This window comes from Cibotium barometz, chromosome 42 (genome assembly GCF_041138505.1).
Source record: "Cibotium barometz isolate CiBa-2024 chromosome 42, ASM4113850v1, whole genome shotgun sequence".
In the NCBI taxonomy this organism is placed as follows: Eukaryota; Viridiplantae; Streptophyta; class Polypodiopsida; order Cyatheales; family Cibotiaceae; genus Cibotium; species Cibotium barometz.
Window position 1 is genome coordinate 24,653,634 of NC_141087.1, and position 144,179 is coordinate 24,797,812.

General features: G+C 39.3%; 1 long non-coding RNA gene and 1 pseudogene across 1 annotated transcript; one reads left to right on the forward strand and one right to left on the reverse strand.

Annotated features, from left to right (window-relative positions):
* The first annotated feature begins 22,954 nt into the window (after positions 1 to 22,954).
* On the forward strand, positions 22,955 to 72,596 carry LOC147614302 (very-long-chain aldehyde decarbonylase GL1-1-like; annotated as a pseudogene).
* A 46,120-nt stretch (positions 72,597 to 118,716) lies between these two features.
* On the reverse strand, positions 118,717 to 119,362 carry LOC147614303 (uncharacterized). Its single transcript, XR_015263025.1, has 2 exons — positions 118,951 to 119,362; positions 118,717 to 118,903 (listed from the first exon to the last, which is right to left on the reverse strand). It is a non-coding gene; the product is annotated as an uncharacterized LOC147614303 (long non-coding RNA).
* Positions 119,363 to 144,179: the final 24,817 nt, after the last annotated feature.

Here is a 144,179-nt window from a genome sequence, read left to right on the forward strand (position 1 = left end):
AGTGAGTTATTATCTGATGAGTTTTATATAAGGGATCTTTATCCCATAATTTTGTTAGGTTCACCAGACTATAAGGAACCCTAGAATCAGTTGGATCTTAAGGAAAAGAGTTCTCCTCTAATTTTGTGAGATGGGGACATCTCGCATTTTTTAAGTGGGGTAGGATGTAATATTCCTCCCTCCGGCTTTTGAGGTGTGCAGGTGTAAGAACCTCCCCTTCTGATCTTATAATTATTCCCCTCTCTGAAATAAAAGAAAGATCTTGTTGTACCCAGTTTTCGCCAATAGAGAGAAAATATCTAGAGGGAGGTAATTCAAAATTGACATATTTTTTAGATATAAAAATCCTCCTAGTGTCTAAAATGGTTTCCCCTGAAACAGATATTCAAAAAGAAATTTCCAATGTGCAATTGGAATAAAATGAAATCAGGTAAAAAGGACCTTAGCCTAAGGGTCCAGATTTTTTAAAAATTTTGAATTAAGGTTCCTATGGACCAATTAGATTAATCCAAATGTAGGGAGGAGATAAATGGAAGAATAAAAGAAAATCCCCCAAAAATGAGTTAATGCTCACATAAGATGAAGAGTTGACTAAGGACAAGGTTATTAGTTAAAAAAGAAGAGATATTTAGAAGAAATGATGCATTTTTGACACCTCAGTGTGGGGAATTTCCCTCATGAAGGAGTCACCTATTTCACATGTGGCATTGAGTTTTAAACTCACAAATAATGATATATTTTCATCTCTCCTCTCTCTTGCTTCAACTAGATCCAAAAAGTAAGCTAAACTGACCTAAAAATGGTCAAAATTTGACCAAACTAATCTAGAAAATGCTAGAATCAGTTTGCTTGGTTAGAGGCTCACTTTTTCCTATAAATGAAGCCTTCCCCTTTGTAAATGGTTATTAGTGTTTTATGCACTGTTACTCTACTCCTTCCTAGAGCCAAAAACAGTGAATTCATTGATAATTCATTTGTTTTTTACCATTTCCTCTTCAAAAGAATTAGTGGCCTATCCTAGATGTGTAATCAAATTGATGGAATTAAACTTTTCATATTGTTTACTCTTAATAAAGTGGAAATTGATTATATTGCAATGATTTAAATCATCTTGGATAATTTCTAGTAAATTTTAGAGTGAAAAATTTAAAAAATGGTCAGCCATACAAAGGAGGTTATGGTAAAATTTTCTTAAAATTAGTGAAGTAAGTTTTATCTTCTTATTATTAAAAAAGAGTAATCCCCACCGCTTGTGTATTCTAAAAGTGTTATTTTTATTCTATGCAAAGAAAAAAGAATATTAGAAATATTTTTATTATAAAAATGTTATTTTCATTAGAATTAATTTCTATGAATAGAAAGATGCATATCGGGAATATTTTGATTATAAAAGTGTAACTTTCACCAAAATTGATTTTTATGCATAAATAGATTTCTAAAATATTTTTTTATTATAAAACTGTTACTTTCATTAAAATTGAATTTATGCATAAGAGAATTTTTTTAATATAAAAGTGTTACTTTCATCAAATTTTGATTTTATGTAAAGAAAGATAATTAAAGAAATTTATTTTTATTTCAAAAGAGTTATTCTCATTAATTTTGATTTTATGCAAAGAAAGATAAATAAAGAAATTTATTTTTTATTTCAGAAGAGTTATTCTCATAAATTTTGATTTTATGCATAGAAAGATGCATAAAGAAAATTTTTTTTATTTCAAAAGAGTTACTCTCATTAATTTTTATTTTGTGCATAGAAAGATGCATAAAGAAATTTATTTTGTGCATAGAAAGAGTTACTCTCATTAATTTTGATTTTATGCATAGAAAGATGCATAAAGAAATTTATTTTTATTTCAAAAGAGTTATTCTCATCAATTTTGATTTTATGCATAGAAAGATGCATAAAGAAATTTATTTTTATTTCAAAAGAGTTACTCTAATCAATTTTCATTTTATGCATAGAAAGATGCATAAAGGAATTTATTTTTATTTCAAAAGAGTTACTCTTATCAATTTTGATTTTATGCATATAGAAAGATGCATAAAGAAATTTATTTTTATTTCAAAAGAGTTACTCTCATCAATTTTGATTTTATGCATAGAAAGATGCATAAAGAATTTTTTTTAATTTCAAAAGAGTTACTCTCATCAATTTTGATTTTATGCATAGAAAGATGCATAAAGAAATTTATTTTTATTTCAAAAGAGTTACTCTCATCAATTTTGATTAAATGCATAGAAAGATGAATAAAGAAATTTATTTTTATTTCAAAAGAGTTCATCAATTTTGATTTTATACATATAAAAAGATGCATAAAGAAATTTATTTTTATTTCAAAAGAGTTATCCTCATCAATTTTGATTTTATGCATAGAAAGATGCATAAAGAAATTTATTTTTATTTCAAAAGAGTTATTCTCATCAATTTTGATTTCATGCATAGAAAGATGCATAAAGAAATTTATTTCTATTTCAAAAGAGTTATTCTCATTAAAATTGAATTTATCCATAGAACGATGCATAAAAGATTTATTTTTATTTCGAAAGTGTTATTCTCCTTAAAATTGAATTTATGCATAAATAGATGCATAAACGGATTTTTATAAAAGTGTTATTTCCCACTGAAGTTGTTTTTATGCATAAATAGATGCGTAAAGTATCTTTATATCAAAAATAAGAATTCTCTTACATTCTATAAATAGATGTGATATGAATCCGATAGATGAGAATGAATAGAGAATGGATGTGATGAGAATAGAAGAGATGAGAATGAGAGTTAAATAGATGTGATGAGATTTGATGTTAATCAGATAAATGTGAATGAATAGATGAGATGTGATGTCATGTCATGTGAATCAGGATGTAAATTAATGATATAGGATGTGAATGAATGTGTTAGCATGTGAATCAGGATGTAAATGAATGATATAGAATGTGAATGAATGTGTTAGCATGTGAATCGAGATGTGAATGAATGATATAGGATGTGAATGAATGTGATAGCATGTGAATCAATCGGGATGTGAATGAATGATAAGGGATGTGAATGGATGGGATGTCATGTGAATCAGGATGTAAATGAATGATATAGGATGTGAATGAATGTGTTAACATGTCTACCAGGATGTGAATGATATAGGATGTGAATGAATGTGTTAGCATGTGAATCGGGATGTGAATGAATGATATAGGATGTGAATGATATAGGATGTGAATGAATGATATAGGATGTGAATGAATGTGTTAGCATGTGAATCGAGATGTGAATGGATGTGATGTCATGTGAATCAGGATGTAAATGAATGATATAGGATGTGAATGAATGTATTAGCATGTGAATCGAGATGTGAATGAATGATATAGGATGTGAATGAATGTGTTAGCATGTGAATCGGGATGTGAATGAATTATATAAGATGTGAATGAATATAGCATGTGAACCGGGATGTGAATGAATGATAAGGGATGTGAATAGATGTGATGTCATGTGAATCAAGATATAAATGAATGATATAGGATGTGAATGAATGTGTTAGCATAAGAATCAGGATGTGAATGAATGATATAGGATGTGAATGAATGTGTTAGCATGTGAATCGGGATGTGAATGAATGATATAGGATGTGAATGAATGTGATAGCATGTGAATCAGGATATGAATGAATGATAAGGAATGTGAATGGATGTGATGTGATGGGAATCGAGATATGAATGAACGATAAGGGACGTGAATGCATGTGTTAGCATGTGAATCTGGATGTGAATGAATGAGATGTGATGTGAAATGGATGTGATAAGATGCGATGTAAACTGGATAGATGTTAATGTATGTGAAGTGATGAGATGTATGGGTACATACAAGTGGATGAGATCTGATGAGGATAAATGAGAAAATAAGTGATGAGATAGAAAAAATGTGATTAGATGAGAATGGGAATACTTATGAAATGAATGTGGATTGATGTGGGTTGATGTGTGGATAATGTGGATTGATGTGGATGGATGTATGGATGATGTGGATTGATGTGTGGGTAATGTGGATTGAGGTGAATGGATGTATGGATGATGTGGGTTGATGTGTGGATAATGTGGATTGACGTGAATGGATGTATGGATGATGTGGATTGATGTGGATGAATGTATGGATGATGTGGATTGATGTGGATGGATGTATGGATGATGTGGATTGATGTGGATGGTTATGTGGAAGATATGGATGGATGTGTGGATAATGTGGATTGATGTGGATGGATGATGTGGATTGATGTGGATGATGTGGATGGATGTGTGGATGATGTGGATTGATGTGTGGATGATGCGATTGGATATGATTTGATGTGGGAATGATGTGATGTGATAGGGATCGATGAAAAAAAATAATTTTGTGGGAAGATGAGAAAAGATGGGGACTAATGTGAAAGGATGTGGAGTGATGAGAAAAGATGGGAATATTGTTGGAACTGTATTTGTATGTGAAATCTGTTTTTAAATGACTATTTTATGTCAAGAATACTGGGGAAGCATTTTGACCGTCTTGTGAATGAGGTCCTGGAGACCTATCTGTTAAAGTTGCAACTGCTGAGACGGAGAGTCAATGGAGGACGTCTCGCGTAGCAAGGTGGGACCGAGGTCTTGACTAGCCTCGATTTGATTTAACTGGTGAGCTTTCGGTACAGTGGCTGCAGGACCAAGAAAGCGGCCTATGAGTGAAGCGCTAGGTGACCTGTGAAGGATCCTAGAGGGTGCTGACCATACGGTGCTCGGGCTCTGGGTCACCGAAGATACCCACACGTACGTCGGGGAAGATATTGGAACAAGGAGTAAGAGTTGTTTTCTGAATTCGGGCATGGATCTGGTTGATTGACCTTGTTGGTCCTCAACGGATGAATCCATGGCTCTTTTATATGGATATGTTGGTTGATCTTGCTGATCTTTAACGGAGACTCCATTTTTGTTAAAGTGAATACTTGCCAGTTACTATGAGCTAGGAAATATCGAAAAGGCCCCTGAGTGGACAGGGGGTGAGCGTTTTGGTTGCCAATGATGCCATAGGTACATCGATGAAGGAATGTTTGGAAATAAGGATTCAACTCGATAATTAGAGGATTATGATCAGTGACACTATGGTTTCATTAAATGATTGTTTTAAAGACTGTTGATTTTGTGAAAAAGAAAATTTCATATTGGGTGTGTAAGTGGTGTGACTAGTTTTATGTTTGCATGAATATCCGGCTAGGAAACCTGGGAATGAATGTGATAGCATGTGAATCGAGATGTGAATGAATGATAAGGGATGTGAATGGATGTGATGTCATGTGAATCAGGATATAAATGAATGATATAAGATGTGAATGAATGTGTTAGCATATGAGTTCGGATGTGAATGAATGATATAGGATGTGAATGAATGTGTTTGCATGTGAATCGGGATGTGAATGAATGATATAGGATGTGAAGGAATGTGATAGCATGTGAATCCGGATGTGAATGAATGATAAGGAATGTGAATGGATGTGATGTGATGTGAATCGAGATGTGAATGAACGATAAGGGACGTGAATAAATGTGTTAGCATGTGAATCGGGATGTGAATGAGTGAGATGTGATGTGAAATGGATGTGATAAGATGCGATGTAAACTGGATAGATGTTAATGTATGTGAAGTGATGACATGTATGGGTACATGCAAATGGATGAGATCTAATGAGGATAAATGAGGAAATAAGTGATGAAATAGAAAAAGATGTGATTAGATGGGAATACTTATGAAATGAATGTGGATTGATGTGGGTTGATGTGTGGATAATGTGGATTGATGTGGATGGATGTATGGATGTTGTGGATTAACATGAATGGATGTATGGATGATGTGGGTTGATGTGGATAATGTGGATTGATGTGAATGGATATATGGATGATGTGGATTGACGTGTGGATTGATGTGGATGGATGTATGGATGATGTGGATTGATGTGTGGATAATGTGGATTGATGTGGATGGATGTATGGATGATGTGGATTGACGTGTGGATTGATGTGGATGGTTGTATGGAAGATGTGGATGGATGTATGGATGATGTGGATTGATGTGGATGATGTGTGTATTTGTATGTGAAATCTGTTTTTAAATGACTGTTTTATGTCAAGAATGCTGGGGAAGCATTTTGATCGTCTTGTGAATGAGGTCGTGGAGACCTATCTGTTAAAGTTGCAACTGCTGAGACGGAAATTCAACAAAGGACGTCTCGCATAGCAAGGTCGGCCAAGGTCTTGACCAGCCTCGGTTTGATTTAAATGGTGAGCTTTCGGTACAGTGGATGAGGGACCACGGAAGTGGCCTATGAGTGAAGCGCTAGGTGACCTGCGAAGGATCCTAGAGGGTGCTGACCATATGGTGGTCGGGCTCTGGGTCACCGAAGATACCCACAGGTACGTAAGTAAGAGTTGTTTTCTGAATTCGGGCATGGATCTGGTTGATTGACCTTGCTGGTCCTCAACGGATGGGTCCATGGCTCTTTTATATGGATCTGTTGGTTGATCTTGCTATTCTCCAATGGAGACTCCATTTTTGTTAAAGTGAATACTTGGTTACTATGAGCTAAGAACTATCAAAAAGGCCCCTGACTATCGAAAAGGCCCCTGAGGGGACAAGCCCCTGAGTGGACAGGAAATTTCATATTGGGTGTGTAAGTGGTGTGACTAGTTTTAAGTTTGCTTGAATATCCGGCTAGAGAGCCTGGGAACTCTTTTCCCTGCTGGTACCCGGGACAACCTAACCAAATTCTTAATTGGATCCCATCACTACAGTGGTTCGACGGTTGGCTAACCCATGGGACTGGATGGGGTTAGAGACTGGACTGATGGATCCCTAAATTGAGACTCAAATCTGTTCTGGTTCGATAGATGAAGTAAATCTCAGACAAAAATTATTCTATGGAAAAGAATCAATGGCTGTGCCTCTCAATGAGGAAAAAAGCGTTGGTCTCTATGATCCAAGTACAATCTTTTCCCTGATTTGACTATGGGACTTACGGGTTCAGTCAGATCAGTTCAGTTAGTTAAGGCCTTTAACTACGTTAGAGAAAAGTTATCCTGGAGGAATCGCCCGTGCTTTCCGAGCAAGGGAAGTTTTTTCGAGATCGGTTTTGAAGAGATATTTAGAAGAAATGATGCATTTTTGACACCTCAGTGTGGAGAATTTTTCTCATGAAGGAGTCGCCTATTTCACATGTGAGTTTTAAACTCACAAATAATGAGATATTTTCATCTCTCCTCTCTCTTGCTTCAACTAGATCCAAAAAGTAAGCTAAACTGACCTAAAAATGGTCAAAAATTGACCAAACTGATCTGGAAAATTCTAGAATCAGCTTGCTTGGTTAGAGGCTCATTTTTTCCTATAAATGAAGCCTCCCCCTTTGTAAATGGTTAATAGTGTTTTATGCACTGTTACTCTACTCCTCCCCAGAGCCAAAAACAGTGAATTCATTTGATAACTCACAAATAATGAGATATTTTCATCTCTCCTCTCTCCTGCTTCAACTAGATCCAAAAAGTAAGCTAAACTGACCTAAAAATGGTCAAAAATTGACCAAACTGATCTGGAAAATTCTAGAATCAGTTTGCTTGGTTAGAGGCTCACTTTTTCTTATAAATGAAGCCTCCCCCTTTGTAAATGGTTAATAGTGTTTTTTGCACTGTTACTATACTCCTCCCGAGAGCCAAAAACAGTGAATTCATTTGTTTTTGACCTAAAAATGGTCAAAAATTGACCAAACTGATTTGAAAAATTTTAGAATCAATTTGCTTGGTTAGAGGCTCACTTTTCCTATAAATGAAGCCTCCCCATTTGTAAATGGTTAATAGTGTTTTATGCACTGATACTCTACTCCTCCCTAGAGCCAAAAACAGTGAATTCATTGATAATTCATTTGTTTCTGACCATTTCCTCTTCAAAAGAACTGGTGGCCACTCTTGTTGCAAACAAGAGTAGAGCCCTCAAACTGTCAAGCCAAAGGAAAGCTCACAAAACTCTAGTAAGTTAAATTATACATTTTCTTATTCTATTTTATGGTTTTTTGATTTTTGCTTTAAATAAAAATGGATGTTATGCCTTGCTGGAAAGGCTTTCTCCCTTCTCTTCATTATTGAATTTAGCCTTTCTTTATCCTAGATGTGTAATCAAATTGATGGAATTAAACTTTCATATTGTTTACTCTTAATAAAGTGAAAATTGATTAGATTAGAATGATTTAAATCATCTTGGATAATTTCTAGTAAATTCTAGAGTGAAAAATTTAAAAAATGGTCAGCCATACAAAGGAGGTTATGGTAAAATTTTCTTAAAATTGGTAAAGTAAATTTTATCTTTTTATTATTAAAAAAGAGTAATCCCCACCGCTTGTGTATTCTAAAAGTGTTATTTTTATTCTATGCAAAGAAAAAAGCATATTAGAAATATTTTTATTATAAAAATGTTATTTTCATTAGAATTAATTTCTATGAATAGAAAGATGCATATTGGGAATATTTTGATTATAAAAGTGTTACTTATACCAAAAGTGATTTTTATGCATAAATAGATGCATAAAAGAAATTTTTATTATAAAAGTGTTACTTTCATATTTTTAATTCAAAAGAGTTATTCTCATCAATTTTGATTTTATGCATAGAAAGATGCATAAAGAAATTTATTTTTATTTCAAAAGAGTTACTCTCGTCAATTTTGATTTTATGCATAGAAAGATGCATAAAGAAATTTATTTTTATTTCAAAAGAGTTACTCTCGTCAATTTTGATTTTATGCATAGAAAGATGCATAAAGAAATTTATTTTTATTTCAAAAGAGTTACTCTCGCCAATTTTGATTTTATGCATATAGAAAGATGCATAAAGAAATTTATTTTTATTTCAAAAGAGTTACTCTCATCAATTTTGATTTTATGCATAGAAAGATGCATAAAGAAATGTATTTTTATTTCAAAAGAGTTACTCTCATCAATTTTGATTTTATGCATAGAAAGATGCATAAAGAAATGTATTTTTATTTCAAAAGAGTTACTCTCATTAATTTTGATTTAATGCATAGAACAGTTCATAAAGAAATTTATTTTTATTTCAAAAGAGTTACTCTCATCAATTTTGATTTTATGCATATAGAAAGATTATAAAGAAATTTATTTTTATTTCAAAAGAGTTATTCTCATCAATTTTGATTTTACGCATAGAAAGATGCATAAAGAAATTTATTTTTATTTCAAAAGAGTTATTCTCATCAATTTTGATTTTATGCATAGAAAGATGCATAAAGAAATTTATTTTTATTTCAAAAGAGTTATTCTTATTAAAATTAAATTTATGCATAGAAAGATGCATAAAAGATTTATTTTTATTTCAAAAGTGTTATTCTCCTTAAAATTAAATTTATGATGCATAAACGGATTTTTATAAAAGTGTTATTTTCCACTGAAGTTGTTCGTATGCATAAATAGATGCGTAAAGTATTTTTATATCAAAAATAGGAATTCTCTTACATTCTATAAATAGATGTAGATAGATGAGAATGAATAGAGAGAAAGGATGTGATGAGAATAGAAATGATAAGAATGAGAGGTAAATAGATGTGATGAGATTTGATGTTAATCAGATAAATGTGAATGAATAGATGAGATGTAATGTCATGTGAATCAGGATGTAAATTAATGATATAGGATGAGAATGAATGTGTTAGCTTCTGAATCAGGATGTAAATGAATGATATAGAATGTGAATGAATGTGTTAGCATGTGAATCGGGATGTGAATGAATGATATAGGATGTGAATGAATGTGATAGCATGTGAATCAATCCGGATGTGAATGAATGATAAGGGATGTGAATGGATGTGATGTCATGTGGATCAGGATGTAAATGAATGATATAGGATGTGAATAAATGTGTTAGCATGTGAATCGGGATGTGAATGAATGATATAGGATATGAATGAATGTGTTAGCATGTGAATCGAGATGTGAATGAATGATAAGGGATGTGAATGGATGTGATGTCATGTGAATCAGGATGTAAATGAATGATATAGGATGTGAATGAATGTGTTAGCATGTGAATCAAGATGTGAATGAATGATATAGGATGTGAATGAATGTGTTAGCATGTGAATCGAGATGTGAATGAATGATAAGGGATGTGAATGGATGTGATGTCATGTGAATCAGGATGTAAATGAATGATATAGCATGTGAATGAATATGTTAGCATGTGAATCAGGATGTGAATGAATGATATAGGATGTGAATCAATGTGATAGCATGTGAATCGGGATGTGAATGAATGATAAGGAATGTGCATGGATGTGATGTGATGTGAATCGAGATGTGAATGAACGATAAGGGACGTGAATGAATGTGTTAGCATGTGAATCGGGATGTGAATGAATGAGATGTGATGTGAAATGGATGTGATAAGATGCGCTGTAAACTGGATAGATGTTAATGTATGTGAAGTGATGAGATGTGTGGGTACATGCAAGTGGATGAGATCTGATTTGAGGATAAATGAGGAAATAAGTGATGAGATAGAAAAAGATGTTTCTAGATGAGAATGGGAATACTTATGAAATAAATGTGGATTGATGTGGGTTGATGTGTGGATAATGTGGATTGATGTGGATGGATGTATGGATGATGTGGATTGATGTCGTTGGAACTGTATTTGTATATGACTGTTTTATGTCAAGAATGCTCAGGAAGCATTTTGACAGTCTTGTGAATGAGGTCGTGGAGACCTATCTGTTAAAGTTGTAACTGCTGACGGAGAGTCAACGGACGTCTCGCGTAGCAAGGTCGGCCGAGGTCTTGACCAGCCTCAGTTTGATTTAAATCGTGAGCTTTCTGTACAGTGGCTGAGGGACCAAGGAAGGGGCCTATGAGTGAAGCGCTAGGTAACCTGCGAAGGATCCTAGAGGAGGGTGCTGACCATACGGTGCTCGGGCTCTGGGTCACCGAAGATACCTACACGTACGTCCGGGAAGATATTGGAACAAGGAGTAAGAGTTGTTTTCTGAATTCGGGCATGGATCTTGTTGATTGACCTTGCTGGTCCTCAACGGATGAGTCCATGGCTCTTTTTTATAGATCTGTTGGTTGATCTTGCTAATCTTCAACGGAGACTCCATTTTTGTTAAAGTGAATACTTGCCGGTTACTATGAGCTACGAACTGTCGAAAAGGCCCTTGCGTGGATAGGGGGTGAGCAATCTGTTTGCCAATGATGCCATAGGTACACCGATGAAGTTATATGATTGTTTTAAAGATTGTTGAATCTGTGAAAAAGGTAATTTCATATTGGGTGTGTAAGTGGTGTGACTTGTTTTAAGTTTGCATGAATATCCGGCTAGGGGGCCTGGGAACTCTTTTCCCTGGTACCTGGGATAACCTAACCAAATTCTTAATTGGATCCCATCACTACGGTGGTTGGGCGGTTGGCTAACCCAAGGGACTCGATGGGGTTAGGCTGGACTGATGGATCTCTAAATTGAGACTCAATTTTGTTCTGGTTCGATAGATGAAGTAAATCCCGGACAAAAATTGTTCTATGGAAAAGAATCAATGGATGTGCCTCTCAATGAGGAAAAAAGCGTTGGTCTCTATGATCCAAGTACAATCTTTTCCCATATCTGACTATCGGACCTATAGGTTCGGTCAGATCAGTTCAGTTAGTTAAGGCTTTTGACTATGTTAGAGAAAAGTTATCCTAGAGCAATCGCCCGTGCTTTTCGGGCAAGGGAAGTTTTTCCGGGTTCGGTTTTGGAAGAAGAACCGATGGATTAGTCTCTTGTCCGGATATCCGTGGGCAAGGCCCTGAGTGTGGGACATTGCCCCGCACAAGAAGTCCTACTTCCACTGCTAGCACCCCTGAATTCGTTGCACGGTGGGGCTAGGGACCTCACATGTATGCACACTTGTGCATGTGCATGTGCATGTGTGCGTGTGTGCATGCCTATGTTAAAGAGAGAGAGAGAGAGAGAGAGAGAGAGAGAGAGAGAGATTGCAATCACCAATAGCTCCTAGCCCATTTAGGTACTCTTACCTGTCACTAACTTTTTGATTTAGGTAACTAGCCTTTCCCAAGTTTCCATTTGAAGAAACATTGACCGTTGAGTATCCTGATCAAGTATCCATAGAAAGTATCTAGAGCAACAATAACACAACTTCAAAATACTATCTCCACACAATCTTCCACTTGATCACACGCTTAACATTAGGAAGGGGGAAGTGTTAACCCCTTTATGTAATAGTGGCCAACATCAACAGGCAAAGTCAGAGCAAGCACACATACATAAACACCAACAAGCAAAGTCAAAGTAAGCAAAGGTACGTAAACACGGTTAAGAAACATGATATGAAGCAAAAGTGTCCATTTCACCTATAATCTTATCACATAAGGTCTATATATGACTTTCAATGATCCAAGGTATGGTCATTGAACGTAATATTGGCCACTCATTCCCAACTAGCCCCTTGTCATTATGTATGCTACATATATCTTCCTTAGAGTGTTGTGAGTAATAAATTATCATCCGTAAACTATAAAGGAGTCACTTGCATGCTTGGGCCACTGCACACACATACACATACACAAAAAGGATTATGTTTCTCACGTGTATGTCAATCATGTATATTTTTAAGCTATCAGTTTCATGTTTATGATTACAAACAACATTACTTTTGGTCTCAATTCTCATGGCTTAAACCTTACGTTATGCCCAGCATTTACTTGCTAAGGTCTTTGTTATGACAACAAGTTATGTTTAAGTAGTAGTATGTCTAGGATCATTTACTTGCTAAGATCTTTGTTATGATAGCAAGCTATGTTTAAGTAATAGTATGACTAGGATCATATGTTCTACACCAAATGAACTAGCTCAAGCTAGACACAACCTGAACATATTTGGGGATAAGTATATATAGCATTTGAAAATGTAAGAAAATTCTTCTTTAGATGGTAGAAATGGCCATAAGTGTTTGCACTTCCCCCAGCCATCGATGGAAGTGAGATTTATTTGGGTATTAGCCGATATCACTACAAGAGTGAACTCTACATCATAACCAATATAAAGATAATGCTTTTAGAGTGATATCTTCTTTTTTGGGTAGTTCAAGTTGGCATTTAAGCTTCCAACACAGATGTATTTATCTAGTAATCCCAGTCTTACAAGTTGGGTAGTTCAAGTTGGCACATATGTATTTATCTAGTAATAGCCTTACAAGTTTTCCTAACTATGATCATAAAATTAGTAATTAACCTAATTTTTTGTGGTAGTGTTAAAGTCAAAATCCTTTAAAATATAAGGAGTCTATGCCTATATAAATGATGATACTAATAAAAACCTTCATGGTCTCCAATTACATTCTAAAGGTGGGGCATAAATGTCATCTTTCTTTTGTCAAAGTTTTGCAAGTTTCATCTTGTTTTTTGTCATCTAATTGGTATGGCTTTAATTTCAATATCATACATGATTCAAAGGCTTTAAGGTTTCAAGAGGTTTGGTGAAATATTTAGGGTACAAAAAGTTGATTAGAGTTTTTCTCTACATGCTTTGTAATATTTTTGACATTTGTAATCTCATTTTGTCTTTTCTTTAGTGGATTATGTAGTTGAACCAATAGTCATGCACCTGTAAAAAAACACAAAAGCTGAAGCAAGACCTTCATAATATAAAGTATTGAATTGCAAAAAGAAACGGAGAGTAAATAATATAACTTCTTGAAAATTTTGATTACAAAAATCGATGGTTGTCCACCCAAGTTGTGCAACCATTCGTGCGTTGCAGGTAATTTGAGGGTGATCTAGACAAACTCTAGATGGAGGATGATTGGCTTACAAGAATGTTTGAACACAATGAACTTGATGATAAATGAAGATAGCCACTCGCCTGTGTGCTCCAAGTAATTTGATATCGATCTAGACAGATTGTGGATGAAGGATAACTTGCTTATAGGAGTGCTTGAACACAATGAACTCGATGATAAAATAAACATATCCAAACTCGTCTTTATAGTGTTAGCTTGGATGTGGGTCGGCTATGTCGGCCAAATGACCATTGGTCCAAATGACCAACGGACCATATCATCCGAGTGGAACCATATTAGACTACAACACTATCCTACAAAAACTATGCACATCTCCCGCATCCATTTGGGATTACATGGACCCTCAAATGGGCCACATCATCGTGATTCGAGAATAGTGTCCTCAGTTTGTTGTCCATCACTCACTACTCTAATCACATTGCATGCATCCTACTTGGTATATTGCTTAGTCTACATAAGCAATCTTCTAACCATATGGCCACATTTAGCCACCATCCAATGTCAAAAAGTGGGAATTGCTAGGTGGTTAGGTGCTAAACACGTCAACTACTACTCATATAGGGGGGCCACATTTAGCCATAGTCCCCAATGTCAAAATCTTAAACTGCTAGGTGAGGTGCTCAACACAACAGCAACTACTAATCATTTAGGGGACCTTACAAAATAGAGAAAATCTTGCAATAACAATGGTAATAACAACACAAAGGTGAAACATTCAACAAATGCCTTCCTAATAGTACCACCCCTATTCAACAAATGCCTTCCTAATAGTATCACCCCTGGATACCATTATTACAAATGATGAGGATTGTTATGTAATTTTATCATAGGATGAATAAATTTAATGGTTTCAATGTTCTTGGTAAGATTTGAAACTTTCAATTCTTAAAATATGGTATACATTGAATGCTTGAACATCTATACATATGGTGCATTCTTTCTTCCAAAAATATCACATATTATCATAAAAGTATGAATGCTACTTTTACATCATGAGTCATCATTACCATGAAGTTTAAGTTGTAGAACATTGATCTCAATATCTCCACCTAGGTTCGAATCCCAATGCTCTCATGTTTGAGACCAAGAATGCGCATCTATGTAATGAATTATTCCCTAGGTGTGTCCTTAGAAATAATCTCCCATAATATCTCATGCTAATCAAATGGACATGCATTTTATTTACGTCATGTAAAATCTTGTTTTGCCTACATATATATTAGACTTTAACCCTTGGTTAAATTGCAAATGATATGTAGACTTTAAGATTATAACATGGTGGGATTTTCTCCAATTACAATATAAGAGTTCATCAAAGCCAAATGCATTTTCGACTTGTGTTCTTTATTCATCATTACTTCCTCTCCCATCAAAAATGTTCAACCTTGGAATTTACCTATAGGGACTACCTCCTTTTTGCCTAAGCCCTAGTTTTATTGCTTATGTAAACCTCACATGTTCAAAACATTTTTAAAATCTTTGGGAGCAAGAATGCACCTTTGTTGTAGTGTATATGCATATGCCCCAACTGAACTACTCTTTCAATGAAGACTTACTTTTATACATAAACGATGCCAAGTCAATGAAGTAATGAAACATGTGATATATACATACAACCTTCTTTTATTCTTTTATTATGTGAGAATATGTACTACCTTCAAGCCTTTAATGTGCCTACTTGTCATTATCTTACCTCATGAAGGTACATTATTTTAACCATAATGAAACATACAAACTTCAAGTTTTACCCATAATGAAATATACATACATACAACCTTCTTTTATCATGTGAGAATATGTACTACCTTCACAAACATTTAGTGTGCCTACTTGTCATGTTTTTACCTCTCATGCAGGTACATTGTTTTAACCATATCGAAACATACATAAGAGGCATCAAGTGGGTATTAAATGTGCATACTTGTTATTGTTCTCTTTTCTATCACCTGCGAGAATATGTACAACCGAATAGAGGGAGCGCCACGGCTGGGACTCTGCATGCCCAGGTGTCGCTCATGCAAGATTATCTTTCTGCATGCCCCGCCCCCCTCGGTCTCCACCTCGTCTCCCCCTTCATGCTCCGCCAGTTGGGTCTCACCGCCTGGTAAGGCCCTCCCCCGTGAGGGGGGAGCTCTGCCCAAAGATGTCACTCCAAGACATCGTCCTTTTTGGCTCTAGCCCTACTCCCCATCCCATCAAAGATGGTGCTGGCCCCTCATCTTTCGTTCCTATCCACACACTCGCTGATAGGCCTTTGTCATGGGGCTAGACCCCCCGTTTTGATGCCCTGAAGTACTGGATTAAGATCAACTAGGAACAGAAGGGTATTAGAGTGGCTTCAGTCCAACATTTACCTGATGCATACTACATGTTCCATTTCGAGGATCCGGTAAGTGCTACCTCTGTTATTAAGAGTGGTCAATGGATAATTAGGAATACTCCTCTGTCCTTCTTTAGATGGTTTGATAGCTTCGATCCCAAGGGCCCTAAACCTACAAAAATCCCAGTATGGGTTGAGCTAGCAGATATGCCTGCTAAGTACTCTATCTAGGCCAAAAGGATTGGTGGCTCAGTTGGTAAAGTGTTAGGACAAAAGCCCTTTCAGGTGGTTAACCCTCAATGGGCCCAGCAGATGCTCATAGAGGTGGACACTGCTAAACCTCTAAAGGATAAAGTCCCTCTTAAAAACAAGGAGGGGCAGATCATATATGAACAAGTGCTAACCTATAAAAATCTGCCCAATGCCTGCTTTAATTGTAATAAACAAGGCCACATGATCAAGGACTGCCCTGACCTTCACCAACCAACAGATACTGACCTTCACCAACCAACAGATACTGATAAGGCTCCTGGCAAGGATGAGGCCTTTGTGGTTCCCCAACAAAAACATGTGTCGAAGTTCAAAAATAACAAATCAAATTGGCATATTCCTGCCAATAGGTTTGCCCCCCTCTTGGCAGATGTCCAAGATGGTCTAGTCAATCAGTTCCAAGTCAAAGAGGCCCCAAAGGCAGCCTTGGTCGGGGAAGAACAACTCTCTCCTGGAAGGGTTCCCCACAAGGGCAGAGTCTTATTCAATCAAGAACTAGACTCCTCTATGGATTCAAATGAGGACTTCATAGATAAAACTCAACACACGGTTGATGTGTTCAAGTCTCAGTTGGAAGCTCAGGATGTAGCAATGATGAAAAGATTGTCCCTCTCCCCATCTAAACATCCCGAGGAGGGAGGATTCTCTCCCCATCCTTTGGGTGCTAAAATGAAGAGGAAGAAGGAAAAAGTTTTGGAGGCATTGAGAACCTCTATGTCCTCGGGGAAGCCCTCCAAAGCTAGTAAAAAATGAACCGTATAAACGTGCTCTCTTTTAATTGTAAGGGGCTCACTAACCCTGAAAGGGCAGTGGCCCCATCAATAGATGGGTTAGAGACATGCCTTTTGATTTCGACTTTCTTAATCTGCAAGAGCTTAAAATTGGAGGGTCACAACTTCATCTCAATCTTCAAAGAATCTCAAAGAATGCTATTTGGTATTCTACTAACCATCAGGAGGGTCCGCAGTTGGCATCCACAGGAAGTGGGAACACTCCATTCAGGATGCATGGTCTGATGATAGTCACAGTTGTAGGTTGGGGAATCCTTTTAACTTCACATTGATTTCTATTTACGCTTCTTGTTTGGCCAGCATGAGGGCATCAACTTGGCATTCTATTAATCAGATTGTGGGTCCTATTTTGTTGGTTGGTGACTTTAACATGGTGGAATGTCAAGGTGACAGAAGTAGGCTTCTGGGAAGAACTATTAGTGGTTAGGAAAAGGATAAATGGGAACTTCTCAAGGTCGGTAAGGCCCTGTCAGACCTCTCCTCTAAGACAGGGTTCTCCTTGTCTAATCATCAAAAAGGTCACTTCCAGAGGGCCGCTAGACTAGACAGACTTTATGCCTCTAGTTGCCTGGTGGACATGTTCATAAAAGTCAAGTGTCTTACAGATACTTCCCTCAACATCTCCGACCACCTTCCCTTGATCTGTAATTTCTCGTTAGGGCAGGCTAAAGGAAGGGCTGGCTGGCCCCACCTGGACCCATGTCTTTTCCATCTTCCGTGTGTTCAGCAAGAGATAAAAGGTTTCATCTCAGAGGCCTTCAGTCATTTTAAGTCCCCCTCCAAGGGTTGGTCTTGTTTGGTCAATAAGATGCATAATATCTGTAGGGACTATAAGCTCAAAGCAGCGGCTATCTGCCTGAATCGTAGAGTCCAGATTAGAAATCAGATTCAAGGTATCTTTCACTCTAACAATGGGCTAAATGATCACTCTCTAATTGACCTTAGGAACCAACTTAGACTCGAGGAGTTGCTGGCAGCCAAGTCCACTATGTTGTGGTACAGAGAGGCGTGGGCTGGAAAAATCGACACCCCTCACCCTAAGATGTTTTCTCTTCTTAAAAGGAAAAAAGCTAGGGATCTTATTCCTTTGGTCCAGAAACCTAATGGTCAGGCTGCTGCTAATGAAGAAGAAAACCTCCAAGTCATCAAGAACCATTTTCTAAACTTGTTCTCCACAGTTCCCCCTCCCACTCAGGAAACTATAGTAGCTAGAGCCAAGATCGCTCTCACTAGGAAAAAAATGGTCAGCCCGTCTCACTGGCTATGAAACTTGATGCCCCCTTCTCTGAGAAGGAGGTGAAAGATGCTATCACTCACCTCAAAAAGGGGAAGTCTCCAGGGGAAGATGGGATCCCAAATGAATTCTTCCTAGCCTTCAAAGAAGATCTCACCCCTCATATCTTAAACATTTGGAAAGAAGCCATGAGGAAGGGTGGCCTTGCTGAGAAGTCAAATGTGGGGGTTATAAAGCTAATTCATAAAAAAGATGATAAGGATGAGTTGGGAAACTGGAGGCCCATAACATGTCTCTCTTCTCTCTACAAAGTCTTTGCTCATGTCCTGACCAGGAGAATTAACCCCTACATGGATGAGTGGATTCTGAAGGAGCAAAAAGGTTTTATTAAGGGAAGATATATCCTTGATGCTATCATTAGTCTATGGGAGGGTATGGAACATGCTGAAAGCTCTGGGCAAAACTACATCTTTCTAAAAATTGACTTTGATAAAGCCTATGACAGAATTGATTGGTCCTTCCTCTTCCAATCTCTGCAGGACATTGGCCTTGACAGGAAATTCATCAAATATGTGCAAACCCTCTTGGGTAATGCTTCCTCAAGGGTTGCCGTCAAAACGGGTCCCTCACTGATACCTTTCCTCTGAAGAAGTCCATAAGACAAGGGTGCCCTTTATCCTCCCTGCTCTTTGCCATCGTTTGCTGATGCCCTGGGGTGGTTGGTGAATGAGGAATTAGCCAATAACAATATCAAGGGCATCTCTGTTCCTAACAGAGCTGAGCCCTTATGTTTGCAACTCTTCGTTTATGACACCAATGCACTTCTTCGAAATGAAGTTCAGATGGCAGCCCACTTCATGGCCTGCCTGGATACTTTCTGTTTAGCCAGTGGCTCTCAAATAAATCATGCCAAGACCAATTTCAGAGCCTTTGAAGGGGTGCCCCCTCCTGCAATACTGGCCACAGGTTGTAAAGCTATTCCGAAAGGGGTTGTTTTCAGGCTGCTGGGCATACCCATGGGGTTTAACATATCTACCAAACAGAGGGGATTTCGTGTTGTTGAAGCTCAAAAACCAGGTTCTGAAATGGAGCCATATAAATACAGGTGTTGCTTCTCGAGCTTTTGTACTTAACCACTTCATTATTCCCTTAGTGGTGTATTTTCTTGCCTGCTGGAGACCCTCCAAAACCCAATTGCACTCCCTGAACTCAATCATGGGAAACTACCTATGGGGGGGTTCCTTAGACAGAAAGAAGGTCAGCAAGGTGGCCTTTCATGTATGCTGTATGAATAAAGAACATGGGGGTTTGGGTATTATCAACATCGGAATGCTGGCTGAAAAATTAGCAGCAAAATGGATTGAAAGGGCCATCTTATCCAATGACGTATGGGCTGACCTGCTCAAAAGGGATGTGGAAAAATTTTGGCTAAAAGACAAAAGGGCTTGGAAGGGGTTCTCTCTCAATGAGGCTCTTTTCTCTAAGGCCCACCTTTCTCCAACCGGCAGTAAGCTCTGTTGCAGAATGTGGGAGTCATGGATGGGTTTCAAGAAGCTCTTTTCCTTCCAGATGTCCAAACCAAGAGGGGCCGATATGCGTATGCAGCTGATTCAGTTTGGTTTGGACACCTGGTTAAGCCGATTGCCAATGATCAAGTACAAATTGGCCTCTCTTGTTTCAAAGCAGGGGTTAAGGTATGGGCAGATCTTTGTGACTCATTTGGGATGTTAAACAGAGTTCAAATTAGTAATAAGTTCACCTTTCAACGGGGTGGTGTTGAGCTTATTGTGCAAAGATGTAATGCATTGAAGGTTGCCATTCCTCATGAGAGTAAATGTGATTACAAAGAATTTTCTAAAGCTCCTCGATGGGGTTCTTCAATGAACCTTGACAAGCTACTTAACCCATATAATGCAGGCAACTTGGATCTCAAACTCAACAAAAGGTGGTCTCTAGAGAACTGGAATAAACATCAATGGTCATTTTGTTTCAAATTAATCTGGGCCTTTGCCCAAGAAAGGAAACATGCAATTCTGGCTTGGTTGGTAATTCACAAAGCAAGCTAGACGCAAGAGAAGGCTCTGAAGTTGGGTCACGAGAATGGTAGATACCCTCGGTGTAAAGTAAATCTGGAGACTGTCCCTCATCTTTTTTACTCTTGCCCAGATACGAAACAGTTCTTGAAATTGCTTAATGATGCCTTTGGGAATGTTAGAAGCTTCCCGCTCAGTTGGAAAGAAGTGTTGTTAGGGGAATGCCATCATCTTGACCCCTTAACTTGGCAGTCTGTCAGATGTCTCCTATTGTGGCATGTCTGGAAACAAAGGAATGAAGCCCTCTATGAAATAAAAACTAATCACAATTTCTTTCTCTTTCTTGACAATATTCTCAGGTTGGTCAAGCAAATTCAACCAAGCGGTGCGCATTCGGAAGCGGGTCGCTGGCAAGATCTTCCGTGGAGGAAGTGGAGGAAAGTGCTGAGTTCTTCTTTCTCCCAAACTAGGGAAAACATGTGCCAAGGCTTGGAGATTGAATGCCACAGAAGGCTACAGTATGCGGCTCAATTTGTTTAGTCCACGGAGGCTTATAGAGGGATACACCTTGCCATGTTCATTGTATACAGGTGTTTTTGGAAGGATACATTATACTTTCTCAGTTATGTTCAGCACTGGTTTTTCGGCTACCTCTCTCTATGGTTCAGTACGAAGGTCTCTTGGTTTTTGTAGCTAAAGCAATGGTTTAGCTGTCTTCAGGGTCCCCCCATGGACCTTCCTCATGGGGCGCTGTAATTTCACTCCTTTTTAATATATTTTCTTGTGTTTTTACTTTAAAAAAAAAAAAGAGAAAATGTACAACCTCCAAGTGGGCATTAAATAAGATAAAAATATTCGAGTGAATTCTCACGCATCATGTGGAAATTTTTTAAGGATGGGAGTGAATTGACATGTTTTCCAAGAAAATCGTTGTTTTTACTATATGGAAAACCACATCCTCGTATAGATGCTTGTATAGTATAAGTTCAATGTGAGAACAATCACAATCTTTTTCCCACAAGAAGATTTTTGCTACATTCAAAGGGTCTACACAACCAACTAATTTCTTCACAAACTATTATTTAAAGCTACAAAATCACCTAAAAACACCATTTTAATAAAGGTGAAGCATGCAATATAAATCCTTTGCACAAGGTTTCTAGACAAAATAAACTTATACTTCATATTTCAATATTTCAATTAGTCATAATGGAGAAAAAAAACCTTGTTACAATATGGAAAAACAAGTAATTAGCAAACTACATACCACATGAGAGGTAGGTTAATTATGAGATAATTGGGCCAATAATTATATAGGAGGGGAGAAACCTTATTTCAATACGAAAAAACAAATAATCTCCACCAAAAAGCAAACCACATACCACATGAGAGATAGGTTACTTATGAAATAATGGGGTCAATAATTATATAAGAGGGGAGAAGCCATGTTTCAAGGCAGCTTCCCAAGAGTTTTCCATGTGATGGGTGGAAATATCATCAACAAAGTCATGGTGATGCCAACCCTCGAGGCAATGGACCATGGCTGCAGCATAGCAAGCCCTCACAACATACCTAGGCATCACATCCTACAAGCAAGAGAATCTCATTATCTCAAAGCGACAATTAACACAAAATCATATGCATGTAACAATTGGTTATCACATCCTACAAGCAAGGGAAGATCATTAATGACTCAAAACAAGAATCAACACAAAATCATATGCATGCAACAATAGGTTATCACATCTTTCAAGGAGGCCCATTAATGACGCATACCTAGGTATCACATCCTACAAGCAAAGGGAGCTCATAACTGACTCAAATCAACAATTAACCCAAAATCAATGTGCATGTAACCATAACCTTAAAAAAGGGAGCTCATTAATGACACAAGGTAACAAAACCAATGTAAAGGTGGCAATTTGAAAAAATAAAAAGGGGTGCTTTGTGTAAATCATTAATTCAATATTTCATGTTTCTCACCTCACATGCGTTGATGGTTTTTGCGTTTTCGGGCAACCTCAAGGCAGGCACAGATCCATATGTGCAGTCATTTCTTGAAGTGTGCACTGGGAACAATGTGAATTGGTGGAAATGAGTCCCATGTGGGGCAAAACTTTGATCGTGTGCACCTATTCGCTCACCTACAACCCACACCTGCCATATACAATAAGCTTTATTATCTCAGCAAATAATCAATTTCAAATAAAGGGTAGCTTATATTAAGAAGTTAAGGAGGCAGATAGAGTGCTTTAATAAGCATCACATCCCTATCAAATAATCAATTGCGCCCACCTACCATATAACAAGCTTTATTATCTCAACATATAATCAATTTCGCCCACCTATCATATATTTGATTGCTCATTTACCTCTGCATTCGATCTATCAATACTCTGAAATTTTATTGTTATTTTTTAAAGCTGTAAAATAAACATGGGGCCTCACTAACATGTGGGGGAATGTATGTAAAATAAATTAGGTATCATTCCTTGCACCATACCAAAGTGCACACCAATTTCTCTCTTTTCATGCCACTGTACGACTACTTGTACGGGACTGTTGATGCTACTTCGGATACTCTTTATCGAGATATACACAAAGGTGGGTCTTCCTATCTGCCTATTTTGTGGTACTTGGTACTTTTGATCAGTGATGATATAACCAGGTTTGTAACTTTTTGGGAATTCCCAATTGGAATTCAACACTGCCTTTAATTTTAAGGGTTGAAATTTGTACATTTCCGATTATAAATCTCTGCATTTGTATGATCTTTACTGATTTTCAGGCCTAAATTTATTGAGTTTTTATGACACCTAAATTTATTCAGTTTTATTACGGGCATTAATTATTTAATGGCCCACACCCATAGGCTCACCCACGGTTGACAACCTTAGGCGAGGCAGGTGAAGGAGGACGAAGCCAAGGGGAACGGCGAACGAAGGCAGGGGGAACGGCTGCCGAAGGCAGGCAGCCGAAACTGCACGAAGAAGGGCAAAGGCAGATGAAGGTAGGCAGTCGAAACCGCGCGAAGGAGAGTTCTTCGCGCGGTTTCAAGGCAGCTGACTGGAAAAAAGGAGAGGAGGAGGAAGTGAGTGATGACGTTGCAGGAGAGCATGGAGAAGAGAGATGGGCTCTGCACCGTGCTGGACCCGGAGAGAAAAAGGAAATCGTGTGTAGGAAAGGAAAAGAAAACGAATGGAGATTGCCATTTTTTTTCATTACGAAATAAGACATTGCTTTTTGCGACTCATGTGCTGTTTTTAATTTATCAGATGTAGAAAAAAAAACATTTGGAGTGCATTAATTAATTAATACACAACTACAAAATGTTAGTGGTGCATATTACGGTTAATCCTAAGCATTGCTTTTTAATCTAAGAGTCTTTAAAAAAAAGCATTTCTTTCGAGCATTGCTTTTGACTTTTTCGTGTATTTTCACAACTGTGATTTTGTAGTACGTCAGGTGGATTTAATTTCACATGTATATTATCCGATTGTTTTGAAACATGATGAAGAAAGATCAAATTGACCTTTGCTAGATTTTGGTTTTTTTTTTGCCTTTTTCAAGTTGATTTATTCGAACTGTTTTATTAAAGTGCAACAATTAATTTATGGTGTTAATCCTAGAAATTGATTTATAGGGAATGAGAAGAAAGTAGATTGCGTGTATCTGACCCATGCAACGGAGCTGCTGTCCACTTTCCATCTGCAATTTGGATTCCAAACATTTGCTGCGCAGCCATATGCAAAGAAATGGTACATGTGGATATTGTGGCCCGTTGCCTTGCTGATTATGGTGCTTGCATGGTTGTTCGCAAAGCCATTCATCGGCGCTACTCATTTCATCGGCAATAGCTTCGAACTACAAACCTGGGTGATCCCACGATACGAATTCCAGGTGAAACTAGCTATTTTATCCATTTTATTGATCGCTAATTTTCGCAATGCGGTGTTAATTAATTGAGCATCTTAGGTGATTCAAATGCATATGATCTTATTATCTATTTGGGAAGTACCACTCGCGTGGTGCCGTTGATTCCACGTTTTAAAGAAGCTATAATCTAATTTATGAACACCGAATTCCATAATGTGGTAGTAATCAATCACTCAATTTTCGATGAAAAAGCTATACTCTATATTAGTTGATCACTGAATTCGTAGTATGGTGCTCATTGTGAGGCAGCTCAGGAACACAGGAAGGCCACTATAGTTCGCCGACTCACCACCTTCAGAACACTCACAAGCACAAGGGGCACCACCAGCTTCTCTAGCTGGAAAGAAAATCAGCAAAACAGACCACACCTTTCCTCATATCCTTACTCCTTTACCCTCATCCATTCACCACTATCACACACCACATGCTCAAATTGGAAAAACAAGACACCTCTATTGCTTAATCTGCAATTTAATCAGCTGAGTACAGAGGGAAACTTACAATTGTCCAAACACAAACACAGAAAATAGTGATCGAAGCTTGTCGAGCTACAGCCTGATCACATCAGCACCTATACTGCCAAGACACAATACCCAAGGCTCTCTCTCTGGTCAGCATCCACTCTCTGCCTGCAATCGTCGCCCACACAAAACCAGCTACTCCTCTCCAGAAGGCACCCACGCCAGCTAACCTTCAACTTCAGCAGCTCCCACTCTCTGTGTGTCGTGACCAGCAGCTTCGCCAACCACCAGAGCCTCGCACAATCTCATCAGCACCACGAACCACTGCTCAACGCAGCATCACCATCTCTTGCATCCAGCCCAAGCCACATCACTCAAGGCGCCCACACCAGCCTGTATACTTGCTGAGCCCCTCAGTAGCCTCAAACTCACCAGCCTCAGCTTCCTTGTAGACACGACGGCCAGCTCTCTTCATGCTCTCCTCTCGCCAAAGTCACCCCCTTGCGCCAGTCTTTGCTTGCGTAATGCTCCCTTCACACCAGCCACGCGGCTCCCTCAGGCTTGCCGAATCACCACTTGTCTTTGTTTGACTTCAGCACCCTTCCTCTTGCGCTGGCAGCTAGGCCACCCACTTCAAGGTAGTCTCAATACCCGCCACCTTTTGACGCCAACACGTCGGCTTCCACCAGCCGTTGCCTTCACACAGTTGCCAGCCGTCACAAAGGTGGCCTACTTCCACATCTAGCGCTCTGTCGCCAGCAGCCAGCTACACCAAGCTCTTATCTGGCCTTTGTCTCTGCAGAATCCCCAGCCAGGCTCTCTCCCTCTGGACCCGGTTCCTTTTTTACTCGGCGACCCTCTGCTTCAAGGCGGCCCCTTCACTTTTTACGTGCCCACCTAGTCGCCTCCAGCCTTCAACTGCACTCTTGCTCTCCTCTTTCACCCCTCCGATACTGTGCCTCTCCTATACAATCACCAGCTCGTCTCCAATACCAGTAGGCTGCCTGCGTCTTCACGTCAGCTGCTGCTGCAGCATCCCCCCAGGCATCGCCTTCCTTCACCTCGGCTTCACCAGCCCGTCTCCAATACTTAGGCGGCCAACTATTCTGCTCTCTTCGCTGATCTGGCTGCGCTCCAGCCTTTCTCTCCGCAGCGCCTCCTCTGCTGGCTTCTGCACTCTCCAAGCATCTCCCCTTTTTTCCTGCTTTTTCCAGAGGGCGCCCCGGTCTCCTTGTTCTTCACGCCTTCGCACTTCTCCACCAGCTTCTAGATGGCGAGTTGGCAGCCACAAAGAGCTTCCACTTTGCTCTTTGTTATTGGCCATGTGATATAGTATATTTATTATTATTTTTTTAAAGCTCTAAAATGATGGCCACACTAGCAACAACAAGGCTCCTCCTCTCACACGACGATCCACAACTTTCCAAAACCATATGAGAGCTGCCCACCGCTCATCATCATCAGCATCATCATACCAAACCCGATAATTTTCCAGTCGTCGGTGGCCTGCTTTAGTAACCATCTGCACACCGCACTGTTGCCATAAACTTCCAGATCTCCAGTGTCTGCTCCCAAAAAAACACGTGCATAAACCAACTCACAACAAAACCACTCAGCCTGTACATTTTCCAGGGCATTCAAGGCAAAGTTTTATTGCACACCATGCGTCCCATATGTACACGGACTCAAAACACCTTTACAAAAAAATGCCTGACATACTTTGCCCAACCCCCAGCCTGCTGAATCATTCATGATCAGCAGTAAAAAGCATTTCAAGACCTAAATCCATATCCAAAAACTGCCCTTCATCTGTAATCACATCTTCAGACACTGCATCCTGCACAATCACCATCAAACGTGCATAATATTTCTTCAGCCTGTATCCATTTACCCTGGAAGCATGTAAAGTCCCATCTAAATCTGCCAATTGATAGGTACCATTTGCAAATCCTTGCATCACCAAGAAAGGTCCTTCCCACTTAATTTGGAACTTCTTATGAAAGGAATTATCCAGCCTGCTATTATACCAAGTCATTCTTCATAATTCCCTTGCTTTTAATCTTCTTGTTGAACTTCTCCAACGTCCTTGCCTGCATATCTTCATAATGCTTCAAAGCATTATCCCTGTTCAGCTGTGTTTCTTGTAAATATATCAGCCGCTCTTTAAGGGCATCTTTAGGCTCTTCCAAAAGCTTTTCCAACATTTTAACAGCTGGTATCTCCACCTCAATAGGCAATAAGGCTTCTTTCCCATAAACAAGATGAAATGGAGTGAAACCAGTACCAGTTTTAATAGCTGTCCTGTATGCCCACAAGGCAGCATGCAACTCCAGATCCCAATTCTTGCCTTGTTGCTCTATCACCTTAGATAAAATCTTGATCAATTCACCATTGAAACGCTCATTCAAGCCATTACACTATGGATAGTAAGGTGTGGTAAAACTGCGACTGATCTTCATTTTTGTACACAAATAATCCATAAGCTCTGCTCTGAAACCTGGACCCTGATCAGAAAGTAATTCCAATGGCACACCAAATTTACAACAGATGTCCTGATATACAAAGCCTCGATCCACATGCTTAAGACTCCAAGCTTCAAATTCCTTCAACAAACCTTTAATCTTGAAACACATTTCTTTGAGTAACATATTCTTTGACTTCCAAACTCCCAATACCTGTTTTACCACAAGCAATGCATCTCCTCGAATGCAAATTCTGTGTACACCATGCTTCAAGCATATTTGCAATCCAACTTCCAAAGTCAGATACTCCGCTTCATTGTTGCTATGTGCATCCACTTTAACACCCTTCTTAAAAACAAGGCAACCCTGTGGATCATAAAGCACCAAACCTCTTGAGGCTGCATCATGGCTTTTCCTGTAAGAACCATCAAAATATAATAAGTGTGCATTCACCAATTCAGCTACATCCTCAACTGGCTTCTTGATGGTTTCCTCCTTTATAAGAAGAGGACTCTCCTTATATGTCAGTAGATCAGCTAAGGTAGCCCTGGTACTCTCTTCCACCAAGAATGAGAAAGTAAATTCCTGCAACTCAATCACCCACTTCATCATAGCCTTAGATAAATTTGTGCCATTTATCAACTGAGGCAAAAAAGTGTAGCTCGTCAAAAACACAAAGGGGCAGGGCAACAAGTAATGGCGGAACCGCCTACATGCATACATCACACTAACCATAACAAGTTCCACCTCTGATAGCAACCTTTCTCTGGCAAGTTTTACTCTGCTAGCACAGTAGACTGGTTGCATATAATGTGATTCTTTCCCCTTCTGTAACAACATAGCTCCAATAGCATCTTCACCTACTGAAGGATTGACATAAAATACCTGTTCCCAATTAGGCGCCTGCGTTGTAGGGATAGCTCCCAACACCTCTTTCACTTTCTGGAAAACTACCTCACACTCCTCCGTCCAATGCAAAGGATCATGCTTTGCTGCTTGCTGCAAAGGATATAACAACTGTGAAGATAGAGAAATGAAACGAGCCATATACTTCACCTTTTGCACAAAAGTAGCCAGTTGCCTTGTATTCTTTGGTGTAGGAAGAAGAAGAAGAGACTTGACTTTATCAGGATCTGGATCAATACCATTCTCTGAAATAACATGGCCCAAGAGCTTCACCCTTGGTTGAGCTAAAAAACACTTTTTTGGATTTAATTGACCACCACACTCATCATAACGCTGAAAAACTGTAGCCAGCTTATCACAATGCTCTTGCCTGGAGCTGTATATACAAAAATCATCAATAAAATCTTTCACAAACTTGTTCAAAAAAGGAGATAATACCCAATTTTCCCTTCTTTGATAGTAGGCTGGTCCATTCATCAACCCAAAAGGAAGAACTTTGTAGCAGAAACATCTCCACAGTGTAATGAAAGTTGTCTTACGCTGATCTTCTTCTGCAATCTTTAACTGGAAATAACCTGAATACCCATCACAAACACTATACCTTTCATATCCAGCTACAGTATCCAAGATCTCATCCAAAAAGGGTAGGGGGTAAGAATCCTTCTTTGTAGCAGCATTCAAAGGCTTGAAATCCACACATATACGCCACTTGCCATCTTTCTTTGGACTCACCACTGTAGGACTTACCCACTCAGCTGTATCCACTGGTGTAATGAAACCTGCACTCAACAGCTTATCAACTTCCTCTCTCAGGGCCTGCATTTGTTCTCGTCCCATCCTGCGAAGCTTCTGCCTAACTGTTTTTACACCTTCTTTCAATTCAATCCTCAAATCTGGCCCTTTAAATCCTCGAATCTCCCTATAAGAAGCGATGAACAATTCTGGAAAATGAGACAGCATATTAACATATCTAACCTTTTCTCCACTCGAGAGATCCGGACTCAGCATTCCTTCAATCAGCTCCTGCTTCTTCTTCACTTCTATCTTTGGCTGCATTAATTCCTCGATCACTTCATATGACCCCATAATATCTTCTCCCTTAGCACCCACTTCATGCACTTCTTTATCTTCATCACCTTGTTGCTCTGATATTAGGAAAGCCACATCTGCCTCTTCTCCACTAGAAGCAGTGGTCGATGAATCCATCTCTGATTCAGAAGTAGTGGTGGTAGTTTCCTCTTCACTTGAATCTTGTGGCCTCTCCCACACATCATTCAAAGATCTCCTACTATGCATCTCAAAAGATTTTTTATTACCCTGCTTATCATGCAAAGAAATGGTCCCATACCTCCAGTCTTGTACTGCACCCACCACTCGCAACCAAGGTTGTCCAAGAATAATTGGAAAAGCACCAAGACCCGCAGGCATCACATGAAAATCTACAGTAGCTTTGACATTAAAAGCTTCAATTTCCAATTCCTTTATCATACCAAGACATTTTACCTTTTGATGATTAGCCATCCTGATTCGAAACCCAGAAACCCCAGACACCCTCAAGCCTGACTGCTCCACACATGATTGGGTAATCACATAGATTTGAGCTCCTCCATCTATATAGGCCTGACCAAGGTTCCTACCTTTACTCCACACCTCCACAATAGGGCAAATATCTGGAAGCTCTTCTAAAGATAGTACTTTGACTGACTTCTTCCCTGACTCCTTTTCCATTGGATTCACAAGTCCCTTCCATTGCCTTCTCAATTTTGGCACCATCTCTACCAACTGCCCAAAGGTGATGTTGGCCTTCCTGTTCACCAAATCAGATTTCAAGTCATAGCTGGTTTGCCCATCCCCCAGTGGGAAGTCTGACACCTGGAACCTTCTACGAGGCTTCCGTTTCCTTTTAGCTTTCACATCTTCTCCTTCCTGCTGCTTTCCCTTCTTACGACTGGGTCCGGCCACCCCTTTTCCTTCTCTTTCATCTGTTGTGCGCTTGCCAATAGGCATCACATCCCCTTCTTCTCTCACCTAAACATTCTCCAGAGTAACAACATTCATGACCTTTGCCTTCCCCTTCTCCTCAGCTGTGATTCCATTGGGGCCTGCTTGATCCCTGATATCAATACCATAATCATTTGACCTGTCAGGTAACTATGAAGGTAGTGGGTACATATCACCACCCATTCGCTGAGGCTTATCACAATCTGTACTCAGATGACTAAGCTCACCACAGTTCTAGCATGTAGGGATGAAACGACGGCCCCTACCGCGACCACGTCCATACCCTGCTTGTCCATCTCCCCCTTCAGGATTATTGCCCCGGCCTCTACCACGTCCACCACCTGTACTTCCCATTAAATTTAAACTCAAATTCTTCATAAGATCAACCATCTGTTTCATATCCTGTCGCAATCCCTCATCAGAACCTGCAGGAACCATAGGTACTCCTTGACTAGCTTGTGGCACCATCTGCATAGCTTGGGCCTCAGTGGGCTTCATCCTCTCAATCACTGCATTCATGGGTGTAGCCTCCACTCTACGAATCTCCGGCTGTGCTACAACTGGAATCATCCCCAGCTGATTCATCCGCTGCAGCTTCCAGTCTTTTGATTTAGCAATTTCTACCGCATCCTCATAAGACCTAGGCTTTTTCAATTCCACTTTCCAGCGAATACTCCTCTTAAGCCCGGCTACAAACTTGTTTTTCTTCATCATGTCAGGGGGTACCTGATCTTCCCCTAAAGCCCTGCATAAAGTTTCCCACAACAAAGAAAATTTCTTGATATAATCATCAATTGATTCCAACTCACCTTGTGTCAGAGCTTGCACCTCATGCCAAACCTTGTCGGGGTCTTCTACCTTCCTGAACCTGTTGCTAAGTGCTGTCTTTAATCCATTTTCAGTCATATCAAGATGTGGAACAGCAACCCTCAATGACTCCTCATAAGCCCTATACCAGGTCCTTGCATCCCCTTTCAAACAAATGCTCAGTAGCCGCAACACCTGTACCGACTCATTAATATGGTTGCTTATGCATGCAACCTCCATTCTTTCCAAGAATTCTGCCACATCCTCATTAGGGCTACCATAAAACTTTGGATAAGACATCATTTTAACCCCCAAACTTCACCTCAGATCCAAGAAAACTCCTTCCCTGAAACTCTCAATTCCTAGGGCACACACCCTGATAAACTGAAGACAATGCCAGAGCAACTCCTCAGTGGGGGCACCAGAAAGATGTGAGGCAGCTCAGGAACACAGGAAGGCCACTATAGCTCGCCGACTCACCACCTTTAGAACACTCACAAGCACAAGGGGCACCACCAGCTTCTCTAGCTGGAAAGAAAATCAGCAACAGACCACACCTTTCCTCATATCCTTACTCCTTTACCCTCATCCATTCACCACTATCACACACCACAGGCTCAAATTGGAAAAACAAGACACCTCTATTGCTTAATCTGCAATTCAATCAGCTGAGTACAGAGGGAAACTTACAATTGTCCAAACACAAACACAGAAAATAGTGATCGAAGCTTGTCGAGCTACAGCCTGATCACATCAGCACCTATACTGCCAAGACACAATACCCAAGGCTCTCTCTCTGGTCAGCATCCACTCTCTGCCCCTGCAATCGTCGCCCACACAAAACCAGCTACTCCTCTCCAGAAGGTGCCCACGCCAACTAACCTTCAACTTCAGCAGCTCCCACTCTCTGTGTGTCGTGACCAGCAGCTTCGCCAACCACCAAAGCCTCGCACAATCTCATCAGCACCACGAACCACTGCTCAACGGAGCATCACCATCTCTTGCATCCAGCCCAAGCCACATCACTCAAGGCGCCCACACCAGCCTGTATACTTGCTGAGCCCCTCAGTAGCCTCAAACTCACCAGCCTTAGCTTCCTTGTACACACGACGGCCAGCTCTCTTCATGCTCTCCTCTCGCCAAAGTCACCCCCTTGCGCCAGTCTTTGCTTGCGTAATGCTCCCTTCACACCAGCCACGCGGCTCCCTCAGGCTTGCCGAATCACCACTTGTCTTTGTTTGACTTCAGCACCCTTCCTCTTGCGCTGGCAGCCAGGCCACCCACTTCAAGGTAGTCTCAATACCCGCCACCTTTTGACGCCAGCACGTCGGCTTCCACCAGCCGTTGCCTTCACACAGTTGCCAGCCGTCACAAAGGTGGCCTACTTCTACATCTAGCGCTCTGTCACCAGCAGCCAGCTACACCAAGGTCTTATCTGGCCTCTGTCTCTGCAGAATCCCCAGCCAGGCTCTCTCCCTCTGGACCCGGTTCCTTTTTTACTCGGCGACCCTCTGCTTCAAGGCGGCCCCTTCACTTTTTACGTGCCCACCCAGTCGCCTCCAGCCTTCAGCTGCACTCTTGCTCTCCTCTTTCACCCCTCCGACTGTGCCTCTCCTATACAATCACCAGCTCGTCTCCAATACCAGTAGGCTGCCTGCGTCTTCACGTCAGCTGCTGCAGCATCCCCCCAGGCATCGCCTTCCTTCACCTCGGCTTCACCAGCCCGTCTCCAATACCTAGGCGGCCAACTATTCTGCTCTCTTCGCTGATCTGGCTGCGCTCCAGCCTTTCTCTCCGCAGCGCCTCCTCTGCTGGCTTCTGCACTCTCCAAGCATCTCCCCTTTTTTCCTGCTTTTTCCAGAGGGCGCCCCGGTCTCCTTTTTCTTCACGCCTTCGCGCTTCTCCACCAGCTTCTAGATGGTGAGTTGGCAGCCACAAAGAGCTTCCACTTGGCTCTTTGTTATTGGCCATGTGATATAGTATATTTATTATTATTTTTTTAAAGCTCTAAAATGATGGCCACACTAGCAACAACAAGGCTCCTCCTCTGACACCACGATCCACAACTTTCCAAAACCATATGAGAGCTGCCCACCGCTCATCATCATCAGCATCATCATACCAAATCCGACAATTTCCCAGTCGGTGGCCTGCTTTAGTAACCATCTGCACACCGCACTGTTGCCATAAACTTCCAGATCTCTAGCGTCTGCTCCCAAAAAAACACGTGCATAAACCAGCTCACAACAAAACCACTCAGCCTGTACATTTGTCAGGGCATTCAAGGCAAAGTTTTATTGCACACCATGCGTCCCATATGTACACGGACTCAAAACACCTTTACAGAAAAGTGCCTGACACTCATCAATTGCTCAAATTCCCGATGGGAAAGCAATAATCTTACTGATCAGGTACTAAATAATAATTGCTCAAATTGTGGCAAAAATGCTATAAATATTTTGATCACTAGATGCCGTGGTGAGTGCCAGGTTAAGAAAAAAGCTAGAAGAGTTAAAAAGAGTTCCGTGCTGATTGATTAAGTGCAGCTCTATATCATTTCACTCAAATCAATTAAATAATTCTCTGATGTGTGCAGTACACTATGCGTTCCGAGAAAGCAAGGATTAATGGTTGGGTCAGAGATTGTATCTTGCAAGCTCAACAAGCGGGTGCTAAAGTGATTGCTTTGGCATTGCTAAACAAGGTAATCATCTGCATATACTCTAAAAGCGCACCATTGCTTTTGAAAAAGATTTAGATTGGCCACCCGTTCCCACACACCCTCTGAGTATTTTGTTTTTTTTTAATATAATAATGTTACTTTTATTCCCTTTTTAATACTTTGTTTTTAAAAAATATAATAAAGTTCCTTTCATTCCTTTTTTAATAGTTTTAAAAAAATATAATAAAGCTCGTTTCATTCCTTTTTTAATACATACAAGTCTCATAAAAAAAGAAAAAGATTTATATATTTAAATTCTTTTGAAAAAGATAATACTTCTAAATCCTTGGAAATAGTAGGTTCTAAATCTAGTACTTCTAAATCCTTGGAAATAGTACTTCTAAATCCTTGGAAAGGGCAAGTACTATTATTTAGAAATATAGACACTCTAAAGGGCACGTAGTACTAATGTATGTGGGTTAGTATTAATTTATGTGGTGTAAAAACAATGGTTGTTTGGTTGGCTAATGTGATTAAAACCAAACCAAATTGGTGAATGAAATGTGGATGTGTGATACAGGATCGAAAATTGGATATGGATGAGAAATTCATGTACAAGCAAGGAGAGAGTATTCCCATTGTGACAGGGGAGGCTTTGGCGGCAGCGATTGTTGTCAAGGAGGTGGTGGCCAAGACGGATGTGGAGGAGGTTTTCCTGACTCCTACTGATTCTAGGGTCGGCCGTGCCATCGCCATTTACCTGTGCGAGCATGGGATTAGAGTCTTGGTAATATGCACATCATTCATGTTAGACACTACTAATCAATCATTAACATCAATTAATCTTTCACATCACATCCTCCACAATTTTCATACCCTGCATGAAGGTGTTGCTATATATAAATCAAATCAAATCGAGCTCATGTTTTGATGATGATGAATCCTTTTAATATTGTGTTGTGTTTTTTTTTCAAATTCTTTCCTCTTTAGGCTCTCTCTCCCTTCAAGGACCAGCTGCAGAATCTGCGGCAGCAGATTGCCCCAAAGTTTCAACAGAATCTTGTACATGCAACCCATTATGGAGCTGGAAAAAGCTGCAAGGTGAGCCTTAAATGTATGTGCGTGATGCGTGTGTGCACGCATGTATATGCAGTATATGGATCACATTACGATTGTAAGTGCATTTATGAACGTGTACATACTATAAATGTGCATGTTTGTATGTATATCCACTATATGGATGTATGTATTACGTGTGTGTCTGTCTACATGTAGGTATGTATATAGATGTTATGTTGATGTGTTTAATGTACGTTTTTTTAATATTTATTTATTTATTTTTTTGGTATAGAATCACACGTAATAAAAAGATGAATCTTTTTATACATTATAAAAATAAAAATATGAATTATAATGAAAATATGAATCTTTTTATACATGTACATACACTTATATCAGTGCACGTTCGTATATATCTTATCTTTTTATCTTATTGCGTTTATATGCTTTCTTAAGATCTTTTTATTTTATCTTATCATTTTTATGTCAATGCACGTTTATATTTTTATCTTGTAATGTTTGAATGACTTGAGATAAAATTTCATGATTGAAAAATATGGGAAAAAAAGCTTTGTTTTTTTTAAGAGGAAAGTTTTCCTTTGTTTCTTTCTTGAAAAATGGTTGAAATACTAATTAATTGGGAGATTTGAAATAAAAATATCAGTCTCTCTCAACAACAGTCTCTAACCATAGCTGTTACTTGGGGAAAGGCTCGAATTAGCATAACTTTACGTTGGGAGCATGCATTAGAAATTGATTGTGCGTGACGCCTTTTAAACAGCAACTATGCCTACGTCCCATGTAGACTAGGGAAAGAAGACGCTAGCAGGCTCGAACACGATTGATTAGGTCGTTCTGAAATGATTTGCCAAAGTTCCTACACTATGATGGCTAACCCTGTGGAAAGTGTGTGCACATGGCGCTACGTTCCTTGATCAAATTTGGTAAGGCGGGACTTGAGAGGAACACGGTGGCAAGACAGAGCTTGAGGGCGCGCGATTTTGAATCTGAGCAGGGTACAAGCTTCACAGAGGGCACGTATCTATTTGGCCGCTAGAGTCCTCGAGCGACGAATGCGGGCAGAGACCCGCACGAACGCGGGCATGCGTTCAAAGCGGTGCTGAAGGTATGGACTCAAGCCAACTAAGATTTGCAGAAAAAGTGCAAAGTGGGTGTTTTTTAGAACAAGTTAAAGCTGTCCTCCTCCAACGTGAGTTGGCTCAAGACCTAGGTAAAATGTCTGCCAAGGTCTCAGAGGGGAAGAAAGTTCTGTATGCAGGCAAGGAGTTATCACTGGGCAAGACCCTCGCAAGACCCTCAATGAACTTCACAAAGCCATGGCATGTGGACTGTACCTATATGTCATGGGGAAGCCACCATCTGAGGAGGAGTTTAAAAGATGGTTCCAGGAAGTGTATGGGGGTAAGGTTACCTTGCACAGGTTCCACTTTGCAGCAGGCAAAGGCTTCTTCTAGGAAACAGTGGAATCAGAAGGGCAAAGAGATAATGTCCTTGCTACAGTTGCTGCCTTCAAAGGGAACATTGTTTGTAACTCCCTCCCTTGGACCCCTGCCCCCATCAAGACTGAACAGGTTCTATTACACCGATGTCCAATATGGGTCGAATTCCCAGGTCTTCCCTATTACTTCTAGGACCAGGTTAGGGAATTGGCTAGTGCATTGGGTAAGGTTCTCCATGTCCCCACAGAGGGCATGTAACAGAGCAAAGCAACTAAGAGAAAGCATGCATCCTCTGGGACAGGAGGCAAGAGATCCTAGACTTCTTGCAATTCAACATGGCTTTAGAGTGGATGTGGAGGTTCACTTCCAACCATTCCCTAACTCCTACTTCATATGCAAAGGGCAAGGTCACTTTGCAAAGGACTACCCCTCAGAACAACAAGCTCAAGGCAAGGTCCCACCACCACAACCAAAACACAAAGAAGATAAGGAGGAGGGCTCAGTTGATCAGAGCAAGGCCCCAACCCCTGCAACACAAGAGGTGTCCAAGGAAGGTGGAAAAGACTCCAATGTACAACAAAGTGCAAGTACATCTAAAGGAGCTCAAACCCCTAAAGCTCCTGCTAAGGAGAAGGATACAGATGAGAGGAAAGCCTCAAATCATAGGAGGCTCAACAGCAAGCCCTCAAGTAATGCAAAGCTACCTTTGCAAGCAAGACATTACTAACAAGCATAAAGACAAAGTTAACCTCAAGAAAGAGGCAAGAAGCAGAAATAGATCCTTTGCAGTACTGTTGGAGTGTAATGAGGATGACAATTCACCCCCAAATAGCCCTATCAGTAAGTGAAATGTACTCGAAGTTTATATCCATGGCCTCATGGAACATCAGAGGCTTATGCTCACAGGAGAGACAAGGTTATGTCAGAAGGTTGCTTTTATCTAAGAGATTTGATATTTTAATGTTGCAAGAGACCAAGCTAGGGCAAACCTAGTTGAATGTCAAAACCCATGAGTGCATAGTCAGCAAGGCTGACAGGGGTTCTGGTGGTTGTATGATGTTGATTAATAAGAAATTGCCCATTACTGACATTATGTATTCAGATTGTGAAAGAATGATTGCATGTAAGGTTGTGATTGAGGGCTCTGAAATAGGGCTAGTTAATGTATATGCCTCCAATGTGGAAATGGAAAGAAGGCAGATGTGGGAACTGCTGGCCAATATGGACTGGGATGTCCCTACTCTTTTTGGAAGGACTGGAATTTCGAGTCACCCCAAGATGACCCCCCATTGTAGTGGAAAGACTGGACAGAGAATCATGATGTCATAGACCTTGCCATGATGGAAGGATGTAGTGCATTAAAGGCGCCAACATGGAGCAATACGCAGATACAAGGTGGTTATGTGGCCAAAAGACTTGATAGACTGTATGCATCTGACCAAGCCTCATGGCTTAAACACGATATAGAAGGCAATCTTATGCACTCACACACTGTTTCAGACCACACTCCTCTGAGGGGGGTGACATTTAGATGCAAAGTACAGAGAAGAGTCGGAAATGGTCCCCCTTTGTTCAAGTTCAATGTTTCATTCTTGAAGGACAAAGGGTTCTGTGAAGGACTAAGAAAGGTCTATGGTTAGAGGCAAGGGAGGTAGGCAGTGACCCACAGAAGATTGGAAACTGCTGTCCAAGCTATCACAGAGTATGCTAAGAGAGAAGGGAAGAAAAGAGCTACAACCAGGAGGGAGGAGGAAAGTGGCTTGGAGAAGGCACTCATGTGCATCAAGGCAATATGCAACTCTCAGCCCCCTGATCCTTATATGCTCCAAATGCTTCATAACCTTGAGGACTATGCAATAAGAATTGAAGCTAGGAAGGCGGAGTCAGCCAAAGTACAAACATGCTTATACCAGCTTAAGGTTGGGGACACTCCAAGCAGGGTGTTCTTCAAGTCTCTTAGGGCCAAGAAGGATGATGACCTTATCACTGCAGTCAAGGACTTGGATGGTAGGATTACAGAAAATGAGGAGGAGATAAGACAGCTCTTTGTTGATAGCCTCTCCAACATTGTAGGCACAACATTGGACACATTAGGTGACTATCAAGAGAAATTACAATAGTTTTTGGAGCCTGTACATGATGACATCACTGAGGAAAAAGGCACGTACTGGGTAAACCTTTTTTCCCTTATGAGGTTGAATTTGTCATCAAGTCTTTGAATAAAGAAAAGGCCCCAACGAGTGCTAGCTCATCTGGTAGAGCGTTGGTCTCTACTCCCAAGGTCTTGTGTTCAAGTCTTGGGGGCCTCGTTAGGTTACCTACCCTTGATGAGTTGATTATAAGCATGTACGATGGGTTCGGTAGCCCTCACCCGGCGAGACCGCCTCCACCTCATGGAGGCTGGGTGCATGTGCGTTTCTAAAATTTCCTGTACCTTCAGAAAAAAAAAAAGGGCCCCAAGCCTTGATGGTTTGCAGGCTGAAGTGCTTCAAGAAATGGTGCCCTATGCAGTAGATGACAACTAATCTACAGTTTGGGCATTTATGGGGAGATCGCCACCTGTTATTATGTGGCTGATGCAGCATTTAAAGCCACGCCTGTACATTGAATGCGAGGCACAAGGCACTCTACGACAGTGGGCAGGGCTGTAGAGAGGAGAAAGTCCACATTCACACTGGGCACACTACTCGAGTCCGGGACACGGGTCCCCATCATCGCCTTAAATGCACTCGACACTTGTCGTGGCGTGGCTGGTGTTGCTTTAACTGAGCGCATCAGCCCCCCATCCACCCTCGACTCGCATATAACACGTCACTCAAGCAACAAAGACGTACACTATTTTGATAGATGTCCGCCTCTTTAGTATTTACGTGCTATTAAAAAAATGCTTTTTTTCTACAACAAATACAAATACCTTGATTTCATTTATTTATTTATGAGCTTGAGGTTTTGCAGAGAGAGATGGTTTAGGGTTAGGGTTCTTTGCTGCATGCCCTCCACGCGCCAGTCTGCTGGGTGTCCTCCACGTGCCTGTTTGCGTGCCCTCCACACGCCCGTTTACTGCGGTCTTATTAGTCTACTGCATGCCCTCCATGCGGCCTGTCCTCAATAGAGGCGGTTACCTACCAAGATCCGCATAGATGTCATCACTAGTTTTACCTAGTGGGCATGGAAACCATATTCTTCTTTATAATTGGAACAAAATTACATTTTGAAGATAAAGATCCTCACCACTATAGTAGTAGTAAGTTAGATATTTGTAGCATGTATATGGTAATATTGTGTGAACATAGGCTAATAATGGGTCATGACACTTTTTTTCTCTTTAGGAGGTTTTTTGCCTGGAGCATATGTACGCACTCTTATGAGTGTATAAGTGACCTTATTATGTCACTTCACTTGCCCTTCACTCATTCTCATCAATCTACTTTGAGTGTTGTGCTTCCATCCATCTCTGCTTTCTTGTTGTATGTGTGTTGCTGATATCCATCTAGACATCCCATGGGAGTGTTAGCTCGATTTTTTTTAAATTTTGGATTTTTTGCACAATAGCAACATCATCGTTTAGTGTGCAAGTAGGGCCATCATTATCTTTAACATCGTATCTTCAAGTTTATCTTTAACAACTTCAATAGCATCGTCAACATTATTATCGATTTCTACATTCCTCCTAAGTATCATTTCCACACACTTCCACACTCTACACTCTATAAATTTTCACATTCTTTGCAGGTTTCCATAGTCATCAGTGATCTATTGGGGCAACCATTTTGATTACATTCATCTACTGGGGCAGCCATTTTGATTACATTCAGTGGGAATTGACGATACTTGTAATTTAGGTAGTTAGGATATTTGCATTCTGTGTCGTTATTACAAATTAGTTATTTGCAGGGAGAATGGCAGGCAATGATTTATTTGGGATTCTTTCCAAATACCCACTAAGGATAAGCTTGAAGGGACCAATTACCTGTTGTGGTGCTATATATGATTACGCCATGTATTGGTTGATAAAGGGCTTTAGAATGTTGTTAATAGCATTGAGGCATACCTTATCTCACTAGCACAATAGCAAAATAAGGTACTTTGGATGGTGATACAAGTTTTGATATAACTGTGGTATCTGCCCTTTACACCTCCCAGGTGGGATGGTAGGGATGCACAGGCACATGCATTAGTGGCACTGTCAGTAAAAAGAAGCATTATTTCTTATAGAATGCTCATGTAAAGCATGCTTGGGATGCACTTGCTACACTTTACTAGGTGTGTAACAAGGTATGAGTGGTATGTTTATGTGAATAGTTAGAGTCTGAGCATATGAATGAGGGAGATTTAATGGATGAGTTCCTCACAAGAATTAAAGATCTCAAGGAGCACTTGGCATGTATTGATGAGACCTATCCGAATAGTTATTTGGTATCTACTATTCTCATAGCTCTACCGGATTCATACGAGGGCTTTGTATCTACACTTTTGTATCTACACTTTAGCTCATGATGAAGGGTAATCCCAAACCATTGATCAGTTGATTACAGTTCTCTTACAAGAAGAGCAATCTTGGAAAAACCGAACTTGTATGCATGTGGGAGATCAAGCATTTGCTACCAATCAAAAAAGTAAAGGAAAGGCCTTTTCTTAGGCTGGTGGCTATAATAGTGATAAACCTAAGAATAAAGGCAAATGTAACTACTATTAGAAGCCAAACCATTACATCAATAAATGTAGAAGAAGGTTGGAGAAGGAAAAGAAGAAAAAGTCAGGCATGGCTGTGTGGCTATGCATCAGTACCAAAAGCTGAAAAGGAGTTAGTAAACTATACACATGATGAAACGTAGAAGTCGTTATGCACTACATCTATGGTTCTTCTATCCATGACTTATGCATGCCAACAGTGAGATAGATCAACATGTCTGGTACTTTGATAGTGGTGCTAGCAACCACATTACTTCTCAACATGTCTGGTACTTTGATAGTGGTGCTAGCAAGCACATTACTTCTCAACATGATTTATTTTCCTCACTTGAGTCTTCTCTTTAAGGAGGAATAATCACATGTGCAAACAAATCCTCGTATCTAGTAAAAATAGTTGGTAACGTTGTTCTCATCACTACTGCAAATGGTGGAACAATCACTCTCTCAGAAGTTTTATTTGTGCTAGGAATAAAAAAGAACTTACTATGTCAGTCTCTACTATTGCTAGGGTAGGCCTAGTGGTTAGATTTATTGATTAATTTTTCTTCCACTGGAACTTCTTGGAATTATCCTTATCCTTAGAAGATGTGTTTGAATTATTCTTCCACTTGAATTTCTCACCTTTATCCTTGGTGATGATAAGAGCCTAATCATTGCACTAGAACTAATAGATACATTCTTTCTATATAGACTGCTCCTCTGCAACAACAATAAGTTAACAAGATCCTTGTAGGTAAGAGGGTTTGCATGAAGCCTCAGCTCTATCAATTTTATTTCTCAAACTCTTTGCAATCCAACTGTCAAAGAGAGGGAATCTAGAATCTGTCTCTCCACTTACACACTCTCTCTCAATCTCTCCCTCACCTCAATTAGCAATCACAAGACTTGAACCATGCAAGATTAAATCTACATGTACTCTCACACACTCACTCAAGTATGCAAGCAAGCAAGCAAGATTCATAGCCCGAGATAGACATACAAGAAAATGGAAGCAATAAGAGATATGAAATCGCAAGACAATACAAGTAGAGGAGGTCTTGAATCTTGATCTCCAAAGTAGATTGTATTACTCAGAATGTCTTTACAAACCTCCACAAGTCACTTATATACAATGGGGTTATCCTAACTACCCACACTTATGGGTGGCCCATTACTAGCTCTCTTCTATTTACAAGCCTTATATGGATGTCTTCAATTACAAGGTTGGACCCTTCACCATATGGAGAGTGAGATTCCTAAGCTAGGGTGGGGACCACATCATGTGTATGGAAGAAGTGGTAACAATCCCCCCTATCTAGACTAGCTTCAGTCTTCAGAAGCGTTTTTCTAAATACCATAGGGTTAGTAGAAAAATTTGAAAAGATACAAGGGAGAAGAGAGCTTGAGATCTTGCAAGCACACACACACTCACAAAACCCTAAAAGAGAACACACAAGGTGGTGAGGCTGAAAATCTTCTTCTTCTTCACATAACACATACAAGGATAAGAGTACACACAATGAAAAGGTACTCAACCAAATACATACTAGGGTTCTCTATAGTGTGAACCCAACTAAATGAGCTGGCGCTATAACTATGCCAGTCTCTAGAATGGCTGTCACACAGCCTGTCATCCCACTGGCCGCATATCACCCATGATCTCACCAACCATGCCAGTGGTGTAAGTGTGGGGCCTATCCCCCAGGCGGGTCTTCAGTGTCCACCACCTCACTAGATGAGCTCGATATCTCAACACTCCCCCTCGAGCTCAACTCCATCTCATGTACACCAAGCGAAGCCCTGAATATCTGCTTCTCTATACCCAATGCTTTGGTGAAGATGTCAGCTACCTGATCCTGTGTGGTGCTGACATAAACAAGATCAACGTCTCTTGTGCCAAAACCTTCTCTCTGACAAAATGGTAGTGGACCTCTATATGCTTCGTGCAAGCATGAAAAACTGGGTTCCTGGCCAACTGTATACTGCTAATGTTGTCACAGAAAATGACAACTTGTCTATCCACCACTGATAGACTCGAATCTGCAAGTAGCTTTCTCAACCAAGCTACCTCACATGCTACCATAGTAGCACCTCTGTACTCGGCCTCTGTACTGGATAGAGCAACCATAGGCTGCTTCTTGCTGCTCCAAGTCATAGCAGCACTCCCCAAAGAAAACATGAAGCCACTAGTAGATCTTCTATCTGAGATACTACCAGCCCAATCAGCATCTGTGTACCCATGTACACATATCTCTGTCTCCTAGTTTCATAAAATAGTCCACAATGCAAAGTAGACCTCACATACCTTAGTATGCATCTCAATGCATCCAAATACGGCTTCCGAGAGGAACCTGCATAAACTGACTCACCAACCTAACACTATAGCTCAAATCTGGCCTGGTGATCGTCATGTAGATCAAGCTTCCTACTATGCGCCTAGTAGGATCCTCCCTGAATCTGCACACTCAACTTGCCATTCTGATCCAATGGCACTGAGATAGGCTTACAGCCTGTCCTACCATAATTGGACAACATGTCCAAGCCATACTGTCTCTACAGTGATCCAATACCATGTGGTCACCTAATCACCTCAATGCCCAAGAAATATTTGAGCTCCCCCAGATCCTTCATCTCAAACTTCTGTCTAAGCAAGATCTTTACATCAAAGATCTCTGCATCATGGTCCCCCGTATAATGATCAGGTCATCTACATAGATGACAACAAGCACAACCCCTCTATCACTGTGTCTCACATACAGCGAGAAATCTGCATTGGCTATATGAAAGCCAATAGTGACAAGATATTCAGAAATCTTGTCACACCATGCTCTTGGTGCTTGTTTTAAGCCATACAAGGCTTTCTTCAACCTGCAAACATGCTCGGGGTGACTCACATCCTTATAACCAGGTGGCTGAAACATATACACCTCTTCCTGCAAACATGCTCGGGGTGACTCACATCCTCATAACCAGGTGGCTGCAACATATACACCTCTTCCTGAAAATCCCCATGCAAGAATGCATTCTTTACATCCATATGATGTAAAGACCATTGCTTTGACATAGCCACTGCTATCACAAATCTCAATGTTGCCATCTTGGCAATTGGGCTGAAAGTTTCCTCATAATCAATGCCATATGTCTGCGTATATCCTTTGGCTACCAATCTAGCCTTGTACCTGCTTATGCTTCCATCACTGTTATGTTTTACTTTGTATGCCCACTTGCATCCAATGGCTTTCTTGCCTTCAGGCCATTGCACTAAATCCCAAGTCTCATTTCCATATAGTGCATCCATCTCCTCATCCATAGCTTTCTCCCAATACACATTTCTGCTCACATTTCTATCACATGGAAATACATGCTTTGTTTGCTTTCCAAATTGGCATGCTTCACATATTTTCTGCATATCTTTAACTTTAAACTTTGGCAGCCCTCTCACAATTCCTTTAGTTTGCATAGATCTCTGCACATTCACATGTCCAATTCTTTTATGCCAAATGTCTGTCTGCAATAATTCCTGAACCATTTGCAAACATCGCAGCACACTTCAATGTAAACATGTTTACATTCAATGTAAACATTCTGCCCACTCTGTTGGCCTTTTGCAACCAACCAACCTGCACTTGTCTTTAAAGTCTTCAACATAACAACCATCAGGGTTAAACTGAACCTGCAAACCCTGCTCAATCATTCGGCCAACTGAAACTAGATTCTTTGTTATGTTCGGAACATGAAGTATATCTGCAAGGTACTTCACTTTGCCATCCTACATAGACAATGGCACATCTCCAACATGGGCAATTGGATGAGCAGTGTCATTCCGTGTTTCCACAAAAGAGTTTCCACAAAACCTGGTCTTTCAAGGTTTTTCATCTCCTTGAACCACTCCCCATGACTTGTCATGTGGTTCGAAGCACTTGAATGAATATACCATACATCATCTTTATGTGCTGCTTCAACATTTTCAGACATGGCATTAACGACATGCTGTGTAACAAACAACCTTTCATTATCCTCATTATTTCTGCTCAAGGATGCATAGTTGTTTTGTTGCAATTTTCCATTTTGCATGTCAGCCTGCTTCTTATAAAATAATCTGCCTGCACATGTTCAAGCTTACCACAATAAAAGCATCCACGTGTATCATTATACTGCCTTTGCCAATTTCCATGACCTATCTGACTCTGAATTGGTCTCTTCCACTTGCATGTTGTTGTGAATTCTGGGACTGTTTTTGTGTTGCTGCTCTGCTGGCCATAATTTTGATTACCTATTCTGTTGTTGTTGTTGTGAATTCTGGGACTGTTTTTGTGTTGCTACTCTGCTGGCCATAATTTTGATTACCTATTCGACCACCTCCTTGGCCGTGTCCACGACCTCCTCTACCTCGTCCTCTTCCTGAACTTGTGTAGAAGGCGTGTTGCTTTGAACTATTTTTGTTTTGTGAAGACTGTTGGTCTTCACCCAAGCTCTTCTCTTCTATAATCAACATAGACACCAAATTTGTGAAATTAGAAATGTTTTTCCGAGTCTGAATAGACATCTTGAATGCCTTGTATTGTGGCCCGAGACCACGTAGACAGACTTCCACCTTATCATCATCATCTACTGAAACGCCAATAGATGCAAGGGATTCCACACTCATTCCACAATACCCTTGATCTTCAATGCATAGTCATTCACAGACATACTCTTTTTCTCCACAGTATGAAGTTCATTCTTCAACTATATCTTTCGGGCCTTGGTATTCGTTTCATAGAGTTTTACCAAGGTGTCCCACGCCTCTTTTGGGAGACTTGGCATCCTGTATGTGCCCAATCATGGTGTCCTGTATACTGATAGAGAGCCAATACATAACTTTTCTGGCTCCTTGGTTCCAATCCTTGAACTCTTTCATATCTGCAACAACAGTCGGGTTGATCTCCGGTATCTCCGGTGCCTTTTCATGCTCACCTTCTATGTAGTCCCAGTAACCCTTTCCCATCAGGAAATTTGTCAACCTGATACCTCCAAGCATGGAAGTTGTTCTTGTCAAGCTTCTCAGCAACAATCTGGTTTATGCCATCATTTGACATCTTGCTAGACACACAAATTTACCAAAAACAGCACTCTGGTTTATCTTGCACAAACTGCTGTATTTTCTGCAATGGTACTGTACTACACTCAAATGTCATAACCAGTGACCTCAATGTGCATACATACACCCAATAGCAAATGTTGATCTCCTTGCAGCACACACAATGTCTGCACAATCAATCTGTCCTCCTGCAGTTCTTAAAATAGAGTTCTGCGCATAGAATTGATGACTTACCCGCAGTGCTCGAAATCACGTGCTTTTTGAAAAACGGAGGTCCTAACACGTTCAAAACGCGTTTTTGGCCTAAAAATTACGTCTAATAGGACAGTATAGTTTCCCTATAGCTTCTCCCGCAAAGAAAGCTCCTCAATGAGAGATCATTTGCCGGTGCCTCCCGTAGAGCTCCCGACAAGGGTGTAGTCGCCAACACAAATAGGGAAGAGTAGATGAAGCTCTTACCCTCATACCGCTTCCTGTGCTTCTCTTGCTTGCAGCTCAGCCCTTAGCATGAACCAGGCTCTGATACCATGAAAAGATGCAGGGGAGAAGAGAGCTTGAGCTCTTGCAAGCACACACACACTCACAAAACCCTAAAAGAGAACACACAAAGTGAGAGGCTGAAAATCTTCTTCTTCTTTACACAACACTCAACACACCATATACAAGGATAAGAGTACACACAATGAAAAGGTACTCAACCAAATACATACTAGGGTTCTCTATAGTGTGAACCCAACTAAATGAGCTGGCGCTATAACTATGCCACTCTCTAGAATGGCAGTCACACAACCTGTTATCCCACTGGCCGAAAATCACCCATGATCTCACCAACCATGCCAGTGGTGTAAGTGTGGGGCCTATCTCCCAGGCGGGTCATCAGTATCCACCGCCTCACCAGATGAGCTTGATATCTCAACAAAATTATGGAGGGCTTCAAATCAGAGGAGTGGGAATCACTCCTCAAATGTCCAAGTGTGGTGGACAAGTAGACATCTGACTCACTCATAGTACCCATAGATTTGGCGATAAGTTGGTCCTCCTATGGCTAAGTCAAAGGCAAGCTGCTAGTGAGGATTTTCGTAAATGTTCCAGCCTTAATTTATTTTTACATCTTCAAAATTTTCTAAGTAAATCAAAAGAGTCGTAAAGATCTTGTAGGTCATTTATACATGAAAATCTCGGTGCTCGTCCAAAAAGAATATCATTACTTATCTCATCCAATCTTCATTTATCTGTTCTCCTTATGGTAGTGAAGGCAGTTTTGGAAAATTGACTAGATATTCATTGTATGCTAGCTTATTTATGTATTTTTGCCAGGGGTACATTCTTGGTATCGGCATATATACTATGGATCGATTCTTTAGGCTGTTGTAGGATCATGCATGTATGTGTGTCTCTATAGATGTGGCCTTTGTGAAACCAAGGAAGTCACCATGTGGGATGATGTTCAATTATAACCTGGGTAAAACAATTACCCTTTAATGGTTGTGTGAACCCAGCTCATAGGTGCTCTGGATTTTCATCTTGTCACTCTTTCCACTCGAGCTTCCATCATGTAAGCCTTTAATAATGGCATATTCATTATGTATATCTGTAGTGGCTAGCTTATGGTGGTGTGTTGAAGCTTGAGGATCCAAGCTCCCATGGAGATGGTGATGATGAGAATGACTTAATACTATACTAAATTAATAATGTGATTAGTGCTAATTTAAGCTAGGGTGGATGAAACCTAAACATAAACATGATGAATAATGTAAACTAATTAATATTTAGACTCGAGCATAATTAGGTTATAAGATTAAGACTTGTACTCATAAGAGGCTTGAGAGCTAGCTTGATTCCATTACTTAAAAGTGACCCCTTTTATATGAGGGAGGTACAACAAGGCTTTGATAGAGCTTATGTGGGATAACTTTGAGTAGGTGACTTGGCACTTTAGAATCACTTATTTCAACACTCCCCCTTGATGTTAGATTGGGTAAAACTTTTAGGCTTTAACTCTTCCTCTCTCTCCCCTTGTGCTAGACTACTTTAGACCTTCATGTGCTACTTTGGCACTATAGGTACTTGGCAATGAATTTCAGCTTGAGTGCATCATATGGCCTTAGACTTTCATGTGCTACTTTGGCACTATAGGTACTTGGCAATGAATTTCAGCTTGAGTGCATCATATGGCCTTAGACCTTGATTACATCACACTTTTTGTAGAGATAAGAGGGGTGAAGAATAAAAGGGTTCTTTCTCTAGAAGAGAGTGTCTTCCTATTGGAGCATCTTTGACCTCAATGTAGTTTGCCTGCTTCTTTATGTAATAGCAATCTTCTTCTAGGTGACCAATTTTTCCACAGAAGTCACAAACAAGCTTTGTTTTATCTTTATTGTGACATTCATTCTTTGTGTGACCAAGTTTTCCACAATGATAACATCTTGGAAGCTAAGGAGCTGATTGATTTTTCCTTTGAAATCTCCCACCCTTTGCATAGAGTGCTTGCTCACTTGAATGAGATTTGAATGGTTCTTTATCCTTGAATTTTGATTCATGTTCAAGCAAAGATGATTCTATATCTTGAATTTTAGTGTTGGGCACATTTTTAAGTGTAGCAACAAGTGATTTATATGGTTCTTTATCAACAATCTTTAGCAACAAGTGATTTATATGGTTCTTTATCAACACTCTTTAACAACATAGCAATAGATTCATCTTCTTCAATAACTTTCTTCAAAGCACTAAGCCACCTCTTTTGCCATGAATGTTGGTTTCTTTGGCATACAAGTGGTTGACTCTAAATTCATCAAATACCTCCTTCACATGAACCAAGTGCTCTTCTTCAGTCTTGCTTATACACCAAGATATCATTGAAAAACACCAATACAAACTTGAAGAGGAATGGCTATAGCACTTTGTACATCAATACCTGAAAAGTGGCCAGTGCATTACATAAACCAAATGGCATCACCATGAAATGATAGAGACCTCTTTCGGTCATCTTGTGTTCATCCCCACTTTTCATTCTTATTTGGTGGTAGCTGGACCGTAAGTCAATCTTGGTGATGAAGAACTTGGCACCCTTCAATTCATTCAATTGATCATTAATTCTCAGGACCGGGCACCCATTCTTGACGGTGATTTTGTTAACATCTCGATAATCAATGCACATTCCATCCTTCTTCTTCACCAATAAAACAGGTGATGAAAATGGCGATTGACTCGGTTCCACCCAACCAATATCAATGAGCTCTTTAACTCACTTTGCCACTTCATCTTTTTCCACTTTTGAGAACCTATATGGAGGTTTGTTGATCGGCCTTGCATTTGGTTCCAACTCAATTGCATGATCAATATCCCTCATTGGTGCAAGCACTTGGGCATATGAAACACATCTTCATACTATTTAAGTAACTTCTTCATGCCCTTATGTGTAACTTTGCTCTCTTTTTCATTGTCTTCATCCTTACAAAGCTGCAAAACATCATATAGCCAATTTTCTTCAATTCCTTCTTGAGTTGTGTGCTATTGATCAAGGTTAACTTTGAGGTGCCAAAACCATGCAATGTAATGGTCTCCTTTCCATGCATAAACCTCAAAAAGCCTTGTTTCAAATTCATGGAAAAGGTTCCAAGAGTTTATAGCCAATCACACCCCAAAACCATATCAATGGGCCCCATATCGAGCACTAACAATTCAGCTTTGCAAGTGTACTCTTTTGAGAGCATCAATTCCACATTTTTGCAAATCATTGTGCAATCCATGCTATCCCCGTTTTCTACTTCAATAGTCATAGCGGGCATTGCTTGTGCATTTGCTCCCCCCAAATGATTTGATGTATTGACCACATTTGCAAAACTTGGCCCAATTTGCACATGATTGGCCTTATGTGCCGCATTTGCAATGTTGTGATCTTATGGATTCACACCCTCGTCACCAATCACTTCTACATGATCCTCATTCACCATTTCTCTATCTTTCCTTATCTCATGAAGTTCCATTGCTTGCTTAGACGGACGCCCCTTGGCATAATGGGCTGAAAATGGGGAATGGTTAGTAGAAGGATTAACTTATGCTGGAATTGGATGATCTAGGGATCTATTGAAAGATCTTGAGGTGTAGAATGCAAATATTCAAGAACAGAAAGTTTTTGAATAGCCCTAATGTTCTTTGTTTTAGGATTTTTACTGCACTGCTACTATAGAGAATGGGAAAATGGTCTTAAAACATAAAATATGGGTCTAAATCAAGTACTTCGTGGCTTGTTGGATAGCACTAGGGATATACCAACTATACTCCAAGTGGTTTGACCAATTCAAATTTCAATCAAGACTAAATTGTCTTTTTGTTAAAAAATCAATTTTGCTAATTTTGACCTATCAAACGATGTCAGAATAGAGTGGTTCTTCCCTCATCAGATAGCTCTAAGGTAGTATTATGAAGACCTATAAACACCTTTTTGACAACCCTAAGGGTCTATGATTGAATTAGGGTTTTTAGTTTACTGCTAAACCCTAATTTGGGTGCCCTATGGGTGTCCGATTCAAAAGGTTAATAGCTCTTCTTGTAGCTTCTGATTGGCTCTTCCAAGAGGTGCAATGGAGATTCTTAATCACCAATGAATGATTAGTGATTTTCTTAATCAGTTGTAGCAAGATTTTGGGAAAAATCAGGCAGCATCTCCTTTGTATTTTGGATCAAATCTCAATAAAAATATGTCCACAATGCAATCTCCAACATTCACAATAACTCTTGCCCATACCCCATCAACAAATTTGCATAACTTGGCATCCAAAAAAAGGCATCATTTGTCCAATCACATAGGCTCATGCATTGCCATTGTCCATTCTCTCTTTGTCATATGACATAATTGCATTTGCCCATGCAGTTTCTTGAATGCCAAATGTAGAATTTTGTTGATGCCGAAATCAATCCAGTTGTTATTGATGTAGCACATCGATGTTTGCTGATCTCTCGACCAAGCACTTCTCACCCTTGTACCTAGGTTGAAACTAGACTTAAGTTGGGGCCATTTCTTCAAACTAATGTACCTAATCCTCTTCCTTACCGCTTTACCATGGCACTCACGACAAGGAAGATTTAAACCATACTCCTATTGGCCTCTCCAACCAAATGCCAAGGTACCCTCTCACACATCAAGATTCTAGGAATAGAATGTGGGTATAAAGTGATGTGATAGGTGTGATTTGAACTTTAAAGATGTAGGTATGATGACTTACAATGGGACTTACAATGGTTGCACACAATCCATTATTACATTAGATTGTACTCATGCTATACTTTCACTTCCCAAGATCCATTGTTCAAAACAACATCAACACCAATGAAACAAACAAGGTGAAGCAAAAGGCAAATGGATTGGCATGTATCTCGACATTCCTAAGCATAGAGATGGCTTAAATGTCACACCAATGATTGAAGAAGCATTAAATGGTTCCAATGACATCCAATGGTGTATGGATTTGATCAAAAACCCCTAAACTTGAGAGACAAATGGCTTGATCATTGGTCTATTTGAAGCATTAGCTTGTGTAATAGCATCATTAATGTAATTAATGATGATTAGACAAGGCTAATCATTAGTGTAATTAATGATGATTAGACAAGGCTAATGCCAAGTGGAATGGCCAATGTCAGGAAATTAGGGTTGCTTGGACTAAAGCCCTAAATATTAAGGGAGGATTCAAGAAATCCAAGATTCAAGCAAGAAATGCAAGGAGAAGCTCAGTAAATGCTCAAAGATTACCTCAAGGCCTTGCTTATGAGTGTATGGTGGTGGAGAATACCTTTTCCTTGAAGAAAAACGTGGACCTCTATTTTTTTCAGATTTTAGAGAGTCCCATAGCTTCATAGATCAAGAAATATGCTCTCCCTAAGGTAGATTACACTTCACAAACCCATTGCTAAGCATAATTTATGAAGTATCTAAACATGTAGATGAGCTCTATGGCATGTGATCTTGACAATTTTCACTGCCAGCTCATTCTGAAATCGCCATCCAACTGTAGAGAATCCAACGCTCAAATCAAGTAGCCATGGTGCTTAAGAATCATCAATATTACTTGGTTGGAGGCTTGGCTACATGGATATGAATTTTGAGCACTAGATTTGGTGAAATCTACAGGATTCTAGGGTTTTTTTGTAGTACAAAAGGGGCTGAAAATTATGTAGCAATTCATGATGATGAAATTTGGGGAAAATAGGATCAATGGAAAGCTTTGATACCATTGCAAAGAACTAGCTATGGCCACTCAAGCATGGAGTGGAGACATGGGTACAGGATCACCATCCATGAGTAGGAAGAAGGGCAAGATTGCCATGAAAGTTGATTAGCTTGTAAATTTGATTAGTATGAGTTAATTGTGATTAGCTATTCACATTGGCCTATATACCATGGTCTCCTTCTCACACACACTTATTAGTGTCCACCCCCACTTGGCCTTTGGCCTATAAGCCTATGTCCCTCAATTATAATTGACCCTTTGGCCCAATACACTTATACTTGTTGGCCCTTGGCCTCATATGTACAAGTTGTGCCCACAATTATGTGTCCACTACTTCATTACATGTATGGGTGCTTGAGTATGTGAACACCATCTTTTTTTTTTGGGAGTGGGGATCCCTAATTGAAAATAACTAAAGTTTAATTTATTTTAATTGAAAATAACTAAAGTTTCATTTATTTTAATTGAAAATAACTAAAATTTACGTATAAGCTTAATCCGGTGTCTGTTTTGAGTGCTATAATTTCTTATATTAGGCTAAAATCACGCGTAGATTCCAAATTTGGACTTAGATTTTTAAGATTCCAAGTGGAAGTAGCTCTATTATTAAAATTGAATATTTTTACATCATAAAAAGACCATAAATTCATCTATCAAATGGGCATATATTATTATTGAAGATGGGCATGTTAGACCCTTCCCCCCTTAAAGAAATTGAGATGTCCTCATCGTGTCATGAATTCTGGGTATTCTTTTAAGAGTGTAGCTTCATCTTTCCAAGTTGCATCCTCTTTAGGGTAATATTTCCAATGTACTAGGTAGATGTTCTACAAGAGTTCTATTACGGGGTTTCCTTTCTCTAGAATCTATGATCCTACTAGGCTGTAATTCAAGGAATCCTTGACTTGGGATTAAAACTTGCTCATCATCAAGAATATGATCGAGACTGGGTACACAATGCTTTAACAAACTTACATGAAATACATTGTGGACCTTAATATGGGATGGGAGCTGTAGCTTATAGGCACTTCTGCCTAGACATTTGATGACTGTATAGGGTCCATAGTATCTTGGGCTGAGCTTCTTATATTTCCCATGTGAAAGAGAGCTATGCTTGGGTCGCACTTGTAGAAGGACTTTGTCTCCTTCCTTGAAGATCCATTTAGACCTCCTTGTCGACATAATGCTTTTGTTGATCTTGAGCAGCTTTAATATCTTTCTAGATAGCCTTGGTCTTCTCTTCCATCTCCTCGAGCATTTTTCTAGAGGCTTCAACTCTTAAGGTTGGATCAGAGAAATTCAGGGGGGATAAGCATTCTTTTCCATAGAGTGCTTTGAAACGGTGACATTTTTATGCTCTGATGATAAGATGTTTTATAACTGAATTCTATCATAGGAAGGTATTGAATCCATCTTCTTGGCTCCCATCCATAATATGCTCTGAGAATGTCTTCAATTATTTGGTTGTCTCTCTCGGTCTAGGCATCGGTCTCTGGATGGTAAGCTATACTAAAACAAAGTTCAAAGCTTCGAAGTGAAGTCAAAATCCCGGTCACTAACTATCATCTTTGGTAGACAATGAAGCTTGAAGATCTCCTTGATGAATAACCAGGCAACATCAAAAGCTTTGAAGGTTTTCTTTGTTGGTATAAGATGAGCTACATTGATGAGCAAGTCCCCACCACTAGAATGTAATCATATCCTCCTTGTATAGTGGGGAGACTTGTGACAAAATCCATACTAATGTATTCCCATTTCATTTGGGGGATATCCAACGGTTGACACTTCCCAGGCATTTTAAATCTTTCCTCTTTGATCCTTTGACATGAGAGACACTGCTTCAAGTATCGAAGGACATGAGAGACACTGCTCCAAGTACCGAAGGACATCCTTTTTCTAGCCCGCCCCAATGATAGCGTCTTCTTATAGCATTCAAGGTTTTTGCATAGCCCGAGTGCCCTGTATAGCAGGGCTATTACGAGCTTCATGGAGGATTAACTTCTTTAGGAAAGAAACTGAGTATATGGAAAAATAGCCTCTGTTCTGATGCACGTGAGGGGCAAGAGTTTCACGATCGAGGTGAAGGCAATGACAAGCTTTCAAGTCAACAAGGAGATGGAGATCAACATGAAGTAAATGTCCCAAGAGGGGCAAAAAATGAAGACATTATAACAATTTTAGATTAGATGACATACTTGTAATTCTGTAGCAGGATCTTTTTTAACCGATCTTTATTTAATTGAAATCTTAATATTTTTGCAAACTGTAATTTTTTTGTTAGCGGTCTAGTGTGAAAAGGCCAAACTTTAAATTTTAACTATAAATAGCCAAAGGTGCCTTCTTTCTCATTTTCACGCGATAGAAACCAAGCACGAGCTCACACTATCTCTTTGCATTCACATGGCTACCCACTTTGGCAACTTCTGTGAGTTCCTCTCCACCACCCCGTGGGCAGGCAAGAGCGAGCTCTTTGTCAATGTTCTCTCATGAAATCGACTTTGAAAAGTCGCTCGCCCTTGTGTCCCAACATTATGAGACGCAGATTGCATACATGGAGCAATACTTGGCTCCCCACTCCATCTCCTTTCCCCATTGCCCCAATGATCGATGGGTGCCTGTTGAGCTGCTTAAGTACATTCAACAATATGCCCGCCCCTACAGCCCAGTGCTTTGAACGCTTCATCGACATCTGCATCCCCGCAAGAGCTTACTGTACCTTCAATAAGCAGGAGGTGAAGAGGTTGGGGAAGGGCAATTTAGGAACTAGGTTCCTCTCATGGCTTGCCACTTTTGCGTTCCTCATCGATGAGGATTCAGATGAGGAGGTAGAGATCCCTGCATTACAGTTGGCAGGGTATTTGAGGGATGACAAGGAAGTGAAGGCAGTAGGAGAATGAGTGCTGGTGTAGAAGAGCAGCTTGCATCAGAGCACTTTTCGGAGGGTGCACAATCTGTAGAGCTGAACAACCCATTGTAGTAGAAGATGCGGGGCCATCTTCCCCACACCAGGAGAGCAAGGTGCTGCCAGAGCTTGAGATCAATCTCTTGAGCACCATTGTGGTGGAAGGTGAAGAATACTTATTTCTTCATGACCTTGAAAAGACAGCTGGCTTGAGAATGGATGAATGCCTGGGCATTATATGCACACGATGTGAGGTGGACCTTGATATGTCCAACCTCGGTCCTCACCTAGATAGTGCTGTATTACCCCTTGGTCACAGAGACAGTTGATTTGGTCAAGGAAACTGTGGTTGAGACCGCGGAGCAAGCCCTAGTTCCAGAGGAGGAATTCACAACCTTACAAGACACGCTAGAGGCTGAAAAGGATACCCTTGCTGCTGCTGGAGCAATGGAGGAGACCGAAGCACCAAAAAAGAATGAGGCTAAGTCCTCAATTGACCTCTCCGCCCCCACCAGTACTTTGGTAAAAGAAGACATTGAGCAAGAGGTAATAATCGACCTTTTACAACCTAGAAACATTTGTAATTATGTATAGGAAAATATTTTGATTTTTCCTTTGATTGCAGAGGGTGGTTGAAATTGACGCATTTGCTGGGAGAGGCGGCAGCAGCAGAGACCAGGCCAAGGTCCATGGACATGATGCTGCGTTGGCGCATTATCTTGGTCGACTTCCTGTGGATGGCATCGCCATTATCCATAGGGACTACACCCCTCAATCTGCCTTCACTCTCTTCTTTTTGAAAGCCCTCTCTAAGGTGCTCTGTGTAGCCTCTATGGCACAGAGCACCAAATGTATAGTTCTAATTAAAAAATCCCTTGCCTTCAATGTTTTTGGTTCTGGATTTAGGGGTAAGCTTCTTGCTCGTATAGGTATAGCCAAAAGCATAGGCATAGAGGATCCTCAAGAAATATCCCAATCACTCCTTGAGCACACTCTGGTCAATAACAAGAGAAGGAAGCTCAATATTGTAAGAAAGCTTTTGTAAAGATGATGTATCATTTCTTATTATGAATACAATACAATTTTTGCAAACTTATTTTCATCAAGTATATCATTGTTTTTTTTAGTTTGTACCATCAATGTTTTTGTGAATGCATCAAAAATGACCCTGGGAGCCTGGGGGAGTCATGCCAGAACAGCTTCCCTAGTCCTTTAGGAGCAATTCTGATGCATTGGATGATAAATAATGTATTTTTACACATGATTAAAGGTAATTTTATCTTGTAAATTATTGTTTCTCATAATCAATGTACTCAACTTTATTTATAAATGCATCAAAAATGATTCTAAGTGGCTGGGGGAGCAGTGCCAGAACAGTGCGAATTTTGAGCATGCACCACTGCTGTAGAGCCCAAATTCGCACTATTCTGGCATAGCTTCCCCAGCTCCAGGAGCAATTCTGATGCATTGGATGATAAATAATGTATTTTTATACATGATTAAAGGTATTTTTATTTTATAAATTATTATTTTTATAATTATTGTACTCAACTTCATTATAAATGCATCAGAAATGATCCTACGTAGATCATTGTTTTTATAATTAATGTACTCAACTTCATTATAAATGTATCAGAAATGATCCTAAGTGGATGGGGAAGCAGTGCCAGAACAGTGCGAATTTTGAGCCTGCACCGCTGCTGCATAGCCTAAATTCGCACTGTTCTGGCATAGCTTCCTCAGTCCTTCAAGAGCAATTCTTATACATTGGATGACAAACAATGTAATTTTACACATGATTAAAGCTGTTTTTATCTTATAAACTATTGTTTCTCATTAATGTACTCAACTTCATAATAAATGCATCAGAAATGATACTGAGTGTGGTTGGGAGAGCAGTGCCAGAAAAGTGTGAATTTTGAGCCTGCACTGCCAATGCAGAGCCTAAATTCGCACTGTTTAGGCATAGCTTTCTCAGTCCTCCAGGAGCAATTCTGATGCATTAGATGATAAACACTATATTTTTACACATGATTAAAGATGTTTTTATGTTATAAACTAATATTTCTCACAATTAGTGTGCTCAACTTCATTATAAATGTATCAGAAATGATCCCGAGTGGCTGGGGGAGCAGTGCAGAACAATGCGAATTTTCAGCCTGCACCGCCGCTGCAAAGCCTAAATTCGCACTGTTCTGGCATAGCTTTCCCAGTCCACTAGGAGCAATTCTGATGCATTAGATGATAAATATTATATTTTTACACATGATTTAAGATGTTTTTATCCTATAAACTGCTATTTCTCATAATTAGTGTGCTCAACTTTATTATACATACATCAGAAATGATCCTGAGTGGCTGGGGGAGTAGTGCCAGAACAGTGTGAATTTTGAGCCTGCATCGCTGTTGTAGAGCCTAAATTCGCACTATTCTGGCATAGCTTCCCAAGTCCTCCAGGAGCAATTCTGATGCATAGCCTAAATTTGCACTGTTCTGGCATAGCTTCCCCAGTCCTCCAGGAGCAATTCTGATGCATTAGATGATAAACACTATATTTTTACACATGATTTAAGGTGTTTTTATCTTATAAATTGCTATTTCTCACAATTAGTGTGCTCAACTTCATTATAAATGCATCCAGAAATGATCCTGAGTGGTGGCTGGGGGAGCAGTGCTAGAACAGTGTGAATTTTGAGCCTGCACCGCCGTTGCAGAGCCTAAATTTGCACTATTCTAGCATAGCTTCCCCAGTCCTCCAGGAGTAATTCTCATGCATTAGATGATAAATACTACATTTTAAGATATTTTTATCTTATAAACTGCTATTTCTCATAATTAGTGTGCTCAACTTTATTATAAATGCATCAAAAATGATCCTGAGTGGCTGGAGGAGCAGTGCCAGAACAGTGTGAATTTTGAGCCTGCACCGCTGTTGCAGAGCCTAAATTCGCACTGTTCTGGCATAGCTTCCCTAGTCCTCTAGGAGCAATTCTGATGCATTAGATGATAAATACTATATTTTTACACATGATTTAAGGTGTTTTTATCTTATAAATTGCTATTTCTCATAATTAGTGTGCTCAACTTCATTATAAATGCATCAGAAATGGTCCTGAGTGGCTGGGGTAGTAGTGCCAGAACAGTGCGAATTTTGAGCTTGCACCGCCGTTGCAGAGCCTAAATTCACACTGTTCTGGCATAGCTTTCCCAGTCCTCCAAAAGCAATTCTGATGCATTAGATGATAAATACTATATTTTTACACATGATTTAAGATGTTTTTATCTTATAAACTGCTATTTCTCACAATTAGTGTGCTCAACTTCATTATAAATGCATCAAAAATGATCTTGAGTGGCTGGGGGAGCAGTGCCAGAACAGTGTGAACTTTGAGCTTGCACCGCTATTGCAGAGCCTAAATTCGCACTGTTGTGGCATAGCTTCCCCAGTCCTCTAGGAGGAATTCTGATGCATTAGATGATAAATACTATATTTTTACACATGATTTAAGATGTTTTTATCTTATAAACTGCTATTTCTCACAATTAGTGTGCTCAACTTTTATAAATGCATGAGAAATAATCCTGAGTGGCTGGGTTAGCAGTGCCAGAATAGTGCGAAATTTGAGCTTGCACCGCCATTGCAGAGCCTAAATTCGCACTATTGTGGCATAGCTTCCCCAGTCCTCCAAGAGCAATTCTGATGCATTGGATGATAAACACTATATTTTTACACATGATTAAAGGTGTTTTTATCTTATAAACTACTGTTTCTTACAATTAGTGTGCTCAACTTCATTATAAATGTATCTGAAATGATCCTGAGTGGCTAGGGGTGAAGTGCCAGAACAGTGCAAATTTTGAGCCTACATCACCGTTGTGCAGAGGCCAAATTCACACTGTTCTGGCACAACTTCCTCAACCCTCCAAGAGTATTTTTGATGCCTTGGGTGACAAACTGGCACATGATAGACACTCCATGTTAAACAAACATGATGACACCGAGACATTGTAAGGAAAACTTAAAATTTTAATCATCAAAAGGTTACAAATGAAAGCCAAATAGGCTTGTTTACAAAGGGGGGTTTGAAACAAAAGAGTTGCTTCAAAAAAAAGGTTAACATCTAAGATCTCTAGATCGTGTCTCACTCGCCTCGAATATGCCAAGCTAGTTGTATGTCCTTGGCAGATATGGTAATTCTCTTTGCATGTATTGCAAGGAGGTTGGTGTCTTCAAGAAGCCCAACAAGGTAGGCCTCGGAGGCTTCTTGCAATGCTTCAAGGGAAATCCCCTACACACGAAACTCTGTTCTATATCGTTGGAGAATCTCCTTCACTGTGCGAGCAAAAGGGGCTCTTCTTATGAGCAACTCAGTGTTCCTCTGATAAAACTTGATTTCTTGTAGATCCCTATGCCCTTGGCGCATCCTTCTCCTTGGAGCTCTCTCTGTTGTGTAAGTGTGTTGGCGAGGTTGGGACTTCCTTGGCTTGAAGAGCTTGACCTTTCTACGCTTGCGCGCACTTGCAGGAACCTCCTCTTGGTCTCTCTCATAGTCTGAATCCTCCTCCTTTTGCTGCTGTGGTACCTGTGTATCAAGTTCCTCCCGAGTAGGTAGGGGACCATGTCCTGGTAGTAGGGTCTTGCTACCTATGGTGCTACGCAATGTAGGAATGTTTTCACCAACCTAGTCGAACTGCATCATTGGCCTCTCTGTCTTGATCTCTGGGGTGGCTGCATTGTGGGGTCTTCTTCACACGCTTCCTCCCACTAGAAGGGCTTTCATGTGTGTGCACTGGTGTTACTGTGGGAGGAGGGTTGGACTCTGGTGATCCCATTAGGAGTGTCCTAGAATCCAAGGGGTCACTCTCTTCTGTGGTGTCGCCAATATATGGTTGTTGGGTGCCCTGCACTGTGTTTTGTGAAGGCATGGTAACACGTGTGGTGTTCTTGGTGCGTGCCATATCCATGTACGACTATGCTAACGTGGTGATGTGCTGGTGTTCTTACCTGGGTGTCTACATAGATCTTGAGCTCAAGCTCTCTAAAAAAGTGAAATGAAAATGAAGTGAGAGAAGGAACTATTAATAGTTTTTTTAAGGGAAAAAAAAACCTAACTAAACTTATTTTCTTAGCCTTATTACATCTAGATTTATGCTGGTGTGTGCACAACCCAATGCCTCCCTTGTCTCCTCATTCGTGCATGCCAAGCACCATGCCTATGGGGAGGATTGGTCTGCAACCATTCAAGCCGAGCATGACTTTTTGTAGCCTTGCGTGCCTCTTGCGCAAGCTTAGATTGTTGGGCCCGCTCCCTAACCAATACCCTTCCAAAGGTTGTGTGATAAAACCAATTGAACATCTCTTGTAAATAGTTTGTATGTGTTCCTCCTATGGAAGCTCCACCTCCATGTCTTGTATTTTTGAAATAAACCCCTCTTGCTTTATAATGTGATTTCTCCCCTTGGGTACTCCACATGATGTCGAGCGATCCATACTTGTTCATGAAATACGCACCATGCGCATAAACTATGTGCTGTACACATAACAATAGAATTTAATTAGAAAAAGTCAAGGTTAAAACACCAGTTTATTTTTTTACTGTACAACTTACCATATAGTGTGTTACTTTACTCTCTCCCCAAGCACCTAGCACACTTTTGGTGAATTCTATGATATGTTGTTGGAATGATGCTCGTTCTTGGGTAGTTGTGCTACTTTGATTCATAATGTAAACCATGTTATTGAAATTTATCCAAAGCTGTTTGCGCATATTTACAAGAGCTAGCATTGGACAATCTACATTTGTGGTGATTGCACACAGGTCTCTCTAGAGTCCCCAAGTCTTCTTTGAATTCTCTATAATTGCTAGCTTCTCCAAAAATCTCCTTGCCTTTGATCCAATCATGGAGACCTTTTGAGCAACCTCGTATGACATACCAAAGGCCTACTTATTCACTCCAATTTTCACGTTTCTGCCATGGCAACCCAGAGAATTCAGAAGATGCTCTAATTTACCAAGGGCTGCAACTTTTCTCTCTTGTGTAGGCATTGTGAATGCATAATCGATATGGCACTTAAGCAATCGATCAAAGATTCTCATGAATGCATGAAGTGTGCAAAAGTGAATATTTTTTAGTGGAAAATTAATGATGGGGCTCCAATTTGAATTCCTATTTGGTTCTCCTAGCATATCATGAGACATGACACCTTCTACCCATCTTGCATTTGGTTGTTCCTCATCTTCATCATCAGTTGACTCGGTTGGATCTATTGCATCTTCTTGTTGCTTCTTCCCTTTCTTGGGACCTTTTGAGGCATCCTTCCCGACAGAACCAACCTTCTGTATACCTTTTCCATTTGTTTTTTTCTACCTAGGAATATCAATCTGAGCATTGCAGTATGGACAAGGCCATCTTGATGTCACGCCTTGAGCACAACCCATCATGCATTTAATTGTCTTCAAATCTCCCCCAAGATGCCAATCCACCTTGAACTTTCCTATGTTTTCTACATCTAAAAGTTGACCATCGAATGCACCAAGCCACCAAACCTCTTTCTCAGATTGCACACTAAAACTTGGTTTGGTAGTCTTTTCCCATGAACAAATCATGGCCTCATTCATGAGCATAATGCTCATATGTCGTAGCTTCCGACCTTTCACAATTTGGCACTCATCTAGCTTGAGCACAAATGAAAGTGTGCTCCCCAAAATTGCAAATAAATGGTAATTTACAATATTCAAAATAAAATAATCGTCTTCATTTTGTACTGAAAAACATGAATAGTAGCAATTGCAAGTTCTCACCTTCTGGTGAAAGACCATAGAACTTCACCATAGCTTGTTGTAGTCTCTCAATATGAACAAAGATGTTATTGTAAACATCATAGTGAAATTCTATACTTGTTGTCTTGATTTTCTTTCTGCTCGACCCTGTGTCTAATGTTAGTGTGTCCTCAATGTGATAAAACTATTCTATAGCTCGCTGCACATCATCATTATTGATACATTTGACATTGTGAATCACCTTGAGTGTAGGAAAAAAAGTGCCAGTGATTCCTTGTCTTAGAAATGCATCTTTTACAACATGACGGATTGCTTGGTACCCTTTCATGCTGATTCCAGCCGCATTAATGGAAGAATCGATGGAGGTGTTAATCTCACTCACTACATTGTTGACAACAGCTTGGTGTAGTTTAGGATGATGAGGGTCAGTAATAATTGAGAGAATATCCTTGGTATTCAGAATGGCTTTGACCAAATCCTTCCATCTCTCTTCATTAGAACCACACATCTCTTGCACAGAAAATTCTTGGCAAAACACAAATCATGACTATTTTGTTTAAATCACTGAGTGCATAATGAAAGTTTATGTTACTTACTTTGTTGTTCGAATCCTTTTCTTCCGTGCTCCACCTTTAAATGCAAGAGATTCTATACTAGCCAATGTCTTTTTGAGTTCACGAGCACCATTTGGCGTTGCTTTGAGTCGTTTGATAAGTTCCTCTAGCCTTTGAATCTTTGCATCCTTCTCCACATTCTCTATGAGGATCTCTTTCATTTTATCTGATGATGTTTTAAGTCCTTCTTGACATTGTAAAAGGCTGAATTGTGATGCTTGCAATTGAGATTGGAGAATATGGGTTTGCCAAGCTCCACTTGTAGTCAATCTTCTGCAGTATCCTAACAAGCCAAGCTCTCCTTCACCAACAAATTGCATAAAAGATGATAAATTGCGGAAAGGAGGGTTTGCTCTTAATGGAGGGTCAACTAGATAGAGATGCCCATCAACCCAAAGATCTACATTTTTCTCCTTAGCTATCCTATGACCTTGGACAGATTGTGCATCAGTAGGATGAGTTTTTTAGAGCTGCCATACTCTTCAGGAATACGAATGTGTAAATCAACCTTCCGTTTTCTAGCTTCACAAGAAGGGGCTATACACACAGCTTGCAAAGGCTCCATAGCTAAGCAGAGGAAGAAGCTAAAGCACAGAGAGAGAGAGAGAGAGAGAGATAGAGAGAGAGAGAGAGGGGGGTGCGAGAGAGATTGTTAAAACTTTGCTGTTGGCAGGTTTAACATAAATCTGTTTTTCTAAGTAGAAAATGATCTTTTTGATATACAAATATACTAACATGGAGTTTTTCATCAATAAATTACATTTATGAGAAAAAATAAAAAATAATGATTTTTAGGGTCCCCACAATTTCAGGATCTGACAGCTAGTTATGTTTATGGGGTTATGGGGACCTGACACTTAGTTATGGATGTACTGGCTTCTGACATGCTTCTGACGCGACCCTTGAATTACAAGCTTTTTGGAGGGAAAAATTTATTTTCATCATACATATTGGTTGGGTGGTGTTTTTTCCACCTCAAAATGTAAAAAAATTAAAAATAAAAAATTTTCACTTTTTGGGGCCCACCTAAATACGAGAATGTTTTGCTGATGTGTGGAAGGGAGATATAGTGGGAGTTAATGAGAAAGGAGATTTCAAACTGACAAGAAAGATTCAATTTATAGAGAGTGAAGATAAAAAATTCAAAAAGTAAGAGAGAAAGTATGAGAAAAGTCAAAAAGTAAGAGAGAGAGTATGAGAATATTCCCTTTAAAAAGTGAAACTAGGGGGGTATGGCTGATGTGGAAAGGCAAAAAATAGGGGTCATCATAGCCTTTATCTCCCTTAAGCCCAGCTTTTTAAGCTCTAATCCCATAAAATTAGGAATCCTTAGGAGGCCCTTTTTGGATCCAAAAAATTCCTAATTAAAAGATAGACTTGAGGTCTAGCTACTATCATATGAGAGTCAAATAAGCAGACATCTTTCAATACCCATTATGGCCACTATTGTAGGTTTACTGTAATGTCATTCGGGTTAACCAATGCTCTTGCAACTTTCACCTAATGCAAGATATATTTTATCCCTACTTGGATGAATTTGTGGTTGTTATCTTTGATGACATCTTAATCTACTCCAAGTCAGTGGAAGAGCATGAGGAGCATGTGCGTAGAGTTCTCCAATTGCTACATAGAGTTCTGTAATTACTACGCAGACATAAACTTTATGCTAAGAAGAGAAAATGTGCCTTCTTTACCTATCAGATTGAGTATCTTGGATTTATTGTCTCCCAAGATGGTATCTTAGTAGATCCCACACCAAGGTCAAGGATATACTAGAATGGCCACCTCCTAAATCAATCCACAAAGTTCGTGGATTTTTGGGAATCACATGATGGTACATGATTTTCATTAAAGATTATGTCCTGGTAGCTGCACCCTTGAAGAATCTTCTTAAAAAGGATTCCAAAATAGTGTAGTTACTAATCCATCAAGACAAATTTGATCAGCTCAAAGCCATCATTACCTCAGCTCCAGTCCTGAAACATCTTAATTTCACCAGAGAATTTAAGGTGGTTTTGATGCTAGTAGTCTAGCACTTGGTGGTGTCTTAGGCCAAGAAGGAAGACCAGTTGCTTATACTTCTCGCAACAAGCCAAAGCAATATGAAGGAAATTATGCCACCTATGATTTGGAACCCTTAGTTGTTGTTCATTGCCTTAAGTTATGGAGACATTATCTCTTGGGGTATAAGTTCTAGCTTGCTCTTCCACATGCCTACTATGTGTTGGTAGGGCTATGCACCTTGCTTGCTGAAAATTCAAGGTCCCCTATTTGCCATGATTCTAAGACCATGGTTGTCCCCTCCTTACGCTTCCCAATCTGTAAAAATATAGAAAGTGGCACAATAACCAGAAAGTGTAAGGGTTAACTCTAGACATGTAGTGGAATCAGATATACCTTTCTTCTCATCAACTTGAAACTTGACTCTTCCACATTGTCAAAGCCCATGATGCTAAAGTGTTGACGCAGGTCTGCTAGGCTCCAATGCTTGCTTGCTGCCACTCGCTCAATCCATCCATTTTGCATCATCACAGCTACCTCAATAATAGGCATAATTTCTTCTTCTGAGGCTTGAAGTGGGATCCATGTCTCGTGCTTTTGCATTCATCTTTGGTAGTGCAGACGCATGTACAAAATAGAGCGTGCCTTCAAGAACCTGAAAGACACTGCAGAATCTACTACTTTGCACTTGTACACATCACCTTGATGTGACCCCTCATGAACCTCCCAATCCTCTCTTAGTAATCCTTGAATGAGGTCAGACCGTACCTATAAATATACATTATTTTTGTTTGGTGCATTAGCATGGAATTGAACATGTGCACAAAAACATGTAAAGGACAAAACCAATTTATCCCTACTGACCTAGATGCCTTTGAAAACTTGAGTGATGTCTTGATATCACTTACCATCTTAAACTTTAAGCATAAGATGGTCCAAGCATCAGGTTTGGGCCATTCGGGATTTTTAAGAGGGGGGTTGGGGATCTCTTCTAGCTTGCCAAATAAACCTAGTTTTTTATCTACAAAATATGAGTGAGAAAAGAAAAAGATATTGTTCTATACAAGATCACTTGGGCTTTGAGATACAAACATTGCCTTTCCAATGGATGCATGCATAGCATAGAAAACAACAATGAGGCTTTGTAGTGGTTGTTCCTCAACATAATTAGAGGGAAAAATATCTGCAGAGAGACATAAGAAAATGGAGAATCATAAGAAAATTAGAAACAAAAAATCCAATATTAGCATGTTGTTAAAGCATTTCACTATTGTGATTTTGTAGTACGTCAGGTAGATTTAATTTCACATGTATATTATCTGATTGTTTTGAAACATGAACAAAGATCAAATTGACCTTTGCTAGATTTTGGTGTTTTTTTTACGTTTTTCAGGTTGATTTATTTAAACTGTTTTATTAAAAGTGCAACAATTAACTTATGGTGTTAATCCTAGAAATTGATTTATATAGGGAACAAGAAGAAAGTAGATTGCATGTATCTAACCCATGCAACGGAGCTGCTGTCCACTTTCCATCTACAATTTGGATTCCAAACATTTGCTGCGCAACCATATGCAAAGAAATGGTACATGTGGATACTGTGGCCCATTGCCTTGTTGATTATGGTGCTTGCATGGTTGTTCGCAAAGCCATTTATCGGCGCTACTCATTTCATCGGCAATAGCTTCGAACTACAAACGTGGGTGATCCCACGATATGAATTCAAGGTGAAACTAGCTATTTTATCCATTTTATTGATCGCTAATTTTCGCAATGCGGTGTTAACTAATTGAGCATCTTAGGTGATTCAAATGCATCTAATCTTATTATTTATTTGGGTAGTACCACTCGTGTGGTGCCCATTGATTCCACGTTTTAAAGAAGCTATAATCTAATTTATGAACATCGAATTCCGTAATGTGGCAATAATTAATCACTCAATTTTTTTTTCCAAAAAACTGGCTGTTTTTATTAAGAAGAAGGAAGGAGACAGGTTACAACGTGTTGACAAATCTACAGAGACCAGAGTCTATGCACATTACATACAGAGCCACAAGCCTTGAGCTTGCCTTTGACTTAGTTGAGGAGTTTCTCTAGCTGTGAAACCAGCTTTTCCCTCTTTTAGTGAGTGTGGCTTTCAAAAGGCATAGAGTGCTTTGATGAGCACCACATCCTTGGAGATGACGGCCTCTCTCATCTTTCGCACTTCCTGAATTTGCTGAGTGAGTTATCTGATCCTCTTGCTTTGCTTTAGCTTTTCCCTACATCCGATGAAGCTTGGAGTCCATATCTTTCAACTTTCTTTGTATGCATCTTTCACCTACATGAATCAAATTCTCTTTCGGCCTGAAATTGTTAGTATGCATACTATTAAAAATGGCATCAAGTCTATTTAACCATAAGCACCATAACATTTCCGTTCTCAGGACAGCCCATAGCTCTAAGGTGCACCCGATGCCTTCTCCAAGTAACAAGTTTTTCCAGCCGAGGGTGTAGCCATTCCATAGCTGAATGCACTTGGCCAATGACTCGAAACATCTCTTAGCAATAGGGCTAGCATGAAAATGTGTAGGTCATCCTCCACCTCCTTGCATTTGTGGCACTTCCCATCCCCTATGTTTAGTCTGAAGGCTTTAAGATGGGTCCAGATAGCTTTGAGCATGACCAACCAAGCTAGGCACGCTTTTTTTGGTTCCACATACTTATTCCATAGCTTGTTAAATAGAAGATACCATTGCACTCTGTCCAGGAGGATTCCCCATCTCTTGTTTAGAGTGCAATGGATAGGATCCGTCCTTTGTTTGGGGGGAATAGGGAGAAGACCTTTTTGATTCTTCCATTGGAAAGCTTTGTGCGCTGGCAAATCTTTGATCGAAAGCAGCCAAGTGTCCAATTGGTGCCACAATCTGATTCTTATCCCAATAAGGTCTAGTTCTGCATAGATCAGATCAGCTCTGGACATCCAAGCATTGATGTCTCTGTCCCAAATATCCCACCAACAGCATATTCCTTTCCTGTGCATTCTCAAAGCCACTTCAGCTTGGGCATTATCAATTGGGGGGAGGGGGATGCATGGCCACCAGATAGAGTCTCTCCCGTGTACCCCCCATGTGTAGCTAGGCTTCTCGAACAGGATAAGGTCAGTCTTGATAGCATTCCAAGCAGACCAAAGCGAATGGACCAATTGACTGCCAGCCGATTTCACCAAGTATTTGCTCGCCATAATTGTGAGCAGGGGGAGCTTCTTCCACTTGGGGAATTGTTTAAGCTGGAATTGTTCTAGCTTTTTGGTGATCAACCAGGCCCAGTCTTTAGAGCGGGAGAGAAGGCTTCTCAGCACCCACTTGGCAGCCATTCTATTAGCCAGATTAGACACCTCTTTGATTCCAAGGCCCCCTTTACTTGTATCCAAACAGCACCATTCCCACATGACTTTAGGGATTTTCCTGATCCAGGGGTCCCCTCCCCATAGATAGTTCCTGCATAACCTTATGAGCTGCTGAAGATTAGAGTCTGGCGGTCTCCAGCAGCTAAGAAAGTAGATGATAGAAGGGATAATGAAGTGGTTAATTACCATCTTTCTGCCCCCAGGTTTAGATGCATTTTTTGCCATCTGGTGAGCTTCTCTTCCACCTTGTTTAACACCCACCTCCATCTTTGCTTCAGGATGACCTTGAATCCCATGGGAATGCCCAATAATCTGAAAATTACTCCCTCTTCCAGGACTTGGCAGCCAGCTTGAATGAGCCAATCAAGAGGTTTGTCAATAAGGAACCTGATACCTGTTTTTTTATGGTTAATGGTTGAGCCAGAAGCCTTGCAGTAGATGTCCAAGCACTCCCAAAAGCACTTAATGCTTATCTCAGTATTGGCAACCATGGCATTAGTATCATCAGCAAACATTTGGGTGCATATCTGTTTATTGTTGGGCAGAGAGATACCATTCATTTCCCCTTTGTCCATCCTGTCTTTAATCAGCCAGTTCAGACCATCTGCAGCAATAGCATAGAGGAGGGGTGCTAGAGGGTAGCCTTGTCTGATAGATTTGGTCAGGGAGAACGCATCAGAGAGTACCCCATTGACGTTCACCCTAGCCATGGCATTCCCAAAAAGAGTACTCACCATCTGGATGAAGTACTCACCATCATACAGTGTAGGGATTGCATCCTTACTTTGTTTAACTTTAAGCATTTTGAACATCTCAGGAGTGGGAAGGTCAGCTTTCCCAGCCCACCAGTCTCTAAAGAAAAGAAGGGCCTGCTTCTGGGTTACCTCCTCTTCTCTCCTAATTTCAGCCCTTGTACCAAGAACGGCTTCTTGAATAGCCGCATCTTCCTTATTGGCTGCGGTTTCCAGATCTTTAAGATTCAGGTATAGCAAATCCCTTTTGTTTTTCCTGATTCTGGTTACCTCTTTCCTAATGTAGATCAAAAGAGCTTCTGTAGATTTGATGGCCAGACTCCAAGCCCTTGCCGGAGTAATGCCACAGCTGAAGAAATCAGTCCAGATTCTTTTGACTTCCTCCTGAATAATAGGCATTTTTAACAGGGCAGGATCCGTGTGGAACCATTGATTAGAGACCTTTTTATCATGGTTGTCCAGCTCTAATATCACGGGGTAGTGATCAGAGAGGCAAGTAGAGATGTCAGTTCTACATTCACATCTGATGTAGGTGTTGCCGAGGGTTTTGCTAATATATCCTCTATCCAATCTTGCTTTCCGGGTCAACTCCCCATGGACATAGTTCTGCCACGTGAAGTCTCCCCTATTCCTCACGTCACATAGCTCAAAGTGATCCGCGGTGCGCTGCCAAGCTAAGAGCTCTGCCCCTTTGATGACTTGTCCCAGTCCTCTTAATCTGTCATATTTGGATTCTACCATATTGAAGTCTCCCATTAGAATGATAGGATCAGGGACACATCTCAGCGTACCCCAAGTTCTGATTCTGCTCGTCTGAGGACCTCCAGCATAAATTCCAATGAAGGAGAAAGTTGACATTTCAAATGCAGCCCATTGATCAAACGTATCAATCCTCACGTCTTTCAGATCATTCTGATGGTCCACATGCATCCCTACAGCCACTCCTCCCCGATCCCTGACAGGTGGCTGTGTAGATCCAGATGTGCTCTTTAGAGATGTTGATCAGCCTTTTTTCTAGCTCATCCCCGCTAACTTTGACTTCCGTTAGAGCTATAAAGTCAAATCTTCCTTGTTTCCTTAGCCATTGTTTCACTAGTTGGACTTTGGAAAGGTCAATCAACCCCTTGACATTCAAAGTGGTGCATCTCATTTGCTCTTTTTCTAGGAGTTGACCTTTTTAGGTCCCGCTTTGGATGCAGCTTGAGGTGTGGTGGAACCCACCTGTGCATGCATTCTTTTCAATTCCTTGTTGACTATCTCCATATCTTTGGGCAAGCCATTTTCTGTATCAGACAGAGATTGCTCACCACTATCTTGCTTATCTCCCAACGGGCTAGCCGTCATAACTAAAATCTTGACTTTTTAGGCACCTAGTATTAATGTATGTGTGTTAGTATTAATTTATGTGGTGCAAAAACAATGGTTGTTTGGTTGGCTAATGTGATTAAAACCAAACCAAATTGCTGAATGAAATGTTTGGTTGGCTAATGTGATTAAAACCAAACCAAATTGGTGAATGAAATGTGGATGTGTGATAACAGGACCAAAAATTGAATATGGATGAGAAATTCATGTGCAAGCAAGGAGGGAGTATTCCCATTGTGATAGGGGAGGCTTTGGCGGCAGCGATTGTTCTCAAGGAGGTGGTGTCCAAGACGGATGTGGAGGAGGTTTTCCTCACTCCTGCTGATTCTAGGGTCGGCCGTGCCATCGCCATTTACTTGTGCGAGCATGGGATTAGAGTCTTGGTAATATGGACATCATTCACATTAGACACTACTAATCAATCATTAACATGAATCTTTCACATCACATCCTCCACAATTTTCATACCCTGCATGAAGGTGTTTCTATATATAAATCAAATCAATTCGAGCTCATGTTTTGATGATGAATCCTTTTAATATTGTATTGTGTTTTTTCTCAAATTCTTTCCTCTTTAGGCTTTCTCTCCCTTCAAGGACCAGTTGCAGAATCTGCGGCAGCAGATTGCCCCAAAGTTTCAACAGAATCTTGTACATGCAACCCATTATGAAGCTGGAAAAAGCTGCAAGGTGAGCCTTAAATGTATGTGCGTGATGACGCATGTATATGTAGTATATGGATCACATTGCGACTGTAAGTGCATTTATGAACGTGTACATACTATAAATGTGCATGTTTGTATGTATATCCACTATATGGATATATGTATTATGTGTGTTTGTCTACATGTAGGTATGTATATAGATGTTATGTTGATGTATTTAATGTACATTTTTTTTTTATTTTTATTTTTTGCACAGAATCACACTATGTTGATGTATTTAATGTACATTTTTTTTGTGTGCACAGAATCACACGTAATGAAAAGATGAATCTTTTTATACATTATAAAAATAAAAATATGAATTATAATGAAAACATGAATCTTTTTATACATTATAAAAATAAAAATATGAATTATATCATACTACATATATACCCCAACGGACAATATAAATGCGAATTGCATTATACACGTACAGTGCACGTTCGTATATATCTTTTTATCTTATTACGTTTATATGCTTTCTTAATATCTTTTTATTTTATCTTATCATTTTTATGTCAATGCACGTTTGTATTTTTATATTTGTATGACTTGAGATAAAATTTTATGATTGAAAAATATGGGAAAAAAATCTTAAACAAATGCTTTAGCTACAGAACCAAAAGCACTTCGAACTGAACAATCAGAGACAGATGGCAGAAAATCCAGTGTCCTGAGGGTGAAGCTGTCTTCAGGGTCCCCCCCATGGACCTTCCTCATGGGGTGCTGTAATTTCACACTTTTTTAATATATTTTCCTGTTTTTACGAGAAAAAAAGCTTTGTTTTTTTTAAGAGTAAAGTTTTCCTTTGTTTCTTTGAAATTCTTTCTTGAAAAATGGTTGAAATAATAATTAATTGGGAGATTTGAAATAAAAATATCAGTCTCTCTCAACAATCTCTAACCACAGCTGTTACTTGGGGAAAGGCTCGAATTAGCCCAACTTTACGTTGGGAGCATGCATTAGAAATTGATTGTGTTTTGATAATATATGATAGGTGGGCGAAATTGATTATATGTTGAGATAATAAAGCTTCTTATATGGTAGGTGGGCGCAATTGATTATTTGATAGGGATGCGATGCTTATTAAAGCACTCTATCTGCCTCCTCTTCACTTCTTAATATAAGCTACCCTTTATTTGAAATTGATTATTTGCTGAGATAATAAAGCTTATTGTATATGGCAGGTGTGTGTTGTAGGTGAGCGAATAGGTGCACACGATCAAAGTTTTGCCCCACATGGGTCTCATTTCCACCAATTCACATTGTTCCCGGTGCACAATTCAAGAAAAGACTGCACATATGGATCTGTGCCGCCCGGCCCGAAAATGCAAAAACCATCAACGCATGTGAGGTGAGAAACATGAAATATTGAATTTATGGTTTACACAAAGCACCCCTTTTTATTTTTTCAAATTGCCACCTTTACATTGGTTTTGTTACCTTGTGTCATTAATGAGCTCCCTTTTTTAAGGTATGTATGGTTACATGCACATTGATTTTGTGTTAATTGTTGATTTGAGTCAATTATGAGCTCCCTTTGCTTGTAGGATGTGATGCCTAGGTATGTGTCATTAATGGAACTCCTTTTCTTGAAAGATGTGATAACCGATTGTTACATGCATATGATTTTGTGTTGATTGTTGTTTTGAGTCATTAATGATCTTCCCTTGCTTCTTGTAGGATGTGATAACCAATGTTACATGCATATGATTTTGTGTTAATTGTCGCTTTGAGTCGTTAATGAGCTTATCTTGCTTGGAGGATGTGTTGCCTAGGTATTTTGTGAGGGCTTGCTATGCTGCAATAATGTACCTTCATGAGGTAAAATAATGACAAGTAGGCACATTAAATGTTTGAAGGTAGTACATATTATCACATAATAAAAGAATAAAAGAAGGTTGTATGTATATTTCATTATGGTTAAAATAAAGTACCTCCACATGACAATGGTACAATAATAAGTAGGCACATTTAATGCCCACTTGGAGGTTGGCACATTTAATGCCCACTTGGAGGTTGGAACATTTAATGCCCACTTGGAGGTTGGCACATTTAATGCCCACTTGGAGGTTGGTACATTTAATGCCTACTTGGAGGTTGGTACATTTAATGCCTACTTGGAGGTTGGTACATTTAATGCCCATGTGAGAAAAGGGAAAACAATAAGTATGCACATTCGCACATTTAATGCCCACTTGATGCCCATTTCGAGGTTGTACATAGTCACACATGAGAGAAAAGGTAAAACAATGACAAGGTCATTAAATGTTTGCTTAAATGTTATACGTACGATAATGAAAGTGAATTCACATTTCCTATACGTGCAGATAAAAGTTCTTTGGAGAAGTTATTCTCGCAGGTGATAGAAAAGAGAAATCAATAACAAGTATGCACATTTAATGCCTGCCTCTATGTATGTTTCATTATGGTTAAAACAATGTACCTCCATAAGAGGCAAAATGAGAGGTAAAATAATGACAAGTAGGCACATTAAATGTTTGGGAAGGTAAAATAATGACAAGTAGGCACATTAAATGTTTGGGAAGGTAGTAGTAACATATTCTCACATGATAAAAGAAGGTTGTATGTGTATATGTCATTATGGTTAAAACTTGAAGGTTGTATGTATATTTCATTATGGTTAAAATAATGTACCTTCATGAGGTAAAATAATGACAAGTAGGCACATTAAATGTTTGAAGGTAGTACATATTCTCACCTAATGAAAGAATAAAAGAAGGTTGTATGTATATTTCATTATGGTTAAAATAATGTACCTCCTCATGAGAATGGTACAATAATTAGTAAAGCACATTTAATGCCTACTTGGAGGTTGGCACATTTAATGCCCATGTGAGAAAAGGGAAAACAATAAGTATGCACATTTAATGCCCACTTGATGCGATTACGTTCAACAACCATACTTATTGTGGGCACATTTAATGCCCACAATAAGTATGCACATTTAATGCCCACTTGATGCGATTACGTTCAACAACCATACCTTGGATCATTGAAAGTCATATATAGACCTTATGTGATAAGATTATGGGTGCTCATCCAAGTAGGTGAAATGGACACTTTTGCTTCATATCATGTTTCTTAACCATGTTTACGTACCTCTGCTTACTTTGACTTTGCTTGTTGGTGTTCATGTATGTGTGCTTGCTCTGACTTTGCCTGTTGATGTTGGCCACTATTACATAAAGGGGTTAACACTTCCCCCTTCCTAATGTTAAGCATGTGATCAAGTGGAAGTGTAAGATCCCTGTTCCCACCGAGCAACGGATTCGGGGTACTGGCAGCGGAAGTAGCGCTTCTCGCGTGGGACAGGGGTCCCACACTCGGGGCCTCGCCCACGGATATCCGGATAAGAGACTAATCCGTCGGTTGTTCCAAAACCGATCCCGGAAAAACTTTCTTAACCGGAAGCACGGGCGATTCCACCAGGATAACTTTTTTACTCTAACGTAGTCAAGATCATTTCTGATCGAGATGATCCAATTACATCTATAAGATACTTAGTCAGTTCAAGGAAGAAACTTGCACTTGGATCATTGGGATCAACGCTTTTTTCCCCATTCAAGAGGCACAGCCGTTGATTCCTATCCATAGAACAATTACTGTCCGGGATTTTTTTTTTCTATCGTAAAAACAAAAGTTTGAGTCTCGATTTACGGATCCATCAGTCCAGCCTAACCCCATCCAATCCCATGGGTTAGCCAACCGCCCAACCACTGTAGTGATGGGATCCAATTAAAAATTTGGTTAGGTTTTGTCCCGGGTACCAAGGAAAAGAGTTCCAAGGCCCCCTAGCCGGATGTTCATGCAAAATAAAACTAGTCACACCACTCACACACCCAATATGAAATTACCTTTTTCAACCAGATTCAACCAGTTTAAAACAATCCTTTAATAAAACCATAGTATCATTGATCACCATCTTCCAATTTATCCAATTGATTCTTAATTTCCCATCATTCCTTCATCAGAGTATCTATGGCATCATTGGCAACTAGAACGCTCAGGAGCCGTTTCGATAGTTCCTAGCCCATAATACTTGGCAATATAATCACTTAACAAGATGGACTCTCGTTGAAGATCAGCAAGATCAACCAACAGATCCATATAAGGAGCCATGGACTCATCCATTGAAGACCAGCAAGGTCAATCAACCAGATCCATGCTCGATTTCAGAAAACAACTCCAACTCTGTTCCAATATCTTCCTCGACGCACGCGTGGGTATCCTAGGCAACCCAGAGCCCGAGCACCGTATGGTCAGCACCCTCTAGGATCCTTCGCAGGTAACCTAGCGCTTCACGCATAGGCCGCTTCCTTGGCCCCTCATCCACCGTACCGGAAGCTCACCATTTTAATCGCACCGAGGCTGGTCAAGACCTCGGCCGACCTTGCTACGCGAGACGTCCTTCATTGACTCCCCGTCAGCAGTTGCAACTTTACCATCACGACTTTAATCACAAGACGGTCAAAATGCTCCCCCCAGCATTCTTGACATAAAACAATCATTTACAAACAGCATTTACAAACAGTATTTACAAACAGTTTACAACACAATTTCTATTTTAACTTTCATTTTTCCACATTACCCCTCATCAATCTACATTACTTATTCCATATTCCATTTATATGTATACTCATCCCATCACATCATTTCTATCTCATCACTTCAGATTCCCTCACATCGCATATCGTATATTCACATCCATACATCCACATCTATATGTGTACATTCACATCTACATGCATACATCTACATCTCTATGCATACATCCACATCCACATTCACATTCACCTCCATACATCTACATCTACATGCATACATCCACATCTCCATTCACATCTACATCTATACATCTACATCTACATGCATATATCCCCATCCACATCCACATCTACATCTATACATCTACATCTACATGTATACATATACATCTCCATTCACAACTACATCTACATGCATACATCCATATCTCCATTCCCATCTACATCTATACATCTACATCTACATGCATCCATCCACCTCCACATCCACATCTACATCTATACATCTACATCTACATGTATACATCCACATCTCCATTCACATCTACATCCACATCTCCATCCACATCTCCATTCACATCTACATCTATACCTCTACATCTACATGCATCCATCCACATCTCCATTTACATCCTCATCTACACATCTATTTCTACATGCATACATCCACATCCCATGCATACATCCACCTCCACATTCACACTCACATCCATACATCTACATCTACATGCAACATCCACATCTCCATGCATAATAAAATTCTTTTAATTAATCTAGGATGATAGTTCCTAGAATATGGTAGGAATTCCTCTTTTTATGCTTTGAATGAATTTATCTTATGCGTAATTTCTATAAAAATTTTGCCATAGCTCCGCTACTATGACTGATAAATCTCAATTTTTTTCTAAGGGATAAAGCTCATTATTAAAGAAATAATTAGAATGGTCTCTAATTGGATCATCAATCCATAATGGTCTCTAATTGGATCATTAAGAAAACAATTAGAATGGTCTCTAATTGGATCATCAATCCATAATGGTCTCTAATTGAATCATTAAGAAAACAATTAGAATGGTCTCTAATTGGGTCATCAATCCATAATGGATTGAATCAACAATGTGCATAAACTAAAAGTATAGCAAAAAGCCAGTAATTTGGCCTCAAGCATAGCTTAATCTTGGATTAAGAAAAAGCTTTTTGAAAAGCTTCATTTGGATTGAGAATGGGTCATGAGTATGACCATTTCTTGAGTGAGAGAGAGAAATTACATAAAAACCATTAGAATTTAAACATAAATGGAAATTAACTTCTATAGCATTTATTAAATTATGTAACTCTTCACTACTATTCACCAATTAACTTCAATAGCATTTAAAAAACCATACCAGTTAAACTTCTCAAGCTTGAGAGGGGTTGAGAAGAGAGAATCATTGAGAAATTCTAGAAAAGATCAAAATTCAATATACTTACCTTATGATTTGCTTGATTCTTTATTCACGGTAGAGGCCCCCAACCAATCAATTGGTTTAGTATGTTGACGGAGCCACCAATGGGGATTGAAGAAAGAGAGAAGTATCAAAAACTAGTGAATTATTAAAGAATTCACAACCCTTGACTTAGGTAGAGTAGAGTAACAATGCATAAGACACTCTATATTTTGGCTTAGGTGGAGTAGAGTAACAAGGCATAAGACACTATCTAATTTGGCTTAGGTGGAGTAGAGTAACAAAGCATAAGACTCTATCTAATTTGGCTTAGATGGAGTAGAGTAACAAAGCATAAGACTCTATCTAATTTGGCTTAGATGGAGTAGAGTAACAAGGCATAAGACTCTATGTCCTTTTTCAACAAGGGGAGGCTTCTATTTATAGGAAAATTTGAGCTCCTAACCAAACAAACCGATTCTAGAATTTTCCAAGTCAGTTTGGTCACTTTTTGACCATTTTTAGGTCAGTTAAGCTAACTTTTTGGAACTAGACTTGAATGAGGAGAGAGGAGAGATGAAATATCTTAATTTTTATGAGTTTAAAACTCATTCAAGCATGTGAAATATGCACCTCCTTTAAAGAATTCCCCTTCCTTACATATGTGTCAAAATTGTATTGCTCATAGTTTTTTACTAATAAACCTTGTACATTTTCAACTCTTCATCTTATGTGAAATATGCACCTCCTTTAAAGAACTCCTCTTCCTTACATATGTGTTTATTTACTAATAAACCTTGTACATTTTAAACTCTTCATCTTATGTGAAATATGCACCTCCTTTAAAGAACTCCCCTTCCTTACATATGTGTCATAATGGAATCATTTTAATATTGCTCATAGTTTTTTACTAATAAACCTTGTACATTTTCAACTCTTCATCTTATGTGAGCATTTAAGGGACTCCCCTTCCTTACATATGTGTCATAATAAAATCATTATTCCCAAAATATCTCATATTTTTAATATTGCTCATAGTTTTTTACTAATAAACCTTGTACATTTTCAACTCTTCACCTCATGTGAGCATTTACTCATTTGTGGGTATTTTCTTTTTACAATTTGGATTTATCTCCTCCCTACACATGGATTGATGCTATTGGCCCATAGAAACCTTAATTGGACCATAGTCTAAAGTTTTCTAAAAATCTAGACCCTTAGACTAAGGTTCTTTATACCTATTTCCAATTAATTCCAATTGCACATTGGAAAATTCTTTTTAAATTTCTGTTTCAGGGGAACTCATCTGAATTATAAGAGATATTTTTCTATTCAAAAATATTCAAAATCTGAATATTCTCTCTCTAGAATATTTTTCTCTCTCTAAGCTAAAACAGTTAAAAACAAGGTCTTTATATTTCTGAAGAGGGATTGATTACAGGGGAAGATACTAGACATCAAAAAGGGGTTGGGAGAGGAATCTTACATTCTACCCCACTTAAAAAACGCGAGATGTCCTCATCTCGCAGCTTGGAATAATTTCGCAAGATGCACGAATATGAGACTTAGAGAAAAATTTTAATCACGATTAACCACCAAGAAAAGTCTTAAAGAGAGCAAGATTCAAAATAAGAACAAGATTTAAACTTTATTCATTCACGGGACTTATACAGTAAAGATAGAAGAACTCTTTACACTTCCATAAGCCCGTCCATCATATGGTCACAAAAGCAGTCCTCACAAGCTGCACAAGTATAGGGTAACTCATCTATGGGAATGATTCTGTTGGTTATTGCCGCACCTATCTCAGTGGTATGAGGTGATCTAACAAAAGGACCTCTGAGAGGCAAGCCAAAAACGGGGTAAAGGCATATCTTCTCATGAGGAAGAAAACATGCCAGTAAGAAGACCCGCTCAGAAAACCCAAGATGCCTTGATCTCATGACACAGTAGTATCGGGGACCCAAACCCAAAGCTTCAATAACCATGGCCAAGCAGACATTGTTACGAAAGTGTTGCTGACCCCAGGGTGTTACCCTAGTTATGTTTTGATAGGTCCGCCATTTGGTCTGCGCTACAGAAGTTCCTAGGTGAGGAAAAAGTGAGCGCTCATACTGTTCTATAAAGTCTTTCTTCACAGACTCTCTTGCATCTTGAAGGTGAGAAATCATCAGGGATAAAACTAATTCCTGTTGCCAAGCCATGAAGGAGATTAAGAAAGAAAGGAGATTGATGGGAGTAAGATTACTGTGAGTGACAAGTAAAAGTTACGACTTATATAAAGGAAGGAGCTAGCGTAACCTAGAAGCCAACGGTAACTTGCCACTGAAGTTTTACCGTCTTTCCATGATTTGTGTTTGACACATTTTTCTATAGAAGGCATTAAGAATTTTGAGATGAGGAGATAAAAGAAACTTGTAGGCTAAGTCACCTACTTTCATTGAATTCAGATATAAGGATCACAATATCTGGGGATAACTTCTTATACTCCCCAAGAGATAAAGAACTTCTTTTGGGCCGTACTCGAATGAAAACCAAAACCTTGGTATCCAAAACACCGATTCTCACTTCTAAACTCATTGTTCTAAATCCTTAAAACAGGCGTGACTCCTGAGAAGTATTCTAGGGAAAGGGTCTTCCTTTTTTAAACAGAAATTTTCTTTTATTTTAGAGAGGGAATAATTATAAGATCAGAAAGGAAGATTCTTACTCCAGTATACCTCAAAGGTTGGGGAGGAATCTTACATTCTACCCCACTTAAAAAGTGCGAGATGTCCTCATCTCGTAAGGTAGAGGACAGCTCTTTTTCTTAAGATCCAATTTTATTCTGGGTTCCTTATATTCTGGTCAACCCAACAGAACACTGGGATAAATATCCCTTATATAGAACTCATCATTAAATAACAATTCATTCAGATCATATCATTCATATCTTTAACATGATAAAGGTCCATTAGACCGAAAAGTTTCCTTCGGAACATTCCTTCCTACGGAAATTTCAGTCAAGCAAGTTCTCAATTTGACATCCTTAACTTGATCTACTGCTCAAGTATTAACAGTAGCAATCTGACAGCACAATCCACTAATCTCATAGTGATTTGCTGAATTCGTTATCATCATTCTAGTTATGAATATCATCACAGGGACTCGTCCCATTCCCCCTCATTGTGGTTTCATTATATTTCAACTAATTTTTAAAAATCAACATTTTTTTTTCAATCAGCATTTTCAATCAGAATCCAAATCAATTCATCAATTCTCAAACAGAATTAAAAATCAGATCAATCACATTCGAAATCATCATCTGGATAGCATTAACGCTTATAATTTCAAGTCTTAGATTTACTCGTATATACTGTCAGTAAAGAGCTGCAGTATACTCTCGGTATATACGCGTAGTCACGGCCCTTGGAATTATAAGGTAAGTACTATCATGTCTAGGCCTCAAGCAAGTCAGGGTTTCTATATAATTGCGGTACTTCCATCTGAAGACCCAATTACCAAAATTACGAATATCAAATTGTATGAATTATATCACACAATTATAACCTTTTTGTGTTTCTTGATAAATTTTTGACATATTTGTCTTCTCAGTTGATCTTTATTAAGCAAATGCTCTGATACCAACTGTAAGATCCCTGTTCCCACCGAGCAACGGATTCGGGGTACTGGCAGCGGAAGTAGCGCTTCTCGCGTGGGACAGGGGTCCCACACTCGGGGCCTCGCCCATGGATATCCGGATAAGAGACTAATCCGTCGGTTGTTCCAAAACCGATCCCGGAAAAACTTTCTTAACCGGAAGCACGGGCGATTCCACCAGGATAACTTTTTTACTCTAACGTAGTCAAGATCATTTCTGATCGAGATGATCCAATTACATCTATAAGATACTTAGTCAGTTCAAGGAAGAAACTTGCACTTGGATCATTGGGATCAACGCTTTTTTCCCCATTCAAGAGGCACAGCCGTTGATTCCTATCCATAGAACAATTACTGTCCGGGATTTTTTTTTTTTCTATCGTAAAAACAAAAGTTTGAGTCTCGATTTACGGATCCATCAGTCCAGCCTAACCCCATCCAATCCCATGGGTTAGCCAACCGCCCAACCACTGTAGTGATGGGATCCAATTAAAAATTTGGTTAGGTTTTGTCCCGGGTACCAAGGAAAAGAGTTCCAAGGCCCCCTAGCCGGATGTTCATGCAAAATAAAACTAGTCACACCACTCACACACCCAATATGAAATTGCCTTTTTCAACCAGATTCAACCAGTTTAAAACAATCCTTTAATAAAACCATAGTATCATTGATCACCATCTTCCAATTTATCCAATTGATTCTTAATTTCCCATCATTCCTTCATCAGAGTATCTATGGCATCATTGGCAACTAGAACGCTCAGGAGCCGTTTCGATAGTTCCTAGCCCATAATACTTGGCAATATAATCACTTAACAAGATGGACTCTCGTTGAAGATCAGCAAGATCAACCAACAGATCCATATAAGGAGCCATGGACTCATCCATTGAAGACCAGCAAGGTCAATCAACCAGATCCATGCTCGATTTCAGAAAACAACTCCAACTCTGTTCCAATATCTTCCTCGACGCACGCGTGGGTATCCTAGGCAACCCAGAGCCCGAGCACCGTATGGTCAGCACCCTCTAGGATCCTTCGCAGGTAACCTAGCGCTTCACGCATAGGCCGCTTCCTTGGCCCCTCATCCACCGTACCGGAAGCTCACCATTTTAATCGCACCGAGGCTGGTCAAGACCTCGGCCGACCTTGCTACGCGAGACGTCCTTCATTGACTCCCCGTCAGCAGTTGCAACTTTACCATCACGACTTTAATCACAAGACGGTCAAAATGCTCCCCCCAGCATTCTTGACATAAAACAATCATTTACAAACAGCATTTACAAACAGTATTTACAAACAGTTTACAACACAATTTCTATTTTAACTTTCATTTTTCCACATTACCCCTCATCAATCTACATTACTTATTCCATATTCCATTTATATGTATACTCATCCCATCACATCATTTCTATCTCATCACTTCAGATTCCCTCACATCGCATATCGTATATTCACATCCATACATCCACATCTATATGCGTACATTCACATCTACATGCATACATCTACATCTCTATGCATACATCCACATCCACATTCACATTCACCTCCATACATCTACATCTACATGCATACATCCACATCTCCATTCACATCTACATCTATACATCTACATCTACATGCATATATCCCCATCCACATCCACATCTACATCTATACATCTACATCTACATGTATACATATACATCTCCATTCACAACTACATCTACATGCATACATCCATATCTCCATTCCCATCTACATCTATACATCTACATCTACATGCATCCATCCACCTCCACATCCACATCTACATCTATACATCTACATCTACATGTATACATCCACATCTCCATTCACATCTACATCCACATCTCCATCCACATCTCCATTCACATCTACATCTATACCTCTACATCTACATGCATCCATCCACATCTCCATTTACATCCTCATCTACACATCTATTTCTACATGCATACATCCACATCCCATGCATACATCCACCTCCACATTCACACTCACATCCATACATCTACATCTACATGCAACATCCACATCTCCATGCATAATAAAATTCTTTTAATTAATCTAGGATGATAGTTCCTAGAATATGGTAGGAATTCCTCTTTTTATGCTTTGAATGAATTTATTTTATGCGTAATTTCTATAAAAATTTTGCCATAGCTCCGCTACTATGACTGATAAATCTCAATTTTTTTCTAAGGGATAAAGCTCATTATTAAAGAAATAATTAGAATGGTCTCTAATTGGATCATCAATCCATAATGGTCTCTAATTGGATCATTAAGAAAACAATTAGAATGGTCTCTAATTGGATCATCAATCCATAATGGTCTCTAATTGAATCATTAAGAAAACAATTAGAATGGTCTCTAATTGGGTCATCAATCCATAATGGATTGAATCAACAATGTGCATAAACTAAAAGTATAGCAAAAAGCCAGTAATTTGGCCTCAAGCATAGCTTAATCTTGGATTAAGAAAAAGCTTTTTGAAAAGCTTCATTTGGATTGAGAATGGGTCATGAGTATGACCATTTCTTGAGTGAGAGAGAGAAATTACATAAAAACCATTAGAATTTAAACATAAATGGAAATTAACTTCTATAGCATTTATTAAATTATGTAACTCTTCACTACTATTCACCAATTAACTTCAATAGCATTTAAAAAACCATACCAGTTAAACTTCTCAAGCTTGAGAGGGGTTGAGAAGAGAGAATCATTGAGAAATTCTAGAAAAGATCAAAATTCAATATACTTACCTTATGATTTGCTTGATTCTTTATTCACGGTAGAGGCCCCCAACCAATCAATTGGTTTAGTATGTTGACGGAGCCACCAATGGGGATTGAAGAAAGAGAGAAGTATCAAAAACTAGTGAATTATTAAAGAATTCACAACCCTTGACTTAGGTAGAGTAGAGTAACAATGCATAAGACACTCTATATTTTGGCTTAGGTGGAGTAGAGTAACAAGGCATAAGACACTATCTAATTTGGCTTAGGTGGAGTAGAGTAACAAAGCATAAGACTCTATCTAATTTGGCTTAGATGGAGTAGAGTAACAAAGCATAAGACTCTATCTAATTTGGCTTAGATGGAGTAGAGTAACAAGGCATAAGACTCTATGTCCTTTTTCAACAAGGGGAGGCTTCTATTTATAGGAAAATTTGAGCTCCTAACCAAACAAACCGATTCTAGAATTTTCCAAGTCAGTTTGGTCACTTTTTGACCATTTTTAGGTCAGTTAAGCTAACTTTTTAGAACTAGACTTGAATGAGGAGAGAGGAGAGATGAAATATCTTAATTTTTATGAGTTTAAAACTCATTCAAGCATGTGAAATATGCACCTCCTTTAAAGAATTCCCCTTCCTTACATATGTGTCAAAATTGTATTGCTCATAGTTTTTTACTAATAAACCTTGTACATTTTCAACTCTTCATCTTATGTGAAATATGCACCTCCTTTAAAGAACTCCTCTTCCTTACATATGTGTTTATTTACTAATAAACCTTGTACATTTTAAACTCTTCATCTTATGTGAAATATGCACCTCCTTTAAAGAACTCCCCTTCCTTACATATGTGTCATAATGGAATCATTTTAATATTGCTCATAGTTTTTTACTAATAAACCTTGTACATTTTCAACTCTTCATCTTATGTGAGCATTTAAGGGACTCCCCTTCCTTACATATGTGTCATAATAAAATCATTATTCCCAAAATATCTCATATTTTTAATATTGCTCATAGTTTTTTACTAATAAACCTTGTACATTTTCAACTCTTCACCTCATGTGAGCATTTACTCATTTGTGGGTATTTTCTTTTTACAATTTGGATTTATCTCCTCCCTACACATGGATTGATGCTATTGGCCCATAGAAACCTTAATTGGACCATAGTCTAAAGTTTTCTAAAAATCTAGACCCTTAGACTAAGGTTCTTTATACCTATTTCCAATTAATTTCAATTGCACATTGGAAAATTCTTTTTAAATTTCTGTTTCAGGGGAACTCATCTGAATTATAAGAGATATTTTTCTATCCAAAAATATTCAAAATCTGAATATTCTCTCTCTAGAATATTTTTCTCTCTCTAAGCTAAAACAGTTAGAAACAAGGTCTTTATATTTCTGAAGAGGGATTGATTACAGGGGAAGATACTAGACATCAAAAAGGGGTTGGGAGAGGAATCTTACAGGAAGATTGTGTGGAGATAGTATTTTGAAGTTGTGTTATTGTTTGTTGCTCTAGATACTTGATCAGGATACTCACGGTCATTGTTTCTTCAAATGGAAACTTGGGAAAGGATAGTTACATAAATCAAAAAGTTAGTGATAGGTGAGAGTACCTAAATGGGCTAGGAGCTATTGCAAGTGATTGCAATCTCTCTCTCTCTCTCTCTCTTAACACAGGCGTGCACACACGCACACACATGCACACGCACATAAACAAATGTGCATACAAGTACACACCCATGTGTATATATCTTGTACATGCTTATGAATCATAAAGGCATATTCAAGTTATAACAATGTAGAGGGTTTAAATTTTTTAAAATTGCAAAAAAAACATGATGATTCACATGTTTCATTATTTCACTTAGTTAGTACTATCTATGCATAAGAGTAAGTTTTTCATTGAAAGCTTTCTTATAAGTACTACAGTTTGGGCATATGTATCAACGATTACATCAAGGAAGCATTCTTTCTCTCTTAAAGATTTGAAAACGCAACATGTGAGGTTTACACAAGCAATAAAACCAGGGCTTAGGCATAAAGGAGATTTTCCCTTTAGCTAAAATCCAAGGGTTTTTTTTTTAAATCTTAGGGAAGCATTGATGAATAAATGATCACTAATAAACGACCCAAGTCTAAAAAGCATTGGCCCCTTACTAAACTCTTATATTGTATTTGGAGAAAATCCCACCATGTTGTGACCTTCAAAAGTTGGCATATCATTTTCTTATAAATCAAAGGTTAAATCATAATATATGTAGGAAAACAAGATTTTACATGACATGCATATGACATGAGAGCATTGGGATTTGAACGTAGGTGGAGATATTGAGATCAAAGTTCTACCACTTGCACTACACCACAATAATGACTCATGTTACAACCCTTACAAGTGAGACTTACATGGGGCAACACGTGGGACACGTACACATTGTTACATGGGATTTACACACCAGTAATGCATGGGACAGGTGGACGTTGCATGGAAAAACTAATTGCACAATATTATTGCACATCATCACTTATAATAATAAGTGTGAACATGTAATGTTCGTGGGTGACGATTGTAGGCCAAACACCTAGTGATGTACATGTAGCATGGGGGTATGAGTAGGGTCACATGGGGCACATGAGTATGGTGTGTGGCGACAACAAGGTATACGCTCGGCTCGACACCCAAGGTCACTTATATATAAAATGGTTGGGTGGTTAAACATGGTATGCCGAGCTAGGTTTGGTTTGTTATTCTTGAGTTCAGCTTCTTCTTCTTTCTCACATTTTTTTTAATGGTTGCCTTGCATGGAGGCCTGACATTTGGTATGAAATCTTGGGATTTTGTTCTTAGCTATGGGGAAATGTTTGCAGCTGCTTTGAGCAAGGAGAAGTGTGGAGAATTTTTGCAGTAGCAAGACTGCAGCCATCGGTTGTTGTTTCCTTCTATTACTTCCAAAGCCATTGACGTCCATCTGTTTTGCTGTTGTTTCGTCGATATACGTTAGTTGACGTTACTGTCCATTTGTTGGCCGTTCTCGTTTGTTTCTGCCAATGTTGGCCTTAATGTTTTTCTTTTGGCCATTGCCTCTAAGCTGTGGTGGCTAAGCCCTAAGCACCTTTGCTAGGTGTTTGTCTTGCGACCTTGCAAAGCCATCGCAGTTGTCACCCGTCACAATAGCACAGCGCACAGAGAGAAAAAAAACCACAAAGCTTCTTACCAAACGAAAAAAAGGGAAAAAAAATTAAAGGCCTAAAGTTCTTCACTCAAAAGTTTCTTAGAGGAGCTTCTTGTGTGGTGTACCTTGGCGAAAGAATTCTGTTCTCGTGGTCTGTTGCTCGCAATTGGCACAATTTTTGAAGTCGTGTTCAAAGGCCTTAAGTTCTTCACCCAAAGGTTTCTTGGAGGAGGTTCCTGCATGGTGCCCCTCGATGTGTTCCATTGCTTGCAGAGCAATTAGCATGATTTTTGAAGCTATAGTTCTACACAGCTTCAAACTTCATTGGCTTCGACAACCTTATGACTAGGGGACTCAATTATCTCTTCTTTTTTATTTTTCGTCATTTGGTGCTTCTTGCATATTATTGGTTAAAAACGGATTTCGATCACTTTTCCCCACAATCACCCGAGTCTGTCCCTCTTCACCAAGATATGCATGATTTATGGTAGCAAATGAATTTATTTATGAATGATATCCACACTATGATATCACCTATAGTACGTCAACCCCTCCGACTTCGGATAACCATCCCTTGGGTAATCGTGAGTGAGGGTACTCCGAAAAATGGATTAAAGCCAAAACTTGCATTAAAGGATTTGAAACCACCACCAAAGTACACTGGCACTTTACCTTCATGCATGGCTAATGCAATAGACCAGTGGCTTTCTAAGTTGGAACAATGCTTTACTTTATATGATATCACAAATGAGCACATTAGAATCTAGCACGCTGCATATAATTTATAAGATGTGGCTCATCGTTGGCGGAGGAAAATTCAAAAGGACAAGGCAATCCCGAACACTTTGGAGGAATTTAAGGATATGTTTGCTCAGGATTTTGTGCCACTAGATAAGCAGAGTAGAGCCCTTGATACTTGGTTTTTTATCTCTCAAAAGAGTCTTATAGTGTAGGGGTATGTAGACAAGTATCGAGAGGTGCTTATGAAAATTTTCCAAATTTACTAGATTTCTTATAAGTTCATAAATTCTCCTTGGGGTTCAATGATAAACTTCAACCATTAGTATACCGAGGGAAGTTTCAAACCTTATTTCGAGCTATAGAAATGGCTTTAGTTTATGAAGATGGTCGAAAAGGTCAAAGTCAAGCATTGGGTCAAGGTTCTAAGTCTCATTTTATGCAACTTGTTTATGAAGCTTCCAAGTACACTAGTGGGCAAAAGGGAAAGACATTATGTCTAGTGTACATTCCTCTACAAAGACACTTGCTAGAGTTAAGAGAAAGGTGTCAATGAAGAATGACCAGAGATCTTCTCTCACTCCTGAGCACTTTGAGAAAGCAAAGAGTGAAGGCTTATGGTATGCTTATATGGGCAAGCATCAAAGGCATGATTACCCATTGAAGAAGTAGTGTATGTTGAGGAAAGCAATGTGTGAGGGTGCAACATGAATAGAGCAAGGGAAGGAGCATGCACATTAGAAAGAGGAATAGATTAAGGGTACACTGGCAAAGGTTTATTTGTATGGTCATTTGTAAAACGTGAAGTCAAAGGCACATGTAGTGTAAGAACACATGGAAAGTGCAAGGAGGCACATGTAGTATGAGCACACATGGATGGCACAAGGGTGTGCAATGAGATTGTCTTTATTTGTGCTTAATTATTATCATTACCTTACTTAACCATATTTTTAATATCCTAATTTCTATGCATAATCATGGTTAACATTTACTTTGATGATCCACCATGAAATACCATATTGGGGAATATGGGAATTTTTCACAAGTTTGGGACACGTGGTCAAAAGTTTGGATTAACCATAACTTGAATACCACTAATCCAAAATGAGCGCTTTATAGCTCTTTAGATTCCATTTTTCAAGTGCTTTCCAATGATAGGTCATATGATAGCGTTTTGAGAAACTTACAAACATGTTATCCATGTCCCCTTTTTTAAGTATTCAAAAATGGGAATTGGGAAATTCCCAAATTCACTAATATGGTGTTATGAGATCACCATGCTTGGTTTCCAACATGTTATCAGAGCTAACTTGGTATTATCAAGCATTAATCACTTATTGACAACCCCCTAATCCAACCTTATCTCCTCTCTTTGTTGTGGCCAAAATTTGCAAAGCTCCATTCTCCTTGCACATGCCGCCATTAGCCAAGAATTTTCAGCTACACATTGCTCTCTACTAGGCACTCCTACATCTTAAATATCTCTAATGGATTTGAACCCTACTGCGTGAATCTGATGCTGCCCCCCCTAGATTGGTTTTTTGACTCATTTGATGTCTATAGATGAAATTGCTATAATTTCTCAAATGGGTAGCTTGCCTATGCCTTGAAGACCCTAACTACAAGGTTTGAGCATAATCCATTGCTCAATGTATACACACCAAGCAGATTTGTAGTCACTAGCAAATTGATGAATTCTCTTGGGCTTGAGCCAATTGGGAAAGTGGTTTGAGGTGACTAATCCTTTATACAAGAGCTACCTCCTAGTTTGAATTTCAAGGTGAATGGTAAAGTGTGAAGAGAATCAAGTTTATCATCAGTTTCTACCCCCTTTTGACTCATTGAGCAATTAGGGACATTTAATCTGTTATTTTCTTCAAATTGAGGGATCAAGCCTCACATTGGGGAACTGCTAAACACTCATATTGGGGAACTGCTAAAACAATCACGTTGGGTTACTACTAAACACTAACATGGCATCATCTTTCATTTGACTCTTGTTTTAATCACTCAATTTCACTCTTCAAAAAGCACCAATTTTTTGCGCCGCCAAAACAGTGAGCTATTTCCCGAAGGTTGGTGATTAATTCTTTGCATTTGCACTAATTTTATCCATCAAATTCTTGTATTGAGAGTAGACACTGACCTTGAGTAGTACTCAAGTGTTAAGACTGTCTCAAAACCCTTAATGACTACTTCATTTGTGCTTGAGAAGTTTAAAGAGGAGTCCTTCCACACATGGCAAGTTAAAATTAAATTTATGTTAATGAAGGATGGGCTATGGGGGATTGTAAATGGAAGGGAAAAATGTCCGGAGGATGAAGGGGATGAAAAGAACAAATGGTTGAGCCGGAATGAAAAAGGATTAGCTATCATTGCGTTAGGATTGGGAGCTAGATTTATCCATCGCATTGCATCACAAGATACATCTAAGGGTGGTTGCGATGACCTAGAGAAATTGTTTGGAGAAAAGTAAAAGAATTAAAAAATAAGCTTGAAAATACAATTCTTTGGCTTGGATATGAAGGATAGTGAATCACTTTCATCACACCTTAACAAAATGAAGAGTATAACTTAACAATTGGCTGGCATTGGGAGGGCACTAGTAGAAGAAGAGGATGCCATAGCCATACTATTAAAAAGTATGACAGTTGAGGAGTATGGGCCCTTAGTGGCTACCTTAAAAAACCTCCCAGATCCCGGATGTAATGTCAAAGAAGGAAGACAATGATGTGGCCTCTCACGATGGAGGCAACATCGAGCATATCTTCTAGATGATATGAGGAGCATGGCTCCTAACCCGTAGTTGTAGCCCCACTCTCCTAGTGTGTAAAGTGTCAATAAAAAGCCAACATTGTAGCTCATAGAGCAACTTAAACGGACCGCTCCAACCATATGACTATGGAGTGTAAGTCAGGTTAACACTTGCGAGGTGTTAGACCCTCATCACATTGAGGGGAGGTGTTGAGAAAAGTAATGTGTGAGGGTGCAACATGAATAGAGAAAGGAGAGGAGCATGCACATTAGAAAGAGGAATAGACTAAGGGTACATTGGCAAAGGTTGATTTGTATGGTCATTTGTAAAAGGTGAAGTCAAAGATAAAAAAGGTAGCACATGAAAAGTGCAAGGAGGCACATGTAGTGTGAGCATTTATGGACACATGGATGGCACAAGGGTGCATGGGGCATGTGGATGAGAGCTATATAAGCATCTACTTGGATCAACTCTAATGCAATGACATTATCTTGATTTGTGCTTAATTACTATCATTATCTTACTTAACCATATTTTTTATTATCCTAATTACTATGCTTAATCATGGTTAACATTTTCTTTGATCTACCAACAATGTATAGTTGCAAATATGACCAACTGAGCCTATAGATTTAAATCACGTAGATGATCTCGAGGAAGATTTTTTTTTCTGAGAAAATATCCTTTCATTAGTTATATAAAAAATGCCCGTAGGGCTACAAAAGATCCTCTCCTGCTCATAAGAAACAGAGCAGAGATCAAAGCAAAGCAGCCAGGGAGACTCTCCCTAGGTGCTGAGAAATACAAATATCAGTATAAAGAACTGAAGGGCTATATCATACAATAGGAGGGGGGAAAAGCCAAACAGGTGGCCTGTAGTGCCAGCGGGGGAACCCCGCGTGTAGGGTATAGAAGGGGCCGCTGCGCCAAGTGGTGTGAAAGGCTTGGTGCCGCAAGGTCGCCTCATCCGAGTCGCCCCGGCGGATGCGGTCATACTGTCCTCGCAGGGTGTGGATGAACTCCTGCCGAATCCCCCACCAAATCCCCCGAACAGTCTCTGCTGGTGGCTCCAGTCTCCCCTCAAAAAGGCCCTGAAACACCGGGCCCTCCAAGTGAACCAGATGGTGAGGCTGCTGAGGAGCTCCCACCGAGAAGATCCCTCTCTTGTGTCCAGCCGACGGACGAGAAATCCAGTGAAGGAACAAGGCGAGGCTGGCCCCTAATGAATCTGATGGCCTGGCTGTCCTGCTCCATCTCATAGCCCATAGCAGGCCCTGACGAAGTCGACCAGGCAGCGGCTCCCCACGTATACATACCCTCTAGAGAGAGGGGGCCAGAATGTGCAGCATCTACAGCCAAATCTACTGCGCGTTGTCGTGAAGTGTGCGGAATAGCCAGGAAAGTACGAAACTTTTAGCTGTGAGAGTTGGTGACGAACCTAACAAGGAAACTCACATACAAGATTTCCCAAGGAGTATTGAACATCACTATTTCCAATGACAAATACATGTGTCCTCTTCCCTCGATACAACCTTGAATTCCTCCAGATAATTGCACAGAATTGCATGAAATTCTTTGAACCATTCACATGTGGGCATAACAAAGATTTCCAATTATTCCAATATACATGTGGCCAGTTACATCCATTACATCCAGTGCCCTCAAATCCTTTATTTCGGAATGTACTTTATCACCTGGAAACCTGCCTTAATATACTAACATTTCACAAGTAAAATATAGCATTTTGCATAACTTTATCATGCTCATGATTTCCAAAATCCGTATGAGAAGAAACTAAAGCAAATTACCCTCAACTTCAAAGTATTTTTCATAATTCTCCAGGCTCCAAATTCCTTAGCTTTTTCCCCAGAATTCAATCATATTCACAAGCTTTTTCCCATACAATCCAAAACCTTTAAGGGCTTATATGCCATGCCCTTATTCTAAAGTAACAAGGTTAATTTAAAGTTAAGCTTATCTGAAATAAGCGAAAGGTGGACACGTTGATTTTTCCCTTTGTTTTTATTAATCAAAGGTGGCCGCTTCAGCGCCAGTACACGGAGGAAGTGAAAATGGCGAAATAGGACCCTCTGCTGTTGACTGTGAGCTTGAAATTTTCAGAAGCATATCGTTGAATAGCACTCATTATCCTCTATATTTCTAACTCCTACATGACATAAACAGAGGCGCTCTCTTGATTTTTTTAAGCTCTGGTTCGATGGACGCTGAACTTCGACGCTGAATATATATTTTTCCCACACTGGTTTTCGCCGTGAAGCTCCGGCCCTTTTCCTTTCTTTCCCCGCGGTGATCTAGGCGGCCCCCCTTCCACATTCTGCCAGCTGTCCCTGCCATAAGGAAAAGCTGCGCCTTTCTCTAGAAGTTCCCCCCCCCACGTTTTTGTTAACCTTAATACTAAGGTTATTAAACATAACCTTAGCATTAAGGTAGCAAAACTTAACCATAAGACTCACAGCATTAGCACCATGTTTTAAGTCTTAACCACAAGACTCCCGGCATTAGCACCATGTTTTAAGTCTTTACTTTCTGCATTAGATACACGTAAGATACTTATGCTTCTACATGATGATCCATGAAGTCCAAGTGCAGCTTTCTATCCCAACATTTCCCAAACATTCAATGAACTCTTCGGCACTGTGATACCTTCATAATTTATAAATCATATCGGCCCATGTGATTTATAGAATCCCCAATTGCCCATTCAAGTATTTCTTCAGCCTTTATAAATGCATTCCTTTGTGCATTGGTATGCCCTCATGCCATCATATATATCCGGATGCTTCTAACTTGCCCATGAACTCTGAGTAACAACAAAAACATCATCCTCCATACTCATATACAAAAAACTCCTAAATCTGACTCAGCCTCAGCTTGTCTTATTGAACCTCATATACAATATGAACATATGTACATGGCATCATATAATGACTCATCATGGCACTTAACCCATGCATCTGGATGTGTATTTGACGGCCTCACATGCACGGTTTCATATCATAGACGTGCCATGGCACGACATCCACCCCCTCTAAACCTGCACATCCTCTGGTATGTGCCAAATCACCATCAAGGTCCACATATAACTGAATGTCGTCTTCATCTTCTGCAGTTCCAGGAAGATCATCCTCTTCCTCTTCAATCATATCCATACTTCCACTGTCAAGCCTCTCATCCTGAATCTCTTGTGAATCAAAAGGATCACTATCATGCCTTCTTTTAAATATCTTGACTCTTTTACCAGCCACAAGATTCTTTACTTCTGTTCCATCAAGCTCACACAGAGTATATGTGGCATTTCCATGCACATGCCTGACAATGTAAGGGCCAAACCATCTTTTTGCAAATTTTCTTTGAACAGTAAATTGGTTGTCAAGGCTACTATCATACATTAGAACCCAATCACCTTCTTCAATAGGTTTTGGCCGGAGTCTGTGTCTACTATCAAATCTTTCTTTATTTTTCAGCCTTGCATCTTTCAGGCGAGCTTTAGCAAGCTCTACATCTTCAGGTCTCCTCTCCAACTGTCTTATTCTCAATGCAAGGAGGTCATCTCTGCTCAATCCTTCCATCCAGGGCAATACATTCCAAGTTAGAATTACTTCTTCAACTGGCATCACTGGCTTCTGACCATACATTAATTCAGCAGGCATGTATCCTGTCACTGAGCTATGAGTTGTACGGTCAGCCCACAAGGCATATGGTAGCAGCTTTGGCCACACTCTCATCCTTTCTCTGCATGCCTTAGCCAAAGCTTTAATGATTGGAGGATGTCCTCGCTCACTTTTTCCATTGCCCTCAGGATTGTAAGCACATGTTAGAGATAGTTTGATACCAATTCTAGAGAAGAATTCCCTTGCTTCTTCAACATCTAGCTCTCCCCTATCAGCTGTTATTTTCCCAACACAACCATATCGGCAGATCACATCTTCCAAGAGAAATTTGCATACTGTTTCCGTACTCTTTGTTCTAAGGGCACGCCCTTCTACCTGATTTGTTAAATCTTCTCTTGCAAGTGCTATATACCGCATCTGCCAAATTCCCAAAGGCATTGTAACTAGATCCACTACCCATTTGTAGTGCATGGCAGGTGGGTAGGTTGGTTGCAAGCCATCACGATGCCTCACATTTGAGTACATTTGGCATACTATGCATGTTTCCACATATTGGGAAATATCCTTGTACATTCCTCTCCACCAATATTTTTCCTTTATTTTGGTATAAGTGGCCCACACACTTCTATGCCCAGCCCAGAGACTCTCATGGAACTCTTTCACAAGCTTCCCTTGAGTCTCTTTATCACATATGACTCTCTGTGGCATAGCATTCCTCTGTTTAGGATGTTTCCAGAGATACCCATCCTTTAGAAAGTAACCATATGCCTTTCTGCGGATCCTCTTAAATTCTGAGTCAGACCAATTCTCTTGCCTTGTCAGAGTGCTCAAATATTGACCAATAAGCAACCAATCCCCTTCATATATTTCCTCAATAAAAGACTCAAGTGCATTTGATAGGCAAATATGATCCCCCTTTGCATATGCTGTAGTATAGAACTTTGTACCCACATCATCAATGTCACTAACCATCTCTTCCTCATCTTCATACCTGGCTCTTGATAGCATATCTGCAACTGGGTTATCTTTTCCCGCAATATGCTCAAACTCAGGATTTAGTGACTTGATATAAGCAATCCACCTAAGCATAGCAATATCTGGAGTGGTACAACTTGCTATCATCCCAAGAAGTGGCAAGCAATCAGTCTCCACAAGTACAGATGCCCCAATAAGATATTCTTTTTCACATTTTAGAGCAGTGACTATCCCCCATAATTCTCTCTTGATCTGTGGATACTTTCGCTGTCGAAAGCTTAATACCTTTGCTCCAAATCTAATTACATACCTATGATCATCCTCATCATCTTGCCCTACTGCCCATCCAATCCCAGTAGGACTAGTATCAACTGTAACAATCACAGGCCTGCCACACTCATAATCTGCCTTTCTCAAAATGGATGATGATTGGAGCAAATATTTCAGCTTCCGCATAGCTTTAATATGTACTGCACTCCACAAAAATTTTTGGTTTTTCCTCAAAAGTTGATAAAGAGGATCTGCTACATGTGCATAATGTGGGATCCAAATAACATAAAAGACGCATGCTCCAAGAAATCTCCTCAGCTCTGTAACATTAGTGCATATTTCCTTCATTCTTTGTATTGCATCTATCTTGGCTGGACAAGGACGGCGTCCACTAGTACTACAAAGATGTCCCACTATTAGCACTTCACCAACCCCAAACACTGATTTTTGCCCAGATAAAGTAAGATTCACTTCTTCAAGCCTGGATAGAATCATGTCACAATCCTTTATATGATCTGCCACAAACTTGCGGCACCCTTTTGAATCCAAATTCTCATCTTTGTCTTTCTCCTCACAGCCCTTTATTGGCACATCATCCAAAAATGGCATAGTTTTTTGTGGTATGAAGTCCCGTAAGACTTTATTCATTCCATTCATCATATGTGCCACTGAGTTAGTGGCTCCCTGTGGTAAGGTACACATCCTTACTAATCCCAAGGGAGTTCTCATTGTGGTCAAGTCCCTGCTTTGCATATCCAGCTGGAACTGATCATATCCCGAATACAAATCACCCATAGAGTATATAGCTTTCCCTGCAAATGCTTCTGCAAACTCATCCACAATTGGACCTGCTCCCACATTCCTGATTGTGACTTTGTTTACAGGTTGCATGTCTTGAATAAAGCGCAATGTCCCATTTTTCTTTGGTACAGTAAACCATCTGTTGGAATATGGGGCACATGAAGGCTCCAAGATTCCCATCCTGATCTTTTCCTTTAACAATTCCATCAACTTTGGCAAGAGAGCCTTTGGTACTGGAATTGGCCGCAGATTCCAAGGCACATGTGGAACAGTAAAGATCACCATTGGTGCTGTTACACTTGGATCAACACAACCAATCTCATGCGGCTGAAAGGCAAAAGCTTTCCCATGTTTTACAAGCATCTCCTCAAAGCATTCCCTTTCAACTGGCAACAGAAAATCCCTCTCACCAATCTTCAGCTCTTTCAGAGTTTCTTGAGTAAATTTATGCCCAATTTTCTTCGGATCTCTAAGATTTGGCTGCATAGAAGCTTCATCTATCTTCTCCTTGCTTCCTGGTGGCAAGGGCAAGGCAACTGGCTTCACCTTTTTTGCAACCGTTTTGTATTTTGTATCAACATGAGCATCCATCTCACAATTCATGTTTTTACATTCCACCCCCTCAAATTCCTGGATTATATCATACATCTCCACAGATGACACCTTTATCACTTCATTTCCACCCTGTAAGCATGCTCTTCTCATATCAAAAAGTACATCCATAGTATCTATAAATGACACCTCATCAAGCACCCCTGAAATAAACTCATTTTTCTCCAAAAGACCACACTGCTCAAAACTTTTTTGTTCATTTTGTATATGTTTTTGCATGCCACGCTTTAAATCCTTGCTTTTTACAAAAACCAGTGACCCATAGCTGGAGAATCCCTGAAAATTTGCTGAAAAACTATTTACATTGATTGAGTCCTGCGAGAACTCATTTCCCCTTGTACCATTGGAATCCCGCTTTACAATGGCACCTGGCCAAAATCCCTCATCTCCCTGTAATTCATAAACTCTCTGTTTATCTTTGGGAGTGACTGTGCCCTAAGAGATTCACGATTCCTTTCATGATTAATGCAAACTGTCAAAAACTGAACAGCTTTTTTGCCATCTTTACTTCTTATTCTTGCATAGGCTGAACCATCATCCAAAACCTTTGTTTCCATCCTTACAGCTGTAATGTAGGGTTGCCCAAGAATGAGGGGATACGATGACATCTCCTGAACAAAGAAATTCTGATCATCCTTCACATCCCCTATAGTTACCCTTACATTTGGACATGCTGCATAAAGCTCTCCAGATGAATTATTAGCTGCTTTAATCATCCACCCATGATCCACATCCATTGGCCACTTACATTTGTTGTAGAGATTTTTAGCCATAAGATTTATTTCAGACCCATGATCAATTAGAGCGACATATGGCTCTTCCAAATCACCTATCTTGACAAGGGTTTCAGTGGTGGCTCTTGCCCAATGGCTCCTGGAGTAATGACTCTTTGTAAGAACTTCTTTTTCATCATCCTCTTCCACAAAACGCACTTGTCGTGCCCCATCAGCAGAGTGATTACATTCCACCACATTTTCTCTCTCTTCCTTTTTCTGTACCTGTACACCATGAGTCTTGGAAGTGCTTGCTTCCCCTTGTGATGGAATAGATTCAATTATGGACTGCCTTTTTCTTCGTATAATATCAATTATCTCATCATGAAATTCTTTCTTTGCAATCCCCAAGACTTCCCCTAGTGTGAATTCCACCCTGCTGTTTAGAATTCTCTCTTCAAGCACCTTTTTGAGATCTGTTGCAACTTCAATATCAGATTGAAGCTTGTAGAGTGGACTTTTCCCTTTACCCTTCTCCTTCATTTTTGCTGGCACTTCTTCCATTGAAACATCATGTAGAGGTCTGCTTTGCTGTGGAGGCATATGTGATGGTCCAGGATCCTTCTTTTCACTTCCACGTGTAACTCTTTTTGATGGCCCTCCTTCCTCATTTTCCCTTTTACGTTTCTCCTCTACCTGTGCCTCATTATTTTGACATTTGGCAATATAGGCATGAATGGATAAAGAATCCACAGGCTCCTCCCAGCCAGTCTCAAGGCGTATACAATCACCTGCCTCATGCAAAGCTTGCTTTGACACTTTCTTTGATGTAATTAATTCCATTGTTGACGGCCAAAAATTCTCATTCTCATAATCCTCATCATTCTCAAATCCCTGCTTTTGTTGACCAACCTTTAATCCATAGGTTGCTGCCTCAACCATAGAAATGGCATGACTAGCAGCCATATCTTCTACCAGCTTTTTCATCCCTCCTTTCCCAAAGTTTGTACTCAATGGAAGTCCAGTTTCTGTAAGATGGATTTTCCCATCTTTGAAGAACACAAGTTGATTTTTAAGAGCTTCTTTATAGCTGGTACAATCCTTCTTTGCATGCTCTGGGTCATCACACCATATGCATCTGTATGTAAACCCTTCTCTGATTTGAGGCCTTTGCATAGAAACCTGCCCCAATGGTAGACCTTTTTCTTCGATTCTGGACATCTTCAATTTTAAATCACGCATACCCTTGATAAGCTCATCCATCGGCCCATCTATCTTAGGAATTGTAGCTACTGGCTTGGATAAATTCTCAGGGGTAACAGCAGCTATGGGAGTTGCAGAGCCCATCACCATTTTATCCCTCCTCCGCTGCCGCTTTGCTAACATAGTGACTGCATCCTCAACATCATTCCAGTCACTCTTTAATCCTTGCTCTGTATTTTTATCCTCAAGGAGGATTTCCAATGTTTCCTGGAGATCTTTCCCAGCTGCCTGCAAGAAGAGCTCTGTCTTTTCTCTGTCCAAAGTTGCACGCTCTATTCTTGACAACTGGGCATAACGCTTCTCAAACTCCCTTAGCAATTCTGTGGCAGAAATTCCCATTTTAGGTTTTGTGACCCATTCCAAAAAAGTTCGTTTGGTCACTCGCTCAGAATCCTCCATAAAGTATTCATCCTTTAAAGCAAGTTTGAATTCTTCCCAATTTCTGCCACCCTGTGCTGTCTGCAATCCTTTTATGCGCTCTCTTATTTCAGGAACGCATACCAACTCGAAACTTCGAACCATATCCTCCTCGGTCACCCTATTTAGCTCCATCTCCTTTATATAATTGCGCAGATACTTTGTAATGTCCTTCCCATCAAATTGATCTACCTTTTTCACAATTGATTGTAAAGCTTTGGTCATGGAAATCTGTCCCCTCTCAGCAGCTTGTTGCTGTTGCATGTACATGGAAAACATTTGGAACATCTGCATAACTCCAGGGTCAAAATGAACCCCCTGGCCCTCAGAATTCTCAGCCATAGCTTCCCTGTATGTTTCACTACACTCTCACCCCAGCAGCTTCACGTCGGGTTCACCAAAGCTGTCGTGAAGTGTGCGGAATAGCCAGGAAAGTACGAAACTTTTAGCTGTGAGAGTTGGTGACGAACCTAACAAGGAAACTCACATACAAGATTTCCCAAGGAGTATTGAACATCACTATTTCCAATGACAAATACATGTGTCCTCTTCCCTCGATACAACCTTGAATTCCTCCAGATAATTGCACAGAATTGCATGAAATTCTTTGAACCATTCACATGTGGGCATAACAAAGATTTCCAATTATTCCAATATACATGTGGCCAGTTACATCCATTACATCCAGTGCCCTCAAATCCTTTATTTCGGAATGTACTTTATCACCTGGAAACCTGCCTTAATATACTAACATTTCACAAGTAAAATATAGCATTTTGCATAACTTTATCATGCTCATGATTTCCAAAATCCGTATGAGAAGAAACTAAAGCAAATTACCCTCAACTTCAAAGTATTTTTCATAATTCTCCAGGCTCCAAATTCCTTAGCTTTTTCCCCAGAATTCAATCATATTCACAAGCTTTTTCCCATACAATCCAAAACCTTTAAGGGCTTATATGCCATGCCCTTATTCTAAAGTAACAAGGTTAATTTAAAGTTAAGCTTATCTGAAATAAGCGAAAGGTGGACACGTTGATTTTTCCCTTTGTTTTTATTAATCAAAGGTGGCCGCTTCAGCGCCAGTACACGGAGGAAGTGAAAATGGCGAAATAGGACCCTCTGCTGTTGACTGTGAGCTTGAAATTTTCAGAAGCATATCGTTGAATAGCACTCATTATCCTCTATATTTCTAACTCCTACATGACATAAACAGAGGCGCTCTCTTGATTTTTTTAAGCTCTGGTTCGATGGACGCTGAACTTCGACGCTGAATATATATTTTTCCCACACTGGTTTTCGCCGTGAAGCTCCGGCCCTTTTCCTTTCTTTCCCCGCGGTGATCTAGGCGGCCCCCCTTCCACATTCTGCCAGCTGTCCCTGCCATAAGGAAAAGCTGCGCCTTTCTCTAGAAGTTCCCCCCCCCACGTTTTTGTTAACCTTAATACTAAGGTTATTAAACATAACCTTAGCATTAAGGTAGCAAAACTTAACCATAAGACTCACAGCATTAGCACCATGTTTTAAGTCTTAACCACAAGACTCCCGGCATTAGCACCATGTTTTAAGTCTTTACTTTCTGCATTAGATACACGTAAGATACTTATGCTTCTACATGATGATCCATGAAGTCCAAGTGCAGCTTTCTATCCCAACATTTCCCAAACATTCAATGAACTCTTCGGCACTGTGATACCTTCATAATTTATAAATCATATCGGCCCATGTGATTTATAGAATCCCCAATTGCCCATTCAAGTATTTCTTCAGCCTTTATAAATGCATTCCTTTGTGCATTGGTATGCCCTCATGCCATCATATATATCCGGATGCTTCTAACTTGCCCATGAACTCTGAGTAACAACAAAAACATCATCCTCCATACTCATATACAAAAAACTCCTAAATCTGACTCAGCCTCAGCTTGTCTTATTGAACCTCATATACAATATGAACATATGTACATGGCATCATATAATGACTCATCATGGCACTTAACCCATGCATCTGGATGTGTATTTGACGGCCTCACATGCACGGTTTCATATCATAGACGTGCCATGGCACGACAGCGTGAGGGCAGTCCCATAGGCAATGTCTCTCTGTCTCCCTAGGGTGGCCGCATCGGGCACAGGCCGCCGGAAGACCGCTGTAGGCAAGCCAGGTGCCAACTGCACAGCCCCTATGGGTGACCAGCCCCACTGGAAAGTCGAGATCCTGCGTGCCTGTCGACTAGCCCAGAGCCTGGTCCAAAAATCCTGCAGGAACTCCAGTGAGAGTCCCTGTAGGCCAGTGCCCCGATGTAGATAAAGAGACCATCCTCCTCGCCATCAAAATATGTCGCCCCAACCGAACAATATACTGGAAAAAGGTGATCTCTGTGGCCTCAAGGGATGCATAAGGATCATGCAACTCGTACTCGCCAGGGTCCCACTGGAGCCCGGGCCAAGGCGCGCACTGCATATGCCCATATGCGCCAATTAGAGTCCACATCTGCAGGGTGTGGGTCAATATGCCACTTCCGAGAAGCGACGGCCACTACCCGTATCCTATGAAAGATGCACTCTGCAACCAAAGGCGACTCCACCTCCACTTTCTGAAGTCTGCCCTCATCCTGGATCTCATAGTAAAGGCATCTACCATCTTCAGTGCAAGCTCTGACAATAGCAATCAGGATCTCCAACTGTGTAAAGGCTCCCATCCACCGTGGGGCCACTGGCTCGAGAGGCATGAACCACTCCTCTGTGAGTGCCTCCTGAATGTCATCCCTCATAAATCAGCCCCCCTCTGAAGTGACTCAGTCTCTCCACCTGGATCTCCTCTGGAAGAGTGCAGAAGGCCTGCCAGTCTCCAAAACTACGTGCTGGGCCGGCCGCCAATGGTCCCTAGGCTAGACGAGGCCGAGAACCCAGCATATAACCCTGCTCTGTGCAAACTGCTGGGCTCCAGATGAGCGGCTGTCTAGCCCGCTCCTCATCACAAGAAGGAGGTCTCTGAGAGAGTCCCGGTCTCAGCAACTCCCAAGCTCTCAGGATGCTGAAGGCAAATTTGTCCTCCCATCCTCGACTGAGGCCTGTCCTCCTCATCTCTATGAAGATCCATCGTATCTCTGGTGCCCAAGTACCCCCTGCTGGGGGAGCTCGAGCCTGTAGCCGCTGAAAAAGAAGCTCTTTCCAAGGCTCAGCCTGGAAGGAGCCCCCGAACAATAAGCTTCCCCAATAGGACTCTGCTCTGATCAACTAGATCGGTAATGCCCAAGCCTCCCTGGGCCAACGAAAGTGTAATAACTGCCCAAGCGACCTTAGCCCGGGCTGGCTGACCGTCCCACCCAGACCAAAGAAAGTTCCTGATCAGCCTCTGTACCTGGCTATGCAAGAGCTCGAAAAGATTCAGCAAGACGTGATGTACCACATGGTCGCTAAAAGCACCTGATTTGCCACCACCACCCTCCCAGCCAAGGATAGCCGAGCTGTACTCCAATACAAAAGCTTCTTTCTGAATGCTCAGAAGAAGCGGGGCAATCTGCTGCTCAGGTGACAAATCAAGTCCAATCTGGCATCCCAAATACTGTACTGCTATGCCAGGAGGAATCCATCTAAAACCCGAGTCTGGGCTCCATGTCGGAGTGGGAGCGCTACTGATCCAAAAGGCCATTGTCATGCACCAATTGATCAATGCTCCCGAAGCTGCACTAAAAACCTGAAGCGACTGCTCTGCCGCTGAAGATTGGCCTCTTGGCCATGCAAAAATAAACCCGTGTCATCAGCAAACTCAGCATTGAGTAGGTCTTCCCCCTGGACTGGGAGCTGGCACCAACCTCCTCTGCCATCAGATACATGCTCATAGCCTCAGCAAATAAGAGAAAAAGAAACAGGGCAAGAGGACACCCCTGATGAACTGATCTGGTCAACTCAAAACTCGACCCCCGTCCTCCTGTAATCAGCACCTGGCTTCGAGCTATGGAATATAGAGCCGCCACTCCTTGGATCCAAACTGGCTCAAAGCCCAGGCAAAGCATAGTGCCCTCTAAGAAACCCCAATCGACTCTATCGTATGCCTTCTCAAAATCGAGAAGCATCATGACCAAGTCCTCACCGAGAAATCTAGCTCGGGCTGTCGCCTCCCAGAAGATGAAGATGTTGTCAAGGATACTACGCTCCTTGACGAATCCTTTCTGAGTAGTAGCATGAATCAACTCCCCCAGAAACGGCTGGATCCTCAAACTCAAGGCCTTTGCTAAGACCTTGTAGAGAGTATTGAGGATCGTAATAGGTCTCCAATGCCGAATATCATCTGACACTCCCTCCCCCTTGGGGATAAGAAAGATCAAGCCCTCTAAAAAGCTCTGTGGCATCACCCCAGTGTCCAAAACATACTGAAAGCCCCTCCGGAGACCTGGCCCTAAAAGGTCCCAATAGCACATAAAAAAGGCAGGCGTCAATCCATCCTCCCCAGGGCAACTATGGCACGAAAGGGCCCTTAAGGCATCAGCAAGCTCAATCTCTGAAAGAGGCTCACCCAGAACTATACGCATACGATCTATGACCCTCCTCTGCACATGGGCCCATACAATCTGTCTGCAAGCATCCCGAGCCTCAGTGTCTGGCTCCGCTGAAAGTAGGTCTCTATAGAACTCAGTGGCAATGGCTCTGATCTCCCCGGGCTCAGTGGCTATCGATCCGTCCGGCCTCCCAAGCTGGCGGACTCTTGCGCGAGCATGGCGGGGTCCAGTAATCTTAAAAAACTCCCGAGTCACTCTTTCTCCAAGCTGCGTCCACTGAGAGGCCTGGCGATGATAGTAAAACTCATGTCTCTGCTCCTCTGCCTCTCTAACCTCCTGGCGTGCCTGGCTCAGCTGGGACGCCACCCACTCACATGTAGGCTGCTACTCCTGAAGGCGCTGAAGCGAAGCAAGGCTACGTCTCAGCCGATGCTCCCGCTTGCGAGTCTCTCCTAGCCGTGTCAAGGCTATAGCGTGCAAAAAAGAGCTGAGCTCGATGAGTCCCTGGGCACACTGGCCTACTGCATCGTGGTCAGAGCTCTGACTATCATGCCATATCCTCTCAGTGTGCTCAGTGAGACTAGGATCTATAAGTATCCTCTCTGGGATCCTCAACTGCAAGCTGGTCTCCCGTGACCTCTCCTCAAGTGTCAAAATAACTGGTGCATGGTCTAAAAAAGAGGTGCTAGGGAGAATGTCAACGGAGCCCCCTCGCTCCCCTAACCAGTCACCCACATAAAAGCAATCAATCCGTGATAGATTAGTCCCTCCTTGTCGGTGATCCGACTGAGAGAAACTAAGACTGTCCTGAGAGCGAGAGAAGGCCCCATGCTGCCATGCATTAGTGATCCTCAATGTCATGCAAAATCGCTCCCTCGCTCCCCTAACCAGTCACCCACATAAAAGCAATCAATCCGTGATAGATTAGTCCCTCCTTGTCGGTGATCCGACTGAGAGAAACTAAGACTGTCCTGAGAGCGAGAGAAGGCCCCATGCTGCCATGCATTAGTGATCCTCAATGTCATGCAAAATCGCTCCCACGCTGCAAGCTCCGTGCCATGCACTGTAACATGACAGCCTCCCACTCTATCGGTTGGGTCCTCAAGCATGTTGAAGTCTCCCCCAACACACCAATGTGCGGCCTCAAGCAATGCATCCGTAACCTGGGTCCAGAACTCTGCTCTGGCACTAGCATGGTTGGGCGCATAGACATTGAGCACGCCAAAGAGCTCATCATGCGTCCTCAGAATGACATACCGTGCTCTACCAGGCACAATGATTCCGCGATCCACAATGGCTTGTCGCCATACATCCGCAATGACCATACATACTCCTCCCTGCCCACCCAAGGGGCCAAATCCTATAGACCAAAAGATGTCCCATCTACCAGGCATCACCGAGAACCGTATCTCCGGATCTTGCTCTCACCCAAATGGTGCTCCTGCATCATCAAAATATCAATGCTGCCCCCAACCAGGCATCTCTGCAGCTCCTGCCTTAGGCAGCACGATATCGTATATAGTGTGCTCTGCCCAAGGCCCTGTACATTCCATGAGATGATCCTCATGGATGACCTGCTGAGGTGGATGCTGTCTTAGCCGTGCGGTAGGACTTCGCAAGCGGCTTGGATGGAGAATAGTCCCCATCCGAGCGGCTACGAATCTGCACACCCGGTGTGCTGCAAGAATCACGGATCAGGCGCCAGTGACTGTGTCCCATGGCGACTGCCTCCCGCTCAGACAAAGCAGCCTCGTGAATGTATACATATCCAGGGTCGCGTGCTAAGTCTGCCACTATACGCACGACCAAATGTCGAATCCCTGAGGCGTCCACACTCCCGGGATGAAGGAAAAAATGAGCCAACTCCCATAGTTGGCCTATCACATCTGTCACCTCCAGATCGCTCACATGATGAGAAAACTCAACTGCCTGAGTCTTCAAAGTGCTAAGAGCAAGATCCAGGGTCCACTCCCGGTCGCAAGGGCCACAAATTGGGAATGAGAAGGCTACCGCTGAATCAAGTGCCTCCTCCCCGCGGGCCGGAGGTATCACTACATGAACTCTGATGGGAGCTGGCTCATGGGGGCCCTCTGCTCCAAAAAGCCGTGTGAAGGAGTAATCAAAAGCCTCCGAGCACTGTCGAGTGTCGAGACGACTCAGCCGACTGCGGATAGAGGATATCCGTGAAGCCCGAATCGGCATGGTAAGTCTCCTCTGTGGTGCTCAAGCAAGGTCGGTGCTCAGTGTCCGCCGGACTGCAGGTGAGCACTGCCAGGGCCTCCCAGGGAGCTGAGGCGGGCAGGGGAGGAGGAGGGGGGAGAGGGGGGTGGAGAAGGAGCCGCTGGCGAATCCGGAGCGGGGGCGGGGGGAGGCAAAGCTAGAAGCGGGGCGGGAGGAGGGGACGGGGGAGGGGGGTGGGCGCGAAGGAGGGGGTGCTGGCATCTCCTGGTCCCGTCGGCGCTGGTGTCTCCTCCTGGAGAGGAGCAAAGCTATTCCTCACGGGAACCCAGTGATGCTGAGATCTTGCCCACATCTGCAAGAAGGCGGGCCTGAAGAAGATCCCGGATCTCCCCTCTGTTGGGGCGAGTGCCGACTATATGGAAGATGGTGGAGTGTGCCTGGAGGCATTCCACCTCTGCGGGCGGCGAGGCTCGCTTCCTCTTCCGAAAAAAGAGAAAGCCTGATGGGGGTGTCCTCAGGGGCGAGCGAGGGGACTGCGGAAGAATCCCTCTGAGGTGGGGCAGGAGGAACCTCCATCAGAGTCTGAAGCTGTGTCGAAGGCGGAGCAAATACGGAGAACCTGCAAGAACCGAGCGCACACAAAGGAGAGGGAAGGCGAAAGGTAAAAAATAATAACCCCCGGGGGCGAAGAAAACCAGAAAGAAAGGAAGGGGGGGAGAGGCGGCAAAGACAGAACCCTAGGGGGGGCAGAAGCAGCACGAAAGAAAAAAAGGGGGGTGAGGGGGAAGCGAGAGCTGGCAGAGGGGGGGGGTGGGGCGCTGAAGAGGAGGGGGGAGGGCGCGAAGGCGAAGAGCTACGGGAGGGGGGCGCGATGGTGAAGTGTAGGGGAGGGCGCTTCAGCGTAGGAAAACCAGGCGGAGGGGGGGGGCGGCACAAACCCGAGGGCAGGCGGAGGGGGGAAGGCGCGAGGGCGGGCAGGGTGAGGGGTGTGCAGATAGAAGCGCGAGCAGGGGGGAGAGCGGGAGCTTCAGTGAGCTGCATCTTTCATGTATCTTGAGGAAGATTTATAAGATGATACTCTAGAGCAAACACCCCCAGCATTCTACTAGGATACTCTTAGTGTCAATTGAGAAACGGGTACCCATGGCTGTGTGTAGATACAGTCTTATCTTCAGAGGCTAGTCATGGTGGTTACTAGTTTTCAATTACAAAACTTATTGTCATGAAGGGTTCAGTTAAAGAGAAACCAGTGAAGGTACTCTTTCATATGGGCTCTAGTCATAATGTGGTTAGTTCTCAACTTGTCAAGAAGTTAAAGTAAAAAAATCAACCATCACCATATCAGTACATAGTTGAGTTAGGAGATGACAAAGGAACATAGGGTTGGGATCAACAAGTTGTAGGCCTTAGTCTCACCATTCAATCCTACTTTTAGGAGCTCAACTTTGATGTTACTCAACTAGCATATTTTGATGTTGTGTTAAGGAAAGAATGACATGCATGAAAGAAGCCTCTTATCTACTTCATAATGCATGTCTATTAATTTATGCATGAGGGGAGGACACATCACATAAAAGGTGAGCCAGATCTGCCCAAGAATGCATTAATTATTTCTATCCAAATGCTTAGAATATCTTGTAAGTCTCTCTTTTTAGGTTGGGTTCAAAAATTTCCAAGTGTTATAGACACACATGAAAGTGGAACTCTAACTTGTAATGCCACAAAATCTTTGGGAGAGAAAATTATGATGGAATTTTTTGATGTTTTAAAAATTGACCTACCCTCTTCTTTTCCTCTGTTTAGAAATGTGGATCATCGAATAGAGCTTGTTCCCGGTGTAACTACAGTCAATAAACCTCCATACCAGATGAGTTTGGTCAAGAAGAACAAGGTGTCAAAGGTGATTAAGGAGTACCTCTAGTGACATGACTCATTTGTCCCAATTTCTCACTATTCGATTTGTTGATTTATCTAGTTAAGAAGAAAGATGGTTCTTATCGGATGTGTATCGATTACAGAGACTTAAATAAACTTACTATAAAACATCAATATCCAATGCTAAGGATCTATGATTTGATCGACGCTCTAGGTGGAGCATTATATTCGTATTAAAGACAAAGATGTATCTAAGACTACTTTTGGTACTTGTTTTGGTCATTATGAGTACCTTGTTATGCTAGTTTGGCTTACTAATGCACCAACCACATTTATGATGTTAATGAATAATGTCTTTAGGCCATTCATGGATAAATTTGGTGGATTTTATTGATGACATTTTGGTTTATAGTAAATCTTTATTGGAGCATGAACCACACTTGTTTACAGTATTTGGCGTGCTTAGGAAAAATGTGTTATATGCCAATAAACAAAAAACTTTCCTATAGCAAGAGGAAGTTGAGTATTTGGGACACATTATATCAGCTCTAGGCATAAAGATGGATCCAAAGAAAGTACCAGTAATCTTGGCTTGGTTTGTTCGTTCCACATGACATTACTACGCTCAGGTATTTCTTAGGACTATTTGGTTTTTATAAAAAGTTTATTATTTTCTATTCTAAAATAGCAGTGCCATTGACTGACTTGTTGCAAGTTACCATTGTTTATGTCTGGACCAACATTTACTAGCAAAGTTTTGATAAATTGAAGCAGGCGGTTGCAATTGAACTTGCGTTGAAGATCGTGGGTTCGTCATTACCTTTTGTCATTGAGATAGATGCTAGTAACATTCCCATAAGAGCTGTGTTGAGCCAAGAAGGACGATCAATGGATTTTTAGAGTAAGAAACATAGTAGTTTGCAACGCAAGTGACCCGCACATGAGCTTGTATTGTATGTAGTTATACATGCACTCAAGGTGTGGAGACATTACTTGTATGGAGTTGAGTTTACGGTATACATGAATCATGACACACGGAAGTACTTTTGTACAGCTAGATTTAAGAGGTCGTCAACAAGCAAGATGTGCCGAATTGATGCAAAAGTTTCACATGGAAATCTTGTATAGATCAGGAAAAGAGAATGTTGTTGGGCTGAAGCATTTTATCGTATAATGTATCAGATGAGTTTCAATATAGTCGAGAATGAGATCATTCATAGAATACATGAAGATCAAAAGACGAATCCATATATTCAATCGTTAAGGAATAAGGCTAGCCAAGTAGATGACAAATCAGCTCCGTTTGATTTATTATTTGTGGTAAATGTAATTTACCATTGAGAATGGAATTCTCAAGAGGAATGGCAAGGTATGTGTTTCAAACTTAGATAATTTGAGGGTATTAACAATATGAGAATTCACAATAGTCAATGTGCTGGACACCCGGGAATTAAGAAAACAATTGAGCTCATTAAACATTTCTACTGGTGGCCACAATTAAAGAAACATGTTAATCATTATGTGACACATTGTTTACAGTATCAAGTTACTGAATTCAAGCATGTGAAGTCACCTAGATTGTTACATCCACTGCCTATTTGAGAGAGGTAATGGCAGAGTATTTCCATGGATTTCATTATGCGTTTACCCAGAACTAGGAAAGTTTATAATGCTATCTTTGTTATTGTGAATAGATTATCTAAGATGGCACATTTTGTTCCTACTACGAACAAAGTTGGAGCTCCACAAGAAGTATAATTATTTATTATCAATGTGTTTAGATTAAAAAATCCATTGTGTCAGATAGAGATCTATGATTTAGAGGTAATTTTTGGTAGCATGCTTTTGGTAAACTTGGCGCACAACTCTGCATGAGTAGTTGTGATGATCCATAGAATGATGGGGGCAGACCGAGAGAGTCAACCAAGTCTTGGAGGATATGTTGAGAGCTTATGCCGAAGAACGATAGAGCGATTAGGGAACGTATTTGCCTTTACTAGAGTTTGCGTATACTTCGCACAAGCATTCCTCTACAAACTTTTCTCCATTTGAATTAAATGATGAGTATAATCCATTGATGCCAGGTACAATTGGATTACCTCAGAAGACACCCAATGCAGCTAAAATTTTATCTCATATGCAGTTAAATTTAGTTAGAGCTCGAGATTGTATTCATTAGGCTACAAATCAAGCGGTGAAGTAAGCTAATCCCAAGAGGATAGCTCGTTGTTTTATAAAGAGGGAGAAAGTGTTTCTACTTGTTTCTTGGAGAACTGAGATGCTTCATGCGGGTAAATCAAGTAAATTGTCGCCTAGATATTGTGGGCCATGAAAAATTCTGAAATGAGTCGAAGATGTGGCTTATAAGTTAGACTTACCATAAGACTATTGTGTCCGCCTAGTATTTCATGTGAGTTGATTGTTGAAGCGTCATCTTCATCACACGAACGGTGTTAATTTAGTTAATGGTGTGATTGCTTTTTGCAGGAACCTCATGTTCACATGTTGTTCCTTAAAAATTGGATGTTTAACATTTTTTATGGATATTCAGCATCCAAAGAAGATCTTCATGCCTTACTGATAATCTAAGGGTTGAGCATATCATCCATAAGTGCTTATCTTTGTTGTATTTCATGTTCATCATAAACCTCTCTTGGCATGGTCCGTGCAAGAGGCATTGGCAAGTCTATAAGCCATGTTCTCCTCCTGTATTGAGCTAAGAAGAGTGTAACTTGTTGGGTTGAGCTTCTTTCTCAGCCTATTAACCACCCTTTATAGGCTTGCACCTCAGCACCCTTAAGGGTATTTTGTAAACAACATGCATATAAACTCTCTTGGATGTTTTGGAGTAGACACTGCCCTTGACCAATGTATAAGGCAAGTGGTAAGACCCTCCCTTCCTCTATCGCATGGAAACCTATCCCATTTCCACTCAAAGAAATGGCCTCCCTACCCATGGAGAAGGTGTTTGAGCCTCATTACCAAAGGAGGAGGTGTTGTTATCTGTAGGAGATGGAGGTATGGTGAGAAGAGAAGCATGAGGCATGTTCATGGAAATCTCATATACAAATCACTAAAGGGTGGCAGCCTTGTATTGATCATTGTGTGAGAATGGTCAAGGTGGAAAGCATGTGGAGAAGGTGGCATGTATGTCTTAAGCATGTCCACTATAAGAGGAACAATAAGCAGAAAGAGTTGGGTGCACCATCTTAAAGTGTACATGTTCATCTCCACTGGGACATTGTTAAGTCCTAGGAACAACATCTCCAATCAGCACACATTGTAACTCACGAGCCAATTCTTGTATAAGCCTATGTTATAAAGGCTTCTCTCCTTGTTTTTGGTGTATGAGTATGTCCAATGCCTTCCCATGTTCCATGTGGCCATGTACCATGGTTAGCATTGAGGGGCACCCGCCGGGGGGGTGGGGGGGTCATTAGGAAAAATATGGACTCTCCATTTTGCCCCTTAAGGAGTGAATAAAAAAATATTGGCATGACCAATGAGAGAGCTGGGATTCTAGATCCATGTAACATGAATCTTTTTGTCATATCTTTGCCCAAATCTCTTAAGACAATAAAATAATAGATCCCATATCTTAAAAAAATAGAGAAATGTCAGATTTCATGTCAGATTCCATATCTTTCATGTCAGATTTACCCTGTGGTGGTCAGCACATGGAACTTTGAAAACTGAATTTTGTTTTTTTCTCCTTTTTTTTAAGTGTAACTTTTTAGTTTCCCTCCTTTTGCATTTCACTACCTTTTCATTTCCCCCCTTTTTTTTAGCAGAATTTAATTTTGCCATATCTTCTGCAACTCTAGTTCTTTCTTCACAAAATTTTACAGGTATGTTGTCTCCACCATAGTTCTCTCCTCATAAAATTTCATCTCATTTGGATAAAACCTCTATGAGTTATGTACGTTTTCTTACATGAACTTTCTCTTCTTTGCGCCACAAATAGCTATCTTGATCTGAAGTGGCATCAAATTCTTATTTGAGTAATGATCATATGTTTAGGGTTTGTCTATGTTTTATCTTGATGTAAGATAGGTTTGTCTATGTTTTATCTTGATGTAAGATAGGTTTGTTATGTTTTGTCTTGATGTGCTGTTGTTTATTTTCACAGGAGCAAGGTTGTGAGCAATAAAATTGTGCAAATCAAAGCAGTAAGTTGCTATTTATTTTGTGTTGTTTTAATCTTTATTTGTTGCTTATAATCTTCTCTACACCACATATAACTATCTTGATTTTGAGAGGCATAAAATACTTGTGTGAGTAATGATCATAGGTTTAGGGTTTGTTTATGTTTTGTACTGATGTGTTTATGTTAATTTTCATAGGTTGTAAGCAACAAGGTTGTGTGAATCAAAGCAATAGGTTGTTGTTTATTTCTTGTTGTTATAATGTTTATTTGTTGCTTACAATCTTAACATAGATATTTATTAATCATGCAGTCTAACTTTGTTAATTTGGTGCTTTGTTTTTTATTGTAGATGTAATAATATTCACATAGTGGAGGTGTTTAATAGGAGAGATGATGAAGCTGATTGGATCCCTGATCAATACAGTAAGGTAAATTGGATTTTAATGAGACCAAGTACTCGTGGGAGTTTTGATAGGATCTTTGCCGCCACACAAGAGAATCAAAGTACCACAAGTGCTCACATAAATCAAGAATTAGTAATCAACTCCATACAAATAAAAGATTCAAATGTATTAAGCATGGATATGAAAATAAACATGAGATAAAACCATAGACTTGAAAATAAAACTTAAACGACATCACCATCAACAAAGGATTGGGTTAAATCTCCCCCTCATGCGTGCTGGATCCTTGCACAACATGATATTTTAATCATGTATTACCAAAATAGCCCTTAAGCCAACATGAAGCTTTTGCCAAAAATAGGACTCTTTACATTTTACAAAAATGATCAATCTTTCTAGAGGATGTTCACACATATCTAGTGTGTACCAAAAATAATAGTGAAGCTCTAGTTCACACGCAATACACCCGTGCACGTCGGTGTACATAAATATTCGAGTATAAATAAATGGCACGTGGCCAACCAAAAATAATGAAGTATAACTCATAAATATCAAGGCGATGTAAATGCCCATGCACATGACAAAATCTCCAAGAGACACCTCGTTCGGTGACCCTTGCACGTGCAACACCTCCTTCGGTGTGATGCTCGTGCGTGCGACAACTCATTTGGTCACCCTCGCACAAGTACGATGCCTCATTCGGCATCCTCGTACTCATCACCTATACTCAACAAGTCAACATGTTAGGTGATGCAATCAAACACCAATATCAACAACACTAGCATGCGTACACATGGCATCACCCAATCACAGCATACATAGCATAGACCCGCAAAGCATATGCCAATTGCACTTACATGATACTAATTGAAAGCATGGCACAATGGTCGGACGGGCGTCCCCAATAGACCATAGAGGGCCAATAATGTAACAAGTTTCAAGGTCAAGCTCAAAGATGTAACATACCCCAACAAACAATGGAAAGGTAGAATCATAGAGTTTAGGAGATGCACCAATGTTACAATAACAGAGGCTTTCATTCAGCATGTTTATATGCACAAAGAGATTCGAGTGCATCATGACAAGTTCAGTGCGAGACATAAGCCTAGCAGAAAGATTATATCTCTGTGCTTTGTGTTCTTGTGCTTTGAGTCCAAGCATCTTTTAATATAAGCATGTTTGTTGCTTGCAGCTTTATATCCATCAACTCTCCATGAATGGCAAAATGTAGAGTGCTTAAGTGGAAAGCTAAATGTTTTACATGCAAAGATAGATGCCTTGATCTATGACAACAAGAGTGCAAACGAATTGGCATCTTAGAATGTTTACTTTTATGATTCCACATATGTTGTGGAGAGACATAGTTTGGAGTACATTCCACTACCACCGTTGTCTAGCCAGGAATGGTATATTCCACATATGTTGTGGAGAGACATAGTTTGGAGTACATTCCACTACCACCGTTGTCTAGCCAGGAATGGTATATTCCACATATGTTGTGGAGAGACATAGTTTGGAGTAGATTCCACTACCACCGTTGTCTAGCCAGGAATGGTATAATCCTAGCTTAGATATGTCAGAAGCATGTAGGGTAAAGATTAAAAACTGATGTTCATGCTACCATGAAACCCTCCACGGGCTCTAAAGATGTGCATCTAAGTTGGTTTGTTCCAGTTAGTTTGTTTGCACATTTGTTTGGATCTTGTGAAGTAGTAAAGAAAACTAAGATTACGTATCAATACAAGTGCCCATGTGAGGATTAGATGATTCAGTTACTAGGTGAGTCATGGCATCTCAAGAGAACTCACCATGATGATATCATTGAGTGCAGAATCAGTGTGTTAGATGTTACCGTTAGGTAAGAATACAATGTTGTTGATTGTTTATAGGTTTTATTCATTAGTACTTCATTCCAAGACACCGATCATTGATTGTTGTTGTTGTTTTTATGTTTGTTCTTGTTGATTGTTGTTTTTATGTTTTTATGTTTTTATGTTGGTTGTTTGTGTTTTATGACAGGTACTTCATTGCAAGACAAACTTTGTGCATTCGCTTCAAGTATAGGAGGTGGCGCCTTCTAGGAGGGGAGTGGCTCAGCTTGGACCAAGACATGCGAAATGGCACGTATTCAGCACTCATTGATGTGAATATTCTTTGGGAGGGTCATGACCCTTTTAGCGTTAATGTAGAAAGTCATTGGAAGACAAATTTAGGAATTTTGGGAATTATTCGAGTCCCATTTCTTATAGGATTGGTTGGAAACTCGGTATTTTTGTGTAGTTTGAGCTAACATCTATTTGTTGGTGCACTCTTTGTGCCATTAGATTATATCTTGATACAACTATTTGGCATATTTGTTTGTAGTTGTATAGATACATACGTCAATGCAACAATATTGGAAGGACAAGGGAAACATGACACTAAACTTAATTGAGATTATACAACACCTTTCATATGAAGAAGATAATGTTAAATACTATCTCCACTTTGAGACGTTGAAGTAAAAACATGGGCTTTATTTAATTTGCCAAAAGAATTCTAAATATCACTTAAAAAGGAACCTTAGAAATGAGAGATCTCTAAAGGGTGTGGTGTTAGAAACAACAAAACAAAAAATAAATCTCAATGACAGTAACAATGTGCTAAGTTTACAATTGATTCACACATAAAAACCCATCTTAGACACTATATCAAGATGATAAATCATGATATATATGCTCAAATTTGAGGGACATTGAAGTAAAAACATGGGATAATAATGCCAAAGAACACTTGGAAAAGGAACCTTAGAATTAAGGGATCTCCAAAGAGTGTGGTGTTTAGAAACACCAGAAGCAATCAAATTTCAATGAGATTGTTACATTCAAGTTTACAATTCATCCAAAGATAAAAACCCTTCGTAGACACTTTGTCAAGATAATAATTGAGTACAAATTGTATCCAAACATAGCATTTTCTCATGTATTGCTCCAATACATACAAAGTTTCTCTATCATAAGATGCTTCATTTACTAAAGTGTTGCAAGTATACTCCCATTTGTTCTTTGCATAAATCCAACCAAGTAACCATGCGCTGATTGTTGTCTCCAAAAAACTTTGAAGCTCCTCTATATTTTGATTCCACATCTTTGGAAAAATCAAGTAGGTTCCGGGCATATTCCACATTACATTGTAGAGGGTATCATAAAAAATTAGCGTGTTATTTCCATCCAAGTCATGAAAAATTCTCCATGCTACATCCAAGTTTTTGTGGTATACAAATCGATATCCAATTACAAGATCCGTCTTTTGACATATGCTGCACCTGCCCTGCTAACGACCTTAAACTTTTGATGGTGCTGAGAAAAGCACAACTCAAGAATGCACCGAGTCCTTTGTAGTCTATTAGTACTCCAGATCCATACCTCAAACCATTGCATACAAAAATCAAGGAAAGTGAATGCATCTTTGCGAATCAAATGCCAAACACTTGTATTCTCTTCCACAAGATGCATATGTTTGGCCCAGTCTGGACATACATCACCATGTTTCATCTCAATGGTCTTAAGTAAAACACCATTGAGTTCAAGTATCAATACTCTTCTTTGTTTCCTTATTGTATCTGGGGGTGGTGGAACTCTTTTGCTTCTAGGTACATGAGTCACCAATGATTGGTGGGTGCCACCTCAATAGTAAGTTTTTTGTACACTTGAAATCAAAGCTATATGCTTCAACATATCCTGTTGAAAACAAAATGTATGGTTAATGGACATTCAAAATTTTAAATAAATATATTATGTGCCAACAACAACATAAATTCATCCATGATATGGATGGTCTTAAACCTTCATAGACAAACGCTCCAATACCTCAGAAGTTCAACCAAAAAAATAAAAGAGCGAGTATGTCAATGTAAATTTCATCAAATTTATTGAATATGACGTATAAAAGATTTTCACTGTTGAGATAATTGAGTCTATCCAAATTAAATTATAATATTCATAGCCTTACACCTTGACAAGGCAATATCTTGAATAAAAAACAAACATATCTTCATTGCAATCGAATTGCAAATATTGACAAAAGAGATAATCAAATGACAGTAAGTTTAGAGGCATTTGATTGCTTGATACGATAGTGTAAAGATTTGGCTCGTACAATCCAAAAATTAAACCCATCTAAGCACATTGTTTTGGCCAAAGCCTAAGTCTATCTTATGGGCTTTTAGTACAAAATGGCTCCAAACATTCTGCCCCCAACAAGTCTTGATATTTGTGCAGATCCCATACTTCAAACTGCACGTTTAGACCTCAGAAATGGTTTCCTTCGACCTGCAACAACTAGTATGGGTTAGGTTGGAATCTGATTATATTGTCACTCAATGTTTAATGAAACCAGACATTATCCTACCCATAAGCTCAAGTAAGCCTTTTGTAGCCTTGATATGTATGCTTTTGCTACAACTCCACTTATGAGATGACCACGATCATATCCCAAGCAGTAGCATAAAAGCAATAGCATGTTGATCACTCAAAATCCTTCTTTTGTAACACACTTTTAACAAGCCTATCTGGTCTTTGGATAGTAATGGTACTCCAGCTTTGGATGCCAACATTGCTAGATCCTTGCTTATGGATTCTACTTCTCTTTTCCCCCCTCTTGATTGGACATACTTTAGCTTATCACCATACAATGGTAAGTGTGAAGATGAGTTTTCCACTTCATCTGAATATTCGTTGAGCTCTTCTCGCAAAAATTGGGAGGTGAATTGGAGCCATTCTTCCAGTACATCTTGAAAATCGATAAATAAATTATGACCATGTGTGATAGGAGATTGACCTAGCCGATTAAGCAAAATAATACCTCGTATGGGTGGACCAGAAATACTACTCCATTGCCAAGTTTTGTAGATCTGTTGTCATCCCAGAGGATGACACTTTTCTCTTTCCAGCTCTCCCTATCTATAAAGTGATCTTCTTGATCAACAAGAAGTTCCGCAAAATTATCCTCTTTGGTATTAGTAATGTCTTTGTCCATAACAAGGTTGACCAATGGCCATTTGATGATGCTTCTAACTGCTTGAGACATTGTTCTTGCATCCATTGTGGCAAATGGAATGAGAAATGTGTCATCAAAGCTTTGTTGAACATGTATTGCTGCACATGTCTCACCAATGAATTGAAAACCACATGTTTGAGATGCATCAATGGAATGAATAACCCCACGTGCCTTCCTTACAGAACCATTAATGAGAAACACTGAAGCACCTTGTTTTAGACCCTGCAATCCCTGAGAAAATCAAGATCTCAATAAGAAAGATTGAAGCGATGTTTTTACAGTAGTACACAAAACTATAAATGTAATTCAATCTCAACATGAGTTCAGGCTCCAAAACCAAATTTTGAATCTCACCTATCAATGCTAGTTTGCTAGGAGGCTAGGCTCCATCTAAAGCTTAAGCCTTGCCTGCATATGCTAGCTTATTAGTAGGAGGCTCCATGAGCCTCACCATCATATGTTAGTTTGCTAGGAGGCTCTAGTTAAAGTTATCATCCTCACTTGCATAATATATTAGTTTGCATATGTTAGCTAGAAGGGTAGGCTCCTCCAACAAAAGTTTGAGCCTCACCCGTGGATGCTAGTTCGCTTCTAGGAAGTTGAAAGTAAAGTTTGAACCTCACCCACAGATGCTAGTTTGCTTGGAGGCTCCAACCAAAGTTTGAGCCTCACCTTCATATGCTAGTTTGCTATTAAGAGGTCCCAATTGAAGTGATAATCCTCACCTCATGTATATGCTAGTTTCCCAAGAGATAGGCTTCATCACCCTCTGCATCTGGTCACACCGTTTCATTGGGATATTGAGTCAAGGTATGGTGTCAATTAGCCATCAATGTTTCATAGCTACAAAAGGCAAAGGTGAGTGGTTACGACAGCAGCAAAGGCAAAGAGAAAGCAATAGAAAGAAACAATATGCTAGTGAAGAGAATGTGACATGGAAATGAGCAAATGGACATTGGATTTGAGACTCTTCTCCTTCGTGAGTGCACAACTCAAGTTTGAGCCATTGTGCATTATATAGATTTTAGTTGAATTTTTAATTGCATAGTTTATAAGTATGTTTGGGTGTATGGAAAAAGAGGGAAGAAAAGAAGAAATCTCAAGCTCAAGGCTCAAACTTAAGTTTGAGCCTTGTCTATTACACAAGCAAGTAGGAATAGAGAGGGAAGCTAGGATGATCCCAAAGAACAACTGCGGTGTGGGTGAAGAAGGGTATATAAACAAAAGTGAAACTAACTATAATCAAAAGACCTCGGACCTAGGCCTGAGCCGTGATGTTGATCAAAACAACAACTCGATAAACTACCTACAAGTTCAGATACAATATTGGGCACCAATTTCAAAGAAGAAGAATGCAAGTGATGTGGAGGTTTATAAGGATTGCTGGAACAAGTATTAGCGAGAGAACAGAAACGATCCTCAGTGTTGGGAAGACACTAGCTGCATCATTTGGGCATGGAAGCCCAAGGGTGGACAATGTTGAGAGGTAGCGATTGCGGTTGTGCAATGCTACATTGATATGGGTGATGGATAATGGGTGAGTTGTGGAACACCTCGATTAAGAGGGGGTGTTGAGAGATGTAATCGTGGTGTTGTGTGTATGTGTGTATGTGGGAAAGCACCCTAGAGGTGCAAGATATTGTGTGTATGTGTGTATGTGGGAAAGCACCCTAGAGGTGCAAGATATTGTGGTGAGATATGAATGCCACATGTAATATTGCATGGTGTGTGAGAGTTGACCAAAAGAAGTGGAAAAGGAGTTGCCACATGGATGATGACATGTAAAGTGGGATAAGGCTAGAGAGCCTATATCATTGTATGGTTCATTGTGATATGCAATACAAGGGAATAGTGTTGAGTGTGCAATCTCTCTCTCTCTAGTTATGGAGTTCTTAGTGTGGTTTAATCCACCTTAATTCTTATGCTTAATCTATGTTCTTCACCATGACCAATCCCATTTGGCTCTGATACCATGTTAAGATTCTAGAAATGGGATTGGTCATGGTGAAGAACATAGATTAAGCATAAGAATTAAGGTGGATTAAACCACACTAAGAACTCCATAACTAGAGAGAGAGAGATTGCACACTCAACACTATTCCCTTGTATTGCATATCACAATGAACCATACAATGATATAGGCTCTCTAGCCTTATCCCACTTTACATGTCATCATCCATGTGGCAACTCCTTTTCCACTTCTTTTGGTCAACTCTCACACACCATGCAATATTACATGTGGCATTCATATCTCACCACAATATCTTGCACCTCTAGGGTGCTTTCCCACTTACACACATACACACAATATCTTGCACCTCTAGGGTGCTTTCCCACATACACACATACACACAACACCACGATTACATCTCTCAACACCCCCTCTTAATCGAGGTGTTCCACAACTCACCCATTATCCATCACCCATATCAATGTAGCATTGCACAACCGCAATCGCTACCTCTCAACACTCCCCCTCAATGATACATTGGAGTGTCCATCAACCAAACATGTGTGCCCGTGTCTACCATCTTAGACACCTAGTCCATTTTGAGTCGACTCATCGCTCACAGCGGAACCACTGAGTCCGATTTGAACATGGAAGTTCGGGTGGGATCCAACCCATGCGCATGCACCTCACACGTGCATCGCTCTTGCACACATCACACAACAACCATTTTGAGCTTCTAGGTGAGCTCGGGCAGGGCGACCCTCATACCATGGATGATTACAAAAAAAAAATCCTTGTTTTGAGCTTCAAGCTCGGGTACGATTACCGTTCTCATTCATGGGTGAGAGAAAAAAAAATACAATCATTTTTGACCGAAGCCGGGCAAGGCACCAGCTACATTTCAAGAAGAAATATCATCTCAAACAAGGCTTCAAGCTTCAGAAATAATGGTGTGTGTGAACGAACCCTTATAATCAATAAGGGTTTAAAGAACCAAACAAAAAATTAATTTTTTTTTTGTTTTTGTGGCAGCCACGCGCCAGGCGCTGCGAATCTGGACGTGCAAGATCTGGCTGAGAATCTGGACGTGCAGGGGCTGCAACGTTTAGCTCACCGTCGCTACCTTTCCGCGTGCGAGCACAGACTCTCTGGACTCTGCCAGAGACGGGACCCACTTTGGTCATCTTCCTCCTCACGGCTGCTTCTGCACAGCGCTGGTCTCCTCTTGCTTCCATGGCGACCTCCATTTTCTTCTGATGGTAACTGTGATTGCTGCCCGCATTAGCTGTTACATCAACAACAGCCAGCAGGCTGTTACATCACCACTGCAATGCTCTATTGCAGGTTCAATGGCGACCATCGTCAACGTTCTGCTAAAGTTGACATTGTCTTTACTTTCTCTGTTTGCAAGCTCTCTGTCTCTCTATGCTTCTCTGCGCAACGAGCGACTGTTGGTGGCTGCACGACATCTGTGTCTGGAGGCTTGCTGCGCTTTTTTTTTTGCTTGAGCCCTGAAGTCTCACGCTATTGTTTGCTTTTGCTCGCTTCAGCTCCAATTCTTCTTTGTTGAGCTGCAGCACCTCGTTATGTGCGTTCTGCTGCACCGAATTCCATAGGTTCTCCCATTTTCATAGCTGCTCCTTTGCTTGCTTTATCTAAGTTCTTCACCATGACCAATCCCATTTCTAGAATCTTAACAGACAACTTCCAAAGAAAATCAAGATTCCAAAGGCTATAATACTCAAGGCCAAACAGAATCAATTGAATCAACATGAAAGTAAGGCACCATCACACGTCAGTGCAGTTGAGCAAGAATGATTTGTTAGCACATGGGCAACTAGCTTCGTAATCTTTTAGCAATGTTGTATGAAGCTACCAAACTCATAGTTCAATCATTATTCAGATTGTAAGGCTTTCTTAAGCTTTTAGATTTATGGTTCACCCATTCTTCAAGAATTTTGATTCAATACAGATGCTGATCTTTTTAATTCTATCACCTAGTCTTTCTTACAACTTAAGTTACATTGAATATCCTTTCTTTGTTAAAGTTTCTGTGTTTGATGGTCAACTGGAGGCTATGTGATATAAACAAACTTAATTCTTGGTGTGCGTGTGTGTGTGTGTGCAGGCAAATTTACATCCCACCAACATCATATATACTTGTTTACAAATGTACAATAGTACATAAATCAGATCGCATTATTCAAATGCTTGTTGTTTGAGAACATCTAATAATAAATCTTGCAAATCGCACAGTAAACATTGTATTGGATCTAACAAAGAATTGTCCCAAAATTGTGCATATTTCCCAAAATTCCTAAATTTGAGTTTTTGCCCCTTAGTTTTCTGAGGCAGGAAATCCAACTCATGTCCAATGATCCCCCTTGTAATTTTTATTTCAAGTTGGATGGTAGGAAGGTTGGGAGTCGAAGTGAACATTGCAAAACATGCAAGTAGTGTGTTGCTCCACACATCCTTGAAATTGTAAAGTCCATGTAATTCTTATTCTTCCAAGTGAATATTAAAAACTGTTTCTCTAAAAGTGTTGTAAATTTAATTTTATTTCATTTTCATAAATTGTAGTGGTTTTTCTAAGTCTATTGTGTTTCGAACCTATTAATATGTAAGAAAATAAAGATAAGTATAAGTAAGTACAATTGTAAATATAAGTATAAATATATATTTAAGTGTAAATAGTAATATAATTAATTATTCTAGAAATATAAATATGATTTATGATTTCTTATATTTTAATGATGTGTCATTAATTTTAAGTCTATGGATATAAGTATAAAAATAAATATAACTTTAAGTATATATTTAAGTGTAAATAATAATATAAGTAAATTTATAAATAATATTATAAATAATATTATGTAACAAGAAATATAAGTATGATTTATTATTTACTATATTTTATTGAAGTGTCCTTTATTTACTAAATTATAAACATAAGGTATTAAAATAAATATAAGTTTAGAGATATTTTAAGTACAATAATAAACATAAATATAAATTACATCCATCCAGCCCTCACGAAACCCAAAGTCATGACCCATCACTAGCTTCATTGAGTGCTATCACCATTAAAGGGGTGGAGTAGCTCCTCATGTAGGATGTGTTGGAGCTCTTATAGTTTTAATAAAATAAATATTACTCCATTAAAATTTTAATAAAAAATATATTACTTTATTAAAGTTTTAATGAAATAATATATAACTTTATATTTATAAGTATAAGTTGGGGTTATTTTTCATTCACTTCTATTGCATTCTCTATCTCTCACTTTCTATCTATCTTGCTTGTTGCTCTCTTTACGCCTTCACCATGGCTTCTCATCACATGATGCGTTCGCATAGTGGATGAGTGAAACCCTTATGGGATGTGATGATATCACATTTTTTTGCTCGGTGGATAGCCCTAGAGTTCCTCTTCTCCATGAAGAGTGGTGACAACCATAGAAAGGTTGTGCAAAGAGCCCTTGCACATGTTCCCCCCCCTTCTGATCTACCTCTGTGCCCCTCACTTTTGAGGAGGCAAACCCGATCGATCTCATCGATGATGGGATATTGCCTTTGCTATTTATATATTATGCTTTGATTTTGAAGAGGAGAATGATGAGGAGCCAGTGGTGCCTCTTCTCACCTATAAAGAGAAAGAGCCAGAGGAGACAGTCTTGGACAAGCAAGAAGAGGCGGCACGTAGCTTGTCTTTGGACTTGTCGACTATCCACCCTACTGAGAATGCAAAACTTGCATCATTGAGTGCCATCACTATAGATGGTGTTGAGTACTTGCTCATGCAGGATGTCCTTGAGGTATTGGATTTGAGGGAGGAAGAGCTCTACTGCCACCTTGTCCGGGATGTTGATGAAGACCTCATTGACTTTGACACTGGGGATATCCCTCCACAAGTAACTGAGTTTGGCCGATATACGATGGCGCGAGCATGGATGATGTCTCTGCAATCATCTAGATCCAAAGAAGTGCTGTAGAAGCTGCTCCTCAGTATGATATCTCAGATGCAGAATTAGAGAGGTTGCAGGAGGAGCTCTTTGGACCTCCACCACACATTGACCTCTCGGACCGTGTACATGGTGATAGAGCGATTCCTGGGGGGCAGACCTAGATGCACCGGACATGAAAAAGAATGAAGAGACTGAGAGGTACGTAATGTTTTTTAAAAAATCTTCCTGAAATGATGTTAGTCCTGAGAATCGGGGAGATTGTTGTGTAATAGGATTAGGTAGATATATAGACCCATCAACCCAAAGATCTATATTGTTGTGTATATAGGATTAGGTGGATATATAGACCCATCAACCCAAAGATCTATATGTTTTTCCCTGTTTTGTGTAATTGCATCACTGATGGGGATTCATCATTGAAACCTCAATTCTCTTGTACAATGGGGCATACTCTTCATCTAGTTGGAAGTGTATACGTCTCTTCTTAGAGCTTCTTGCTTTCCTAAAACATCAAAAAACTAGAAACACTTAGATACATAACTATCTCCATTGAGTACAATCAATGCCTACAAGAAAACTCACATAAAATTTCATGATTATTAACATATATGTGTAACTTAACACCAACTTTAACACATATTATCATTATTAACCAACAATAATGCACATATTATTATTATTAACCAACAATAAAACATATCTTACTATTAACTTTATTATTTAGTAATGCACATAACCAACAAGAAAACATAACTTATAGAACTCAATTGAACACAAGATTAATGAAGAGGGAAATGGTTTGTTGGCTCCAAGAAAATGGCACCAAAAAATAAAATCATTCTTCATTATCTAGCTTTGTAGTAAACAAGTTCAATATAGAACAGGAGGGAAATACAAACTGTTTGGAGATGCAAATTTGAAAGTAGAAGAAGAAATGAGCTATGGAAAGAGGAAATGACCTAAAGAGAAGAAGAAGTTGTATCACAAAAAAAGCAAAATTCGTAATGCACTATTCTCTAAAATAATAAATCTAAACACATTCTTAAAATCTTAAAAAATGTCTATTCTCTTCAAATCTCTATAAAAAAACATAAAAACATAGTAGAATGTAGATAAAGCACGGATCTACGTAGTTGTAAAAAGAAATTATGAAATACAAAGTATAAATCAAGATATTCTATTTTTAAGATAAAATCCGTCTAGAATCACGAAATGATTGTTTCTTCAATCATAAATGAATCTGGGCATTTAAGAATGTCATATCTTTTGAGAAATTTGAAACCATCTTAAATAAAAAAATAGTTTTTGAGATATTCGAGTTCTGAGCAGGTCTGGTATAGTCAATAAAATAATAAGTGAATCTATTATAGAACTAATATTTTGAGATGTACAAGATTCAAAAAGAGAAGAGAGAGGAGCAATATTATAACATTATTTTTACACTTTTCCTTGATTCATGGAAGAGAGAGAAAGCCCTTATAGGGTCGATTTGTGAGTCCAAAGTTTTCCTAATGGTTGAAATTATATGCTCATTTTATAGATAAGGTTGTGTGTGTGTGTGTGTGTGAAGCAAAACATCTCATGTTGAGATAAGGTTTGTGTGTACCAAACCCTAGCCTAGAGGCTATAAAGGGATCAACTCTCTCTCATATTTTTTGAGAGGAAAAAGGTATTTTTAAACCTTATTTTTAGCTAAAGTACCCATAAATGTTTTGCTATACTTTCTCTCTCTCTCTCTCTCTCTCTCTCTCTCTCCACGTTTAGCTTATCCTCATCTTCCCATGTTTGCTCTCCTCCCAAGTTTTTAAACAAGTTTTAGACTCAAGTTCACTCAGGTTAGAAGATTGAGACTTGTACTCATAGAAAGACCTAAGAGCTTGCTTGATTTGATTGTTTGAAAGTGACTCCTTTTATATGAGGTGGGTAGCCCCCTATATGAGGAGTAGCCATTGTGTCAAGCACTCAGGCAACTGCCACCGATAGTTCCTAGTTTTGACACTGGACGGTGCCCAAATGTGTTCATATAGTTAGGAGATGGCTTAGTAGACTTGGCGCCCTACCAAGTAGGATGCGTGCTTGTGCAAGCAAATGTGACCACAATAAGTGCAAGACAACAAACCGGAGACACATTGTTCTTGGATTGTCGGGCATATTTGAGGGTCCAAACAATCTCAAATGGTCGTGGGGGGACTATGCAGTTTCTATATAGGACTTGTTGTAGTCTAATATGGTCCCACTCGGATGATACGGTCGGTTGGTCATTTTGGACCAAGTCGAGGATTTCAAGCTAACATGGTTGACCTACTTCCATGCTGATATAATAGTTTGAGTGTCTTTGTTTATTATCAAGTTTAGTGTGTGTTCAGGCACTCCTATAAAGCAAGTCATCCTCCATCTAGAGTTTGTCTAGATTGCCATCAACTTACTCTGGCAACATGGGTGGGTGGACAACCATTAGTTTGTAATCAAAGTTTGCAAGCAGTTATATTGTTTACTCTCCAGTTCTTTTTGTAATTATTTTTTGTTTTATTTTACACATAATCTTTGTATGCCCATAAATCATGCAAGAAAGGTGCTTTAAAATTCTTTTCATTAATTAATTTCATAATTACCATGTTTGAAGTGGTGATTTAAGGTTTCTGGTTGTGTCTTTCTCATGTAAGCTTTTATCTCAAGCTCCCCAATGTGGTGGACACCAGCATAGTTGAGGTAACAATAATAAGAGTCCTCTCCCTCAATTATATTCTAGATAAGTCCAATCTAGGAGCTTGGAGATGATAACCAAAGAGAAGAGAACCCCAAGAGAAAGCCCACATAATTAACAGATGGATACATCTCCACCCCATAAGAGCAAGCCCACAGAACTAACAGATCGGTACATATTCCACCCCATAAGAGCAAGCCCACAGAACTAACAAATCGGTACATATTCCACCCCATAAGAGTAAGCCCACATAATTAATAGATTGATACATATTCCACTCGTATTGGCACCAATTTTGGAAAGAGACCATGGCTATTCTCAAATATATTACTAACAAGATCATTGGGTGTCCTAAAAATAGGCTAAAAACAGGCCTTTCTATACCTTTAATGTCCAATCGCACTTAGCTACAAAAAGGAATTTCATGATAAGATTTTCTAATGAAATATCACAAATGAACTCAGGAATCTAAAGATGTAATGTGATCAAGAATTGGATATCTATAAGTACACATTTTCTTGTGCACTCTTAGCAAGTATCTCATGTCATATATTTGGACTATAGGATAACATCCTTAAAATGCTTCTAACTTTTGCATATTAGCTCCAATCAACAAGCAACGTTGAACATGCCAAATTCACATAACATGGAGTTTAACTTGATTTATTGGTATTCTTTTGAGTTTTGTTTTTATTTTGTAAAATTATTTTATGAACTTACAATTGCTAAAAGTACACAAGATTGACAACTTACAATGCTCAAATGTTAATGACTAGAGTTTTTTAGATATCATTTAGAAAATTATGACAATCTATTAGAAGGCCTATGAAAGTTTTATAATTTATTAATAAGAAAAGAAATATTTATGTAAATTACTCTAAACTCCTATGGGTAAAGGTAGAGAATTATGACAATCTATTAGAAGGCTTGTGAAAGTTTTATAATTTATTAATAAGAAATTAAAGATTTATGTAAATTACTCTAAACTCTTTTGGGTAAAGGTATTTGTAATGATAAATTTATATTTCAAAAAATTGGGTTAATTTGAGTTTAGGAAGCCCATTTTCACCTCTAACAAGTGAAAATCCTCTTTTGGTGTCCATGCATAATCTAGGCTTGGTAATGAGGCAACCCTAGAAGCCATGCCATGTGTAAGTCAAATTAGATTATATATACTAGACTTGATGGGTACACCTCCTACATGTCTATCATCCCACCTTGTGTCCATCTCAGCTTGAAAAAACTCCACATTAGCATCAGGCCGCCATATCACCTTGCCACCTCAACTATCCATGCTAACATGGTCAACCTAATTGAGTTTTTATAGTCATTAATAAAGCCACAACATCCCACCTTCCCTCCATAAAAGAACCCACCCCTCATCCAACTCCTTCTCTGCCCCCCCTCCTCCTCAAGAATCCATATCTCCTCCACTAGTAGGTGCCCGTAGAGAACTATCCAAGGGTGGGTACATTTTATGCCAAAGCAATCTTCAAGTCCTTTTTCAAGGATCTCATATGCTAATTTACAACCCTCCCCTATGCTTGCCCTCCCATCAGATTGCAATCATGGTGCACATTAGTTACCCCACCATATAGAGTTTAATTTGGATGGAGTGGCAAGTATCCCATATTCATGCATTATCATTAGGGAGTACCAATTCTACATCAATAATTATCACTCACATGATGCACACTTTGTGTAGCATTATGAATAATTAAATACTCTAAGAGAGAAATTTCTATCTTTTTATATTCACACGGATTGTAAAAAGAGAATTCAAAAATCTATCGAGATCAAAATATTCAGATAAATGATTAATCTATTCCTCATTAGAATTCCTAACTAATTTAGAAATTAGTTAAGTGAATATTCAAAGAAAGAATCTTATTCCTTGTTCCAATATCTTCCACGACGTACGTGTGGGTATCTTCGGTGACTCAGAGCTCGAGCACCGTATGGTCAACACCCTCTAGGATCCTTCAAGGATCCTTCAAAGGTCACCTAGCGCTTCACTCATAGGCTGCTTCCTTAGTCCCTCAAGCACCGTACTATGGGAAGCTCACCATTTAAATCGAACCTCGGCTGGTCAAGACCTCGGCTGACCACCTCTGTTGACTCTCCGTCAACTGTGTGGCTTTATCAGATAGGTCTCCACGACCTCATTCACAAGACGGTCAAAATGCTTCCCTAACATTTTTGACATAAAATAGTCATTTAAAAATAGATCATAAATACAGTTTCTATAATGAACTCTCGTCTTTCCACATTGTTCCACTTCAATCCTCATTGATTTCATATGTATTCCCATTCTTATCACATCATTTTCCATCTCATTACATCTTTTCTCATTTATCTGCATCAGATCTCATCCACTCGCATCTACCCATATCCACATCTCATCCACTCGCATCTACCCATATCCACATCTCATCAAATCATATTCATCCACATCACATATCACATCTATCCAATTTTCATCACATCTCATTCACTCACATCTCCATTCACATCACATCACATTAGGAACTCAATGGAGTCTTTTTGGGCCCTTTAATTTGCCATGAGGTTATGGAAACGTTTAACTTTTTGACAAATAGGAGCCCGCCATGTAAGCAAAAACCAATGGTTTGTAAGAGAGGTGTAAGAGTGGTCAAAGGGTGCACTTTTTTCCCCAAAAAGGGGAGGGGGCAATTTTACAATTTTCGGACCTCCATAACTTCTACATACAAGCTCCGATTTGAGCGGACATTACAGATCTGTGATCTACGCATCAAGAGCTTTCCATAGATATGTTACATGATATGGTTTTATCCGCTAGATTTTAAATTCCATTTTCCCCCCAGAATTCAAATTCGAATAAAGTAGCCGTTTTGAAGCTTCAAATTAGAAAACGTTTCTTCTTAAGAGAAAAGGTTTGACTCCCTTAAACTGCCAAATAAAAGGGCCCAAGAAGACTCCATTGAGTTCCTAATGCATCTCATTCATTCACATCCCGATTCACATCACATCACATCTCATTCATTCACATACTGATTCACATCACATCACATCTATTCACGTCCATCACATCCATTTACATCCATCACATCACATTCACTCATTCATATCCACCACATTCATTCTCATAACCATCCCATCACATGCATTCTATCCACATTATATCACATTACTTCTATCCACATCATATCTCGTTCATACACATCTCATCTCATTCATCCACATCCATCCAATCGTTCACATGTATGACTACTCACATCTATCCATGCATTCATATCTATCACTTCACATCCACATATATTCATGTTACATCACATTCTTTCACATACACATCCACATCCATTCTTTCACATACATCCACATCCATTCTTTCACATACTCATCCGCATCCTTTCTTCACATGGACATTCACATCCATTCTTCACATACACATTCACATCCATTCTTCACATACACATCCATATCCATTCTTCACATACACATTCACATCCATTCTTCACATACACATTCACATCCATTTTCACATACACATTCACATCCCATATCATTCATTCACATTTTGATTCCCATGCCATCACATCTCATTCATTCACATCCGGATCCACATCCCATTACATCTCATCCATTCATTCACATCTATTTGATTCACATCGCATCTCATCACATCTATTCACACCACATATCATCACATCTATTCGCATCACATCTCAAACACCATATTAGTGAGTTTGGGAATTTCCCAATTCCCATTTTTGAATACTTAAAAAAGGGGACATGGATAACATGTTTGTAAGTTTCTCAAAATCCTATCATATGACCTATCATTGGAAAGCGCCTGAAAAATGGAATCTAAAGAGCTATAAAGCGCTCATTTTGGATTAGTGGTGTTCAAGTTATGGTTAATCCAAACTTTTGACCACGTGTCCCAAACTTGTGGGAAATTCCTATATTCCCCAATATGGTGTTCTCATTTCTATGCAAGTCTTCAGTTTGATTTTCTTTTGAATACAAGGAGTATTTCTTGAATGAGTATCCCCAAAACTTCTTGATCAAAATTTCAAATTTCATATTAGAATTCCTAAAATTCTATAACCTTGATCCATAGATCAATTTGAAGGGTCTCAAACTTAGTTTTAAATTTGGGGTGGGAGTTTTGAATGTATTTTTCTAAACTGGTGACACCTTCTTTCCTCAAAATTGATGAAAGAGTTTGGTCTTGGTCATAGTCTAATTCAAGGTTCGAGTCAGATAAGATTTTTCCTCGTCTATCTTTCTCAAAAAGGTTTGATAATTAAGTTACTGTTCTACTAAATTTCTTTCTTTGAAAATTCACTTAACTAATTTCTAAATTAGTTAGGAATTCTAATGAGGAATAGATTAATCATTTATCTGAATATTTTGATCTCGATAGATTTCTTGAATTCTCTTTTTACAATCCGTGTGAATATAAAATGATAGAACTCCCTAATGATAATGCACGAATATGGGATACTTGCCACTCCATCCAAATTAAACTCTATATGGTGGGGTAACTAATGTGCACCATGATTGCAATCTGATGGGAGGGCAAGCATAGGGGAGGGTTGTAAATTAGCATATGAGATCCTTGAAAAAGGACTTGAATATTGCTTTGGCATAAAATGTACCCACCCTTGGATAGTTCTCTATGGGCACCTACTAGTGGAGGAGATATGGATTCTTGAGGAGGAGGGGTGGCAGAGAAGGAGTTGGATGAGGGGTGGGTTCTTTTATGGAGGGAAGGGGATGGGGGAGGCGAAGGGGGAGGAGTGTGTTGAATATTCAATATGATAATTGTTGCCACTCATTCGCATAATCTCCACTCTTTGTTATGCTCACAAGCTATCTTTTTCCTTTCCTCCTCATGAATGAGATGGGCAGGGTAGTTCCTAGACCTGTCACCTTTTTGGATCCAATAGCTTTTGGAACCCATTCTAAGAGCTAAGGCAATGCTAAGAAGAGGATTATAAGAGCAAATAGTATTAGAATACCTAAGACAAGGTTAAGAAGATATTAGAAGAGCTAAGAGGATTAGAAGGTATTAGAAGAGTTAAGATAAGGATTAAGATGAAATTAATGTTCATAGCTAGGTAGATAAAATAGAGCTCATCCACAAGTTTACTCAAATGAGCTTAGAATTATGTGCCAATGAGGTTAGAATTATGTGCCAATATATAATAGAGAGTGCAGCTAGAGAGCGTACAGCTAGATAGAAGATTCTAGAAAACTTTTTAAATATTTATTATTTGTATAAATATACATTCTTTTATCCTTATATATATTATTAAAGTTTAATAACTAAATAATAATAATTCTCATATAGTTATAATACCTAATATAATTATATATTTTAAATTTATAATATATTTTTATTAGTTTATATATATATATATATATGAAGATGGCTTAAAATATATTAAAGTTAGTTCATATATATATATTGAAGATGGCTTAAAATATATTAAAGTTAGGGAATACATAATTATTTTTATACTTTTTATAGTTCCTACAATTAATATTTATTACTTTTTTATATCTTCTTAATAATATATATAGCCTTGACTTTAATATTTTTTGAATGTAGATTTTTTCTTATTTTAAATATGAAATATTATGGCTAACTTTGTTTGGATTTTATTGGATATATTTCATTTTAAAAATATTTTTTGTTAAATACTTGAAAATTAAATCATTTGCATGAAGCCATGGGTGGGATGGATGATGATGTGGCATGGTGACTGCCATGTGCTTATGTGATGGTGATGTGGCATATCCATGTGTACATGCATGCATGATATGGCATCACATGAGGTGGAATGCCATGTCAACATATGGGAAGTAAAATGCAAAAGACCTGGCCTGGGATGTTGTGGCTTTATTAATGACTATAATAATGACTTAGTAACTCAATTAGGTTGACCATGTTGGCATGGATAGTTGAGGTGGCAAGGTGATATGGCGGCCTGATGCTAATGTGGAGTTTTTCCAAGCTGAGATGGACACAAGGTGGGATGATCGGCATGTAGGAGGTGTACCCATCAAGTCTAGTATATAAAAGCTAATTTGGCTTGCCTCATTGCTAAGCCTAGATTATGCATAGACACCAAAAGAGGATTTTCACTTGTTATAGGTGAAAATGGGCTTCCTAAACTCAAATTAACCCAATTTTTTGAAATATAAATTTATCATTACAACTACCTTTACCCACAAGAGTTTAGAGTAATTTACATAAATCTTTAATTTCTTATTAATAAATTATAAAACTTTCACAAGCCTTCTAATAGATTGTCATAATTTTCTACCTTTACCCATAGGAGTTTAGAGTAATTTACATAAATATTTCTTTTCTTATTAATAAATTATAAAACTTTCATAGGCCTTCTAATAGATTGTCATAATTTTCTAAATGATATCTAAAAAACTCTAATCATTAAAATTTGAGCATTGTAAGTTGTCCATCTTGTGTACTTTTAGCAATTGTAAGTTCATAAAATAATTTTACAAAATAGAAACAAAACTCAAAAGAATACCAATAAATCAAGTTAAACTCTATGTTATGTGAATTTGGCATGTTCAAAGTTGCTTGTTGATTGGAGCTAATATGCAAAAGTTATAAGCATTTTAAGGACATGTTATCCTATAGTCCAAATATATGACATGAGATACTTGCTAAGAGTGCACAAGAAAATGTGTACTTATAGATATCCAATTCTTGATCACATTACATCTTTAGATTCCTGAGTTCATGTGTGATATTTCATTAGAAAATCTTATCATGAAATTCCTTTTTGTAGCTAAGTGCGATTGGACATTAAAGGTATAGAAAGGCCTGTTTTTAGCCTATTTTTAGGACACCCAATGATCTTGTTAGTAATATATTTGAGAATAGCCATGGTCTCTTTCCAAAATTGGTGCCAATACGAGTGGAATATGTATCAATCTATTAATTATGTGGGCTTGCTCTTATGGGGTGGAATATTACCGATCTGTTAGTTCTGTGGGCTTGCTCTTATGGGGTGGAGATGTATCCATCTGTTAATTATGTGGGCTTTCTCTTGGGGTTCTCTTCTCTTTGGTTATCATCTCCAAGCTCCTAGATTGGACTTATCTAGAATATAATTGAGGGAGAGGACTCTTATTATTGTTACCTCAACTATGCTGGTGTCCACCACATTGGGGAGCTTGAGATAAAAGCTTACATGAGAAAGACACAACCAGAAACCTTAAATCACCACTTCAAACATGGTAATTATGAAATTAATTAATGAAAAGAATTTTAAAGCACCTTTCTTGCATGATTTATGGGCATACAAAGGTTATGTGTAAAATAAAACAAAAAATAATTACAAAAAGAACTGGAGAGTAAACAATATAACTACTTCCAAACTTTGATTACAAACTAATGGTTGTCCACCCACCCATGTGTTGCGAGTAAGTTGATGGCAATCTAGACAAACTCTAGATGGAGGATGACTTGCTTTATAGGAGTGCCTGAACACACACTAAACTTGATAATAAACAAAGACATCCAAACTATTATATTAGCATGGAAGTAGGTCAACCATGTTGGCTTGACATCCTCAACTTGGTCCAAAATGACCAACCAACCGTATCATCTGAGTGGGACCGTATTAGACTACAACAAGTCCTATATAGAAACTGCATAGTCCCCCCACGACCATTTGAGATTGTTTGGACCCTCAAATATGCCCCACAATCCGAGAACAATGTGTCTTCGGTTTGTTGTCTTGCACTTATTGTGGTCACATTTGCTTGCACAAGCACGCATCCTACTTGGTAGGGTGCCAAGTCTGCTAAGCCATCTCCTAACTATATGAACACATTTGGGCACTGTCCAGTGTCAAAACTAGGAACTATCGGTGGAAGTTGCCTGAGTGCTTGACATAATGGCTACTCCTCATATAGGGGGCTACCCACCTCATATAAAAGGAGTCACTTTCAAACAATCAAATCAAGCAAGCTCTTAGGTCTTTCTATGAGTACAAGTCTCAATCTTCTAACTTGAGTGAACTTGAGTCTAAAACTTGTTCAAAAACTTGGGAGGAGAGCATACGTGGGAAGATGAGGATAAGCTAAACGTGGAGAGAGAGAGAGAGAGAGAGAGAGAGAGAGAGAGAGAGAAAGTATAGCAAAACGTTCATGGGTACTTTAGCTAAAAATAAGGTCTAAAAATACCTTTTTCCTCTCACAAAATATGAGAGAGAGTTGATCCCTTTATAGCCTCTAGGCTAGGGTTTGGTACACACAAACCTTATCTCAACATGAGATGTTTTGCTTCACACACACACACACACCTTATCTATAAAATGAGCATATAATTTCAACCATTAGGAAAACTTTGGACTCACAAATTGACCCTCTAAGGGCTTTCTCTCTCTTCCATGAATCAAGGAAAAGTGCAAAAATAATGTTATAATATTGCTCCTCTCTCTTCCATTTTTGAATCTTGTACATCTCAAAATATTAGTTCTATAATAGATTCACTTTTTATTTTATTGACTATACCAGACCTGCTCAGAACTCGAATATCTCAAAAACTTATTTTTTATTTAAGCTGGTTTCAAATTTCTCAAAAGATATGACATTCTTAAATGCCCAGATTCATTTATGACTGAAGAAACAATCATTTCGTGATTCTAGACGGATTTTATCTTAAAAATAGAATATCTTGATTTGTACTTTGTATTTCATAATTTCTTTTTACAACTATGTAGATCCGTGCTTTATCTACATTCTACTATGTTTTTATGTTTTTTTATAGAGATTTGAAGAGAATAGACATTTTTTAAGATTTTAAGAATGTGTTTAGATTTATTATTTTAGAGAATAGTGCATTACGAATTTTGCTTTTTTTGTGATACAACTTCTTCTTCTCTTTAGGTCATTTCCTCTTTCCATAGCTCATTTCTTCTTCTACTTTCAAATTTGCATCTCCAAACAGTTTGTATTTCCCTCCATCTCCAAATAGTTTGTATTTCCCTCCTGTTCTATACTGAACTTGTTCACTACAAAGCTAGATAATGAAGAATGATTTTATTTTTTTGGTGCCATTTTCTTGGAGCCAACAAACCATTTCCCTCTTCATTAATCTTTTGTTCAATTGAGTTCTATAAGTTATGTTTTCTTGTTGGTTATGTGCATTACTAAATAATAAAGTTAATAGTAAGATATGTTTTACTATTGGTTAATAAAAATAATATGTGCATGACTGTTGGTTAATAATGATAATATGTGTTAAAGTTGGTGTTAAGTTACACATATATATTAATTATCATGAAATTTTGTGTGAGTTTATCCTACCCCACTTAAAAAACGCGAGATGTCCTCATCTCGCAAATTAGAGGAGAACTCTTTCTCTTAAGATCCAACTGATTCTGGGATTCCTTATAGTTTGGTGAACCCAACAGAATCCTGGGATAAAGATCCCTTATATAGAACTCATCACATCAGATAACAATTCAGATCAGATCATATCATTTATATCCTTAACACAATAATGGTCCATTAGACCAAAATTTCCATTTGAACATTCCTCCATGGGAATTTCAATTATATAGGTTTTTAATTTGTCAACCCTTAACTTGATCCACTGGGTCAAGTGTTAACAGTAGCAATCTGTCAGCACAATCCACTAATCTCATAGTGATTTGCTAAAGTCATTATCGTCCTTCCAGTTACGAACATCATCATAGGGACTCATCCCATTCATCCTCATTGTGGTTTCGCTCAGCTTAACGCTTTTCAACCAAAATTCAGGAATCATCATTTTTCAATCAGAATCCAATTCAACTCATCAGCGTTAAGGTCTGGATATCACCAGAGTTTTAAAATCATATCAATCACATTCGAATTCATCATCTGGATAGCATTTTTGCTTATAATTTCAAGGTCTTAGATTTACTCGTATATACTGCCAGTAAAGAGCTGCAGTTATACCCTTGGTATATACGAGTAGTCACGGTCCTTGGAATTTTAAGGTAAATACCATCATGTCTAGGCCTCAAGCAAGTTAAGGATTCCATACAATTGTGGTACTTCTAGTTGAAGAGCCAAATCTTCATTTTGAATATCAATTTGTATGAATTTCATCATACAATTATAAGCTTTTATTGCTACTTCATAAATTTTTGACATTTTGGGTTTCTAGGTTGATCCACTTTAGCCAATTCGCTCTGATACCAGATGAAAGATCCCTATCCCCTCCACGCAACGAATAGACCATAGAGGGCCAATAATGTAACAAGTTTCAAGGTCAAGCTCAAAGATGTAACATACCCCAACAAACAATGGAAAGGTAGAATCATAGAGTTTAGGAGACGCACCAATGTTACAATAATAGAGGCTTTCATTCAGCATGTTTATATGCACAAAGAGACTCGAGTGCATCATGACAAGTTTAATACGAGACGTAAGCCTAGTAGTAAGTTTATATCTCTGTGCTTTGTGTTCTTGTGCTTTGAGTCCAAGCATGTTTTAATACAAGCATGTTTATTGCTTGCAGCTTTATATCCATCGACAAAATGTAGAGTGCTTAAGTGGAAAGATTAATGTTTTACATGCAGAGATAGGTGCCTTGATCTATGACAACAAGAGTGCAAATGAATTGGCATCTCAGAATGTTTACTTTTAGGATTCCACATATGTTGTGGAGAGACATACTTTGGAGTACATTCCACTACCACCGTTGTCTAGCCTAGAATGGTATAATCCTAGCTTAGACATGTCAGAAGCATGTAGGCTAAAGATAAAAAACTGATGCTCATGCTTCCATGAAGCCCTCCACATGCTCTAGAGATGTGCATCTAAGTTGGTTTGTTCCAGTTAGTTTGTTTGCACATTTGTTTGGATCTTGTGAAGAAGTAGTAAAGAAAACTAAGATTACATATCAATGCAAGTGCCCATCTGCTGAGGATTGGATGATGCAGTTACTAGGTGAGTCATGGCATTTCAAGAGAACTCACCATGATGATATCATTGAGTGCAGAATCACTTTGTTAGAGATGTTACCTTTAGGTAAGAATACAATGTTGTTGATTGTTTATAGGTTTTATTCATAAGTACTTCATTGCAAGACACCGATCATTGATTGTTGTTGTTGTTATGTTTTTATGTTTCTATGTTGGTTGTTTGTTTTTTATGACAAGTACTTCATTGCAAGACAAACTTTGTGCATTCGCTTCAAGTAGTATAGGAGGTGGTGACTTCTACGAGGGGAGTATTGGTCCATTTCGCATGTCTTGGTCCAAGCTGAGTATTGAAGTACAACAACAACAATCAATGATCGGCACTTATTGATGTGAATATTCTTTGGGAGGGTCATGACCCTTTTAGCGTCATGACCCTTTTAGCGTTAATGTAGAAAGTCATCGGTCCCTTAGTTTTGTGAGGCAAGAAATCCAACTCATGTCCAATGATCCCCCTTGTAATTTTTATTTCAAGTTGCATGGTAGGAAGGTTGGGAGTCGAAGTGAACATTACAAAACATGCAAGTAGTGTGTTGCTCCACACATCCTTGAAATTGTAGAGTCCATGTAATTCTTATTCTTCCAAGTGAATATTAAAAACAATTTCTCTAAAAGTGTTACAAATTTAATTTTATTTCATTTTCATAAATTGTAGTGGTTTTTTTAAGTCTATTCTGTTTCGAACCTATTAATAAGTAAGAAAATAAAGATAAGTATAATTATAAGTAAGTACAATTGAAATATAAGTATAAATATATATTTAAGTGTAAACAATAATATAATTAATTATCCTAGAAATATAAATATGATTTATGATTTCTTATATTTTAATGAAGTGTCATTAATTTGAATACTGCACATGATGCATGATGCTCCACAAGATGTAATCTCCTAGACCGCCCCACCACCCTATAGAACATACTCATAACGCTGCCATTGGACCAATTCCACAAATAAAGACCTAAATCTGAAGAAAGATGTCATTAGATATGTAAGGAGTATCTGTATTGTCAAAATATAAAAATTGAACAAAAGATAGCTCCTAGCAAGATATAATAATTTACTATTTCAAATAAAAAGAGTAGTAGTCATAATTGACCTTGAAATTGACTAAAATCTCCTATAATAACTCTAAGATTCCTCCCTCTAGCCTATAATTGACCTTGAAATTGACTAAAATCTCCTATAATAACTCTAAGATTCCTCCCTCCAGCCTTTGAGGTGTAAAGGTGTAAGAACCTCCCCTTCTGTTCTTGAAACTATTCCCCTCTTTGAAATAGAAGAAAGATCTTGTTTTACCCTGTTTTGGCCTAGAGAGAGATAATCCAAAGATGAGATATCTTTTGATATAAAAATCCTCCTCGTGTCTAAAATGGATTCCCCTAAAAGAGAAGTTCAAAATGAACTTTCCAATGTGCATTAGGAATTAATTGAAAATGGTATAAGGGACCTTAGCCTAAGGGTCTACATTTTCAGAAATTTTAAGGTTCCAATGGCCCAATTAGAGAGGCCCCCAACCAATCAATTGGTTTAGTATGTTGATGAAGATTCCAAAGAAGGTTGAAGAGAGAGAGAAGCTCCAATCTCTTCAAATTGTAGAGGATTTTTAGAGGATAATAGAAAATATCATTATTTCAGTAATACTAGCATGGTATAGTTCACATAATTTTTTACAAAAGGGCTAAGGATCTATTTATAGGGTAGGATCTGGTTGATTGACCTTGCTGGTCCTCAACGGATGAGTCCATGGCTCTTTTATATGGATCTACTGGTTGATCTTGCTGATCTATAATGGAGAGTCCATCTGTATTTTTTTAAATAAATATAATTTCGGGTACTATGAGCTAGGAACTATTGAAAAGGCCCCTGAGTGGACAGGTGGTGAGCGTTCTAGTTGCCAATGATGCCATAGGTACACCGATGAAGGAATGATTGGAAATTAGAATTCAACCGGATATTTTGGAGGATTATGATCAGTGATTCTATGGTTTCATTAAAAGATTGTTTTAAAGATAGCTGAATTTGTGAAACAGGAAATTTCATATTGGGTGTGTAAGTGGTGTGACTAGCTTAAAGTTTTCATGAAAATCCGGCTAGGGGGCCTGGGAACTCTTTTCCTCCCTTGTACTTGGGACAAAACCTAACCAAATTCCTAATTGGATCCCATCACTACAGTGGTTGGGCGGTTGGCTAAGAAACGAGACTTAGGCTGGACTGTTGGATCCGTAAAATGAAACTCAACTCTGTTATAGTACGATAGATGAAGTAAATCCCAGATAGTAATTATTCTATGGAGAAGAATCAATGGCTGTGCCTCTCGATGAGGGAAAAAGCGTTGGCCTCTATGATCCAAGTGCAAGTTTCTTCCTTGATCTTACCAAGTGACTTACAGGTTCGGTCAGATCAGTTTGGTCAGTGATGACCTTGACTACATTAGAGTAAAAATATCCAAGAGGAATCGCCCATGCTTTCAAGTTCGATTTTGGAAGAACCGAGGGATTAGTCTCTTGGCCGGATATCCGTGGGCGAGGCCTCGAGTGAGAGACCCTACCCTACGCAATAAGTGCTACTTCCGCTGCTAGCACCGCGAATTTGTTGCGCAACGAGGGTAGGGATCTTTCAGCTCGTATCAGAGCGAATGGGCTAAAGTGGATCAACCGAGAAGCTAGAAATGTCAAAAATTTATGAAGTAGCAGTAAAAGGTTGCAATTGTGTGATGAAATTCATACACATAGATATTCATAATGAAATTCATAAATTGATAATTGGGTCTTCAGATGGAAGTACTGCAATTGTATGGAATCCCTGACTTGCTTGAGGTCTAGACATGATGGTAATTACCTTATAATTCCAAGGACCATAACTACCCGTATATAACGAGGGTATAACTGCACCTCTTTACTGGCAGTATATATGAGTAAATCTAAGACCTTGAAATTATAAGCAAAAATGCTGTCTAGATGATGCATTTGAATGTGATTGATATGATTTTAAAATTCTGGTTGAGAATTGATGAGGTTATTCGGATTCTGATTGAAAAATGAGGATTCCTGAATTTTGATTGAAAAGCCATAAGTTGAACAAAGCCACAATGAGGATGAATAGGACGAATCCCTGTGATGATGTTAGTAACTCGAATGGCGATAATGACTTCAGTAAATCATTATGAGAGTAGTAGACTGTGCTGTGAACAGATTGCTGTTGTTTGAACTTTGACCCAATGGATCTAATAAGGGATGACAAATTGAGAACCGGCATGACTAAAATTCCCATGGAGGAATGTTTAGATAAAATTTTTGGTCTGATGGAACATTATTGTGTTAAAGATATGAATGATATGATCTGAATGAATTGTTATTTGATAATGAGTTCTATATAAGGAATCTTTATCCCAGGATTCTGTTGGGTTGACCAGACTATAAGAAGGAACCCTAGAACTAGTTGAATCTTAGGGAAAAGAGTTGTCCTAGAATTGCGAGATGAGGACATCTCGCATTTTTTAAGTGAGGTAGGATGTAAGATTCCTCCCTCCAGCTTTTGAGGTGTAAAGGAGTAAGAACCTCCCCTTGTGATCTTATAATTCTTCCCCTCTCTGAAATAAAAGAAAGATCCTGTTTTACCCTATTTTGGCCTAGAGAGCAAGAAAATGTCTAGAGGAAGGTAGTCCAGAATTGAGATATTTTTGGATATGAAAATCCTCCTAGTGTCTAAAATGGTTTCCCCTAAAATAGAAATTCAAAAAGAACTTTCCAATGGACAAAGGACCTTAGCCTAAGGGTCTAGATTTTCAGAAATTTTTGAATTATGGTCCAATTAGGGTTCGTATGGGCCAATAGGATCAATCCAAGTGTGGAGAGAAGATAAATCCAATTTATAAAACAAAAATACCCAAAATTGAGTAAATGCCCACATAAGATGAAGAGTTGACTGAGTACAAGGTTCATTAGTAAAAATACTTTGAATATTACTTAAAAAAATGAGATTTTTTGGGTATAATGATACATTTTTGACACCTTGGTAAGGAGAAGGGGGCTCTTCAAGGAGGCACCCTATTTCACATGTGTGGAGGAGTTTTAGACTAAAAAATAATAAGATATTTTTATCTCTCCTCTCTCCTACATCAAACCAAATAAAAAAGGGAGCCAAACTGGTCCAAATCTTGTCCAAATTCAGCCAACCTGAACCTGGAAAATTCTAGAAACTAGTTGGACTTGGTTAGAGGTCTCCCTCGCCTATAGATAGATCCTTAGACCTTTGTAAAAAAATATGTGAACTATACCATGCCAGTATTATACTGAAATAATGATATTTTCTATTATCCTCTAAAAACTACAATTTGAAGATATTGGAGCTTCTCTCTCAACCTTTTTTGGAGTCTTCATCAACATACTAAACCAATTGATTTGTTGGGGGCCTCTCGAATGACTAAAGAATCAAGCAAAATAAGAGGTAAAGTGTGATTTATGGTCTTTTTTCTTAATCTCTAAATGTTTCTCACTTCTTAACCCCTCTCAAGGTTGAGAAGTATTCAATTGAATGCCTCTTTAATGCAATTGAAGCTCTCTAATGAATTATAGTAATTAAACACATAAAGTTTACATTTATGCTTAATTTAAAATGTTTTTAAATCATATCTCTCTCTCCCCCAAAGAAAGTTCATTCCTATGTCCTATTCTATATTCAACCTGCAGGACTGAAATTCCCGTGGAGGAATGTTCAGATAAAATTTTTGGTCTGATGGAACATTATTGTGTTAAAGATATGAATGTTATGATCTAAATGAATTGTTTTATGATAATGAGTTCTATATAAGGGATCTTTATCCCATGATTCTGTTGGGTTGACCAGACTATAAAGGAACCCCAGAATTAAATGAATCTTAAGGAAAAGAGTTGTCCTCCAATTGCGAGATGAGGACATCTCGCATTTTTTAAGTGGGGTAGGATGCAAGATTCCTCCCTCCAGCATTTGAGGTGTAAAGGAGTAAGAACTCCCCTTCTGATCTTATAATTATTCCCCTCTCTAAAATAAAAGAAAGATCCTATTTTAGCCTGTTTTGGCTTGGAGAGAGAAAATATCTAGAGGGAGGTAGTCCAGAATTGAGATATTTTTGGATATAAAAATCCTCCTAGTGTCTAAAATAATTTTCCCTGAAATAGAAACTCAAAAAGGACTTTCCAATGTGCAATTAGAATTGATTGAGAATATGTATAAAGGACCTTAGCCTAAGGGTCTAGATTTTTAGAAATTTTTGGATTATGGTCTAATTAAGGTTCCTATGGGCCAATAGGATCAATCCAAGTGTGGAGAGGAGATAAATTCAGTTTACAAAAGAAAAATACCCAAAATTGAGTAAATTTTCACATAAGATCAAGAGTTCACTGAGTACAAGGTTTATTAGTAAAAAAACTATGAATATTACTTAAAAAAATAAGATATTTTGGGTATAATAAAATATTTTTAACACCTTGGTAAGGAGAAGGGGGCTCTTCAAGGAGGCGCCTATTTCAAATGTGTGAAGGAGTTTTAAACTCAAAAATAATAAGATATTTTTATCTCTCCTCTCTCCTGGATCAAACCAAATAAAAAAGGGAGACAAACTCGTCCAAATTCAGCCAAACTGAACCTGGAAAATTCTAGAAACTAGTTGGACTTGGTTAGAGGTCTCCCTCACCTATAAATAGATCCTTAGCCCTTTGTAAAAAAATATATGAACTATACCATGCTAGTATTATACTGAAATAATGATATTTTCTATTATCCTCTACAATTTGAAGATATTGAAGCTTCTCTCTCTCTTCAACCTTCTTTGGAGTCTTCATCAACATACTAAACCAATTTATTGGTTGGGGGCCTCTCCAAAGACTAAAGAATCAAGCAAACTAAGAGGTAAAGTGTGATTTATGGTCTTTTTTCTTAATCTCTAAATGTTTCTCACTTCTTAACCCCTCTCAAGCTTGAGAAGTATTCAATTGAATGGCTCTTTAATGCAATTGAAGCTCTCTAATGAATCTTAGTAACTAAACACATAAAGTTTACATTTATGCTTATAAATTCTATGCTTGTCAAATTAGAGGCCAAAGAAGTGGCTTTTTAATGCTTTTATGCTATTTAAATTATGAAAAACTTAGGAATCAAGGCCATAATTGGACATTGATCCAAATGATAGTTATTCTATCATATTGTATTACTAAAACTTTATGCTTTTAAAATTATTGAAAATAATCAGTAATAGCAGTGGAGCTATGGTAAAATTTCTAAAAAATCAACACATAAATCAAATTCATGCATAATATGAAAAGAGGACTTCCTACCATATTCTAGGATTAATCATCCTAGGTTCATTGAATAATTTTCATTACAACCATGGAAAATTTGATTTTTATGTTTATGTATAAATAGTTAATTAGGAAAAAGGAGAATTTATAGTAATTCATTTTTATGATAAAAGAGAAATTCCCATGACAATAGAGATCCATGTATTCTAATGAGGAAAGAGAAAAAATTAGAATACTAAAATAATGGATATTTTATTTAAAAATTAAAAGAGAAATTCCCATGACAATAGGGATCCATGTATTCCAATGAGGAAAGAGAAAAAATTGGAATACTAAAATAATGGATATTTTATTTAAAAATTAAAGAATAATTTTAGTTAAATTTATCTTTTTGCATAGATAAATTTAAATGATGAAAGAGGAATTCCCACCATATTTGGAATTCAATCATTCAAATGGAAAAAGAGAAATTCTTAGCATATTGAAATTAGTGGATATTTTATTTAAATTCAAGGATGAATTTTAGATAAATTTATTTTATCTATGAAAAATATTTAAATGATAAAAAAGAAATTCCTATGACATTTGGAATTCAATCATTTAGATGGGAAAAAGAAATTCCTAGCATATTGGATTAATGGATATTTTATCTTAGATGAATTTATTTTATGAGAAATATTTGATGATAAAAGAGGAATTCCCATGATATTAGAATGCAAATAATCAAATACAAAAAAGAGGAATTTCCATGATATTTGAGGTCCAAGAAATTAAATGAAAAAAAGAGAAATTTTTAGTATAACTCAATTTATGATTCAATTTTTAGTATAATTCAATTTATGATTATTCAAAAGTGGAAATACGGGTAGAATTGATTTCTGTAAATCCCATGAATTCTTCTATTCCAAAAGAGGAATATTGAATGTAATTAATTTGAGGAATTGAGAAAGAATATGGAAATAGTCATCGAGAAAAAGAATCTTTATCTAGGCCAAGAAATTGGTAAAAATTTAGAAAAAGTCTCATTATCGGTATCAAAGTAGTAAAAACTACTAAATGGGAATAGGATATGGAACGGATGTGGTAAGATGTAAATGGGATGTGAAAGGATGTGATAAGATGTAAATGGTATGTGATAGGATGTGAATGGATGCGATAGGATGTGAATGGATGTGATAAGATGAAAATGGGATGCGATAGGATGTGATGTAATGAAAATGGATATGGATGTGAATGATGAGATGAGAATGAGATGAGAGGATATGAGAAAGGGTGAGATGAGAAGTACAGGGATGTGGATGTGGATGTGTATGTGTATGTGAAAGAATGTGATAAATGGATATGGATGTGTATGTGAAAGAATGGATGTGGATGTGTATGTGAAAGAATAGATGTGGATGTGTATGTGAAAGAATGGATTTGGATGTGTATGTGAAAGAAAAGATGTGCATGTGTATGTGAAAGAATGGATGTGGATGTGTATGTGAAAGAATGTGATGTGATGTAAAGGGATTTGGATGTGTATGTGAAAGAATGGATGTGGATGTGTAGGTGAAAGAATGTGATGTGATGTAAAGAGATGTCATGTGATATGAATATATGTGGATGTGAAGTGATAGAGGTGAATATATAGATAGATGTGGA